General features: G+C 38.7%; 2 protein-coding genes across 2 annotated transcripts; one reads left to right on the top strand and one right to left on the bottom strand.

Moving 5' to 3' along the window:
• Positions 1–34,195: 34,195 nt before the first annotated feature.
• LOC139113994 (uncharacterized) lies at positions 34,196–34,864 on the top strand. Its single transcript, XM_070675467.1, has one exon. The coding sequence runs from the start codon at positions 34,196–34,198 to the stop codon at positions 34,862–34,864; it is 669 nt and encodes a 222-aa protein (XP_070531568.1).
• Positions 34,865–40,370: 5,506 nt separating this feature from the next.
• On the bottom strand, positions 40,371–108,612 carry LOC139113993 (galactosylceramide sulfotransferase-like). The gene is made up of 6 exons (XM_070675466.1): positions 108,459–108,612; positions 95,547–95,599; positions 95,089–95,186; positions 69,099–70,312; positions 41,496–41,743; positions 40,371–40,631 (listed from the first exon to the last, which is right to left on the bottom strand). Exons 1-6 carry the CDS (start codon positions 108,610–108,612, stop codon positions 40,530–40,532), a joined length of 1,869 nt encoding a protein of 622 aa, XP_070531567.1. The 3' UTR covers positions 40,371–40,529.
• Between the last annotated feature and the right edge of the window lie 35,567 nt (positions 108,613–144,179).

Raw genomic sequence — 144,179 nt, 5'->3', positions numbered from 1 at the left:
ATCTCTAGAAGTGCGAGTTTAGCAGCTTCAGATAGCTTTCAAGTTTTTGTTTTTTTGTTGTTCGTGGAGTCCAATTTGACTTTTCTTTGAATTAGTGTTGGTGCGATTGTTTGTGTTTCACGATGTTGCATAGTCACATTTTACGACTTTATTTGTTCAAATCCTGAGCTGGTTTTATTCTGTTTGGTTTTGTTGGTGTCCGAATTACTTTTAAGGCTTTTGCCTTGTACTATTTTTCGGAGTTTCATAGTTTGAGCGATGATAGGTTGTTGTTGAATTTCATGTTGTTGTCGGTTTTTCTTTTGAAATAGCTGATTTATTTCCACTGCCATTTTTTCTGTTACGTTACGGTGATTGTTTATTTAAAATTTGTATTTAATGTTGTGTTTGTTATGTGTACGATTTGTGTTATTTCTTTTAAGTGTTTGTGTGTTCTATGTCATTTTATGTTTTTTTTGGTAGTTCTCTTTTTGGAGTATTTGGTGGCCCTGGAAAGGGCCGCTTGGTATGGGTTTTTGTTAGCGCTTGGCGCGTTTGTTTTGGTGATGAGCCTAGCTTTTTTATGCTTCTTTTCGCCAATTCGATGTGCTTCGTGGGTAGGTGATTGCCGCCTTCTTGTCACTGTGTGTGCGTACATGGACAGTCTGCATAGCCCTTGAATGTGGTCTCGATTTTGATCAAACTTACAATTTAGGAGTATACTAGTATATCAAAACTGATAAATTCACAAAAAGTTTCACCCCGGTGTTCATTTTTGGCCCAGGAATTCCATCTACCCACCCTTTGCAGAGTAGTAAACTTATGGGGCAAGTAAACATGGATGCGCCGGTGCGATTCAACGATCAGCCTGTATATCGGATCGAAAGACAACAATTTTACGGCTCGGACTATGATTTTATAAGTTTAAATAAAAGTATAAGCGCGGGGTATGATATATTGACTGATTACTGTAGCTATAGATAGGCTACATTCAGGATGGGCAGCGACGGGCAGTAATTAGTAGGCAAAACAGGTGGTTTTCACCGTGGGCAGAACTCGGTGCCATGATACTGAACTTTAATAGTAAGCCTGTCATCTTGAAGGTAATACTGTAGGTGACACGAGGACTTCAAACACACGATGGTACAAAACAACATCACAAGTGAAACGTACACATAGAAATACACGCGTTCCTACGTTGTGGTGCCCACCCGGGCCACACGATTAAAATGTGACTGATACTGCTGGATAGTGTTAATTGGGTCGGTAAACAGTCAATTAATAGTTTAATTGACTACCTGGGTGATTGGCAGGTCGTGTCCAACGACGTCATATGCAAAGCAGGCCAAAAGACAAAAGCCCTAAAGATATTGACAGCTGGCAAGGGGTCACCATGAATACGTAATAAAGCTTCACTACGCAGAAATCGCGATGTCAAGCCCTTCTTAACCGGTCAAATCCTCTTGGCGTTTCCTCTCATGAAGGTACGAGCTTGCATATGTTATTTTGGGAATTAGATCCTTCACCCCTTTCTTTAAGGCCTTTGACACTTGCTGGAGTTTCGACGGCGGTTTGCACAAATTGGAGTGGTAGTGATTACATCATGTTTATAGCTCTTTCTCTAAATACCGACTCAAATTTGATTATTCATGGTCCATATGTTGATATACCAGAGCGGTTTCCATTAGCTTGATATTGTAGCAAAGGTCATTATATAAGTCAATTAATAATGTATGGACACGATGTCGCTATGCATTTTTACACTACTGGAAGATCAACATCTGTACCATGTCTCAGCAAATTTGAGTCAGTATTTCTTGACATTTTATCGGAATTATGAAAAATTCATTAAATAAACAAATTAGCAATTAAATGACATGATTCTTCCCAAATTTCTTTGGACACTATTACAGCTCTGGTATATCAACATATGGACAATGAATAATCAAATTTGAGTCGGTATTTCTTGGCATGGCACGCTAGTTAGAAAAAAAATCATCAAATATGCAAACAAGCTTTTGATAGACATGATCCTTCTAAATGACTTTGTACAAAGATACAGCTCAAGTATATAAACATCTGCAAGAAAATTAATCAAATTTAAGTCAGTAATTATTGAAATATTACAGTATTATGATAATTCATGAAACATACAAATTAGCAATTAATTTACACAACATGGACAAATGTCTTGGTGTACTATTAGAGCTCTGTGTGACCAACAAGTGTAGAAAGTTTCATTCAATTTGGTGCTGTCTCTTGAGAAACAGGGCTTTTTTTTAAATCACTAATTATGCAGATCAGCGCTAATTCTAAGTGCCATACCTAAAACAACAGACGTGCATATGAATGCTATATTGTCTTATCCTTGTACAAAGTTTGAAAGGAATGGGATCAGGCATATCTGAGTGGACGGATCCGGACAGGCTGACGAATGGACGGACGGACAGACGTACGGAGCCAAAACCATTAGTCCCCAAGACTTCGTCCTTGAGACTTAACAAGCATTGGAATTTCCAGTTGCACGTAAACATACTCAGCAGTCATGCTACTGAGTGTCAATATCTTCAATAGTTTTCATGAAATAGGACCAAAACTTACCCCATATCCCAAATTCGTAAACTGCAAAGTTTTAGAACAGATGTAGTTTGCAAAGCAAACTAAGGGTGATGAGTTTTTTGCTATTCCATTACAACTTAAGATGATAATGCACTTTATGATATGCTAAAAATAAGAGTGATCTGGGTTACGGATAAAATAAAGGTTGGCTGATAAATTTCATGGAAACCTGTTTAATAAAATTTCACGGGTTTCAGCAACATATCCTGCTATCCTTCAAACCATGATGCTAATAGCTATTAAATCCCAATAATTATCCTGTTAATGGTATCTTTCATAGTTGGAAATGTCTCTGTAACAAACAAAATAGGTTCCATACAAAGTTTGTGTTTTTCATAGAATTTATCGAAATTAAATGCTAGTTTTGACAGTAATTTACGACATAAAACTTTGGGCTACTTGGTAAGGTTTGGTCCTATTTCATGAAAACTATAGAAGATAGTGTATATTACAATAAGTCATTTTAAAGCCAAATAAATTGTATTTCCAATGGCAGTCCATATACCTAGGCTAAAGTAAAAAGTAAGCTCAGCAGATGACTTACAAGACGACACATTTAACAAACACATATGCAAGTCGGTAATACTCTGACTTCACGGTACCCTTCAAAACATGCAAGTAACAGTTATTCAATCCCAATATTTTGTCTGTTAAAAGTCTAACTCATATTTTTGACATGTCCCTGTACCAAATAAAATATAATTTTATACAAAGCATTGCCTTTTGTAAAGTGTCTAGGAAAATAATTGGTAGAATTTGAGATTAGTTTTGACTGTAACTTGCGACATAAAACTTTGGGGTATAAGGTAAGTTTTGGTCTCATGTCTTGAAAAACCATAGATGATATTGCATATTGCGATATATCATTTTAAAGAAACGTAAATTAACTTTCTAATGATACCGCATATGCCTCGTCATATTCAAAATAAGCTCAGTAGAAGACTTACAAGAAGACAGGTTTAACAAAAACGAAAGTGATCCAGTAATGCTGTGATTTTGCGGGACCCTTCAAAATATTACTGTTATAGCTACAGGATCCCAATATATTTTCTGTCAAAAGTTTATTTCAGGTTTCTAACATGTACTTGTAGCAAATAACATAAAGTTAATACACAGCATTGCCCTTTGTATTATGTCTAGGTAAATAATTGGTAGAATTTAGATTAGTTTTGACAGTAATTGGCGACATAAACTTTGGGGTATGAACTATAGAAGATATTGCATATTGTTATATACCATTTTCAAGAAGAATAAATCATCTTTCTAATAATACCCCATTAGCCCGGTCATGTTAAACAGTAAGCACAGCAGATGACGTACATGAAGACAGGTTTGACAAAAATCCATATGGGTCACAAAATCGTGATTTTGCGGTACCCTTCAAAACATGACCGTAACAGCTATTGAGTCCCTATATTTTGTCTGTTGAATCCTGTTTCTTATTCTAGGGATCCAAAGGCTTCTGAAAAATACAGGTTTGTTATCCTGTGAGGTTTGGGGGGAGATTCACGTAGACGCCCCCTCTAGCCCAAGGCCTAATAGATTTTTAGTAGTGCTTGCGGTATAAGTAAGACAAGGAGGCATAAACAATTTTCCAAATATGTCTCATCAAAATTATCTTATAAAAATATTCAAAAAGTAAATTATAAAAATAGACAGTCACCAACAATCTATTTACTTTAAGGAGAAAATGTCAATATGACTATGTGTGCGCATTTTAAAGTCTTCTTTTTAAGGTTGTGCATTAATTCATTGCATAACAATAAAATGCCCAATCACGATATACCAATGCAGCAAAACTTGCAATTTTAGTAAATAGAGACAATAATGCATTGTAAATACCTAATTTTGACATTTATTTTCTTCTTCAGAACATTGAAATTAGTACATAACATCCATAAATCTGTTCGATTTGCTTCATTGGGAGGAAACAATAGTAATCGTATTTTCTTCCGGTTAAAAATACTGAATTACCAGAAAAAATCGATTTAAAGTTATCCAATTCTCTGACGTCATATTTTTTACTAAAACCTTATGCATTTTAGAAAGACCAGTATCTAAGTTTTCTAAAACTATAAGGTATATGGCATTTCAAGCCAGTTTACTTCATCAAGGAAAGAATGTTGTACCTATACCCCTAGCTTTTGCACACCCCATACAGATACACGCAATTGAAAATTGACTCCAGAGAAGTAGTGTATAGTTAAATGTCTGATGTTAACATTTTTTTTCTTGTTTAATATGTCGGAATAAATAATTTAAACACAAAAAGTTGTGAAAATTTTGCTTAATAAAAAGTAAATTACAATTGTTACATGGTATTTTGGGTAAAAAAGTTCAAAATTGCCAAAAAAATTCATTTTAAAGTCGTCCTATTCTATGTACACAAATTAATTTCGCTAAAGTTGGTGTTCCTCAGAAAGAACAGTATCAGAGCTTTCCAAAAATGTAAGGTTTGTGCTATTTCATGCTAGTTTATTCAATTTAGGGGAGGATATATTACCCCCTACCCCTACTTATTTTTCGCCATTTTTTGCGGTACATACAAATCAAAAACCAGTGCAGACAGGTAGTGCATCCCAAAATATCTTTTTTCTAGTTCAGCAGATCCAAAAGAACAAAAAATACCCATATAGTAGGTTTATGGGGGTGCAAGGTGGGCCCCTCCAGCCCACGGACTATTAGACACAGCAAAATTATACAAAGCACCTTTATACAGCCTCAGACAGTTTTTGACATCCAGCGCCTGCTTCTTAAAAATTTTGCAAAGCAAACAAATCAGCAAAAGCTCCGCTATAATAGTGCTTTTGTTTTCTAAAGCTATGGTAGAATAACAGCAAACTGTGAACTATGGTTTGATTTTGCTCACTGTTTAGTTCTCTGACGGGTCGTAAAGTTAAAGCAGTTCACAGTTTATGTTTCTTTCATGTAAAATTCAAACGAACCGAGAGTACATTTTCATGCACAAATATATCTCAACCTGTTTTTTAAATGCTATTCTTGATCATTCTGTGTAGATCTCAGATATGCTACTGGCGTATGCAATTACTAAGAGAGAGAGAGAGAGAGAGAGAGAGAGAGAGAGAGAGAGAGAGAGAGTGTGTATGCTTTAATAATGTGAGTAATTTTTATTCTCTGAATAGTCACCACTTTAGTTTTACCCTGCATCGCTGTTTTTTTTGTATAACGCAAATAATTACCATTATATTACCATGCCCTGGCCGTCACATTTTGATTGGTCGAGCTGAACCACGTGACTGACCACAAATACACAGTAATGGTTTGTTTACATGCCCGTGAATATGAATAATAAGATTAACAACTCAAAGTAGCATAACTTTTATACAGCTCAAACGTAACTCATAATCAATCACGAAATAAAATGGAGCACTTGTGGGTCAAGTTGAGATATTTTTTTTCTGAAAACATCTCCAAATTTGCCAACATTTTTACAGCGCACGTGACAGTGCGTCGCGTATTGCTCAGTTTCTGGGGCCCAGTTGTCCTTCGCTCCAGAAATTGTCGGAAATTTTGACGGTTTTCTTGGGTTCGCTGATAATATAATGTAAATAATAGACTCCGCTCTGACCATTAACGTTTATTTATGGGCGCGGGCTCGAGGAGAGCTAAATAAACGGGCTCGGCAAGCCTCACCCATTAATTTTTGACTTTCCTCTCGCCCTTGCCCACAAATATAGAAATATAACGGGCGACGCGCTGACCGTTAACGTTTATTTTTGGGCAAGGGCGAGGGGAAAGCCAAAAATTAATGGGTGAGGCTTGCCCGTTTATTTAGCTCTCCTCGAGCCCGCGCCCATAAATAAACGTTGATGGTCAGAGCGGCGTCTGTTATTTCCACTATATTATCAACGAACCGGAGAAAACCGTAAATATTTGCGAACAATTTCTGAGCGAACGACAACTTGGCCCCAGAACTGAGCAATACGCGACGCACTGTCACGCGCGCTGTAAAATATTGGCAAATCTGGAGATATTTTCAGAAAAAAGTATCAACTTAGCCCACAAATGCTCCATTTTATTTTGTGATTGATTATGATTTACGTTTGAGCTGTGAAGTTACGATATTTTGAGTTCTAAATCTAATTATTCATATTCACGGGCATGAAAACAGACCATTCTGTGTGTTTCAGGTCAGTCACGTGGTTCAGCTCGACAAATCAAAATGCGACAGGCAGGGCATTATAATATAATAAACGTTAATGGTCACCGCGTCCAGAACTAAGAGGAAACAGGTAGGAAACAGGGAGGAGTCGTAATTTCTGCGTAATTGTGATTGATACATTATGATCAAAATGCAAGGAAAATGCGTTTTCGTCGGCCATCATTTCCTGTGCCTGTCATTCAAGTACGTCAGTTCAGATATTGAAACTTTATTGAGAAGTTCCACCGCACGGTCGTCTTCATATTTTAAATAACAAAGTCATAGTCTGGTCTTTCTAGTGTAAATAGCTGGGTTTGACTGCATTTTAATAGCTCGTCCAAAGTGACGGACCGGGCATGCCAAGTACTGACTGAATTTCAGGTCTCAGGCTCTGGTAGTCCGTGTGGGCTACCATTTCATGGATTTGGGTAGCCCGAGAGAAAAGTAAGTAGTCTGTGGACGCGGGACTACCGCGGATTTTGAGCCATGAATTCCGTTTTAAACCATTCCCCGACACAATAGCGACACCATGAGCCCAACGGTGTTTTCAATCTGGTTAGAACTTAGGGACTAGTCAGTTTCTTCGGCCTGGGGGGATGATTCATGGGGGTCATCCTGTTTTTGACTTTGGTGATAGGGGGTCACCATGTTTTTGAAGTGGCCAATAGGGAGGGGTCAGTGTGTTTTTGAAATTCGACACGGCTCATACTTGCGTAAAATGCATTGTGCCAGCCACAACTTTCATCATTCAGTTGCATTTTTCGGCGCGCCCTTTGGGCGCGTTACTTTAATAATAATAAGATATATTTTTCAGTACCCCGTCCAGTGCAAAACTTCAATATATCAGACATGTTTATATATCTGAGATATCTGTATGTTCTGATGGGCTTGGCGTGCCAGCAGAGAACGCTTACCACTTCTGGACACTTAGTACCACCACTAACTATTAGCATTTCAGGATGGTAAAAACTTGGCGTTGTGTACAAAAAATGTCTCACGAACCTGCTAATGTTTCATCCAGAACGGATACGATTATTGGACAAGTTTACAAAATGACATGCTCGTCAAAGGGTCTACAGAAAGTTGATAAGAAGTCAGAAGAGCCGTTACAATAGCATTGATCGCAAGTGACGCAAATGTTCTCTCTCATTAATATGCATAAATATTTGTCTGCATTTTGCGCATGAACGACGAAAAACCTGCTAGCGTTACAATGGTTACTAAAAGTCACGCTAGTTTGTAGTATTTTATGGCTCAGACTACAAGCTTCAACACCAGCCGCGCATGCAACAACAAAATTTGTCCGAATTTTAGGCAGCGTTGTCGGAAAGTCGCACGCCTACATCTACATTTGTTAACAAACTGTTAACAAACCTGGAATCGCTATTACACTGACTGCCTGTAAAAGTGAAAGTAGAATTTCATTAAAATTTTACTGGTTTGCAAAGTAAAGGGTAGTAAAAGGCGAGACATGATTGCACATCAAATATATGATTGATGGTAAACAACGCCTTGCATAATCGAATAACAAATTTCAATAGGAATTTAGCTGTATCAAATTTTGTTAATAAGACGAATTATTTGGATATTCACCATTTGTGGACCTAAGCTTAAACTAAAATATAATACCAGATATGAACTGTAAATACTCACGTGTTTCATTATTTATTGCAGTTATGTGTAAATTTGAACCTTTGCCACATGTTTGCAACTTCATTGAAAGTATTATGATCAACATAATAAACAATATTCACCACAGATTAACTCTATAGGTCATTATGTATTCAAATATGTAATTAGCTGAAATAAAAATAATTTCTTTGACTGCTATCATTGTATCACCACTTTATATAGCAAGTGTAATTAATTGCCTTTGGTCAAGTCATTCAAACTATATATTCCAAACTTTGAAAGCTCATTAGATATGCAAACTATAAATTAGCTGATATGAAAACTTAAGTGCGAAATGACTTCCAATATTGGTATAACCTGGTATAATCATCAATGTACATAGCATGTTATGCCAACTTTTATCAAATAAATCCAAGTATATATCCCTAATTAGGAAAAATAATTAAATACACACATTAGGAATTGGCTGAAGCAAAAATGCTTAATGCTTTTCAATAATGTTAGCCTACATAATAGTATCTTTAATGTACAAAGCAAGTTTCATAAATTTTGGTTATATAAATTCAAATATATATCCTTTATTTCAAAAATGTGTTAAATATGCAAATTAGGAGCTGGATGAAGTAAAAATGCTTCATGACTTTCAATAATGTCGTATCGTAGCATCTTTAATGTACATAGCAAGTTTTGTCAACTTTTGTTAAGTCAATAGAGATAAATATCCCTGATTATGAAAGTTCAATAAATATGCAAATAAGGAATTGGCTAAAGTTTAAATGCTTAGTGACTTTCAATAATGTTCTATCATAGTATTTTTAAAGTGCATAGCCAGTTTCATCAACTTTGGTCTCGGCAAATCAGATAAATACCCGTAATTAGGAAAGTTCATAAAATATGCAAATTAGGAATTGGCTGATGTAAAAATGCTGAATTACATTTAATAATGTTCTATCATAGTATCTTCAATGCACATAGCAAGTTTCATCAATTTTGGTCATGCAACTTCAAATATATATCCTTAATTTCAAAAATTCATTAAATATGCAAATAAGGATTTGGATGAAGTAAAAATGCTTAATGACTTTCAATAAGGTTAAATCATAGTATCTTCAATATGCATACCATGTTTCGTCAATTTTGATCGAGTAAATTCAGATATATACTCCTAATTAGGAAATTTCATTAAACATGCAAATTAGGAATTATCTTTCACGTTTCCCCTTAATATCTTTCAAAGCTGATATATCTTGGTGTGATCAACATTTGTAGCGAATCTCATCAAGTTGTGTGCAGTTGTTGTCAATATATATCAGCTTTTTCTAAAATCATTAATTATGCAAATGAGCAAAAGTAAGCAAGCCACACCCACCAAAAACCAATCAGTTCTTGCCATTTGCAAACTAAATCTATGTACCAGATTTGATTCTGATCTGATGAGCCATTTTTGAGAAATTGAGTACACAGACAGACATACAGACAGACATACAGACAGACAGACAGACAGACAGACAGACACACAGACAGACAGACAGACAGAAGACATCGCTGCGACATATGCTCATGTGTGTCAACACGTGAGCAAAAAATCAATAAGGTGTTAAGATTTTTAACAGCTGGATTTCTAATTTTTTTATCACTGTTATCGTTATCCCATCCATCATTTCCTTCACCATAAATCGCAAACAATGCATCTCATTCTCTCTTTGGCTTAATGTAGAGCACTGTTTTCTTCTTTCTCTTTCTTGTTTGCATGTTCAATATGATCAATACGCACACGCATTTCTTCAAAGGTCCAGGTGAAGTTATTTAATGATTTGACCAAGTACTTTGGGTTTCTTTGAGTTTATGAGTGGTTTCTGAAGGTTCTGTTACATATTTGACACACGTTGCAATTTTGTTAAGCAGTTAGTACCGTCGTTCAATTGTTGACTGTGTTTTGTTTGTTCGTTTGAACGGTGTGCATCTGTAATCTCACTAAAACATACGAGCCTGTACAATGCCAGGAATCAACCGTTGGAATGTCTATCTTTCTGTGATGAAGGCACACTGTGCATATGTATCTAGTTAAAATGTTTCATTCTACTATACTGTTTAATAGTAGCCTTTTTATTGCCATTTGCCTTATTTGTAACAACGTGCATGCATATTTATCACCCGATATGTAAAATAAAATATCCTACATGTATCAGCATCAGGCCCAACTTTTGATAAAAAGAACGCTATATTCAATGTCTAGTCTAACTATGACGTAGACAAAATAAACCCAATCTTAAAAACAATATGCAATACAGTTACGTGCATATTAATGAGGACATACGCAAAGAATGCTCGGATTGAATTTAGAAAAGCGCTCTCTGTGTTAACAACAAGATGCAAAAATTACCTGATTTTAGACGGAACGCTAGTTTTTAGCTTGCAATTGGAGGTTGGGCAGTGTGGTTACCATTGCAACGATAATGATAGCACAATACGTGTCTTGATAAATACAATAGGTTGTTATTATGCTAAAAAATTGCCAATTTATGTCCAACATTTTTACATATCAAACAGAAAATCTACATCTGCAGGGTCTGACATCTTGTACGTGTGTGAACTGTTTTTATCAGAGGGTAAACTGGGCATAGTGGTCGGACAAACGTATGTAGCAAGTAATCCTTTACTTTTACTAATCATCAATCAATACCAAAAAAAATGTCTTGGCTCGACAACCAAGGCTGAGCCCTATATTATATTAATAAACTTAAAAAGCGTGTCTCGCATTTCTTTTATCCGTACAGGTGTTTTTGTTTGGACTTTTAAAGGAGTTAGAATAGGGATCATTCATCTGCCAGAAAAATTTTCGCGGCGATTAATAAACTATTTGGAGCCGTCTAAGACAAAAGTCGACTTTGCATGATTCACACAACAGTTTTTAATTTTGCAAATAGCAAGCGGAAACATATTTGAACAGGAGAAGGTGAAACGCGATTTTTGATAGGTTAAGAGTTCAATACCTCTTAATACCCATGCTGACCTCTTGATGTCAGAATAGGTGGGTAACATTCAAAAAAGCAAAGAAGCACTTATGCAAATTAGTTTTCCCTGTCCTTGGTATGTCGATATACTCTGTACTGTGTAACTGATTACGGTAAAATTATAAGCACGAAGGTTTTTCGTTTAGAGTAAATCTATAATAAAGCGCGTTAGTATTTGTTTTCTTTAATCATTAGAATTTAAAGTGCAAACTCGTTCTCCTCGTGGTCATAATTCACTGTATCAGGAAAGCCTTCCCAGTAACATGAGTTACGAATGGAATAGCGATCTTTTTATGAACAAGTTACGTCTTCATACAACGCATAAATTTCCAGTAAAACTACGTTTAATAGACTCTGCTACACTATTTGGATATCGCTTTCACATCGGTATTCGATGAAGTTGCTATCAAGTGTGTATATGTACTCCATTCCTTAATATGTCACACTTGACCTGAATGTGACATCGGCTAACCCGATTTGTTATAAAACGTAACACTTTATGACAATGTATAATAAAACTTAGCCCGGTTATTAAAATGGAAATCAACATGTTTAGGCACTTAACTCTGCAAAACATGAGAAAAGAGAATGTCTGCGTGGCACAGTATAAATATTCAGTACAATATATTATGTTAATGATACGGCATCGTACGAAAAAGCTGATGATTTTTTTAATTGGATAAAATTCTGTGTAGTACTAGAAAAATTGAACATGGCCTTGCTTTTTATTGTGGTTGTTGTTGCTTTTTGTTTCGTTTTTTATCATTTCATTACTTATTGTTTCTCGTCCTTCGAGAATTTAACAAATTGATTTTATGATAAACAGCGTGAATAAACGAAATGGCTGTCACTCTCGGCCCGCCGACGTTAAAAATTTGAAGGGCTTTGAGGAACACGGATACTTCGGGTTGCTAAATACGGAAAAATATGTTGAGTCTTGTGAAGTTTTCCGGTGGTTTTTCTGCCAAAGTTCTTGTATTTTTTAGACAAGCTCTAGCAAACATTCTGCAGTTCGCACGGCACGGTCTACCTCCGAACACGTAGCGAGCGCATGGCGTGACAGCAATGTCGCGCGCGCGCGACGCCTGTTGACATAGTAACTCTCTGTGTCAACAAACAAAATGGCGGACCTTCTCCGTGCCGGCCGTCGACGATCGAACGCGATCGAAATCAGGAGAGATTTAAAGCAATGGATAGTTTTTGATCGGTTACAATTGTAATAACATACTGCACCTTAAATATTTCTCCTGTCCGACAATGTTTGAATCCCGGCGTCTCTCTTCTTGGTTCATTGAGATAAGGAGGACTTGCAGCCATGTTGCGCGTGATGTTGACTTCTTCGTATAGTTTATGAATGAAGCCTTTTCACACATATATGTCGATATTTATGCGCAAGGCGTAAAAAAGTAGAGCCTCAAATTATAAAGTTTTTCGTAAGTATTAGTAAAATCATTGGCATGGGTATGTGATAAATCGATTATTACCCAATACCGCCTCTTCCTTGCCTCGTATCAGCATTTGTGTCATTTGCGTCAGACACCAGAAACTCAACTTCATCTCGTGTCTGACGCAGCACAAATGACACTCATGCTGATACGACACAGGAACAGGCGATATTTGGTAATAACTCTAATTATCACATACATAGATCCATTTATCCTTTTAGTATGACGTTACACTAAAGGTATATGACTACGATAAATCCATATTCCACATGTGGTTGATATGGGACCCGGACTACTTTTAAAACGTAAACCAAAAAATCTGCTGTTCAGAGTGTATTTTCAAAAGCCTGAAATGCAAAGGTGGGAGTTTAATGAACCATAAGGAAATATGGCGTGTTAAAATATATGTGCAAAATACAAAATACCGTCGATATATAATTTTCATGAATTTGTTTCTTCGTCGTTGATTAGCGATTGAAAAGTTTGATTCTACACCACTGACATTTGAATATGCTGTTACCGACATTTTGTGTTGCCTACCTCGTCAAAAGAGCCCCTGTCGATGTCCATCAAACAATATAAGCATAGACGATATCCCAAGACAAGAACCAATTATCCCAGCAGCAGTAAGAATGTTTTCTTAAGCAACATTGACGAGTTTCAAGTTTAACATCACGATCAATGCTGCCGCGGCAGTCAACGAGTTGATCCCCCGGGTCGAGCCGAGGAAGCTGAGAGCGTACATCATTTCTGACAGCAATGACAACACTAAGGACTTGAGACACATCAGATGAAATGCTACTCAATTTTTCAAGAGCGACGAGTTAACAAGGTTATCAGTGCAAATAAAGGTGCAAGTTATTGTTCTGTCCATGCATATTGTGCATCACGTTTCCTGTGTTGAGCCTTGTTGGTGAACTTCCGTCATCTCACGTCTGAGCTCAGAAAGACATGTTTCTTGCAGTCTTACCGATCGAGTCAGAGCCAAACACTGTTCTTCATTATATATGAACAAGCTCATTTTATTCGTAAAATATTACACATACAATTGATAATTCGTAAAACATAATAATTGGTATTTTCAAAAAATTCATACAAAATTTACAAAGCAGAATTCTTTGAATGATGTTTGAATCTTGGCAAATATAACCCCGATCTCGATAGCCGCGGCTGAGTGTAGCGACGTCCTACTTGCACGTCCAAAAATTTTATGAATCAATTTTCACTCAAATTGATGTTATAGTAAGTACCAAATAAATACCTTGCATTAAAAATCCACAGTCTTTCCTATTTCCGCTTGATTCGCTCAGAAAAAGCTCTATAGGAAACGCTATTATCTATAACAGCAGCTCGGCGTGCTTGAAGTTAACCTCGACATGAACAGCTCAGCGCAGTCAAGTCAGCTGTGACCAAGCCGCGACCGCATAACACAAGCGTATGAATTCTTGTAAAATAGTCCCTCTCGTTCTTTCCCAGTAATTATCATTCCTGAAAGGTATATTCACGGAAAACTAGGTCTCTGCATGTGATATATATATATATATATATATATATATATATATATATATATATATATATATATATATATATATATATATATATATATATATATATATATATATATATACCGTATTCTCTGTGCCCAGTTCAGAGGTTGCCATAAAGCCATTATGGTGATAACCGGGAGGGCACATTGTATACATTTTGTATATATATATATATATATATATATATATATATATATATATATATATATATATATATATATATATATATATATATATATATATATATATATTATATATTATATATATATATATAACCCCCCGATATTACTCATTTGTGTGTCTGCGTCGCGGATTCGTGTTTCTCCTAATAGCGGCCGTATCTCCCTCGCCTTCGGCTCGGAGGGATACGGCCGCTACACGTGGAATCACTCGTCCCCGACGCAACCACACTCGTTCGGAATACCGGGGGGGGGGGGATTATATATATGTGCTTCATACTCAAATCAGGTGTTGACTAAGCATATTATCGATTATTTCTGAGTTTTGAAAATACTTGGAAGTGAATTGATATAAATTAGATCAAGGGCAATAATGCAACAGATCTAAGTCAAGCTGTCATCCAAAAGTAAAGGCGTAATATTTCTTTCAAGCGAGTTTATAAGCCAGGATAGCATCTCCCTGCCGGTGTAATGAAACTTACCAATTGCTCTTCCCCAAAAAATTCAAAAATGGGGCGATATGTTTGATATTGCATGAATTTCTATCTCCAAATCTGTGCACAATATTTTAACTACATATTTATCATTCGACAGAGTATATAATAAAACCTTTACAACCCTGATACGGTTTTTACAAGCCTCGGTTGTACGGAGTACGATACACAGTTGTACGGCGTACGATAGGACTATACTGTTATTAAAGTTACATTTCAGAATTAGGTTTGTTCTCTCAGTAATGCCAAAATATGCGGCCGCCTAGGTCAAGGTGGAAGAACTTGTCCCTTGTTAAAGGTATACAGTCACCTGTAATCTAAATATGCCCATATATGGTCAAAAGGGGCGTTCCTTGTATTAAACTGCCCATTTGAGGGCGCTGTTTTTAAAAGGCGCCACCCGCTTAAAATCTGTGATTGGTTAGATTTTCTCTTTCCATGGTAACTTCGGCAAAATTGGAACAGGTGTCAGTATATCTTTAAGATACTGCTTAGAGTTTTTGTCTTACCCTAGTAAGTCGTACAATCATTATTCGAGTTGCACGAACACACCAAGCATGCAATATCCAATCGATTTATTGATAAACGCTTTCAGACGAATGCATATCGACGAGCCACGTCGTGTCAGTGACACAAAAATCCTGCAAAACATTATTATAGGATATATAAGATTGATTGAGACATTGTCATCCAATAATCTGTATTTTCATCTAATAATCCCTAAATCAAACCTCGACAAAACCAATGTGTACAAGTAAGCTCATTTTATAAACAGATTCTGAACGTCTCGTACAGACTGATGACTATGACATTCCCAGTTCATCAAATGATATATTATTCATAAATTATAGTGTTTGCTTCAGATAAAGATGCCATCATGGGATTTATTTCTAATGTTCGATAAAAAACAATAAAGCACAAAAGCGGAAAATGTCTTCGCCTGCCGCCAAACATACCAACTATACCATCACTTCCATCATCAACCGTCGTACCAGTATTTCCTCTTGGGCCTCCTTTCCAGTATGGCATAGTCAAATGATGAATGACCCTTTTGCTTTAGTTTTGATATTCACATGTGTAATATTGACAGCCATTTATTACGTGATCGGACAATCTTTGTGAAAAATGCATGTTACTGTACTGAATATATATATATATATATATATATATATATATATATATATATATATATATATATATATTACTGTGATTGGTTAGATTTTCTCTTTCCATTGTAACTTCGGCAAAATTCGCGGTCTGTTTTTACACTGACGTACTTCGTAAAGATAAAGGGACAAAGTCGGCCATTTTTCATGAATTTTGTTTGATACGAGATACTACTTATATTGTTTGACATGTTGAAAGATACTGAATTTTTGGGTGAACATGCAAATATTCGACCCCGGTTTTACACAACTTAAATGAAAGCATGGCAAAAATGAATTATGGTCATAATCATTAATTCGTTTTGCGATGGTTTCATGTATTGTGTATAAAACTGGGGTATAATATATGCATGGTCACCCATTCATTCAGTATTTTCAACATGTCAAACAATATAAGAAGTATCTGGTATCAAACAAAATTCATGAAAAATTGCCGACTTTGTCCCTCTAAGTACTCTTGTCGTTAGCAGTGCATCAGATTTTTGGACCTTCAGATCTGTCATTCGAAATTGTACTGGTTCTAGTTTTCAAAGCACGTAAGCTGAAGTTGATATTACAATCTTTCTTTCAAACAACAGTTGCGTGCGAAGACAAATTCTATTGATGAGACGGATGTACAATGCTTTACGTTATTTCGAGAATCAGACTTGAAAGGAGCTATGTGTACATGTAGCTTTGTCCATTTCGACAGAATATGGGCTGTACTTTAAAATACACTTCACATTTTAGAGTTTTTCGACGCCTTCTTCGTATGTAAGTTTTCGGCAAAACCTGAGACTGGTCGGTCTGCAGCGCATCAACATATGCTCTTTGTTTAGGATAAAGCCCGAGTACGAGGGCTCTTCTGGTATATAAGGTCCAACCCAACATGTTTAGGATATGAATTAAAACTTTCATTTGTGAAATAGCCTTCCAATGTAATGGAACATCCTATAAATGCCCTAAGCCACATTATATAAATGCCCTAGGGCACAGCAGATTTTGTGTTGCAGCTGGTTTCCGCTGTGTTACCAAATTTGAATATTAAAACGTACCAGATGTCTACAGAATATGACATGTTCACTTTTGATAGGACAGTACTTTACTACGGCGCTGTCATTCGTTTCTGGAATTTGGTGACCAAGGCTTTACGAGTAAATAAAACACCCTGAATTGAGCACTCTGATTGGTCAATCAACAGTAGATAGTTTTTAATTACAATTAGGATAGTGTATGGTTTGCTGAAGTACTAGTGCTCACAATCGTTGAATGAAACCGTCAATGACAAATCTGTAATGCATTCTGGTAGCCCATGGCAAATACATTGTGACGTAAATATTTTCAAATACAATACTGAAGTACTAAGGGTCTGGAAAATAAGTTAAATGTATAAGGCTATTAAAAGTAAAGTCTTTGGTCGCCTTCCTTGGATTTTTGAAAAATCTGCCAGCCAGCCCGAGAAAAAACAAACACAGACAAAAACAAGGGTATTAACATAAGCTCAAATTTCATTTGGTTTCCCTTGTAAAATAATATTTTTGTTTGTAAAAGTTTTAACATTGTGTTTGTTTTCTTCATCCTCTCTGAAAACCAACCAGCACGCAGACGGCAAACAAAGAATTTTATTTTAATGCGCTTAAGTGTGAGAAAACTGTACTTTAACTAAGCAGAATATTTAATTAATGCAATACAAAGGCGCTAGTAAAGTACGTTGTTTTGAAGTATGGTTACCAATTAGCAATATCGTTGACCCAAAGACAATTTCGAGATGTGGAAACTTAATGCTCATAGACTTTGATCCTGCATGCTCAATGGCCGACAACAACGATTTTAATAATCCGCGTGTCTTGCCTGAAGTCATGCCGTGTCTCTGTTTTCACACTGGTATTTCAAATTTGACACCCTGAAACGGAAGTATCATGCACGTGATAGAAGGCATCGGCGAGCGACATATCATCATAATCATTGATATGACCGTTCTATTCTTCTAGAGAAGAAAGTTTAGTACTGTGCTAATTAAGTTAAACAAACAAAGCACTACTACTTAATTCTAACATAAGTAAACACTTTTATTTTAATCATCGGAATTCAAGAATGTTTTGAATGGTCTACAAAATGGATGAGCACTTTAGGGTTTCGAAAGTTTTGATGGCATGATAACGTGAGAGAATCTAGGATTGAACACACAATTGAATATTATGACAGAACCCCATGACCTGCATCATTCATCTAGAGAATCGACGATTAGTCGTGTGTGCTACTTGTCTGTCAAAGCTACAGCTCGACCCTGTGGAGTTATATAACATTGACATCACTGTAATGAGGCATCGAATCACCTTTCACTTTTCTTTCGTCAACGCCGCTACAATATTTGATTGGCTAAAATATTGTTTACTTGTTTATCAAGGAGACGTCAGAGAAACGTCGGAGAAAACTCAAACTCTGCTTGCGATCGCTGATGTATACGTAGCAACATGCCATATATGGTCAAACGAAGAGAACTTTTAAAATGGAAAACTTTTAATTTTTATCACATTTTGAGCTTGAAATTCTTCTAAATGATCGATACAAACAACAGTTCAAAGATTTTTACGGGAATTTTGAAGAGTAAGATATGGCAAACGTAACTGGTCGAACGATCAAATTTCAGTGTTCACAGCGGCACACAAGCGCTCACTGTTTTAATAAATAGCGTGTAGGACACATAGCACAGAGTAAACCAAAGGGTCCTCAGGCTCCGATGATGATGATTAAACATTTAAAAATGAAGAAAAATAAAAATGTATTTGGACTCAGTAAAGTTGTTGTTGTTGTTATTGTTGTTGTTGTTGTTGTAGTTGATAGTATTTGCAGAAAAGGACAAATTATGCGCTGCAAAATTCAATACAGCCTCACTGTACACTAGGAGGTAAGCTACCTCCATGCTATTACCTCCATGCTATACACATGCGCTGCAAAATTCAATACAGCGATGATGATGATGATGATGATGATGATGATGATGATCATGCTGATGATGAAATGATGATGATGATGATGATGATGATGATGATGATGATGATGATGATGATTGGTCTTTGGCCAGAGGTCCATATATCTTTCTTTCATGACTTTGACTTTTGTGTACCGTCTATTTACTGTCTGTTCTGTGCTGTTTTGTGTCTATGTTTACAACTATTGTCTTACAAATTATGACCTAGTGTTATTGGATTATGGATTGGTATGATTGCGATGATTAAATATTTAAAAATGGAGAAAAATAAAAACATATTGGACTCTGTAAATTTGTTGTTGTTGTTGTTGTTTTTATTGTTGTTGTTGTTGTTGATAGTATTTGCAGAAAAGAACAAAGTATGCGCTGCGAAATTCAATATAGCCTAACTATGCTATGCGCTGCAAAATTCAATACAGCCTAACTATACATGTGCGTTGCAGCCTAACTATACATGTGCGTTGCAAATTCAATACAGCCTAACATTACCCAAGGGATGTCATTTCATTGTCACACACTTTTTTCAATCGCCAAAAGTGCACCTAATAAGCATCGAAATTCTACGTAGGGTCAAAGCACATTAGTCCTTCTCAATCATACTCAGACATTTTTACCTCTTACCGATGAAAAGTCGAGAAATCAGCAGGTTTTTCAGCGCATCTTGTCGTCTCTGACATTCCACATTTAAAATATCCCGCGTTAGATTAAGTCACGTGGGCGCATTTCAAATCGAACCAATAGCAGAGCCCGGACTGAACGAATGGCCCAGCGTGAAAACCCGCAAGTAACGTAAGTTTCTCACGTCTTTGGAAAGAACTGTCTGCGTGCGTCTGCATACGAAATTCTGGTAGCTTTATCGATTCCAGTTCACACATAGTGAGAGAAAGGTATATTGTCAATGGGAGAATGATGTCAAATAAGTGATCTCCCAAATTGTTATTGAAAGAGTCATTATAGGGGACAGTTATGCACAATATAGGAGTTGAATAAGTATAAATCAAGACAACTTAAATCAATGTGGCTGCTTGGATCATCAAAACATTGTTTATTATATCTGAAATTTGCGCCTGAAGGGCGCGCCGAAAATGGAAATGGCAGAAAATGAAAGTGCCAGGAGGTATTTTTACATTTTTCAGTATTCGATATTCTTCAATACGTGCTTATGCAATTTCAGCTTTGATGCATGAAAAAAGGTGACCCTCCCCATAGGCTTGCACAAAATTTTATGACCCTTCAAAAATGCTTGTGCGAAAAATGGCGACCCACCCCCGAAAAACTCCGGCCCACCCCCCCTGTAATTTATGTCCAGTCCCTTATTGTCTTAAAACATTGGTTTACTAGTATGTGCCCGAGAGCAGGTGACAATTTGCCCGACGCCAGGAGGGCAAATTGTCTCCTGCTGCGAGGGCACATAAATCCATGTATTCAGGCAATAATATTTTAATTAAAAGCCTCTTCACAGTTAACGCTATATGACATTTAGTAACATGCAGGGCATTTTCAAACAATTTTACCATTAACGACCTGCATCAAACAGATTTCAACTAAAGTCAAAATAGCAGTGCCGCATAAATATTTTACATGTATAGGATAATGCACTCGTGTCGTGCAATCGTTCAGATATTGAACGGCACGAGGGCCGTCCGTAGGCCCGAGTGCCGTTCAATATCTGAACGATTGCACGACACGAGTGTATTATCCGGTTTACAACACGTCAACAACACCTGGTGCAAATATTAACCAATCGGGAACTACGTAGCGCTTGTGAGTAAACTAATTAATGACCTTAACATGCACACATGTATTCGGCTATTTTTATTGGTTGAGAGTTGTCACTCGTAGCCATGAAGAGACACCTTGGAGATTTCTATACGCCACGTCATTCACTTCACGGCCTTCGAGGTTTCAACATCATGTCAGATAGCGACGACGTCGAGTTATTTATAACGCAAAACTCATTCAAAATAGAACCTGACAAGCGGGAAGATGCAAGCGAGGATGACTGGCTTTTCCAGGACTTCGATGAACTTCTTGACGGGAAGAGCTTGCAAGAGTCTGCATTGGCAGAAACTGCAATTCCACCAGGTTTGCCAAAGTCCGCCCCGCTCGCTCATACCGAGCCGACACTGTCTAATGTACCCAATAGTGTTTCTGATACCTCTCGTTTAAATATAAAAAGTGATGCTGAAATACAAGCAATGGCACTCGAAAGAATTCCAAAAAATACCCTGTATAAAAACAAATGGGCTGTGAATACCTTTCGATTTTGGCAAAGTGAAAGAAATAAGCTGGCACAGAACCAGTCTTTAAATATAAGTGTAATCCAACCACAGTTAGAAGAAATGACCAAAGATGAGCTAAATTACGCGTTGTCGCGTTTTGTTTGTGAAATGAGAAAGAAGGATGGGAGTGATTATCCTGGCCAAACAATTTATGAATTAATAATGAGTCTGCAAAATCACTTATCTGTTGAAGGTAAATCCTACCGCTTTTTATATGATTCGGCCTTTAAACAGCTCCGGCATTGTTTAGACTCTGTTATGAAAACTAGAAGTAGCATGGGCATTGGTATACAAAAACGTCAAGCCGAAACCTTGACACTGGCTGACGAGGAAAATCTCTGGAGCAGAAGTTGATCGGGGACAGTACACCCCAAACTTTATTTGATGCCCAAGTAGTCTTGTTTGGCATACATTTTGCCTTGCGAGGGGGGCAAGAACACAGAAATTACGTCCCGGGCAAATAGTAAAAAAGTTTTGCAAATCTGTCGGAAAAAATTATCTTGAGTACACAGAGAAGTGTCGAAAACAAACAGTGGCGGCTTGGCATGTAGGAAAGTGCAGCGAAAGATTACCACGGCATTTGAAAATACCGACAACAAAGAAAGATGCTTCGTCCGTTTATACGATTTGTACAACAAACTTTGGTAAGTTCTTGTCCAATGTCATTTATATTCTCAAGTTCCTTAATCAAAAAAGTTAAAATGTAAGAAATTGGCGATTTGTTATCAAACATCGTCGGATTTTCTTGAAATTTGGTAAACATAATGAATATGTCAATACAAAAAAATCAGCTATTTTTTTCACATGACAAAACCGGCATTTTCCCGCCAAATGACATTTGAACATGAAATAAATATTCCAAACTCAAGCCATAATTTTGTCTTCATTTTTTGTGATTATTTATAATGTACGGTTTTGGCGGGAAAATGGAAGTTGTAGATCACGTGACAATGCTATTTTCACATGTACCATAAAAGATCATCATTATGAACCAAGATGTACACGGTGGCGAAATTTCAAGCCATTTTACACATAACTCATTGAAATTACTACAGTTATTGTGTTAATTCATTTTTATATCGAACAGATCTGGACCAGTGTATTAACTTTAACATGCGCAACTATTGCTGTTTTCGCCATGTAGTAAATAACTGTTTTGTGTAGTCCTCCAGATCGTCCACAAGACGTATACTACTTGCAGCCAGCCAGGAAGATACAGACAAATTGTTGGTATTCCACTACACCAATTGGAAAAAATACACTTGCAAAAACAGTGGGGAGATTGTGCGAGAACGCTGGGATATCAGGTTTTTACAGCAACCACAGTTTGAGGGCAGCTGCCGCCACACGTCTTTACAGCGATGGAATAGACGAGCAGCTTATTGCTGAAAAAACTGGTCACCGGAGCGCTGCCATCAGGTCCTATAAGGTAAGCTGGTAGCTAGACAAAATTGAATACGAAATGTCAAACCAACATGGAGTCGATAAGCCCGTAAGGCTGATACTGCGCAAGAACCAGTAACATACGACTGCAAAATTAGAGTACAAGACAACCTATAACTACTACTAATTCAAATTGTATGCCAAACTATTATAATTTAAAGTATTCAGTATCACTCAATAGAATCGAAAGGCCTAAGTACTGTAATATTAGTATATTCCATTAAATGTCTATATTCTTTATACCATTACAGCGTACCAGCATTGAGCAGCAGTTTGAAGTTAGCAAGGTGCTTCAAGGAACTCGAAAATACCGAAGACCTGTGACTTCAAACACAACAAGCAAACTATGAAGAATGAAGCGGTTGAAAGCGAGAGTGGAGAAAATGAAACCATCGACACGAAACACGAAAGTCTACAAAATTACGTACACGTGGAAGCTGTTATCCCAGAAAATGGAAGCTTTTCTTTCAAAATGACTAAAAAATGATCGTGTTTAACGAATAAATTACATATAATAAAGTCGCATGTCATGCATCTGTTACAAAATATTTGTTTACGCGTGCTTTTTAGTGTTTACTCTGGTGCAGGGCAATATCTAGATAATGCCCCCGTCAGGAGTATTATCTAGATATTGCCCTCCCGGGGATAAAATTTGCATAAAATGGATGCTATATTACACAGAATGCCCCTCTTGAACAAAGACAGTTGACGTGTGTAGTGTTGTAACTAAGCCATTTCTTGCGATTCCTGGGATCGCCTTTGTTCTGGTCTGTAAGAGGATTATGGAGGTGTGATAGCCTTTTGTTTTCCATTGAAATTATAATCTTGTTGGTAAATTTTCTAATGAGACAATCTGGCGCCAACGAATGCCTTTAAGCGTCTACTTGACGTCGAAAAAGATGAAGGGCTTCACTGGACGGGTACCTATGGAAGCCGGTCAGTGCATCGTTCCCCGGTCCGGTTACTCCCCGAATGTTCCTATACAAATCAATGCACTGATTTTAACTCACATCGAAGCATGTAATAAGACATTAAAGCTAGTATAATAATTATCCAAGGGAGAATATTACCGGGCCCTGAAAATGTATTCCTTACAATATTGAGTTCAACCGTTTTGAATCACTACATGTAAGGAAATTGAAGGGCAGAAAACGAGTGCCTTCTGGTTCGGTTAGACACTATACTACGTTAAGTAACTATATATCTTTTCAATTTATGTTGTGAACATGTACTATCGTACAAATACATGTTCATTGGGTACAGATGTGCATGATAAGTGGAGAGCTAAGACACATCATGGACGTTTTACGTCAATGGACACTCCTACTTCACTCATAATATTGTGTATATCGAATTATGGTTGCGAAATTAAAAAAAAATTGCGATTTTTTTACACCCATTTTGCTGTTGGGGTAAGCGATCCAGCAAATTTTGTTTGGGTTAAAATCCACGACTTTGCGTTCATCACTCTTTGTAACAATTTCAGGAATGGAAAACAAGTACCCAAGAATTTGACGTAAATCGCAGCCTTGAACCAAGTCTACTCTTAATACAACTTTCTAACAACAGTGGCTGACGCAAGAACAGTTTTTGTTTATACCTCTGAGAGGGTCTGCATGTAACTCACGATTGCTGTTCATGACGTGTAGCTATTCGCAACTTATGACAATGGGGCAATAAATAAGAGTCATGCATGAAGTGCAATTGCAATTCATGTCATTCATTTATTTCCTTCATGACAAGCTTTATTCAAGTTGAAATATGAAAATATTGTTGCAAAATTATAATAATTAAAGGGGGTGCGTATACCAGTGTGGAGGGACTCCACATGGGAAACCCTCGACCCGTCTAGTTGGGTTTGATCATAGCAGGTGTAGAGTAACAATTAGAGAAGCGACGAAATGTTTCTCACTATACATCCAGTCATTCTTTAAAATATTTCTTTTTAACATTTTTACAGACTGCTTTAATCAAGTTGTTACCCCCAGTGTGGTTTCACATTCTGTAAAATTATGACACTTTATTGCACTGCATTAGGGTGTATAATTTTATTGTGCCATCAAAGCATTTTACACAAGTGCATGAAGATGCATATAGTCACCATTGCTGACTTCCTGTATGTACACCTTTATTGACTGAAAAAAGGTGTGTACATGAGCTGATGAACTTAATGCAAACTTATGCAGTACAGTTGCATAGATTTCAACCTGTGCGCTTTACAAAGGGGTGTTTCAACGGCGGATAATCAAAGAGGCATACATAAGAGAGGCATAAGTTTCCATACGAAACCAACTCTAAGTATAATTGAATTTCTTTCCAGAGTAATACTCAACACACCTGATACATTGCTTTTGCATAAGTGTTAATTTTGCTTCACTACACTTTTCGCTCTCATTTGCATAAAACGTATCACCTTGTATCTTGCATTTGCAGTTGAAGCGATTATTCTTCGGTGGGGCAACATTTGCTGGCCGTAAAATTCATTACCCGCTGTGTTTGTTTAGATCTCATCTTGCCGCTTCAGAAAGGAAAACAGAGTTTGGCTTAGGAAGTTCCCTTGGTATATCGGTAAATGGCTTGCTAAATTGGTAGGTAATTATCAACTTGCCCAACCGAAGAATAATGGCTTCAACTGTAGATGGTATGATGATATTATAATTTCGATATAGCAATTTCTTTTATCCAACATTATTACTATACAGCCATATATAGAGGCGAAGACTTCATTCATGTCCCAACTATACCCTCCGAATGTTATTTAAATTTGGTGGCGAAAATACTGAGAACTTTGTTATTAATGAACCTTTGCATACCATGAAGCATTTCACACTGTAAAAAATCTTTTAAGCACCTAGGTATAGTATACAGTTCGAAATAAAAAGTAGGAAATCTGAGTTGTGCACCAGTACCACACTCAAACTCTCTGGATGATGGATATCACTATGGCATAATTAAAAGTACAGACAAACACTAAGAATCGAAGCTTTTAAGTACTTTTCGATTGCCTTATTCAACGAGATATGAACTGAAAATACTCACGTGATTCTCTATATATTTCAGTTGTCTGTAAATTGAAACCTTTCCAGGTTGCAGCTTCATTGAAATTGATACGATCAACAACATAAACAATATTTACAACAGATAGTCCCAGAGGTAATTCAGTATACAACTATATAATTAGCTGAAATAAAAAATACAAAATGATTTTTACGTCTACCATTGTGTCACCACTTTATATAGCAAGTGTAATTGCTTTTGCTCTAGTCCTTCAAGCTTTATGTACCAAATTGTGAAAGCTCATTTGATAAGTAAATTATAATTTAGCTGACACGAAAATACAAAACATAATTCACCAATACAATATAACTGTCTCGTCAATATATTTTCAGTTTTATCTCCCTAATTTGAAAAGTCAGCTCAATATGCCAATTAGTAACTAACTAATGTAAAAAGTGCTGAGCGACTTTACATTATATCATAGAATCTAAAATTAACATAACATGTTTTCTCAACTTTGATCAAAATTATGAAAGTTCATTAAGTACGCAACCGAGTCATAAGTTAATCTAAAAATGCTAATGCATTATGCATTATGAATGTTATATCATAATATCTCCAATGTACATCGCAAGTTAAGTCACTTTTAATTACGTCAATCCTGATATATATTTCTAATAAGAGAAGCCCAGTAAAGAAACAAATAAGTAATGGATGAAATAAGTAATTAGCTGAAGTAAAAATGCTAAATGACTTTTAAAACTGTTACATAAGAGTTTCGTCAATTTACGTAGAAAGTGTGATCAAATGTGGTTGAGTCAATTCAGATAAATATCCCTGATTAGGATAGTTCATTGAATAGTATCTTAAACTTTGGTCAACACAATTCAGATATATCCTTTGTAAGAAAAGTCGGTAAAATGTACAAATTAGTTATTAGCTTGAGTAAAATTGTTAAATAGCTTTAAATAATATTAAATCGTAGTATCTCCGATGTACATGGCAACTTTCGTCAACTTTTATGAAGTCACTCTATATATACATCCCTTATTAGTAAAGTTCGTTAAACATTTAAATTAATATTTGGCTTAAGTAAGAATACTTAATGACTTTTAAAACTTAATACCAAAGTATCTTCTATGAAAAATAGCAAATTTCGTCAAATTTGACTTAGTCAAGTCTGATATATCCCAAGTTAGAAAATTCATTTTATATGCAAATAAGCCACTAACTCAATGTCATCTACTATTATCTTTCACCGCTGATATATCCGAGTATGATCACAGGGCGTGGCAGGAATTATTAGTGTAGAAGTTATTATGATCAATAAATGTCTTGTATTAAACTATTTTTCATTATACAAGCCTTATCTGTGTCTAGTGTGTGCCTATTACTTTACGCTAGCTATGTCTGTATAGTATTTCAAAGAAAAAAGTCTATAACTGTTAATTGCCCTCCCTAATCCCCTTCATTAATTTGTTTTGCCGATCACTGACGCGGGGTTTATCGCTCTGACCAAATACCTCGTTAGCAGCTCATAAGGGAGCGTTCAGTTTTTACGGCCTGGGGGGGGGGGGCCGGCAAAATCTTGTCGCCGGTGTTCAAAAAAATATAGACCCCCCTGCATTTTTTGTGTAAAAAAAGATGACCCCCCTTTGTCAGACGAAAAAAAATTGATGACCCCCCCCCCTGAAAAATAACCAAAACCCATATGTCAAATTTACCCGCATGGTTTGGATTTGAACTCCGGTACGCGGCGCACTTTATTCGATGCCAGTGCACAAACTTCTCAGCCACATCCATTGAACGTCTGTTAATTAGGACGACTGTAAGGCAATTTTTAACTTCATTTCCATAGACAACTCATGTCCATGGACATTGTATAAAGTAAACTTTATTGGAGTGGTTCGCCAAAGGCAGCCCTCCGGTTAAGAGGGTCATGGGCCATTACGTAAAGTCAACTTTAATCTAGTGGGCCACCAAAGGTGGCACGCCGGTAAAGAGGGTCGATCATGGCTATTGCATAAAGTAGACTTTACTTGACAGGGCCGCTGAAGGCGCGCGGCCATTACCATTATTCAGTGCGTGATCCCAGGGGTCCCTCAAAAATGTTTCTTATACAAGCCGCGGCTTCAATTGGGAATTTTACGGTAAGATTGCCGTGGGGTATTACATAAAGTCAATTTATTGTAGTGGGCCGCCGCAGGCGGCCCGCCGGTAAAGAGGGTCAATCATGGCCATTGCATGAAGTAAACCTAATTGAAGTGGGCCGCCAAAGGCGTCTGCCCGTTAAGAGGGTCATGGGTAATACATAATGTATATTTATTGTAGTGGGCCGCCGAAGGCGGCCCGCCGGTAAAGAGGGTCGATCATGGCCATGGCATAAAGTGAACTTTATTGTTGGTATTATGTTTTTGAAAATGTGGTGACCCCCCCTTTCCTACCAGTGAAAAAGCGATGACCCCCCCCTTGCGGATTCCAAAATTATGATGACCCCCCCTGGATTTTGCCGGCCCCCCCCCCGGCTGTAAAAACTGAACGGTACCTAAGGTAGTAGACAGAAAGGGCTGAAACTCTCAGGTTCTTAAGCAAGCAAGAACACTGACTAGTTATTTTCAGGATTCCAATGGTCGAAGACGGAGTACAACGATCGAGTGGTTCTACCAGTCGATGGCATGAGGATGGGAGTAACGCCGGAAGACGGAAGTTGCGACCTTTGACACTATGCTGGCTCATATCTTGTTTACGGGAGCGAGCAAATGGGCAAGTTGTAAACAAAATTTGCATACTTCCACAAAAGCTTCGCTGAGTGTCAAAGTCGCTTGATATACTATCAGTTACTCGAATTTAGTCTCCCCACTATGTTTACGTGCATTAAAATACTCCGGCATCAAAGTTGGGATGTTAAGTTCGTTCAAATTTCCCAGGCTTCATTTGGTAGACACAACTAAAACACTAATAAGTGTAACCATAGACAATTTTTAATTTTTTATTTTATTTTCTTATTGTATATATATACTGTATACAGGTACTATACGTACCTACCTAATATGAATGAGTAACCTGTTAGCGAGAGTGGGTACAGCGCCACCAGTGTCAGACTTTCACTGCTGAGAATCTCGCGATATCTGACGAGATTCATAAAGAGTTTGACTTGCAGACAACTGCACATTTTCTGTGTCTGCCTCATTGATATTTCTTTTCAAGCTTTTGACAGCAGTGAACGTTGTGGTCGAGTAAACTGTAGATGTATACTCTCCTTTATTTTAACAGGTATGTTTGGTATAATATTTCAGTGATTTTGCCGAGTTTTGCTCAGTTGAAAGTTTGGATGAGATCGCCGCCCATGAGGAGACGCGCCATGTGTTTCATGAGCTATTTTTAGCGACTGTGCAAGTGAACTTCTGATGTGTCGATCGATGCGTCTAAAAGACTTATATATAGTTCTCAGTCATTGAAACGGGACAAGTGGCTCCGGCGATAGATGTAAACAAATCGTCTCCAGTGTTGTTAAAGTATCATAGCTCATTTCTGCTCGTTATTGAGAAAAGGCCTTGTAGTTTAGTGTAGTAGTGAACGTCGATTCTGATCAGCTGTTCAGTTTTTCATGCATGTGTTGAAACAGTACGCCAAAGTTTTCATGGCATTGCCTTGTTGTAAGAGATCGTTGATTTTCGAGATTCATTAAAGAGTTTGACTTGCAGACAACTGCACATTTTCTGTGTCTGCCTCATTGATATTTCTCTTCAAGCTTTTGACAGCAGTGAACGTTGTGGTCGAGTAAACTGTAGATGTATACTCTCCTTTATTTTAACAGGGTTTCCCCTTACACTGGCTACATAATTTGGCGCCCAACGTGGGGCCCCGTTGCAAAAGTGTTGCAGTACACAAGCATATGGTGCCCTATGAAGTTTATGTCGCAGTGTTTGACAGGTGATGTATCGAGCATTATCTCCATGGTAACTCCAGTCAACTATTAAAGTGAACCACAAGTTATACGCCGCTGAAGAGAAATAAAGAGGTTTGAACTGAACTGTTGCTGTGCTAGTTGAAAGTACAAGAGAAACTCTGTAAACTATATATTTTGTTTTCTTCTACGATAAATACCTGCTCAATATCTGATTGACATACTTGTGTTTTACAAGCAATGATGGATACCCCTCCACACACCTGTACACCCAGCGAATTTAGAGCCCTGTTGGACCATACGGTTTATATTAAGGGCATTGCAGGGAGTGCTACATGTGAGGAGTTGAGTGAATTCCTGTCATCTGTCGGTACAGTCAGCCATATTGTCTGGCCGGTCGACCCAGAGTCAGTTAGTCGTAGTGACCATGCTTTCTGCCAGTTTGCTGACAAGGCCACAGCTCAAGAAGCAATTGTGAAACTTAATGGCCGACTGTTCCTGGGTAGCAAGTTGACAATTAGTAGGGTGCCTGTCAGTTTGTACGATAGACTCCGATATGAGGCCACACCATCAGCATCTAACACCATACCCAAGACAATGAGCAGCAATATGACATCCAGACCAGTTGTCACGCCAACCAGGTATACACCCTGTCAAAAGTTACAGTACGAGAGTGAAGTAACCAATGCCGGTGAAGTCGACCAGGCTGAATTAAACCGCATGATCGAAGTTCTGCGTAAAGCTGGACATGAAGTAACCCCTGTCAGTCGCCAACCTGGTATGGGAGTCAAACCAAAGTACGGTAGCCCAGCGGTGTCATGTCCAGTTACAACTGACAAGTCTACGGTCATGCTACCAGCTGCATTGTTTCAACCGCCAAGAATTTCAACTTTTTCTGGTGACCCAAAGAATAAAGGTGACTCAGACTTTGAGTCATGGAAATACGAAATTGAGTGTTTGCAGAGAGATGGAACACATAGCAGGGAGACGCTGGCCACAGCAGTTAGGAAGTCACTGCGCGGAGATGCAGGTAGAGTTGTGATGCACATGGGTTTAGATGTTACCATTGAGGCCATCCTGGAAAAGTTGAGTGGCATATATGGTGTGGTTGAAACTGGTGCTACTCTACTACAGCAATTTTATAACAGCAAACAGGAAGAGAAGGAGACAGTGGCTGGATATGGATGTCGCCTTGAGTTGGCAATTAACAAGGCCAAAGAGAGAGGTGGTATAACAGCAGTAGTGGTGGATGAAGCTCTCAGAACTGTATTTTGGAAGGGTTTGCGTGATGAACGAGTGAAAAATATTGCCAGACATCGCTATGATAAGGCAACATCGTTTGATGAGTTGCTCCGCATCGCCCGCCTAGCAGAACAAGAAGTGAAGGAAACATTTGCGTATGCTAACCTGCACGTGCTGGTATCTCCAATCAGACAATTGTCCCTGAAAAGGCAAATGCTGTGAAGGAGGACTCAGTAGTAAAGGAAATTCAGCAACACATGCAGTCTTTGGCAGCCAGACTTGACAGGATGGAGGGTAATGGTACGAGTTCAGACGCTAACCCTCAAGACATGCCCTCACAGCAGGGTCGTGGTAGAGGTAGGCAAAGAGAAAGAAATCTGCCTGAACAAAATGCTGGCACAAGAAGGAGAGGTAGAAGTCCAGAAGGTACTGGCCGCATCCAGGGACCTGTAATTTGTTACAGATGTGGTCAGGAGGGACACATAGCCAGAGGTTGCCGAAATCCCAAGATGGTGGACAACGCCCCTTCTGTTCCTGAGCAATCTGGTCAGTTAAACCCCAGCTGCCTCCACCGGCGGGCGGGTGGTAGGGAGAACCAATGAGTAAGCCCAAGCAAATGTCATCGTTCACCGTCAATCAGTACTCAACCGCATTGTGGGTGATCCTAATGAAGAAAATGCATTCATTAATGGGGTGTGCTGCCGCAGTTTAATTGACACTGGTTCTCAGGTAACGGCGGTCGGTGAATCATTCTACAAGAACAATTGGTTGTCATGTGAGATACATCCCATTGAAGAGCTGTTAATCATAACTGGAGCACAAGGTCAGGTGGTGGAATTCCTAGGGATACATAGAGGCTGAGATTCCTTTCCAAGAGATGTCTTTGGTACTGATGAACTTCAGTGTGTGACTGATGAGACTTACAGTGTGCTGGTGCTGGTTGTATTGGATACAGCTTACAACCAAGAAGTACCATTGTGTGTTGGCACCAACCTCATTAACTTGTACAGGAAGAGTTCCAGGTTGTGTAAACAAAAGGCTTCATCTGTCCAAAGTTTGAGGATATCAGCTGCTGTCCAGGATGCTTACAATCACTTGATGCCAGGGACAATTTCTGTGGTGAAGATGGTAATCTTGGTGTGGTGAGAGCCCAGCTGTGGCGCCCAGTTAGAGTTGAACCTAACAGCGTTATCAACATTATGGGTAAAACTAAATCGGGCCCTCAGGGAGACGAATACATTGTTACTGTCGAACCCAGAGGGACGAGACAGTTTCCAGGTGGTCTTGTTGTCAACCCATCAGCCCTAACTATGAAGTGTACCGGAAGAAATGTAGGGTACCTGTGCAATTGCAGAACTTTTCTAACAAGACAGTAACTGTGAGGCCAGGGGATGTGATTGGTGAAGTTCATGCTGTTACGTGGGCCGGATCACCTTCACAATACCAGCTTGGGATTCAACAACAGATGATGGCCGCCAAACAGGATAGTAATTCTAGTGATCACCTGAGTGCTAAGGTATCACGGACAGCAATATAGACTTATACCACTTGAGTGCTACTCAATATCAGCTGGCCCAAGAGCTACTAGCGAGGAAGTCTGATGTATTCTCAAAACATGACAATGATCTTGGTTATTGTACAGCTGTACAACATGAGATACCCCTCAGTGATACCAACCCTATTCGTGAAAGGCATCACCGCATACCCCCTGCCATGTATGATGAAGTGAGGTCCCTCCTCCAGGGTATGTTGGCAAGTGGGGCCATACGTGAGTCAAGTAGTCCATGGGCAGCCCCCATTGTGCTTGTCAAGAAAAAAGATGGGTCAATTCGCCTATGTGTTGATTACAGAAGGTTGAACGCCAAGACCGTCAAAGACTCCTATGCCATGCCAAGAATAGAGGAGAGTATGGATGCCTTGAAAGGAGCCAAGTGGTTTTCAACAATTGATTTGAAGAGCGGCTATTGGCAGATTGGAATGGCGGACAAAGATAGACCAAAGACGGCCTTTACCACACCCTTTGGATTCTACGAGTGCAACCGTATGCCATTCGGGTTGACCAATGCTCCAAGCACGTTTCAGAGGCTCATGGAAAAGTGTATGGGGGAGACTATAATCTAAAGATATGCCTTGTGTATCTGGACGATATAATCATATTCTCATCCACTTTTGAAGAACACCTTCAGCGGCTTGAGGCAGTCTTTGATCGTCTCCAAGAGTATGGGCTGAAGGTGAAGGCATCAAAATGCCAACTTTTCAAGAGTCAAGTCAAGTACCTTGGGCACGTGGTTTCAGGAGATGGCGTAGAGACTGATCCGGACAAGGTTGAAGCCCTGAAAACATGGCCTGTTCCGAGGAGTGTCCACGAGGTCAAGTCTTTCTTAGGTTTTGCCGGTTACTATCGTAGGTTCGTCCCTTGTTTTTCAAAGATAGTGAAGCCATTGAATGATTTGACAGCTGGACTCCCAAGCAAGCGCAAGGACCGAAGAAGAACCAACACCCATCACTGCCTGAGTTTGTGTGGACAGACAAATGCCAGACTGCTTTCAATGACATCATTCACAGGTTATCAAACCCACCTGTACTTGCTTATGCTGACTATGGCATCCCATTTGAACTCCACACAGATGCGAGCCTTAATGGTCTAGGTGCTGCTCTATATCAAGAACAAGATGGCAGGAAGAGAGGTTGTGCATATGCGAGTAGGGGTTTGTCTCCGAGTGAAAGAAACTACCCAGCTCATAAGCTTGAGTTTCTAGCCTTAAAGTGGGCAGTAACTGACAAGTTCCACGATTACCTGTATGGAACTCATTCAAGGTAGTTACTGACAACAACTCTTTAACCTATGTAACAACCAGTGCAAAGTTAGATGCCACTGGTCATCGATGGCTTGCCGCACTTTCAACGTATAACTTCAGTCTTGCTTACCGACCAGGAACGAGAAATGCTGATGCTGATGGCCTATCTTGCCGGCCTCACACTCCTAACCAAGAGACCGACTCTGACTCACTGCAGGATACCCTCAGTCGCTATGAGACAGGAGGGAGTGAAGTGCCATGTGAATCGGTAGAGGCTGTGTGTCAGTCTTATATGACTGCAAGGATCCCTTGGTAGAGATGGTTGGTTGTTCAAATACAGCAGTACCAGAGACCATGGATTGTCCCCCAACACTGCCAGGGAGTGAATCTTTACCCACACTGACTAGGGATGAGTGGGTGGCTGCACAGCAAAGGGACCCCGCCATTCAACGCATCGTCATCCTCAAGGAGAGTGGAAAACTTCCAACCAGAACAAAAAGGAAGACTGAGAGTTCAGAGGTTCAGCGGTATCTCAATGAATGGCAGAGACTCAGTTTCAAGAGCGGTGTTTTGTACAGGAGTCGTATTACAGGTGATGGCAACAAGGTGCATCAACTAGTACTCCCTAGACAGTACAGAGCCATGGTCCTCAGAGGTCTGCATGATGATGTTGGACATCTTGGTAAGGACAGAACACTAGACTTGGTGAGATCTCGCTTCTTCTGGCCTTACATGGCACGTGACGTTGAGACTAAGATCAAGTCATGTGAGAGATGTGTGAGAAGGAGGATGCCCCAAGGTGCAAGATCAGTTGCTCCATTGGTGAACATACAGACCAGTCAGCCAATGGAATTAGTATGCATGGACTATCTGACCCTAGAAGAATCCAAGGGAGGTATATCTAACATTTCTGGTGATCACCGATCACTTCACACGCTATGCAGTCGCAATCCCAACCCAGAACCAGACCGCACAGACTACAGCTAGGCATCTCTTCAACAGCTTCATGGTACATTATGGGTTTCCAGCCCGGTTACATTCAGACCAGGGAAGAAACTTTGAGTCTGAGGTCATTCGATAACTTTGCCAAATAACAGGAGTCCAGAAGTCAAGAACGACCCCATACCACCCTATGGGCAATGGACAGACAGAGCATTTTACCGTACATTGCTTGACATGCTTGGCACCTTGGAGGAGCACCAGAAGAAGGACTGGAAATCATATGTCGGCCCACTTGTGCATGCATACAACTGTACTACCAACAATTCCACTGGTTATGCCCCCTACTATCTCATGTTCGGACGCCATCCCTGATTACCTATCGATGTGTACCTTGGATTGGAACCTGAGGGCGATTTGCAAAATACATATGGTGAATATGCTCAGGACCTCAGAGACCAACTGGATTGTGCATATACGATTGCATCAAAGGCAGCTGCTAAGAAGTCCTCATACAACAAGAAGAGGTATGACTGTAGGGCAAGGGGAGCTGTGTTGGAGCATGGTGACCGGGTTTTGGTGAAGAATGTTAGCATACGAGGAAAACACAAGATTGCTGACCGATGGGAAAGAGATGTTTATGTAGTGGTTTGCAAGACCAATCCCGACCTCCCTGTGTATACAGTCCGGCCGGAGTCTTGGGTTGGAAGAGAGAACTCTCCATCGCAACCTACTGTTGCCATGCTTCTCATTGCCCTGCCCATCTGAGAATCAAAGAGCAAAACCCAAGGAGACTGTTGATTATACGAGATCAACAAGCAAGGCAGAAGAATCACAGGATCATTGTACAGTTTCGTCAGACTCGGATGGTGACCAGGACGTTCATTTCGTCCCAGTCTATCATGCACCACAGGAGAGGGTACTCGAACCTGAAGAGGCATCAGACCCAGATACTGTGCCCCAAGAGGAGAAACCGGCCATGGTTGGGAAAAAGCCCACATCAGTGGTTAGTGGTGTCAGTCCACCAGGGACGACTACTTCAGATACACTTCCGATTGAGAATTCCTCACTACCAGGAGTACAATGTGTTGTTGAGAACGAAGTGAGCGGAAGTTTGGAGCCATCAAATGACCCGAGTCTACAGGAGGATGCTGAGCCACACAAGGAGTTTGAAATTCAGGAGGAAGTACACTTCGAACCCATGCAAGAAGTAGGAAGGGGAACCCTTAAGGAGACCAAAACGGACAATACGGCCATCAGATCGCCTGAATCTTACTCAGGTCTGCAGTAAGCCAGAATGGATGGTCAAAGCAGATTACCTCACATCTGTGAAGTTTAATGCCCAAGGTGACTCTGCAGAACGTCTTTGTGCCGCGTTGATTGACATTGTATCAAACAGTTAATTCCTGACTGAATTTTCTTGTGAATATTGGGGCGATATTCCAGAAAGCAGGGGAGTGTGTAACCATAGACAATTTTTATTTTTTATTTTCTTTTCTTATTGTATATATACTGTATACAGGTACTATACGTACCTACCTAATACGAATGAGTAACCTGTTAGCGAGAGTGGGTACAGCGCCACCAGTGTCAGACTTTCACTGCTGAGAATCTCGCGATATCTGGCGAGATTCATTAAAAAGTTTGACTTGCAGACAGCTGCACATTTTCTGTGTCTGCCTCATTGATAATTCTTTCAAGCTTTTGACAGCAGTGAACGTTGTGGTCGAGTAAACTGTAGATGTATACTCTCCTTTATTTTAACAGGTATGTTTGGTATAATATTTCAGTGATTTTGCCGAGTTTTGCTCAGTTGAAAGTTTGGATGAGATCGCCGCCCATGAGGAGACGCGCCATGTGTTTCATGAGCTATTTTTAGCGACTGTGCAAGTGAACTTCTGATGTGTCGATCGATGCGTCTTAAAGACTTATATATAGTTCTCAGTCATTGAAACGGGACAAGATAGATGTAAACAAATCGTCTCCAGTGTTGTTAAAGTATCATAGCTCATTTCTGCTCGTTATTGAGAAAAGGCCTTGTAGTTTAGTGTAGTAGTGAACGTCGATTCTGATCAGCTGTTCAGTTTTTCGTGCATGTGTTGAAACAGTACGCCAAAGTTTTCATGGCATTGCCTTGTTGTAAGAGATCGTTGATTTTCGAGATTCATTAAAGAGTTTGACTTGCAGACAACTGCACATTTTCTGTGTCTGCCTCATTGATATATTTCTTCAAGCTTTTGACAGCAGTGAACGTTGTGGTCGAGTAAACTGTAGATGTATACTCTCCTTTATTTTATAGGGTTTCCCCTTACACTGGCTACATAAGCAACAAACACTAAAATTACCGTATGTAGTAATTTCAGTGTTTGTCCCGATTATGCAAAGTCGGGTTGATAAAATCATGGTTAAATCTAGTGAACATTTCTAAAAAAAACATGAATGTTTCTTGGATCGAAATGAACTCGTCTGTCTGTTTACGATTTGACGAAAGACAGCGTAGTGGACGACCAGTTCCACTGCCAATGGCTTAAGAGTGATGCCTACTCGTGTCTGATCAGCAAAACAGAAAGGATCGCGTTGAATTTTCTAGCTCAAGATGGCCACAAGTAAATTGCTTTGTATAGATTTATTGAGAAGAAAAACCAACGGGTGTGAGAATGAACACGAATAGAAAACCAATACTGTCACTAGGAAAACTCCCATGTCAATGAAAGCAACTCGGATCTACAAGTTACGCATTTAATGCCTTCTTTTCGTTGTCGATGTTATGAAACACAAAACTTTTTCTTTTGACTCTTCGCAAGTCCCCCACCTTATTTCTAAATTGTCAACTGTCTGATGTGACCCAAGTAAAATTATTGTAGCTGGAGATATGTATTGGTGAAAATACATTGATTTGTTTGAGATTTTGCTGTGACATCATCGTGAAATAAATGATCGGCAGCGTTCTTTGTGGCGATGGAATAACCACAATTTCGTGGTTAGTTGCCACATTCAAAAACTTTCCTATTTTAAAGTATGTCCGACAGTTGCACGTGATACACCACGAGAGAGAGAGAGAGAGAGAGAGAGAGAGAGAGAGAGAGAGAGAGAGAGAGAGAGAGAGAGAGATTGTATCCAAGAAGCTGACTATGCTTGTTTTTGTAGTTACTCTCTAGGTTCGTTTATTTTTTTGCCTGTCGGTTTTTGCTTTTTTGCAATTTCGCTGGTTTAATTGCTTATGTTACAGATTCATTGACATTATTGGATCTTTGTGTTGTTCATTATGTTCCCTCCTTTGGATAAATGTAACTGAGGTACGTTTCGAATCAAGTATTAAGCAAAGATATGTTTAATTTATATAAGTGATGAACCTTGGAAAAAAACGAGAATATTTTGATCCATTTTGACTTTCCCCGTTGATCCGGCTCAAAAGTCAAGTAGTAAACCCAGCGATGACTCGTCGTGGAATGATGGATGTTGACGTTTACTTGAGGAAATGTTCTTGAAATGTTACGAAATTCTATCGGGAAATTAGTAGTTACTGAATGCTATATTTTTACGACCATGGTGTTTTGTACAAAGGCAAAGTGAGGTATTACAAAACAGAACATAGCAGCCTTAATTTCGTTTTAATTCAATTACATTTTCGTTACCGTTTGCGCGACATCTCCGTCACAAGATAGTTCGTCATTGGTCTGTACGTGGTCTGTACACGGTCCTGCCCGCGAGACCGTGGTCTGTGTACACGGAGGTAGAAAGAAAGAGGGACCTCCATGATCTGTACAATGACCGACGTAGAGAAAGGAGGTATAGCTACACTTGCCTCAGTCTGACGCGTCTGTGGCATTTAGATATCAAAACAGAGTGGTAAAAATACAGGAATTAACTTCGGCAGACTGTCGCGTTAGTTGTGAGGTTGTCGCAAGATAGGAGAAACACGTACATGTCGCGTAGATCGTGGAGTGGACTTTGGAAAGACATGCCACAGCGTATGGCTAAACGACCCAGGGCCAGTCTAGTCTTGGAGGTAACATAGCTACCTGTACGCTTCATAATCAGTTGATTTTCTCTCACAATGATAAGGAAAGTAATTCATTTGGCCTCACATCAGGGGACAAAATATTTCTTCCTGACTCAAATATGTTCGTATCCATTACTTTACACGAAAATTCAAAGCGGACACCGTCGCTGCTGAACTACTTAGAAGATTACGTAATGGTTTTGCGCATACATGTATACCTAATAGTATACGTTGTTTATGCCTGTTTATCTATGCATACATGCATAAATTAAGTGTCTAGGTACTTTACTCCCATCCTCTTGCCATGGACCCTGAGAGTTTCAGCCCTTTCCGTCTACTACCTTATGAGCTGCTAATGAGGTATTTGGTCAGGGCGATAAACCCCCGCGTCAGTGATCGGTAGAACAAATTAATGAAGGGGATTAGGGAGGGCAATTAACAGACATAGACTGTTTTCTTTTGAAATACTATCCACAGATAGCTAGCGTAAAGTGATAGGCACACACTAGACACAGGTAAGGCTTGTATAATGAAAAATAGTTTAATACAAGACATTTATTGATCATATTCATAACTTCTACACTAATAATTCCTGCTACGCCCTGTGGTATGATCAACATTTGTAGAAATTCTCATCACATTGTACGCATCGATTGTAAATGTACATCCTTTTTTTTCTAAATCATTAGTAATGCAAATAAGCTTAAAATATGTTAGCCACGCCAACCAAACTCTTATATGTTCTTGCAATTTGCAAACCAAAGCTGTGTTCCACACTTGATTTTGATCCGATATGATTTTCTTGAGATAGACAGGCACACACACATCGCTGCGACATTAGCTCACGTTTATTTATTTATTTATTTATTTATTTATTTATTTATTTATTTATTAGGAGCCCAAGCCTTGCAGCTTGGGCCCCTGTTGTTTTTACTGGAATTCAATATTCTTCTTCCTCATCATCTTCTCCTTCGTTTTCTTCTTCTTCCATAACTTTTTTTATCACTCTTCATCTCAGAAACAACGGAACGTAAACTTCTGAAACTTTCAGGACTAATAGGTAGATTTGAGTAATCGTGGATATCATCCTTAAACGTTTGGTTGGTCATGCGACCGAGCGGCCATATTGAATTTTACAAAAATCCAAATTTAATCTCTAAAATTCTTCTTCTCTAGAACAGTACAGATTCAACTGAAATTTTATTCATATCATCCTTACTCTTAGCACTTCCAAATTTGCGAAAGGCATACGGATCAGTCCAGTGCTTTGGCTGCTATATTGGATTTTGCAAAAAATAATGATTACAAGCGAAACCTACAATAACAATGCAACGATGTTTAAAAATCCTCTTTAGAAGAACAAGAAGACCATTTAAAGCTCAAGTTTTGTGCACAGTATCATCAATTCAAGTACCTGAAACCATGGCAAAAGCTTGGTCCCCACCAGCGCTGCTTGCAGCTGTAATTAATTAATTAATTAATTAATTAATTAATTAATTAATTAATTCATTCATTCATTCATTCATTCATTAATTCATTAATTAATTCATTCATTCATTCATTCATTCATTCGTTCATTGTTGGGATGACAGGGATTTTTCATCGTATCTAATTTTCAATTAAATTTTTAATTTGCAATATTCCTTTCTAGGTTGTTTGAGATGTACCACGTAGTATGTTGAAAGGTCACATTTCCACAGCTATCGTTTTCTAGTGACCAGTAAAATTTGAAGCATCGTCACATTTGCTCTTGATGAGGACTACTTTATCGATTGAAAACTTTTCAGTTGAAAATTTCCCTTCGGCTGTGATCTGTATACAAATAAAGAAAACCGGGGGGCATTAGTCAACTTAGGGCATTGGTAGCTAAACCATTTTATTTCAGAAACTACCATAGCTCTAATAGCTCTAATAATTCCTTTTACTTTAAGGTAAAACGAAGATTATGTATACTTTTCACAATATAGACTATAAAACTTTGGACCCATTTGCTTTTTTTGAAACACTTGCGAAAATTAAGTCACCATTAACCAACTCATTGGAATTCTCCGATATTTTGTATGGGAACATTGGGGGAATTCCCTCTAAAAATCGTAAGGAATTTTTATTTGGATAGCAGAGCAAAATGAATTGTGTCGTCAGTACCAAATTTGCTTCTCAAGCTGAAGGAGGCTCACATAATAAATCATACATATGATACATGTGGTGATTAAGAATCCAAAGTTTATAGTAATTAAGACACACAATAAATGTTCTATGACTGAGACTGGTAACTGAATAACTTCAACACTTCAACAATTGGCAAACAGCCGTAAAAGAGGTTTGTTTTACTTACGTTACATACTCTCGCTTTTCGGTAATGATTAAAGAGAGTAGTATTCCCCTAGGACTGGCAATTTTTTATCTCAATGAAGATCATAAAAATGCTCATCAGTTGCAAATGAAGATGTGAAGAAGATAGTACCTTGCAATTAGCTCTCTTCGTCGATATATGTTCTACAATAATAAATCATTGTAGGTCGGGGTCCGATTTTGTATTATGTACACGAGAGTCAAATTGTCGACCAAGTGGTGAATACGACGCAAACCATCAATTTAACTGATATTCTGAATAGGTTTTAATTAACATACGTCACAATAGATTCAAAAAATTAGGCGTTAAACTATTTAACTTACCTGTAAATCCTCCACACTTTCGATTTGTTGGAAGGCTACGTAGGAATTATTCTCGGATTTCTGTACTTTGAAATCACAGCCGAGCATCTTATTGCTGGCTGATATGTATAGATCAAGGGCTCGGCTGTCACTCTTTGACATCAAGTTACGGTAGTGGATTTTCAAACAATACGTCTCAGCCATCTTAGTTGATGAAGTGTTTGACTTATTTTCGACTTGAAGCATATCACGTATCGTGACGTTGGAAGCTTTATAGATAAACATGAAAAATAAACATCAAATTCTCTCTCATTTTTAACCTCTTTATAAGTTTACTCTGTACACTAGGGTTATGTCAAAACTGGACCTTGTGACTTTGAGAAATTAGTAAATATTTTTGTAAGGCAACAATGTGTTTCTTCTGACATTGTTAAAGATAACAAGGTTGATAAAGTGAAAAATACTGCTTTTTTTCTCGCCTCAACTTCCAGAAGACGACACAATCCATATTAACACTTTCCTTTGAAAAAGTTTAAACGAGATAGATTGCGTCTATGGTGCATAATTCGCCAATATCAGGTAGTGGCCATATTGCATTCAAAACGAGGGTCCTTCACGCATAAGTAAGAAACAAACAAACAAAAGAGCATTCAAAATTATGGCGGCACGGGGAAGCTGGACTTGCTGCTAGTTTCGACTTCCAGAATTGTCGTATGGTGACGTCGAAACATTTGCAAAATGTGAGGCAAGAACACCGAGACGGACACTCCGAAGGGTTAATAAATTCTTTTTGGAAGAATATATCCACAAATACGAAGTTAAGCACGCAACGTCAGCATCCACGTTAAAATCGCAATCAAGTTACATTCTTGTGACGAAGAGTACAAATCACTAGTATAGTTTGGGATTTCTGACGGAGGTCCACGTAGGAGACAGTCAGATGTGTCTTCTGTTGTTTGTTTACATCTCTGAAGGCTCATGTGAGAACAAGTATCAGAGACGGTCGTTAGAATTACCTACAATCTTCTAAAACTTTTTCATGCGATGGCGTGTATTTTTAGACTAGCTAAAGGTATGACCCCTTTTAGGACTCAAAATGTGTACACAGTGTTTCTACTTTGCAGTGACCGTTTTACGTAAACATGTTATAGGCAAAACATAAGATTTGGCGGTTTTGAAATTTGTACCAAATCTATCTCTGTGACTGTTTTGGTATATTATTCCAAACTTTCCGTGTCTCAGGTCGGAACATAATTTCAATCTGTGTGGCCAATTCTATTCCCTATGCTGAAACTCACGGTGACAAGCAACTTCAAATTAAAGAAACAAGAGTAAAAATATTTTAATTGTACCCTTTTTGCATCGGTATTAATTGTTTCATAAATTGTAATTTTTTTTATATTTATGACTTTTCTTTCAAGTATTTGATAGTGGTGAAAGATTCGTGCCAAATGTTACGGGTAATTGAAGAAAAATGAGAGTCGACAATCGTTTCGGTATGTAGATATAAATTACTAGTTAAATAATAGAAAAAATAGATTAATTATCCTTTATCAATTATGTATACACTTTTAAAATAGTATAAACCAATGAAATTATCCTGAAATTATACAAAATTAATTGATTATAAGTTGAAAATTCTGCTTTGATTAAAATGTGCAGCTTCAACTTTCAGATTATGTTCTTTTAAGTTACTATTCATGATCACTCAATTTATTGAGATACACTGAATTGTCAACATCTGGCCATAACAATAAAATATGTGAATTATCAGTGACCCAACCTACTCTCTTTAAACCCCACGGGCCTTAAATCACGCAATATTAGAAGGAAAGATTTTTTGCTAACCTGCACGAGGTCCTGAAGTCATGGTAACAAGTTCATTTTTTGTTTGCCTCAGAGTATACTATGGTGATTTTTTGTGTGTAAAAGGACCTGCCTTTAAAAAGAAGAGGAGGCCAAAATTGTCCTCATGTGAGATTATAATATGCCATGACTTTCATTTATCTTCTTATATTTGCCCTTATGCTTATTTAATAAGAAATTTCTTTATTCCAACAGTCTCATTCTGTGCCACACAAAACTCTCAAGTAGTCAACTCCTGAATGAAATGTTATAACATTTTCTAAACAGCTCGATGCCAGTATTTTTCAATGCATAACACATATTTACTAGTTCAGTAAAGTTTTGTGAGTTGGTTGTTGGCAAAATGGGCTACTAGTATCTCAGGACGTCTTTAATTATATTCGTTTAAACTGACAGCAAATTGAGTGATCATATAATAAAAGTACTGGTACAAATGAAGTTTAGTAAGCCTACCGATAGTAGCTGTGATACTCGTGAAACAATCAATCTTCAAACAACGCGTTTCTATCGGGCTTCAAATGACATGCCCGCTGTTTATAATGATTCAGTTTTATGATAGGGTTTGTGAACCATGTAACAGTTATGCAATACGAGGGACCGTTTCAATATCCGAGCACGCATTACATAAACTAAATTATATTATACCAGCTTGAGCGTCCAAATCCAGCACTTTGATTGGTCCAGATGTGAGAAGACCTATTTTATTCGTGATGTACAATAGCCTTCTAACATTAGTTCTCTTTTGATTGGGAGGGCAACAATTAATGTCAATTATTAGCAGAGGGTACTCAAGATGTATTAATTCATATCGTCATTGCAATATTTCGATCCATCGCCAACTGATTCTAAACAGTATGCATTTTCAATTCACCCGTTTTCCTTGTTTCATATGTCATTGATGTTCTCGAAATACCAGTAAATCAACCACATTAACATTTCTCCTCCGATATGACTATTTAAGGTCACAATTTTCTTGATGGTTTAACAGTGACATTAGTCGATATTCAAAGTTTTGTCTGTGTCTTTGTTATAAGGGCAGTGATGATCCTTAGAATCGTGAGCTTCAGGTGCCTGTAAGCTGTAAGCATTATTAATGTTATGCAATCGGTTTGCACAGGACTTCTTTCCACATTGTACAAGATATCATCACCGGACCAAACTTTTTCAAATTTACCCACCGAAAAGCATTTGTGTGCCACAATCACATCAAAATATTACAATTAGAAGGTTGAATCTTGGAACATGAAGTGCAAAATAAAACCACCAATTTGAATGGCTTCATGTTTCTTTGTGGATTTTGAGCAATTGTCGTTGTCTTTACGTCGTGGTCGAACCACGTAGTGACATCAGGAATTACTGGTTTCTGCTTTATCCCCCTACTTACCTGTCACTGTTACCTTTGGGTATCTCATTTGCTGCCTTCCAGAACGAGGCAAAAGTTTAAATACACGTGATCTTATCCCAGGCAAAAACAGTCTATTCAAACAGTTCTCATTTGCCTCGGTATGTGTAAACACACCGTTTTTCAGCTTTCCAGTATATGATATTTTGATGTCGTGTGTTTGCTCTACCGTTCCTTCCTTGGAGCGTGAGTTACGGTATCATCTATTATTTCCTGTTTATTAGTTCTTTTTTAGCAGTCAGTTTGGTTTGACGGTAGTCTTCAGGCTGTTTGAAGTACTGATTAGAGTTTATGAAGCACGTGTGTGTTGTCATTGTTTGCTTTGCACGTTTTGAATGTGGTGATGTGTTTGGTCAGTCTGCAGCTGTGTGCGAGCCAGTTTCTCGTGCATTGTAGTTTATGGTATTTATCGCGCTGGTTTTTCTGTACTGTAGGTTTACCGGTTCTGCTTGTATCATGGACCTATGTGATGTTCCTTTGAGTGACGGTTCTAAGGTTTGTGCTGCGCTTAGATGTGGGAAGATTATTCCTGCTGATGACAGCCATGACAAGTGTCTTGCATGTCGTAAGTCTTCAAAGGCTAATCCTTGTGATATTTTGCAAGGATTGGTCGGATGAACTATGGCTCATTTCTATTAATCCTGAGTTGCTGCAAGGTAAGCAAACTTCAAAAGGTAAGTCTCAGAAGGACAAGTCCAGGAAGTCGGCTAGTAGTACAGCTGTTAGTTTGCCCTCTGACGAGTCGTATGTTTCCAAGGAACAGATTAAGGGTATTCTGGACACTAGATTTGAGCAATTTGCGGAAACTCTTTGTAGGCCGCTTTTCGTGCTCAATCTCAGAGTTTTGCTGTAACAGAGGGCAATCATGTGGAGCCCCAACACCAAAAGCACAGTCTGAGCAGGGATTTACATGTAAACCCTACAGAGGTGATAAGTAATCAGGAGACAGCGGCTGTGTTGGGAGTTGTTCTAAAGCCGTCTTACAAGTATAAAGATCATGATTCTGTTTCTTTGTTTGCTCCGAGTAATCTTGATGACAGCGCAGATGGAGACAGTCATTCTATGTCTAGGTCACAGGATTATGTGCGAAGTGACACTGCTCATTCTGATACTCATTCAGAAATTTCTACTACTGATGCTGACATGTCAGAAGCTTTGTCTGGGAAATAGCATGACATTTTTACCATTGTTGGCAACGTGCTTGGGTGTACAAAAGATGATTTGCCCATTGAAGGACTGATTGAACAAAGATGGCCAGCTATTGAGAAGAGTTTGCCCAGAGTGTTCAAGAACACATTCTAGAGGCAAGAATTGGAGGTTCCTTGAAAAATACTTTGAGGAGTTTGCCAGAGTCCCTAGTGTAGAAAGTTTTGTCCACACTAAATTGGCAGCTGATAAGAAACATTTTTCAGCTAAGGATTTAAGAAGTTTTAGCTATAAGACTGATCTAGGAGATTTTATGGTAGATAAAACTCTTATAGTTTTACTGAGATGCATTTCACATTCCATGTTGGCAAACACTTTTGTACATACGGCAGTTTCGCCAGGTTCTAATATTCCTGATGACCAACTGTCTGAGGGTTTGGAATTTTTGCAGTTTTCTCTACCTTCTTCGGCTGATCAGCTTTTGCGTGCTTTTTCAGTTTCTGCAAGAAGAATATTATTCCTTGACCAGATGAATTTTCCTACATGATCAACTCCAAATCGTTTGAATGAGCTTCCTGTTCGTGGTAATAAACTTTCCCATGGAGAAGTCTCAGATATTTTTTCACCAGGAAGCTGAAGCAGGTACAGATGTCAAGGAACACGAACGGTCCCCCTTTCTGGACCACGCCAGGGACTTAAACGACCTGCTTCATTTTAGTCCAAGTCACAGCCTTCCACTAAACTTAACTGACTTTCTGTAAAGAGTTGTTTCTCTGCTACAGCTGGTAATTATTTTAAGGATAAAGGGATAAGAAGAGCTTTAGACCGCCAGTGCAGCCCTTTCCGGATAAGCCTGGAGACTGTTATTTCAAACAACGATGGTTTGACAAGGGCTCAGTGTGTAAATCTAGCACGATTAAATATTCAAATTCCTTTTCAAGAGGTGCAAGTAGGGGAAGATTATTTCTTTTCAGTCAGCACTGGGCAAAGACAACGACCCGTTGGTTTTTGAATTTCTTCAAGTTCCCCAACTTACAAGCCAGGTTATAAATTTTCCTCTTCCAACGGATTTAGGAAAGAGTAATGCAATCCTTTAGGAAATAGAATCATTGATCTCAAAAAGGGCTATAAAGCATGTCAGGGACAGATCAAAAGGTTTTTACAGCTAAATGTTTCTACTTCCAAAGAGATCAGGGGGTTGGAGACCAATTTTAAACCTCTGCCCATTAAACCTTTTTCTCAAAAAGTAACAAGATGGAAACTCAGATCCGTCAAAAAGGGATTATGCAGTTTTAATCGATTTAACAGAAGCTTATCAACATATCATTATTCACCCAGACTGCAGACATTTTCTCAGGTTTGCAGCACAGGGCAGGGTGTTTCAGTTTCTGACACTGCCTTTCTGTCTGTTGTCAGCATCCTGTGTGTTTACCAAGATCAAAGCAGTTTTGGGTGCCTTTCTTCCAGAGCAACAGATTTATGTCCACATGTATCTAGACGGTTGGCTAGCCAAGCAGAGACAGATCAGGTATTTGCAGCGGGATACAGCACGTATTTTCAGGACAGCTGTCAGTCTAGGCTGGCTACCAAAGAAAAGAAATCAGAACTTTGCCCTAGTCAGAGCATTCATTATATAGGGGCGAAAATAGGTTTGGAGGAAGGGATTGTTATTCCAATTCCAGAGCATTTTTAAGCTATACCGGTATGCGAAATGGTAAGTCACCTCTTGGTGGCTGTTTTCAGACATCTTGGTATTTTCTTCGCCTCCTAGGTCTTATGGCATATTGCGTTCAGCTCATACCTTTGGCAAGGTTGAACATGAGGCCAATTCAAAGTTTACTTCTGTCTCAATGGAGACCACATCAGAATCCTCTCAGTCCTCCTATAAGGGTAAACACCCTGATAACACAGCATCTTCATTGGTAGACCAACAGAGTCAATTTTTTTCAAGGGAGTTTCACTGTCCTTGGAGCCCTCAGAGGTTACAATGACCATGGATGCTTCAACACAAGGTTGGGGAGGTCATATGGGAGAATTGACCATTTCAGGAGTCTGGTCAGAGACAAGAGCCAAAAAAAAACTTACTCAAGCTTCAGGCAGTATCGGAAAGTTTAAAGGCCTTCGTCCCTCATATCTTAGGGAGGTTGGGTCTTGTAAGGTTATACAATTCAACTGTTGTATCATATTTGAACAGGCAAGGGGGAACACGGTCCCCATGTCTCTGTATCCTCATTTGGCATCTAATGAATTGGTGCATTATCAGAATTATCAGGATCAGGACAGCTCACACCAGGCAGGTGCAATCTGATAGCAGATGCTCCGTCCAGACGACGACCTATCCCAACATATCGTTCAGCGTTGAGTTCTTTCCTTACGAGTTATGGTGAACATAGTGTAGGTCAGCATCCTCGTTTTGATAGTCTGATTAAAGGTTTTTTGTTAAGCATCCTCCTCAGAGGAGACTTTTGCCTTCTTGGAGTCTTCCATTAGTGTTAGATTCATTAAAACCAGCTCCTTACAAGCCAATAAGTGAATCTGGTTTGAAGTATTTACAAACTATATTATATATTCCAGTGGTATTTTTCTGTGTTTGATGTCATCGTATTTGAGTGTTTTTCACGGAGCCGTACAACTTTGAGCCAAAGGCAGAACGTTGTGCGGCTCCACAAAAAACACTCATATATGATGACGTCAAACAGAGAAAAATACCATGGGATTATATATTTATCATATGAACAGTCTTCTTATTTTATCTTTTGACGTATATGGATCAAAATTATTGTAAAAAATTGCATTAATTTTATCGCGATTTGCGTTTCACTTACACGGAATACATTCATTCAATGAGTAAAGCGGCTCGTCACCCAGGAGATACTTTCATTCATAAATCCCATTAAGCTTGAATTTTGATACATCGAACGGTATCTCCACCAACCAGACGTATGGATTCTGTCACGTGAACATGTCAATCATTGTCTTGTGCTGTTCCGATGCCAAGGCAACACAGCCATCGGTGGACATAGCTTTTACCGTGCTGGTGATGGATAGTCATAGTATTCAGAGTTATTTAGAATATTTACAAATACATTTATGAAGTAAATGCAACGACACGATCAAAACAGTAATTCTCATTCTCAGAGATGCGGTGGCTTTTGAAAATATCACACAGGTTTACGACCTTGGCGAGCGCAAAACATTTTGTGTGATGACACATATAGTGTACCTAATTGCATGTTTGTGGCCACAACGTTGCCGTCACTGGTCTCCGCTAATGTCAACTTGTCAATCCCGATCTAGGTCGTCAATGTTTTCATCTTATGGACTTTAATGGTTGCAGTGACACATATCTCGCACGTGGATACATCCTAATTTTATTACTTGACGGAAACTCTGTTTTGAGTGTTGCCTGTGTCCAATTCAAGTTTCGAAATATATTGGATTCAAAAGTGTTACTCTCCGGTGTTTGGGCTACAGCTCAACAGCTTATGTCTTCGCTACAGCCTTACGCCTTGCTGAAAGTTTGATTCCAAGCGATATTTTACGGAATATTAATGTGATGAAGGAAATTTATCGTTCTTTGTCAAATGACTTTATGCTTCTGCCTCCTATATCGCTTTCCCAAAGATTATACGGTACTCATTTATTCAGTTAAACTTACGTTTAAGTATAGGTTTCGGCTTTATGGCAAACTGGGATCACCAGGTACGATGTCCACATTGAGCATTATAACTCGACTGGAGCTGCGATGTTATTGAGCCATTTAACGATTGACTGTATCCCCATTCTATTCTTGGGAAAAAGCTATCATTCTAGTGAATCAATATTTTGTTGGACAAATATACCTTCCATGTTTCTATTTCAGGATTTATGGGGTCACCTTTTTGTAAAAATATCATGATAGCTAGCATGGCATCGATCACGACAAGTCAGTCTGTTTTGCGATGTGCATGTACGAATTGTACCATCCTTGCAGAAAAAAGTTCCGGCTGATGATGTAGAATAGGGGTAGTTCGGATTTCTTATCTGTCCAGTTCTACGTCACACAGGTGGCGATTTGGGCCAGTTCATGTGATAAAACTATGAAGACTGTTTTCTCACAGCTGTGGCATCTGGGGGTGACGTAGTGAGATTCATGCTTTGTCTATCAACAGTGCTTATCTCAGATGGGAGCCTACAAGTGTTAGGTTGTTGCCTTGGGCAGGTTTTCTGTCCAAGAATGAAACTGTATTTCGTGTTGGTACAGATATATTCATTCCGAATCTTGAAAATATTTCAAATGATCCACAGGATAAACTTCTTTGTCCATGTAGGGATCTTCGTTTCTACATTAAGATGACTGCGCAACTTCGTGGTAATACAGAACAGTTGTTCATTAAGGTGTCCCCAGGTCAACATGGGCCAGAACACTATTTCTAGATGGTTAAAGGCGGAGCCTCCCTTTAAAAGGACGCCAAGCTATGGCGGCGTTCATTGTGTAAGTGGACACCAAACAGGCAACACACGGGCACACGCTCCAGAAAATGCCACTTTTTAGTTGTCCCCGGCCGCAAAAACATAGACAGACTGCCAAGCGGTCAGTGCAAAGTTGCTGCCGATCGAACTCTGTGGTTATATTCAAAGTCTAACGCGACTGGAAGACATTTTTTTAGGAAATTCAAGTGTTTGTGGTGGGGAATCAATGACCGTTGGCGATTTGAACCAACCGTCAATCAAAAGCTTGCATAAACTCTGTTTGCAGGATTAGCAAAATGTGACAAAAGGTTGAGATCAGTTTGTGTAATTAATGTTATAGAAATCAAACATCGTACTGGCCAGGTGTTTGACTGGGAGGAGAACTCCACTAATGCGAGAACCTGGGATTGAAAAGTGCGGCTTTAAGGGATACAATCCAACTTGCCTATGATTCTTCCGATGGCCATTGTAGACTGGTGCATTCCATCAGAGCGCAAGATACGCGAGCTATGGCTGCCTCGTGGGCTTTGTTTAAATGTGTGTCAGTTGATGACATTTGTAAAGCTGGTTTTTGGGCTTCTCCAATTACCTTTATTAATTTTACCTCAAGGATGTGCCTATAGAAGCTAGTTTTGCTTTAGGTTCTTTGAGGTGTGGCTCTACCTAGGTTGGGATAATTTGTTTGACATACCCTCCTCCATTTAAGCTTTAGATTCTTGTAAACCCAAAGGTAACAGTGACAGATAGGTAGGAGAATGAAGCAGAATGAAAGATTCCCCCAGGAAACATCTTTCTGCGAGAACTCCTACTTTCCTGTCACTCTCCCTTCCTCCTCTTCACTGTTTTGATAGTCTATTATGGAGGTTGAGAACTGTTTGAATATGGATTCTCATGGCAGTTCCCACCTGGGATGAGATCACGTGTATTTAAATTTTTGCCTTATTCTGGAAGGCAGCAAGAAAGATAGATTCTCACAGAAAGATGTTGTTAAGGGGGGGAGCTTTGATACTACAAGGTTCCAGAAAGTGCATAGGACACTCTTTTAAAAAACTATAATTTTTACTATAACCCAAACGGGATTTGAACCCCCACACACTCACAGCAACATCGCCTAGCTGCTAGGCCTCACACTAAACCAGTCGGCTACCGTTTCCAACCCAAAAGAGTTGGTCACAGCAACCGACTTAGATGTTACAGTCCTGTGCGCGACCGAGAACACAGTGTGCATGGAGCAGACGACACACAGACACAATACAAACACACATACAGTAATCGGAAAAGCACAAAACTTTTCACTGAGCTTCTTAACACTTTCACTGCGTAATTAATTTTTATACGTGCATTCCTGTGCATAGTTTTCTATGGAAATACGGCCTTATAAATATTAATTTACATGCATAAGCTGTATCTTTGTAATTATAAGAGTATTCGGGACAATTTTTTCAGTGAGTATTGCAATATGACAGAGCATCATAAAAATGAACAAAAGGTCATGTGACACATCCAGAAGGTCACGTGATCACGGCGGCCATATTGGATTTTACACAAAAAATTCAAAAATGTTGCCTTTTTTTGTTATTTCAATATATAAATGTATATTTTTCAGTGCAACACTTTAAAAATTACTACTTACATTTTATTAACTCACATTCAGTCTGGGGAACACATACTCAAAAGATTTCCCACATAAGTGAGGTTCATATGCATATTTATTACAAGTTCATCTTCGAACAACAGGTATCATCTGACATTCAAAAGAGAGCTATATTATATATAAGCTTATATACTGGTAGATAGTCGATGTGTAATTGTCATTGATGTATTGATATCATACAACATCCACAGAATACACCATCAACGTTTGTGACGTCGTTCACAGACCTTTTGTCGCACTTTGCATGCTCAGCTGCCCTACCTTCCTGTCTTGCTTGCAATGTCTGTCTTAGCTCAACTGGTTTGGGAACATATTCAAGTTCGGTATTGTAATTTGAAATTTGACTTCGCTATCTCCGTCGAGTTCAGTTTCATGATCACTGACAATTCCACTATCACTGTCTAGAAAAACATGGTAAAGGGCTTAGTCGGTGTTAAACTGTGCCAGCGTCGCCATTTTTAAATATCTCCTGACAGAAAAACAACAACTGATCACACGATCCTTACAAATTACGGCGGAGGAATGAGCGGGAATGGCGGCATTTGTTTACAAATTAGGCGCGCATGCTCATTTAGGTTTGACCTCTACCTCGTACGCTTAGCTAGGCTTGAGGAAATAGTCAACAAACATGATGTAGATCAGACAAAGCCAACGTATATCGAACGCATATAAACGCGTACGTTCTTGGCGCGTTTACGCGCCTCCCGCAGTCTGGCCGTTGGCGCAGAATGCGCCCTCCCGCGGTGAAAGTGTTAAGAGGCAGCGAACACTACAGAATGAAGCTAACACAAATGAAAGACATTAGGCAACCAATCACAATGCCATAAGGTGATCACTGTGTTACTATGTTCTATAAGCTGTCTTCTCCATATTCAAATGGTACCTTCCTTTTTGTTTTGCGCATGCTCAATAAAGTTTACTTGTTCTGGTGTTGGCGGCCATATTAACTGTGATACAGTGTTGCACTGAGTTTTTCATGAATTATATCTCGATAATCACATTGACGATCTTTAACAAATGGTAGCAGAGTAATATTTATAAAAACCCTCCAGTGCTAGTACCGACAACAGTGTATAAAACTTGGAAGAACGAAGTCCAAATATGGCAATTCATGATAGACATCGGCAAGGAGAAACAAGCTTTGGCAGCTACTTTGACACTGGCGGAGACAATGAAACAAAAAAGGAGATGTAAAACAATTAACTAAACTACAACTCACTCAAAATAATAAAATAATCACCAATTCAATGTGTAAAATCAAGTCTGGAGTATTTGACATTTCTACTGTGCTTTACTATGGGGAGGGCCTTGAAAGGCGCCCTGTAGTGGCAGCAACAGGAAAGGTTTTGAATTTTTGTTGTGTTTATTTACTTCACGTAGAATTCAGGGCCATAACTGCTGTGGTTGATAAATGTTAAGCGTGCTTCAAAAATGAAAAAACAACCACTTAAACCAGTCGTCGGTTTCCCTCTTGCAAGAGATTTTAATGAGACTGTAGCCTTTGACCTCTATGAATTGGGAACAACCTGTGGTATCTCTACATCATTGATGTCTTCAGTAGATTTAGCGCAGGTGCAATCATCAGAAGTAAAGGTTCATCTATTTTTGTACAGAAGTTCACTCACGACTAGATTAGTATTCATGGAGCACCAAAGAGGTAATATTGCGGATATGGTCGTGAATTTAACAACAAGAAAGTTCGTGATATGTGTGAAAACTTTAACATTGAGTTCAAGACCACGGCAGCTTTCAGTCCTTGGAGCAATGGCTTAGAGAGACACAACCGGACACTGACCCACATACTAAGTAAAGTGAAGGAAGATACAGTATTCGATTGGGATACCACCTTGAGCCGGGCGTTAGTTGCCAAAACAGCCTATGTAGTATTCATGGGTACCGTTCCTACCAGCTGGTTTTGGAAGAAATCCCAATTTACCTTCTTTGCTTGTTGATTAGCCTTCTGCATTCGAGGGAACAATAACAAGTGAAAGTGTTGCTAAAAACATAGAATACCTATATGCAACAAGACAAGCATATACCCAGGCAGAATGTTCAGAAGAAATAAGAAGAGCTTTGCGAAAACAGATACGACCTACCACAGAATTGTGCAAAACAGATGACAAGGTGTAGTATAAACGACCAAGAGTTACAGAATTGAAAGTACCTGTAAAAGTTATAGGCCAATATGGTTCTGTTATATTTGTGAGGCACTCGGGTATAGTAGTTCGTGTACATAGTGCAGATTGAAAAGGGCAATCAATGAGACTATTCCAGGTACTCATCAGTCTGATACAACTGAGGATACATTTAAAATGACAGACATTTCGTCCTTGACTTCCAATGATGATATGAATCAGAATACAACCACATACGATGATTGTGATACTGAAGAAATAGACGGACAGTACAATGATCTGACTGAAAAGAAATCTGCCAGTCAAAACATGAATGACTCGTATATGAAGCTTAAACCTGGTGACAATGCAGCCTAAAAACATCAACAAACTGGCAAACAGCTGTCTGCTAAGGTACTGAGTCATGCATGTAAAGCCAGTGGTAAATTAAGAAATTGGTATTATTTGGAATATACAGAGCCTAGTCAATTACAAGGTATTCAGCAGTCTGTGGACTTGAGCAGGGTTGCAGATTTAAATGTTGAGGCTGTTGATCAAGCTGGAAATACCGTGGACTCTGACAATATCAAGAAGCTTCATAATTGGACACTAAATATAGTATATGAAGAGATACCTGATGTAGGACAGAAATGCATAACCACCAGATGGGTATGTACACTAAAAACGAAAGATGGAGAACTGAATGCTAGAGCCAGATTAGTAGATCGTGGATTCGAAGAAATAGGTAATGAACAAATACCTAAAGATTCTACGAGTGGAAAAGCTATTCCATGGATATCAAGACTGCCTTTCTTCAGGACCAGAAGATTGAGCGGGAAACACATATCCGTCCATCCTAGGAGGCTAACTGTCTAGGCAAGGTTTGGCGTCTGCAGAAATGTGTCTATGGCTTAGGAGACGCATCTTTGCCCTGGTAGAACAAGGTGAAGGCTGTTATGCTTGAACTGGGTGCGAATATTTCGAAAGTTGATCCTGCAGTGTTCTTTTGGAAGGACAAATAAGGAAATCTGATGAGCATATTGGCTTGTCATGTGGATGACTTCATTGGGAGTGGAACCCCAGAATTTGAAACAACAGTAATTGATCCTGTGAGGTAAAGAGAAGTCAGTTGTGCATCCAGTATATTGGGATTGGTCTTGTGAGTGTTGGAGAAGACATATACCTCCATCAAAATGAGTAAGTGAAGAATCTTATTACAATTCCTATCGAAAAAATAAGAAGTAAGCAGAAGAATTCTCCTCTGACTGAAAATGAGAGAGATTTGCTACGCTCTAAGGTTTGACAGATTTTATGGATAGCCCACCAGAAAAGACCTGACATTTTGTCCGATGTTTGCAGTTTCTCAGTAAAAAACATCAAATACGGAACAGGTGGTGACATTTTTTATGCAAACAAAGTCATCAGAAAAGCCAAGTCTGATTCTTTACCTCTGAAATTTCAGTATTTGGGGAAAGAACCATCACTTGTTGTATTCAGTGATGCATCATGAGGCAACCTGCCATGTGGAGGAAGCCAAAGCGAATACCTTGTTCTACTTGTTGGAGAACAGGAAAATGTTGTCCATTTTGTTGGAACACAAGGAAGATAAGGCGTGTAGTCCGAAGCACATTAGCGGGAGAAACACTGGCGATGGCTGATGCAGTACATGCTGGAATGTTTATCTCAACACCGTATGCTGAGCTTACCACTGGGAAAGCTGTTACTAGTATTTTGCTTTGTATAATCACTGATTGTAAGTCGCTGTATGAGGCTGTGAAGTCAACCAAGCCAAGTTAGTCAGTGAAAAATGCCTACAAATTGAAATCATTGGCATAAAGGAACTTCTCCAAAATGGGCAGATAAAAGTTCGTTGGCCTGAAAATGGAAAACAACTAGCAGCCTGTTTGACCAAGAAATGGGCTTCTTCTCTATTTTTGATGGACACACTAGAAGAGAGAATCTTAGATTTGTGAATGACATGTAGACATCGTCAAACAAGAGACATCTACGTTATATATGTGTTCGTGTTGACTTTATTTGTTTGAAATTGAACACTTGAACATTGAACATTCAAAAAAAACCCCCAAAAACAGAAAAGTTTGTTGAGTTCCAACAAATCCTGTTTGTTGCTATGTTCTATAACCTGTCTTCCCCATATTCAAATGGTACCTTCCTTTTTGGTATTGCACATGCTCAATCAAGTTTACTTGTTCTGGTGTTGGCGGCCATATACGGTGTAGGACTGAGTTTTTCATGAGATATATCTCGATAATCACATTGGTGACCTTTAACACAATGTATGTTAACGAGACCTAAGAGGATGGGTCCAGCCAATCAGTTGGCTGTAAGCGGACCTTATAGGACCGCAAAGACCGATGACTGCGGCCGGTGCATATGAAACAGGATGATTAAAAATCTTCTCAGACGCACATAACCCAACCGCTTCTATGCGATAACCACACCACAGACTGATTAGCCCAGAGTACAATGTATTACTCATATGCAGGTATAGTTTCTTTGTAAGCTCTTTGACATGCACTATTTCTTTGATACATTCTCTTGAACATATCACGTCGGATTGATGCAATAAGTAGTTTGAAGGGCTAAACATCTTTTCTATATGTAATTAGAATGTCGCACCAGAAGGTGCAAAGACTGATTTTCTGATTATCGGCATATGGGACTTCGGTCGTCTTGTATCGGGTTTTCTGGCCAGCCAACCTAACAGGGAGGAAGAAAAATGACGCAATATTCATGTGTTAGGGCTTATATTCATGAAAAGAATTAAAATTCCATTTTGTTTAGATGGAAAACAATAGTATTGTTGGAATATCAATTTATCTTATGATACTAAATACCATGTCTGAAATGCAAGGACAGACTTTCGGAGATAAATGTTGCTTCTTCAGACATTGGTAGAGGTTAGGTCAATCTCGCTTTGGCACACTGATTTCCTGGGTATTGGAGACTTCCTTTGTCGAATATTTTCCTCTATGGAAAGACTGAGGGTACAGCATTTTTCTTGATAATCTTAATCTTTGTAATTGACTTCACATAGCCATCTCCTTTAAAGCCAATCTGATTAAAATCAGATGTAGAGTACGGCAACCTCTTTACTTACACGTTATTCTCTTGCTGTCGCCTCTGAGGCGACAGCAAGAGAATACCGCGTAAGTAAAGAGGTCGCTGTACTTTACATCTGATTTTAATCTGATTGCTTTAAAGTGTGCCTTGCACACTTAAGTTGAAGTGGTGATCTGTAAATATACAACAATGAATCTCAAAACTGATTGACACAATCAATTGGCCCGTACACGTTTATTTTGTTGACACCTTGCCCCTCCCCTGGATTTGATTACTTCCATGTACTGCTATGAGGCTCTATTTTATTCTTTATTATTAGCAGTGGTGACATTACTATGATCTTGTTAAAATTTGTCAACGTATGCGGTAGATTTTGCAGTGATGTAGAGAATAAGATAAATCTCGTGACTTCATGTACAATAAAATTTGGACCATCGTCATGTCTTATCTTGATACCGGCCACTCCGCCCGCAGTCGCGAGTCTAGTGGAAAACTATGGAACAAAAGCTTCTTGTACTTCCTGTCATTTTGGCATAGCGGAACACAGCAGTGATGTGCAGCCGTTTTTATCGAAATTTGGGGGTTCAAATATTTGGCGCAAATAATTGCGGTACGTTAAATTTTGAATCAATGAAGACTTGAGCTCTGCGTAGAGAAAATGTAACAACTTACCTTCAGTGCTAACTTCGACCATTCATTGTGCGCCGATTTTGAACACAATGTATCCAATTCGTAGTATTCAGAACAGCGGTTATTTTGAAACACCGCGACATACGCCAATAACAATAATAAACTAATAAGCATAAGTGTAGTCAGCGGCTACGGTCAAAGTTCACGTTTGAGGGATGAAACAGGTGTCTGTTCTTGCGAGGAACGCATACTGGTATTTCTTAAACATGCAGTGGCCGCGGAGTCTTCAAGTACAGGGAGAAAGCATGCTCTTTTGTTTCTTACTTAAGCATCAAGGACCTCGACGTTTAAAATCCAATATGACTGCTACTCGATAACTGCGAATCAGGGCCAAAATCAGCACCTCACATTAGCAGTGAAAGGCATTTGGTCCGTGGCTAATGACGGCCAAGTAAAATCTAGTATTTTCTGAAATCAAAGAATTCAGTTTTAGGCCTAATTTCAATTTTCGGGGTTAGTTTTAATTCAGATTTTGCATGTTTTTGTACTCGACGTTCAGAATTCGACGCGATTTTCGAATTAAATTTTATCGTTATGATCTCGAATTTCAAATTAGGATTTTTAAATTCAGAAATCAAAATCGGAAAAACAGAAACGAACAACATTAAATTGTACACGGGTGCTAGGGAGTCTCACAAGACATTGTCACATCTTTTTGGATATCAAGAGTGTAGCGACGATCAGAGATTAGAGAAAAGCTATCCTTATTAATAGGCTTTTAGTAATCGGCGCAAACGGGCGCAATAATTTTGCAGGGTGCCACGTAACAGCACCAAAAGGAGTTGAGACTATGAATGATTGGGTTGGCAGCTTGGCCGCTCATGGCGTATTTTTCATTTTACTGAGCACAGAATAACAACCGAATTACTTGTCAACTTGACAGCAAAAAGTGTGATGTAGGCTTAAATAAGTTCAAATTATGAATAGAAATGAAGTTTATAAAATCGAATTTTGGACGATCGGTCCTTGATGGTCTCGGATTTTGAAGTGAACCATTCCTGGTCTGCCCTGCGTCCGACAAGTGACCTCGGAGATTGAACCTGCAACTTTCAGTGACCTTTCAAGAGTATACCCTTTACAAACTTTAAACTATATCTTTATCATTAAACATTATACCACATAACGGGAATGAAATATTGGACATGATGTCTGTGGTTAAATTTCAAACTTAAAACTTTATGCGCATAGAAAGAACGGTAAATGTTGCACTTGGTTGCAAAAACATCTTTGCGACAAACTGATGGTTGGCCTAAATCAGAGTGAGTGATATTGAGGAAAGGGTGTCGATCATCGTCTTCATTACCAGAAAGACGTGTTAACATAGCATGTTAATAGACAAGTTGGCTACAGATAGGGACATGTAGATACGCTATCCAATCATACGATCTCTAAGTTGGAAGCTATTCACACTCAAAGTCAAAGTCGAGAAGACATAGTAAAATATTATTGGCTGATAGTTTTAGTTTTTCGCGCCACGATGCGATTCAGCAGTGTCATTTTGAAGTTGATGTGCATGTCCCACTGCGGTACACGTAGAATGTTTCCAGCGGGATCGCTATCGATCCCGTTGACGCAATGTTGCATATTGCGCCGATAACTAATTGCCCGATTAATATCTTATACTAGGCATATCTGTTGTGTTTTAATGGCGATAATCTTCATAATATCTGCACTAGACGATATTTGTGATCAGCTGTGCAAGTTTTAATCTTTAGACCCCACACATGCTGAGTGGGCAACTCCAAAAGTTATTGACAAAGAAATTTGAAGATAGCACATTGCTGATTTGTTATGTAGTGTACTTGGCATAAGAAGGTCACAAGGGCAAGAGAAGTTGTCTTAAAATAGGGCGTGAAGGGACCGGTCAGGAAACCTGTCGCCATGACAACTCAGCAGACAGACCCTGCAACATTTGTAATGTTTTTCTTTAATCTTCGCTACACTGTTGACCCCAAAATGTGGCATTTTATCAAGAGACTCTCTAGCATCCAAAAAAAAGTTGCAATCGTTCGTTTCTGTTTTCTCGATTTTGATTTTTGAATTTTCAATCACGACCTTTGAAATTCGAGACCGATAATGCAGAACGAAATTTGAAAATCGTACTAAATCCTTAATAATGAGTGCAAAAATGCAATACGAAAACCAACTCGAAAAATTAAAACGTCAAAAACCGATTTCGGCGATTTCAAAAAATATTATGACTTTACTTGACCGCCATTAGCCATGGAACGCATTCGTTTTGAGCTGTGCCCAATGCAACTCTCGTGAAATGCGTCTGCCTAGAGCCAAACTCAATGCAACTATCGTTAAATGCATTAGTTTTCAGGTCAGTGGCTAATGACGGCCAAATGAAATTCTAATATTTCATGAAATCGGCGAATTCGATTTTAGGCCTAATTTCAATTTCTGGGGTTCGTCTTCATTCAGATATTGCGTTTTTGTGCTTGTTGTTAAGAATTTAGAACGATTTTCATTTTTGGTTCTGCAGTATCGGTCTTGAATTACAAACTTCGTTTTTGAAAATTCAGTTACCAAAATCGAGAAAACAGAAACGAACAATCGTAACTTTCTTTTGGATGCTAGGGAGTCTCTCGATAATATTTCATATTTTGGGTATCAACAGTGTAACGAAGATTAAAGCAAAATGTTACAAATGTTACATGGTCTGTTCCGATGCCAAAGAAAATCTGCCATGGGCTGGCGAGGGGGCTTCTGTGCGCTAGTGCCTGGCAGCCATATTACCATAACCAGAGTTATTTAGAAAATTTTCAAAGATATTTATGAAGGGAAGGCAACAAAAGGATCGAAACGGTAATTCTTATTCTAGGAGGTGTCATGGCTCTCAAAATATCACGAACTTATGATCTTCACGAGCCCGAAAAATTCAGTGCGATGGTACCCACGGTCGGCTGGCGCAATGTGGTGTATGTAATCTTGAGTATGTTGAGTGTAATCTGCTACGCGTACGGTGGTGTTTGTAGTGATTGGAAGGCACAGCGATGCCAGTGGCAGAAATGGGGAAAGTGAGAATCGTACCCGCAAAGCAAAATAGACAAATAGTAAGAACTTACTTATATGTACTTTTGACCGTGGACATCAACACCTGAAGAGTAAGCGTTAAATTTAATGCGCATGCGCCTAATTGTTGCCGATTATTCTCCTTTACCACCACTGGCGGCGCTGTCCATTCCAATCGCTACAGGCACCACCCCGCTGTGACACTGAGGATTTACACCACATTGCGCCAGCCGACCGTGATAGTACCCACTATTTACTGTGACCCAAATCTACACGGCCACAACGGACCGTCACCACCGGTGTCAACTTAACTTGTCAATCCCGATCCTTGTCGTCAATCTTTATGTCTTACGAACTTGATGTTTGCAGTGACACATAAGCTTATCTCGCCGTAGATACCCCCCCCCCAAAAAAAAAATTGATCAGTTGACGGAAACACTGTTCTGTTATCCAAGTCAACTTTCGATAATACATCCATGGCTCTGCACGGTGTGCACTGAAGAGTTCAGGCTACAGCTATAACTAACAGCTGATGTCCCGGCTACAGTGCTACGCTGCAGGTTCGATTCCAATCGAGAATTTACGGAATTTTTATGTGATGAAGGAAAATAATCGCAATCATACCAATCCATAATCCAATAACACTTAGTCAAAATTTGTAAGACAATAGTTGTAAACATAGACAGAAAACAGCACAGAACTGACAGTAAATAGATGGTACACAAACAAAGTCAAATTCATGAAAGAAAGATATATGGACCTCTGGCCAAAAGACCAAGAAGTGATGTCAGGTGTTTCGAAAATAGTAAGCGCATCCTGCCCACATGTGGCACCCGCCATATATCAATCTGTAAGTCAGATAGGTAGTGGTCACTAACTAAGGCCCCATGTCACCGATGCCATCAGTGATCATTTGTCGAAGAGAGATATTGTATTTATTCACCAGCTTGCGATACCTGCCAAAAAAGCGTTTGAATGTAGAGACAAGTCTTGCTCTGGTGTAACCTTGATTTAACAGTTTGTAAGAGAGATGGCCATGTCTCTCTACAAAATCACCATATGAACTGCATGCTCTTGCATATCGAATAAGCTGGGAAATGTGTACCCCATAAGCAGGTGAGAGTGGAATATTACTGATGAGTAGGTGTGGAAAATTGATTATACTAAAGTTGAAATAATCTCTCTCGTCATATAGCCTAGTAGAAAGGTGACCATTAGAGTCAAATTCAAGTAAAATGTCCAGATATGAAGCAGAAGAGGGCCGTTTCTGTACTTTCTTTAATCTCCAATTCTGGAGGATAAATCATAGCGAGATATTGACTGAATTCAGAGTTATTCAATGAAATAACATCGTCTATGTATCTAAATGTAAAGTAAGGGAGCACAGTTAGTGCCAATGGGAATTCCTATACACTGTTGGTAAATGTGTCCTCCAAATTCAACAAATATGTTGTCAATGAGGAAATCAAGCATACTGATAATGTCTTTCTCTGTATAAAACACTTTAGCGTTAGTAATATTTTTAACAAAATATGTAGAATTATACCCTAATACCACATATTTGTAACGGCGTGAACCGTTTTTGTAGAAAAATTTATTGTTGATCGTCAAATGATTTGATGTTTTTTGCCTTCTATGTCGCTTTCCGAAGATCATTCGGTACTTATGCTGAGGTGTAGCTTTCGGGTTTATCACCACGCTAGGTTCAACGTGCCATGGTGACGTTGAGCCTTCGCCGACCCGGATCACTAGCCGCGACGGTACTTCCATTCTATTCTTTAGAATAGCTACAAAAGCTATAGCGACTCGAAATTTCGTTGGACATGCCTTCCATGTTACCATGTCTAAAGTTATCGCATTACCTCTTCGTAAAAATGTCATTTAATCAAGACGTCGATCGCGACAGATCATTTTGTGCACGAAAGCGTCACAGCTAAGAGCAGGAAGTAGAACATGGATAATTCGGATTTCTTATCCGTCCTGTTCTATGTCACACAGGTGGCGATTCGGGCCAGTTCATGTGATATTGAAGATAATTACAATTAAACACGACAGATAGGCCTAGTATAATACATTTATTAGGATCGCTTTTCTCTGATCTTCGCTACACTATTGCTATCCAACTGTGACAATCTGTCGCGAGACTCCCTAGCACCCGTGTAAAGTTTAACGTTGTTCGTTTCTGGTTTTCGATTTTGATTTCTGAATTTCAAAAAATGAATTTGAGATTCCGGATCATAACGACAAAACTAAATACGTAAATCGCGTCGAATTTTGAATGGTTGGAACAAAAACATGCAATATCTGAATTAAAACTAACCCCAAAAATTGAAATTACGCCTTAAACCGAATTCGTTGATTTCAGGAAATATTAGAATTTTACTTGGCCGCCAATAGCCACGAATCCTTTTAGTCGCGCTCATTACAACTCTCGTGAAATGTATTCGCTTTGAGGTGCGACCCATTTTAGTCTGACTGCCTCGATTCGCTGTGAAGCTCGACCCATTTGAACTACGCTGTTTTCGTGTTGCTTGAAACTCATTTTTCAGTTAAACGCGTTTTAGTTGGTCAAACCATTTTTGAATTGGGTCCACTGCATGTTGCAGTCGATTTAAATGAAGGCATTTTTGAGTTGAGATAAACCGCAAAAGCACCATACTCTCGCATCTTATTGCTATGGAGCCATCTCCATGATTTTGAAAATTATTTTTCAGTGCATGAAGTATCGTTCAGATTGGAAACATTCTATGCGCGAATGAACTCCACGTCCGTTGCACAGAACAGGATTATAGAAAAACGCGATAACAAGGACTTCCTTTGAATTCTAAAGGCCAAGTTAAACGAGGCAACTCCTTGAACAACGCGACGAGCAACGCGGTAGGCAACACAGTCAGACAACGCGACAGGAACATTTCAACTCGTTTGCAATTTGCCGCTCTTGCAAAAGATTATGTGGCTCATGCTTGGAGAGCGGACCGTATTATGTGGCGACCCATTATCAAAACGTTCTCTAGGCCGTGGCAAATCGCATTATTACTCGACCAAAAAAAAATCAATATTTCAACGGTCGAATTGAAAGAAACTCCTACTCAGTTCTTTTACAGATCGAATTAATAAAGGGCGATTTCTACAATTCTTAGAGATTTGACTATTATAATTTACAGAATAAGAGACTCTTATACAGATCGAATTAATAAAGGACAATTTAAAGATTCTAAGAGATATGTCTATGATAATTTTCAGAAATTATACAGACATGTTTGTCATGTCGAAATGGCTTCACTGGCATGCTCCGTTGGTAACACATAGAGCCGGGACAGAACACGGGCTGGGATGGTGTGATTCAAATTTAAAGATAAAATAATTACGGCAGTGAAACAGCAAGAGCTTAAACCAAAATATGAAATTTCAAAAATTTTACAGCGACACTGAAAAAAGGGTTAACTTGTGACACGGAGTGGAGTGATGCAACCATGCAGTGGTCATGATGTGGATAGAGGTCACACCTGTGAAAATTTAGCTATCATGGTGTCATTTTTTGGCATTTTGTAAAGAATTTGAGACGTTTACAAACCATAAATATGGAATTACAATTTTAATTTCTTTTGCAACACAGAACAAAGTATGGATATTTTGTGACAGATAGTGGTGCAATGCGACAGTGCAGTGTTCAGGGTATCAATTAATGTCCGTTCTCGCGTATGCATATCAGTCAGTAATGAACAAAAACACGACATGATAATGTGCAGAGAGTGATGTATTTTTAAGTGGATACAAAAGAACTTCGACATTTTGAGGTTTACCAAAAATTGTAATGAACACGTAACTCAAAGTGACTAACATGTGAATGATGGCATATTTTATTTAGGGGAGGTTTGGAAATACACTCCAAATAATATTTGAAATTATAAAAAATATAAATTATTCAAATGTAAATTATCCGCTCATGGTAAAGTTTAACGTACACAAAATATTGTCGTAAAATAGATTTTATTCAAGCAAGCATTGCTACCGTCCTGACTTCCCTGTCTTGAAATAGGAAAAAACCTTGTCTTTTATCTCTCCTCGTGCTGAGAATGGCCTGGTGTAGCCGAGGGCATAACAAGACTTGATTTATTCGTCGTTTCGCAAAACATACCGATCGATCGACAAAGACAGGGAAAGAGTTGGTAAATAAGGGACGAAAGAAGTTCGATTAATTGACAAACAGCATCAGAAAGATAGTATACTTTATTCAAATTGTCTTCGGTATAAAAGGAGGAAAATACTTATATAAGATGACGTTGCAAGGCTCAAGCATATTTATCTGGCGGTAAGTTTTATTTTACACTATGTCTTTGATTTGATACCTGATCGTTGCCTTGAAATATCAATCCACGTATGAGTACAACAGAGAATTTTGATCGCTCATTTGCAGAAATCCTCATTTAGCAGTTGATTTAATATTCAAGAGGTGATTCACTGATTTACCGAAGGAATAGAATTCACAGAGGTGTCAATTTTGTTTAGGATTCATTTAATAAATACATTGATTCATTTGTCATCAGTATTGCAGGAAGGGATTTTAGCCCAAGGGACACTGTGTTCAACTACCGTTTATTTTTGGGGACATATTGCACATTTTAGGGACAACATGTATCAGTTGTCAATCAGGTTTTTATTACTTTATTATAAATGAGCTCCACAAAACAAAATTAAAGCTACTGGGAACGCATCGCTACGCTTTAATTCCAGGCAATTGTAAAAGTATACCGGTATCTACCTCCAATCAGAGCTCAGTCCAACTACCACCAAGAATGACGTATCAAATCAAATCAACCGATGACGTATTAAATCAACTTATTATGTATCAAATCAACCAATAACCTAGCCAAGTCAAAGGGTAAAGATTCTAATCAATTGACGATGCATCAAGTCAACAAAAAATTATCAATCGACCGATAGTGTATTAATAAATAGAAACTAACTGAATATAAATGAGTGTTGTATCTTTCGGGTTTTTTTCAAAATCTATCAGTCACACCTTCAGAGTTACATATACTTTGAGTATACATTTTTCGTGGTATTTTATACTCAGACATCAATTTGGGACATGCGAACTAATTTATACGTATTCCTACAGGATGAATTAAAGATACAACACACATGTGAGTGTCTTTATCGACACACTTTCTAAGTTTGGAGGACTTTGTAAAAAGTTTTCAACATGACCGATTATAAAATTTCGTTACTTACAACGTAAGTATATCAAAATTAGAATAAGTCTTTACAATATAACTCTCATTCTGGGACTGAATTACAGGCAAATCTAGACTCATTGCTCAATTAAATTCCTTATAATCAAAATTCATTAATGTTGCAAGTTACTCCTGTAAGCAAACCAAGTTAACAGAATTTGTAGACAATCAACATATTGCTTTTTCTTTCCTTTTCATCCTTTCTGTCGTGATTCACGTCAAGCCACATCTTATTTGAAGTAGAATTACGAAGGCATCGCAAAATTATTGAGTAGTCGTACATAGTACAGTGCTGATAGAGAAAAAAAAAACTTTTAGGCTCAGAGAAATAAAAAAAGTTTGTTTCTCATCCTCGTGAGCGTCAAATGAGACCTACCGCGTCAAGCTTTTTTCTGCTCATGAGATAATAAAAAGAAAAACAATAACAAAAACAAAAATACGCGACGATAGTGCAAAACACAGGGCTGTATAAAACATCAATCTTTTGACGAGGTCCCTAGGTTAATAATTAACTCTTTTCTGACTGAATTGAATAATTATGAGCCTCGTCTAAGACACACAACAAAATTACTGTTTCAGCCTCAGCTAAATGGTCAATGAATTAGTCAAAGGTCACCTCAAATTCCACCAGAGAGCACCATTTCAACTCCGAAATTTCGTTTTCGCCTTGCGAGAGGGGGGAGACAACAAAATTAAGTTATACAGGCAAGTCATTGGAATACTCCATCAGCAAGGTGCTAGCGGCCGACGCCACATTTCTTTTTGATGCCATCGTTGGAGATAACTTAAGATGACCTTCATACTAATCAAACCAATCACGCTGCTCGTAACAAAGGCAACACCATAGGGGTGCGTCCATCAGCCAATCAAACTATTTAACAAGTGAAAGATCGGGCTCAAAAAGCTACAAATGGGTATTAAAAACCTGTTTTATGTTTGTGAAGTCCCAAGTGGGGAAAGAGATCGCGAAACTGCTAAGCGTACGTGTACCGTCTACAACTTGCGATCCCGAAATTAATAGGTCTATAAAAATAACCTTACTACGTTAAAAGTAGCCAGGAAAAAATGCAAACAGGCGAGTTATTTACCTGGAACCCGGCTCCTAAGGACAGCCTTGTAGTTACTGTCTCTTTGAATTTTACCCAACGAGAACTAAACTGTATTGCACCTATATCAAGACTAAAAACAACTTCTCAAACCTATTCCAGTAGTTTAACAACATTTAGATCAACTTAGTCGTTCGTACTACCATAGAAACAGTCGAAACACGATTGATTTGTTTCAGAAATTTGTATTAATTTAAGCTAAACGGAAAAATTAAATAGAAGGAAAAAATTGATAACAAATCGATCTATAGATCTATCTATCTGTATATCTATTGACCAATTTATCGAATCGATCGATCGATCTATCGATTAATTGATCTATCTTTCCATCGAATTGATAGATTCTTCGTTCTATCGATCGACCTGCTCATCAATTTATTTGTCGATAGATTGAGTGATCGATCGCCCGACCATCTATCAAACATTGATAGATAGATCGATCTATCGATTGAGTGATCGATTTATCTATCAATACATTGATCGACCCATCTATCTATCTACCTATCTATCTATCTAATGTATCTATCATCTATCTATCTATATATCTATCTAATATATATCTGTCTATAAATCGATTGATCTATCGCTCCCCATGAATCGCTTAATCAGACATTATCACTTAATCGATACGTTATTGGTTGTTTTGATGCGGTATCTTCTGACTTTTCTACGTTATCAGTTGATTTAATCCGTTATTGGTTCATTGATACATTATCGGTAAATTTGTTGATACGTTATCGGTTAGGAAAAATTACTACGTTATCGGTTCGAAAAATTTACTACGTTATCGGTTCGTTACTACGTTATCGGTTAATTTTTACTACGTTATCGGGTTTGATACGTTATCGGTTAGTTACTACATTATCGGTTGTAACACGCGGCAGGCAATCGAGTTGTCAAACGCGTTGTTAGTAGCGTTCCTAAGCGAGTTGCCTCGTAAAGTCGTGTAACTCGGCCCTAAAATGAGAATTAAACATTGCACTTCTGGGTCATTTTTTCAGGTTCCCCAGCTCAATGACAGAAAACATCCAAATACATAATGACATTACGTGAGATCAGTATGACGCATTGTGACGTCTCGTGTCGTCTGCACAGGTGTTAAACTCTTTAATGAAGGGTTGGTTTACTGTGAATCATATTCCGACACAGTCAATTTGAAGTAAAATCAGAGTCAAATAAAATAAGATAAAATCCAATGCACACAAGGTTAAGCAAATGCAGTTGACTCCAATTCACTTGTGGTTTGTCTCAACTCAAAGGGCCTTCATTTCGAATGCAGCATGCAGTTGACCCAATTCAACACCGCGACTGTGTCCCGACTCAAACGCGTCAAACTCAAAAAGTAGTTTCAAGCAAGACGAAAGCAGTGGAGTTCAAATGAGTCAAGCTTCAAAGCGAATACAGGCAGTCTGATTAAAATGAGTTGCGGTCAAAGTAAATGCATTTCACGAGAGTTGCATTGATTGAGCGCCGCTCAAAGGGAATGCATTTCACGAGAGTTGCATTGAGTGCGGCTAAATCCAAAAGCAATGCGTGAGAGTTGCATTGAGCATGGCTCAAAGCGAATGACTTTCACTCCGATTGTGAGGTGCCAGTGTTAGCCCTATGCGCCACATTGCGTCACCAAAACACCTGTCAATTTTCTGGTTTCAGAGAGACTCGTTAGAGCTTGAAAATAATTAAGAATGGTTTTGTCATTAACAAATAAAATATTAAAATGTCCCATTATGAAGGCAAAAATTACGAGTTAAAAACTTACTCAGAACTCCATTGCAAGAGTTATAATTAGTTTGCTACTTAACGACCGGCTTCGAATTCTTCGTTAAGAAGTTTGATAAATGTCGTTCATTCCTACCTGCCAAATTCATCGAAAATGCATCTGTTCCATGGTTTCTCCAAGATATTCCAAGTCCATTCTTCATCGTAAACCAGGCTCCCAACTTTTTGCAAAATGTGCGTGAATCAGTTACATTGGATCCGAACGTTTTCAACAAGTCAATTGCATCGCGCGAAAGGTTTCCAAAACTTTCACATTCTTCTGACACGGTTTCCTTAACCAGGCGAAATTCCTTGAGATCCTTGTCGAATTCAGGTCCATATTGCGCAATTTTACGCCATAGGGTTTTGTTGAACATGTCGTATATTTTGACATCGATGGAGTTCCATTTGTATATCTTCTGTTGCACATCATTGCTCAGAGGAACACGTTTTGACCGAACTCTTCGGGCAATATACAATATATCCTCCATTTTCCAACACATTATCCGCTTGAGTAAGATGAGCGAATGGTCGTAATATTCCGTAACAAGAATCAAGTCAAGTTCTTCACTCAGTCTTTTGAAGTATTTCTCCACAATATCTGGATTTTCGTGGTCCTTATGATCTAAGCCAAGATGCCATGCTTGGCTATTCCTTGATATAGCCCAATTTCTACCTTTTGTCCTGCTCCGTATCAATTCCCGGTAGTATTCTGGCTTCCGTAAGAATTCACTCAGTTTTCCGCCCTTAATTTTCCGCGATGGATTCTTTATGTACTTGCCCAAATTGAAGAAACCGAAAACAGATTCAAAATTTGCAGACGGTTCGCGAACGATGGTAACTAATATTGTATCTGGTGACTTTAATCTGCACTGTATTCTCGCCTCGCTGTCAGCAGCTATATTCAATGTGGCGCCCTCTCGTGACATGTGAATACGATTCTGTCTTTTTATCCCAAGTACAGGTAGTGTTGAGTTATGATGGTTTTCTCCGTTCACGTGATAAAGTTGCATAGTCCCTCTGTAACCTTTGCCCTCGTGATGTATCACTTTTGTTTGTAATGGATATGCATTGGTCTTTGCGAATCGACTGATCAGGGTAACCAGAGTTGTGCTCCCTGTTTTACGATTGAATACATATGCAATATTGTTCACTTTGCTGCAGCTCTCGGCATACTCAGACAAATTTGTCATTGATTCTGCCTCATAAACACCTACTGGAACTTTGAAATTGTTCTTGGAGGCATAATTCCAAATGAAAGAAGAATTCCTTGTGTTCGCTATCTTTGACTGGAAACTCCGAAAAGCATGGCTGTTGGTACAAGAATATTTCTAAGAATAAATCTATGAACATGCTATCAACCCATGCTTTGGTTAATCTGACAGAATACAGGAAATATGCTGATGTGTAAATATTCGATGGAGGCTATTAAGGAATTTATTTTCATTGGTAGTTTACTAGAAGACAGTGACAGGAAAGAATGATTTACTTAAATCAGAGGTAAAAATAAAGCAAAACAACAAGGAAACTTTACTCCATATTTTACATGATTGTCAACAAATGCAATTATTTTGGGAATCATTTTTATGTTATGGAGACAAAAATTAAAATTGAGAAAAAGACCAAAAATATGGCAGCTCATATCCAAAACTTTCTGTTATTGTGAATTTCCTACTTCTTATTGGCAAAAGGTACATTTATATCTGTCCATTTGTTACCACGCTAATCTAATCAAATACATTGATATCAATAATCGAGAGTACATAAATACATGGGTTTACCTATTTTTGTATTGGAAAAAAGCTATTCATACTTTCCTCATAGACTCCCATGTAAAGTGGATGAATATTTTCAGTGAAATTCCATAATTAGATTTCTTGTACACATAATATGCACCTTTAACCATCATATTCTAATCAAGTACAATTATGTTAATTATTGAACGTCTGTATATGCACAAGTATACCAAGTTTTTCATTGAAAAAAAAATATTCACGATTTTATCATTGACTCCCATGTATAGTGGGTGAACATTTTTGGTGAAATTCTAAGGTCATACTTTTTGTCCACATGCCAGTTGTAACAACCCTTTTTCATTTAAGTACATTTATGTAAATTATCAAATATCTATAAATGCATAGATATAGTTTTGCATTGAAAAAGTATTACATAGATTTCCCATACTTGTATGAGAAAATATATGTATACCATGTACAGTGAATCAACATTATCAACAGCCGATTTTTCATTAAATCCGATTATCACAATTTTGTACACACACGCTTGCGCAAAAATATTGCGATCCACCAATAACTTCTGTCAAAACCCCTTTTAGGGGTAATTTCAAAATTATAGCAAGTCAGAAGGGGAAATCTGAGCATTAACACTTTTCAAGTTTGTAAGAATTAGAATAAGAATTAGAATAACTTATTGTCCAAAAAATGGAAAATCGTCTTTCTATCACTCGCAGAAAAATACATACAATAAAATGAAATACATAAAGTTCAATGGCACACAAAGACTCACAATTACAAAGACACTGCTGATCAACAGCACATGAAAGTGATTGCAATAGAAAAGTGGTTAAAACAACAAATTGAGTTCAAGTCATTCTGTGTTGTTTAAAATAAATATTGCTGACGGTATGAAAGAATGTTTGTAAAAATTTCTCCTAGCTCTAGGCACTCGATATCTGCGCCCAGATGGAAGCTTCTGAAACAATCTATAAACAAACGACCTAGCGGCCGATATAGCTCCGCTGTGTTTATGTAGAGAATAACTATTTTTGACACATGTTAATAAAGAAGTTGGAAATCTTTGATAGCTCAATGCAGTGGCCAGAAAAAAGTGGCTAAAATAGCTGCAAAAATATACAATCGAAGATTTCATCATACTTTGAATATATCACATCGGATCATCCCTACCAACATGTCAACCAAAGCTATCTGATGAGTAGTTTTTTGGAGAATAAAATTTTCTGACCAAAAGTGGCAACAATTGCCCCAAAAATAAAATTTGCAGATTTCATCATAATTTCAAAAGATCAAATTAAGTTCATCTATAGAAACCTGTATACCAAGTTTCAAAGCTGTTAGACCAGTACTTTTTGAGAAACACATTTTTTAACCAAAAATGGAAAAAATTGACCCAAAAATTCAAAATTGCAGATTTCATCATAATTTCAATAAATATTTAGTTCATCTATAGAAACCTATATACTGAATTTCAAAGCTTTCAGATGAGTAGTTTTGGAAATACACATTTTTTGACCAAAAATGGCAAAAATTGCCCCCAAAATACAAAATTACAGATTTCATCAAAAATTCAATATACATTACTTAGTTTATCTATAGAAACCTGTATACCAAATTTCAAAAATATCAGACCAGTACTTTTAGAGAAAAACATTTTTTGACCAAAAATGGCAAAAATTGCCTTAAAAATGCAAATTTGCATATTTCTGCACAATTTGAACAAATCTGAAATAGATCATCCCTAGGGACATATGTACCAAATATCAAATACGGCTAGTTTTCAATCGGATTCGAACCCACAACATACGGCATCAGTCGCCTAGCTGAGAGGCTTGACTGACTGGTAGTTTTTAAGAAGAAGATTTTTAAAGATTTCTGTACAAAAAATGACAAAAATTGCCTTAAAAATACAAATATGCAAATTTCACCACGATTTGAACAAATCTGACTAAAGTCAACCTCAGTAAACTGCATATCAAATTTCAAAGCAATCGGACAAGCGGTTTCAGAGAAGATTTTTTTACCAAAAACACCAAAAAATGCCCCAAAAATACAAATATGCAATTTTCACCACAATTTGAACAAACCTAAGTGAGGTCACCCCAAGTAAGCTGCATATAAAATTTCAAAGCAATTGGACTTGCGGTTTCAGAGAAGAAGGCAATTGTTGACTGACGACGACGGACGACGACGGATGACGGACGACGACGGAAAATCAACCCATCTGACAGCGGAGCTAAACAGTGGATATGTGCTATCATTAAGAATTGAAAGTGTTTTTCTGTTCATAGAATTATGATATAAAACTGATAAGGGAATTTGCTGTGTTCCTATAACTTTGCTTGCCATATTGATTACACTACTAAGTTTGAGCTTATTTCTTATGGTGAGATTCCCGTACCACGTTACGATGTTAAAGCTCATCACACTTTCTATGAGACTGCTAAAAACTCGTTCAAGTATACATTGACTGACATAGAAGCTTTTCTGCTTCCTTAGCAGAAATAATATTTGCTGTGATTTTTGTAAATAATATCTGTGTTTTACTGGAAACAGACTTTGTTGTCAATGCCGGTGCCAAGATATTTAATCAAACTCACAATCTCAACTTCCTCATCATCAATTACAATTACTTTAGGTGTTTGTCTTTCTCGCCTATTATCACATACCAATTCTTTTGTTTTTCCAACATTGAGTTTGAGAAAGCTTTGTTTGAACCAGGCATTGAGTCGATCACTCTGAACAAAATATTGAGACAGGGTGATCTCGTCCTTTAAGCAACCAACAAGAGCCATGTCATCTGCATATTTTATCAAAGTTAAGATCGAATTGTTGCATGTCGTTTCATTGGTGTAGATGGAAAATAAAACTGGCGATAGAACGCAACCCTGGGGTACACCTGTATTTAAAACAATATCTTTTGATAGAACGCCCTCTACACTGACACGCTGTGGTCGGTCACGTAAAAACTGATTCACCCATAATATTATGACTGGTATTCACATTTAGGCCTAAAAGCCGCTGTAGCGACATGTGTGGTTGAATAGTATTGAATGCTGATGAAAAATCCATGAAAAGAACTCGTACATATGAACCGGCGTTATCTAGATGGCTTGTTATCAAATTAAAAAGAGTCAAAGTTGCATCCTCGACACCCCTGCCTGCCCTGTAAGCAAACTGAAGTGGATCTAAGTGGTTGGTTAACGATGCAATTATTTGGTCGCAAACAAGTCGTTCTAAACATTTTGCTATAATCGATGTCAGGGCAACGGGGCGAAAATCATTCAGTGATTTAGCCCCTGTCTTTTCGGGGACAGGGATAATGGTAGAGGTTTTCCATAACCGAGGTACATGGTTTAAATTGAATAAAGTATTGAAGAGCAGGGTAAATATAGGACAGTTGTACATGAGACAGTATAGCACACTTGGGTAAGTTAGGGGTCTTTTTTCGGGGAAAGATATAGAACACTTGGGTAAGTTAGGGGTCTTTTTTGACAGATATAGACCACTGTCATGGCCGACTTGTACAAACGTACGTCTCCTCGGTGATGGAAAGACCCCTTAGCCTAGTGAAAGTAGATATAGACCACTTTGAAAAGATATAGACCACTTTGGAAAGATATAGACCACTCTTTTGCCTGGGCTTATAGATCACTTTTAAAAAGATATAGAACACTTTTAAAAAGATATAGATCACTTTTTGCCTGGGCTTAAATATCACTTTTAAAAAGATATAGATCACTTTTGAAAAAAGATATAGATCACTGTCATGGCGGCGGGTAGAAACGAACGTCTCCTGGGCCTGGGTGATGAAAAGACCCCCTAACCTAGTGAAAATAGATGGGCTCGATCACTCTGTGCACGGGCCCGGCCTGAATACGAGTGTTTTGTTTTGTTTTGTTTTGTTTTTCGCAGAGCGGCACAACTTCGAGTCGAACAAGAAATGTAGGAATGTGGCACATGGGTTATTTGCTTCAGAAGTTGAAAAAATTGAAAAAAGCAGCGCACTACCTGCTCCAGATTTGATGAAGATACATCCTATGGCTGCTTTTGGAGCTTATTCACAGCAGGGTAGTGATGTACACCGCACGTACGGCAGTCACATCGGATACGAGCGAGTCTTCCCGACTTTGCTGCAAATAACAGGGAACAATTGACATTCTTTGCAGTCAGAATGGACGATAAGATGTCAAGGGATAATGTGGTAAGTTCATTTGCTATATATTTAATTATTTTTCATTTTCTTCGAGCTAATACATGTATTTTTGTTCTATGTTGAAATGCAGTACATCGACCCAACCTGGCTTCGTCGATCAAACAAGCGGGGAGCGGGCGCCGGGGCATGTACATTCATGATTTCAACAGTTGTATTGATATATTATCATTCTATAACATTCGATAAAGGAGTAGGTAGTATGAGAAATGTGAAATTTTGCCTTTAAAATGTAAACTAAAGGAGCGATGCCGTACTGTACAGCACCGTCCAGTATACGCGGCGCTAGCGCAGGCCACTGGAGGCATACAGTGCATGTTGTCCGTGAACACGTTACACTTAGAGACGCGACGAATACGAGTTGAAGGAAGAGGTTGAAAACAGTGTTTAATTTTATAATTTTTCAAGTTCATTGGATCAAATCTATCAATTTTTAAAGAGAACTGACATATCCATTACGGTAGTCGATAGAATAACATCGTTTTGCAAGCGCTAGGAGTAACGCGAGTGATACTGTCCGTGTGTACTTGACCCGCGAGATAATAATACTGTTTGCGTTCGATCGTCCAGTACTCGCGTAAATCATGGAGTGAAAAATGTGATGATTTCATAAGTACGGTACTAATTTTTATCCACTCTTTGCCTTCTCAAAAGAATAGCAGTGAATCCCTTTCATCGGCGATGATTTAGAGTGAAAACTGTTGTAAGAAAGAGTGTTTTAACCGTCGATTTTCATGGAAAGGAATGGTGGAATTTGTCGATCTGCAGTGCATGCAATGCAGTCGACCACCGCGCAAACAAAAAGTAACGCGCCGAACAAAAGGTAACCTGTCAATCATCCAGGGGGCCCCGTGAAATTGTTACAATGTTTCAGTTGTTCCATTGGAAATACGGATAGTTTTCAATCGGATTCGAACCCACAACATACGGCATCAGTCAATCACCCCAGCTGACATCGCGATCGTTCTGCAATGGGACTTATGCCGAGTTTGTTTACAACTAACTAGAAGGCCTCCGTCGGGCTATCTTTCCACTTCTGCAATTCTGTGTCCATAGAAATTGTATAACCATTTCAGTCGGATTGAAAGTTAGAAGTCACTCACAATCTGCAGTATCTGTTCTACCAATGAAAAAGTGATAGTTTGTATTCAACACCACACGTACACCGTCTTGGTTACACGTACACCACGGTCCCTCTAGAGGGACCGATCGTGTGGTTACTTGTCCATCAATGCCTCTTAACTACCCTTAGGCTTATAAAACTGCATTTACTATAATGACAGGAAAACAAAATTAATGAAATATCACAGAAGCAGCACTGGTGACGCTTAAAATGTTTATTTCGGTGGTTAAACTGTTGGTGTATAACCACTCCCGTGATGTGATTCTACAGGTCATGCCATGTACTACATAACACGCTGCGCCGATGGGGCTACGCTACGGGTCCGGAGCTAATCGATGTGCAGGCTAGGTCGAAGTCAATGTTCTGTTTTCTATACCTTTGATGGTGCATATATGAGAAAGTCTGACCTATTTTGAAAATTGGGTCCTGTATCGATTCGTGATGTTAAGTTATCGCGGCGATGTTGAAACTTTACAACAATTTCTTTTGATAAACATGCGGCACGGCACCGCGCGCAGCGAACCTGTATGATCTTAGGCTAAAAGAAAGTGGGGGGAACCGCTTAAAAGAAGTAAAAGAAAAAAACAAATCAGATCTTACTGTTGAGTAGAGGACACGTCCAGCAATTTTCTAAACTGCTTTAAGAAAGAAAATGGAAGCTGTGCATGGGCTAGAACTGGAAGCACATACTTTGTAAACAGACGCAACGGGTCACATACACGCCACTAGGTCAATGTCTAGCAAGGGAGAGAGACTTTGTAACAAATTTTTGATCGACAGTCACTCAGTGTGCATGATCGGAAACTTTCTATGCACAAAGTCCGCGTTGTATGCTGTATCTGAGTCTATTGTTTATTATGGCGGTCGGCCGGGGCAATCGAAATCGGCCGCTGTTTTGATGTCATTTCAAACGTCTCCTATCTGATCTACCGTCTGGTTATAAATGTTCACAAACTTCGTTTGGTTCTTAAAATTGAATATGTTTTATCCTGATAAAGTGGTAAACTGTACATATATTGAATCATAGTTCTGCTTTCAAATGATCTTCAAATAATATTCCATGCTCTTTTCCTACTCTGTGACAGAAACATTGTTTCTCAGTGACAATTAATTACTGTATCTTTCAGGTATTTAACCTAAATTTCCATCGAGAATACTTCGATGACTGCGTTGGAACATACAAATATTACTATGGATCCACATTGCTTTCCTGATGTATCATATTTTAATTGTGAAGCAAGGAAATGTTGTGTCACAGTCACTGATTGTATCTTCTCACGAACAAACGGTTATTCTCCAAAGCTTTGAAAATGTCCTTCAAATATGTCCAAATATGAGTCAAGTATTTTTGCAGAAATGATAGTCCATGACGAAAAACTTTGATATTGAATGTTTCACAGATACAGTATTCTGGAAGGAGGACAGGTCGTGGTGGGGTGGAGTAGATGGTCACCTGCACGTTCCTTGAGACACGATTATTTCACTGGCATCAACCTAGGGATGAGTTTCTAGTGATGAAAGTCTCACGTGTACAACCTAGTCATCCACTTTATTTCTTGGCGATCAGCAGATTAGAATCAACAGCCACCTGAAAAGAAGATAAATTATCAGAAGAGTGTAATGAAATTCATGGAGAGTTAAACAGCTGAATGTATGGGCAAATAAATCTCAATCTGCACCAGATTATGTGATTAACCCCCATGGTTCTGTATAAGTATAGTGGAGAAGGTAATAGATAAAAAATTAAAAAACAACATAATACAGTGAGGTGATTTTCTCTTTACAAATCCATCGACATTATAAATAAAAATATGGCACTGCATAACAAAAATTATTTCAAATTTAGTAAAGGTGACTATAACACTTAAAGCAAGCAAACAATACTGAATACAAATAATAGCACAATATAAATGTAAAGTATTGTATATATAATGTTGTTGTGTGTGTGTGTTTTATATAAATTTGCTTGCAATTTACATCAGTGGGTGTGATTTGTTTGAAACTCTTGTTCATTGACGGGAAAAAAATATTGTGAAACAATCAACTCTTAGATTTTTTTTTTGGTTTGATTAGTCACTTTATTTTAACTTTCACAGTTATCATCATTTTCATAGGTTTATTTTTTTTTACCTTAGGAACGCAGGTTTGAAACACTGAGAATTTAAAAGAAGTATAAACAAGGTGATATAGTAGTAATTGCTTTTTAACTATGCAAGCTCTCATTCAAAACACGGCATAATTTCCTTTGTGTACTGAAACTTTCAGTGTCACCTTACATTTGGTGCTAAAGTCAATGAACTTTGAACTCAACGCAGAACAAAAGTAAAAACTGGGCAACTAGGCGTTTGCTTATTGCTTACTACTTTGCGTGAAAAAATCACGTTTGACATTGTAACTTGTTAAAGAAATTGTGATTGTACAGTTTACCACTTTATCAGGATAACATATTCAATTTTAAGAAACAAACGAAGTTTGTGAACATTTATAACCGGACGGTAGATCAGATAGGAGACGTTTGAAATGACATCAAAACAGCGCCCGATGTCGATTGCCCCGGCCGACCGCCATAATAAACAATAGACTCAGATACAGCATACAACGCGGACTTTGTGCATAGAAAGTTTCCGATCATGCACACTGAGTGACTGTCGATCAAAAATTTGTTACAAAGTCTCTCTCCCTTGCTAGACATTGACCTAGTCGCGTGTATGTGACCCGTTGCGTCTGTTTACAAAGTATGTGCTTCCAGTTCTAGCCCATGCACAGCTTCCAGTTTCTTTCTTAAAGAGGAAAGTCCCCTACAAAAGGGGATTATGGTAAGACTATGCAGATGTGAAAAAGCCACGCTACGGGTAAGACGCACTCGATTTGCTCCGAGATTTCCAGAAATTCGACGGGTGAACGGCGTTAATCTCCGTCCAATCTCATACATGACACCTGTGAATGTATAGCGACTGCCTTTATGTCGAAAAAACGTTGAAGAACACTGTTATTTAATACAGAGAACGCATATTTTCACAAAGTGTGGGTCCAGAATGTCCATTTGACCTCTGTTCTAAATGTTAATGTATGCTGCCAATCATGATTACTCAAATTCAAATTGCGGCCTGGGCGATCTTGATCCCTGCCGAGCACAACAAACAAAGCGTACTGACTTATCACTAAAATCACCGTTATGTACCTAAACACACGCATACACAACCACATACAACGTAAACGATACGACACATGTAATGAACACGCAAGAAACGGCATTTTCTTTTTAGAGTAATTGGTGGTCTTGAAAAAAAAACGTTTTGTATGTGTTCCTGTAAAAAGTTATGAACATTGAAAGTCTTCACACGTCGTTTTGAAGGCAATCACAATTTCATTTTTTCCTTCAGGCATCGAAACTGAATCTTTTGACTCACATTTTGAGGAAGTACCTTTAGCATTGTGACAAGTTTGGTCATGTTTATATCAGTTGATTCAATTCAGTTGAGCTGAGTGGAATTGGAATTTCAGTGTCGATTACATCGTTGCCACTATTGCGTTGTAGATCGATCATCCATGATCATCCATACTCGAGTACTCATCGACGACGACCACGGCCCTGCAGTCCTGGGGGACTCATCAGCGTCATTTACTTTCTTTACCAATGTATTTCAAATATTTGGCTGACCATTGTCACAGATTACTAGTAGTTTCCTTTTGTTGAAGATTCTGGCTTACATATCGGAACAGCAAGCAGCGTATGTATAGTATTCAAAGAGGCAGGCTCATCTATGGAACTACGGCAACTTTTCCACAACGTCTCAGTCACATGTCATTTGCATATTACGAACGGTCGTCGATGTTTTCCGAGGTTACCTATCCGAGGTAACCGGATATGCAATCTGCGCTCACTATACTTCGGGTCATGCATACCAAACTCTAAACTGGGGGTCGTAACGTTTTAAATCAGTTTTACTCAAATTTCTTCACACCTTTCCTCTGATTTGTTCGAAATGCCAAAATTACACGGAAATAAGCTTACGAATGGGTGAAGATTTGTTTTTCAAATTCACAAGTTTTTTTTCCCGTTGCAAGCTGCGTGTAACCCGGCCGTGCGAAGTACCAGTGACCGGCTATTATCTACATCACTGCCAACCAAAAAGCCATAAAGCTACAAACAGTAGAAGGTTCTAACTTACGGTTGCTTACGATCACAATCTACTACCGTCCTTAGAGACTATCATCTATTTGCTAGACTTTCCCCTTATTTTTTATATGTCTAGTTTGCGCGCTTGTACCGAGCACAAGATGTTCAGGGCTAGATTTAAACTCAATACAGTGCCCGAGGAAATTCTCTCCTGAACTAAGTCAAGACCTTCGTTTTCTATCTTCCTTCCGAAGCTCGTAATACTATGTCCATTTCAACTACTGGCTTCAATCACAGCGCCTTCAAATTCAAATCACCCGCTGCTGTTGTGAGAAAGTATCCGTTCCGTGTTGATGAAAGCCGGGGTTGAAACCAGGGGGTTGAAAACCGGGTCCCGTTTGAAATCGCAACGGAATATGCACACATCTACATAGACGCAAAAAGGTTAGCAGAAATTCAGAGATGTATTGAAAGCCATACATCGTTGCTGTTTATTGAGCAAATTGTATGATGGAAATTCGTCTCCGAACTCGGCGATACATGAGCGGCCATTCTGTTTCATAACTTCCTATACATGTATTTCTATTGCATACCACAGCGGTCATCGCATCGCTGTCTATCGAACCGCAAAACGACTGTGATTTGAATTCAGTAAATTTTGATTGGATTCGAACTCACAACGTACGGCATACAGTCACCTTAGTAGCGAAGAAATCACAGTCAAGGAAGGTCTGTCGACCAGACCACAGCCCCTCGACCAGTACTCCACCCTAGTTATAATGTAGTCTCGAATTGTGTGAACCCTACACACTTCCGTAATATTCAGGCAGAGGTGATAATCGGTAGTTCCTGGTGTAAAAGATAGTTTATGTTTCTCTGATAAGCCAACGACTAAGCAAGTGTTTAACCATCCCGCCCAGTGTTTGCCAACAACCGACGTCACTACGACGTTGCCTATTGTGCGCCACGGCGCTGGACTTTCCTCTTTAAAGCAGTTTAGAAAATTGCTGGACGTGTCCTCTACTCAACAGTAAGATCTGATTTGTTTTTTTCTTTTACTTGTTTTAAGCGGTTCCCCCCTCTTTCTTTTAGCCCAAGATCATACAGGTTCGCTGCGCGCGGTGCCGTGCCGCATGTTTATCAAAAGAAATTGTTGTAAAGTTTCAACATCGCCGCGATAACTTAACATCACGAATCGATACAGGACCCAATTTTCAAAATAGGTCAGACTTTCTCATATATGCACCATCAAAGGTATAGAAAACAGAACATTGACTTCGACCTAGCCTGCACATCGATTAGCTCCGGACCCGTAGCGTAGCCCCATCGGCGCAGCGTGTTATGTAGTACATGGCATGACCTGTAGAATCACATGTTCAACAACAGAGTTATCGAAGATACTGACTTCTGTTCTTTGTACTGTTAAACGGGGACTTCAATCATACTGTGATGTTGTCTTTTCTCGGAGTGGTATAAATCAAATGTGGATATTAAAAAATTCGAAGGAACTCTTGGAAAATTTGAAATCAAGATCTGTTTCAAAAATAACATCTATTAAAACTTTCGATTTTCCACATTGTATACCACAATACAACATGATAAATTGAAAGAACGCTTGAAAAACATCATCAACCAAGCATTTTTCTACAAAAAAGGTTCACGCCGTTACAAATATGTGGTATTAGGGTATAATTCTACATATTTTCGTTAAAAATACAACTAACGCTAAAGTGTTTTATACCGAGAAAGACATTATCAGTATGCTCGATTTCCTCATTGACAACATATTTGTTGAATTTGGAGGACACATTTTCCAACAGTGTATAGGAATTCCCATGGGCACTAACTGCGCTCCCTTACTTGCCGACTTATTTCTGTTCTCATACGAGGCAGAATTTATCCAGAACCTTATCAAGCAGAAAAAGGTCTCTGTAGCTCGTACTTTCAACCTAACATTTAGATACATAGACGATGTTATTTCATTGAATAACTCTGAATTCAGTAAATATCTCGCTATGATTTATCCTCCAGAATTGGAGATTAAAGAAACTACAGAAACGGCCTCTTCTGCTTCATATCTGGACATTTTACTTGAATTTGACTCCAATGGTCACCTTTCTACTAGGCTATATGACAAGAGAGATGATTTCAACTTTAGTATAATTAATTTTCCACACCTCATCAGTAATATTCCACTCTCACCTGCTTATGGGGTATACATTTCCCAGCTTATACGATAAGCAAGAGCATGCAGTTCATATGGTGATTTTGTAGAGAGACATGGCCATCTCTCTTTCAAACTGTTAAATCAAGGTTACACCAGAGCCAGACTTGTCTCTACATTCAAACGCTTTTTTGGCAGGTATCGCAAGCTGGTAGATAAATACAATATCTCTCTTCGACAAATGATCACTTATGGCATCGGTGACATTGGGCCTTAGTTAGTGACCACTACCTATCTGACTTACAGATTGATATATGGCGGGTGCCACATGTGGGGCAGGATGCGCTTACTATTTTCGAAACACCTGACATCACTTCTTGGTCTTTTGGCCAGAGGTCCATATATCTTTCTTTCATGAATTTGACTTTGTTTGTACTGTCTATTTACTGTCTGTTCTGTGCTGTTTTGTGTCTATGTTTACAACTATTGTCTTACAAATTTTGACCTAGTGTTATTGGATTATGGATTGGTATGATTGCGATTATATCACAGGAGTGGTTATACACCAACAGTTTAACCACCGAAATAAACATGTTAAGCGTCACCAGTGCTGCTTCTGTGATATTTCATTAATTTTGTTTTCCTGTCGTTATCGTAAATGCAGTTTTATAAGCCTAAGGGTAGTTAAGGTGAAGTACTACGAATTACGTCAAAATTAAGTTGTGGTGTCATTTTCTTGAAACTTTGCACAAATATTCTTGGAAGTTGTGCAAGTGCAAAAATAAAATAAAAAATGGGGGTCACCACGCTCGTTTCCATGGAAACGGACGTTAAAATGGCGTCGTTAGAAATAAATAAAAATGATATAATTCACTTAAACTAAAGAAAGCATTATAAAAAGCTTAGCAAATGAGTCAATTTTAATAAATACCAAGACTTAAGATCCATATCTATCGAATGTATAGTTTTCATGATGTTTGTAAAGAAATTTTAACATAAGTATCGATTACAAAATGACGATATCGAAATTTTATCACTACATAATTTTCGAACTTTCTTCCTGTCGCTTTGAATGGTGTCATTTTGACCAAACTTGGCGAATAAAATCCTGACATAATACCATTTAGTTTACACTTTAATAAAAGGGTGTCACTACGCTACTTTTACAATATCTCCAGGTGAATGGGTAATATGCGCCATGTAAATGGGAGAGAAATGTTAATTTTTCGCTCACATTGAATAAAAACCAGCTTCCTAGGGGTCAAAATATGAAAAGGTTATAGGTCACATGTATTTCTAAGAGACTGGGTCAAAAAATTAGGTAAAAGCGCAATTTAAACAATGACAGGTGATGTTAAATACATGCGCTACAAAGTAACCCATTTGCGTCAGGCTGGAGTTAAATCTGCGCAGAAACGTTCTAAAGCGTGTGCGCGTCCGAATTTGTCGCCCTTTACCTTAAAGCGCAGTGGTCGTCGCGCTGCGCATCCTCCTGAGGGGGTCCCCCTCTGTTGTAAACAAATCCAAGAACGCCGCACATGTTACGGGTTGATTGTAATGTTTGCGATATTGCCGCTTGTAAAAATGGCGGCTGATCTGTCACAAGCATACCAACTAACCAAATGTAACACGCAATAAAAGGTCAATTAATCTAAGTTAAATATCTGCTGAATATTGAACAATAATTGCACGCTGGATTGAGATCACATTTGCTCATGATTTTCTTGAATCAGTTGAAAGGGGCTCGGCTACTGTTATCGCTCGAGCCATAGAGATAGACGTACGCATGTACGCCAACAGATTATCAACGACCGGGCTCTAGTATTCGACATCGCTAGCAAGGACGAGAGCTTTCATTTCAAGAGGCCCGACAGGAGTACAAAGACAACAACCCAAACTACAGAAATCTACAGCTCGCAGAGCAATGCCCGCTGCAGCAAGAAGCATCTCTGCATCTGTTCCGTTCCGTGCTCTGTATGAACGTCCGTGTCAAACCGGGTATATGGCGCGCTACACTCTGCTGTGGAGAATCCAACTCAACTACAAAGTTTACCCCGTTTGGGGGTGCAAACGAGAATTCCGAGTACAGGTATCAAGTCAAGCGAAGGACCTTTCATAGGTCTTCTTGTTATGCGGGGGTTATCTCACTTGAAAGAGGATTCAGATCTACCCGGTAATCAGGAGGTACAACAACGAAGTTTGCCCAGCACCGGTAGGCCTACACCAGCTAGCGGTTGGATCACTGCCATGACCGTGGCACAGGACCGGGGCACAGGATCTCTCGATACGTCTATGCACGGTGTATAGCCGTGCAATTTTCCTGCCAAATGCCGCGAAATTTGTCTATTGTTTCCTGTCATTTTACTATTTCTTACCACGTAATACTAGGAGAAGTAGACATGGTGATCAACAGTTGGTTGTGGGCCAAGTCGTCGCGGGCCGGTACGTGTGGGACCGGATTTTCTCTATCCGTGTACGTCAACGATGTGACCGTCTCCCAACAACATCTCCCGTGTCCTGCTCTGGCTTGCCGATCATGGTCTTGAGTGAAATTTTTGTGTTAGGCATTGTTCTTGTTGCTGGTCTACATATATAGGCAATGTTGATCATTGTAGTTATGCATTTTCACTGTACTGTACATAGCATTGTGTACAACCAGCGTGATCGCGCGCGATCAAACCTTTTTGTTCACTGTCTGAGTGCAGTAAACATAATGTGCTGAGTGTAGTGTCCCAATGTTCGTAGCTCTACACGAGTTTATAGATAGAAATACACCACTGAAGTTCGTTTCCGATCTTAATATTTTACTATTGCATGATGTTGAGTCTTACAAAGGCCTTAACAAAGTGGGGGACTGCTCCCATCTCACTCCTATTGAAGTTGAGAAGACGTATTATGTTTACAAAAATTTATGTTTATCAACAAAAAAATCACGCACGCGCAGCGCGACGACCACTGCGCTTTAAGAGGCATTGCTGGACAAGTAACCACACGATCGGTTCCTCTAGAGGGACCGTGGTCTACGCGTAACCAAGACGGTGTACGTGTGGTGTTGAATACAAACTATCACTTTTTCATTGGTAGAACAGATACTGCAGATTGAGAGTGACTTCAAACTTTCAATCCGACTGAAATGGTTATACAATTTCTATGGACACAGAATTGCAGAAGAGGAAAGATAGCCCGACGGAGGCCTTCTAGTTAGTTGTAAACAAACTCGGCATAAATCCCATTGCAGAACGATCGCGATGTCAGCTGGGGTGATTTCGAATGGAACAACTGAAACATTGTAACAATTTCACGGGGCCCCCTGGATGATTGACAGGTTATTTTTTGTTCGGCGCGTTACTTTTTGTTTTGCGCGGTGGTCGACTGCATTGCATGCACTGCAGATCGACAAATTCCACCATTTCCTTTCCATGAAATCGGCGGTTAAAACACTCTTTCTTACAACAGTTTTCACTCTAAATCATATATCAATACAACTGTTGAAATCATGAATGTACATGCCCCGGCGCCCGCTCCCCGCTTGTTTGATCGACGAAGCCAGGTTGGGTCGATGTACTGCATATCAACATAAAACAAAAAATACATGTATTAGCTCGAAGAAAATGAAAAATAATTAAATATATAGCAAATGAACTTACCACATTATCTCTTGACATCTTATCTTCCATTCTGACTGCAAAGAATGTCAATTGTTCCCTGTTATTTGCAGCAAAGTCGGGAAGACTCGCTCGTATCCGATGTGACTGCCGTACGTGCGGTGTACATCACTACCCTGCTGTGAATAAGCTCCAAAAGCAGCCATAGGATGTATCTTCATCAAATCTGGAGCAGGTAGTGCGCTGCTTTTTTCAATTTTTTCAACTTCTGAAGCAAATAACCCATGTGCCACATTCCTACATTTCTTGTTCGACTCGAAGTTGTGCCGCTCTGCGAAAAACAAAACAAAACAAAACAAAACACTCGTATTCAGGCCGGGCCCGTGCACAGAGTGATCGAGCCCATCTATTTTCACTAGGTTAGGGGGTCTTTTCATCACCCAGGAGACGTTCGTTTCTACCCGCCGCCATGACAGTGATCTATATCTTTTTTCAAAAGTGATCTATATCTTTTTAAAAGTGATATTTAAGCCCAGGCAAAAAGTGATCTATATCTTTTTAAAAGTGTTCTATATCTTTTTAAAAGTGATCTATAAGCCCAGGCAAAAGAGTGGTCTATATCTTTCCAAAGTGGTCTATATCTTTTCAAAGTGGTCTATATCTACTTTCACTAGGCTAAGGGGTCTTTCCATCACCAAGGAGACGTACGTTTGTACAAGTCGGCCATGACAGTGGTCTATATCTGTCAAAAAAGACCCCTAACTTACCCAAGTGTTCTATATCTTTCCCCCCCAAAAAAGACCCCCTAACTTACCCAAGTGTGCTATACTGTCTCACGTACTACTTAGGACTAAGCTGTTCGACACACAGTTTCAACACCCTCCCCTAAACCATCTGGTCACGAGGCTTTATGGAAATTCAATCTTCGGAAACATGATACATACGGTTCATCAACTTCAAAACATGATTGAGTGAGAGTGTTACAGATCTGATCGCACTCTCTTGTGAAGATATGTCGATCAAATCGTGCATAAAACTGACTGGATCTACGGACACGCGCTGTTGTTTCTGTTTTCTCCCCATCATATTTTTCAAGCCTAAGGAAGGTCATTTGAAAAAATCGAAGCTTATTTTGGGGATTCTATCGCTCCATACCCCGAGGTGTTTGTGTGTGCAGCTGTAGTCAAGCAATGTGGAGGGGGGGGGGATGACATTTTTGTCATCTTGAAAGGGGGGGGTCATCAATTTTTTGGTACAATGGGTAGGGGGGGGTTCACTTATTTTGACTGATGCGCAGGAAAAATTTGCCGGCCCACCCGGCCATAATAACTGAACGCTCCCTCATAGTTGATCATTCTCGCGCAAACCGGAGTTAGATGTGTCGCACAATCCCATCGTCTTTATGGCTGCTTTGATCGTTTATCAGGCTTTGAAAGATTTGAACAAATGGAACTTGATTTTGCTGTAAATGATTTTGGAACACCATGCCTCGGAACCTGGCCACAGAACGTGCGGCATGTCGATGGCAATCAGCATAAACATCACTACATCCTAAGTTTCTGGTGTTTTTTCAAATTTGTACCCTACATTTTTAGATAGAATTCCAGATGTGTTTTGACTTTATTCGGTGGCAAGCTTGAATATGATATTATATGTATGCTTCGTTTTTATGACAAGATACATGAATGATACGGCACGTATCTACTCCTGCCGAGTGAAGAACAATGCATACCACCGCTCTGAGGCACTGATTTGTATAAAATGCTGGGTAGTTCCACCTCCTTTGTAAATATTCTTCATCAGTTTGCCCAATTTATTGACGCCTATGGGATCACTGTCTAAAAAGACCGGATCATCAAGAAGGATTAATGTTAAATTGATTTTAGACTTACAAATAATAGTTACTGCTAAGACTAAAACTTAAATTAATTTTAGACGTACAAAATAATAGTTACAGCTAATCTGAAACTTCAAAGTACTCTTTGGAAGGTGCCACCTGACATTGGTCGCTGTTTGCGATATACAATTGAGCTCTAGCTGTTTCCCGAAATCAAACTTTGATTGAGTTGTTAATTAAACATGTCTTTAATGAAACTATAGATTGTTTTGCACTGCTCTTTCCAACTTTGATTGCAGAGAAAAGCTTGATCTGTTCCTCAAATACACTAGAGTTTTGACAAGATAACAACTTTACAAATCAGGCTTACGGATTCGGCCGCGTGAACTTGTCAATCATTATTGTCTCGAGCTGTCCCGACGCCAAAGGAAGTCAGCCATCGGCTTGCAGGGTAGCTCACGGCGCTAGCGCCTGACAGGTATAGTACTATAACCAGAGTTATTTAGAATATTTTCAAATATACTTATGAAAAGAAGGCATTAACAAACTCGTAAAAAAGATTGAAACAGAGGTTTAACGGCGGTAAAAATATCACAAGCTTACAATCTTGGAGAGCCCGAAAAGTTTCGTTCGATGGCACCCACTAATGACCCGGACTACCTGGCCACAACGCTGCCGTCACCGGTCTCTGCCGGAGTCAACTCGTCAATCCCGATTCTAGCCTGTAGATACCAAGTAGAACAAAGTTTTCTCACTTGACGGAAACTCTGTTCTGTTCTCCGAGTCGACTTTCGATCTCACATCAACAGGGCTGCACTGCAGAGCTCAGGCAAGTGTCTTAGCTACAGCCAAACAGTGCAGGTTCGATTAAGATCGAGAATTTACAGAATATTAAATGTGATGAAGGAAATTTACCGTTGTTTGTCGAATGACTTGATGTTTTGTGCCTTCTATGTCGCTTTCTCGAATATCATACGATACTTATTTATTCAGATGAACTTCGGTTGAGGTGTATAGTTTCCGGGTTTATCGCCAGGTACGACGGGAGCCACGACGTTACTAAGCTGTTAAATCGATCGACAGCACCCTAATTCGATATTAGGGAATAGCTAACAGCGACTCGAAATTTCCTTTGACATGCCTTCCATGTTTCCATCCATGTCTAAATTTATCTCATCGCCTTTCGAAATTGTCATGAGAGCACGGCATCGGTCGCGATAGATCGGTCTGTGCTCGCCAGCGTGAACAAAAAAAATCACGATAAAAAATCCGGTAGCTCTAAGTCACGCTAGTGGCGATCCGGGTCGCTCCTGAATTGTGATAATCCTCTGGAACAGGATGGAACACTAGTATCCAGATGAATGAGAATGGCGCCGGAAGCAAGCATGAGGAGATTGAGCTCGGACAACGCCAAGGCGTTCCTGCATAAACGACACTCAGACCACAGTGGAGGAAAAAAATCCGTTTGATGACATGGAGCAGATATATATATAATATATATATATATATATATATATATATATATATATATATATATATATATATATATATATTGTGGTGTGTGTGTGGTGTGTGTGTGTGTGTGTGTGTGTGTGTGTGTGTGTACCCTGGTAGTCCATTTGGGCAACCATTATCTGAAGTTGGTAGTCCAGTGGCATTGTCTGGTAGCCAATGCATATTCGGCTATTTTTCTAGATTCTGCCCATGAAGTGAATTTTGTAGTCATATGATTTGGATATTACACAACTTAATACCCAAGGAAACTGGTATGATGGACGTTTGTGATACTCAAAAGTTTGGTGACCTATTGACAACCGTTTTACTCTCACAGTTATGTGCAAAGTTTGATATTCGTCATGACATCGACACGACCTTCTCAGCACTCACTGAGCCATACTGTACCAGGGCTAAAATAGACCATGGGCCTCCTGAAGGGAGGAGGCATATATTCCGTGTAATTGTGATTGACACATTATGATCAAAATGCAACGAAAATGCGTTTTCATTACCGATCATTTCCTGTGCCTGTCATTCAAGTATGTCAGTTCAGATATTGAAACTTTGTTGCGAAGTTCCACCGCACGACCGTGATCTTAGTTTGCACACAGAGTAATATCAGACAGAGTGGCAACAGCTATTGTTTAAGGCGTGAAGCGGTTACGTAAGCAATCCATGTTTGCCTCGCCTCACGAAGCTCTTGGCTCTCTTTTCCGAAGAGTGCCGACCATGCACCCTTCGGTAATTTTCGGATTTTCACCAATTGTTCAGCGAAAGTATGTTCGACAAAGCTTGTGTGTTGTTGTCGTGTGGTGCTGATCGGAATTGATGTGCTGGCGAAAACGGAAGTGTTTTGAGCTTCAGGAAAGTGAGTTTTACCGTTTTAAAAATTCCTCTCATATTTTTATGAATATATAATGAGTGTGTTTGAACCAAATTTGAAAGTCTTTTATCGATACTGTCTGGTTTTACTCAATGGTTTACGGTCAGTCATACCGTCTTTTACACGTGCGCCAAGAAAGGACATGTTTTTGAAACTGCTGGCGTGTTATGTTTTGATTGACGTGAGGCAGTGTTTCTGGCCTGAGAGCTCACAAAGTAACTATGGTTGCTACGCGACTGGCAGTACGATACCATCTCGTCGTATGTTTCGCATAATCTCGTGTAATTATCAACCACAAACCAAGCCTCCAAAAAGTTTAACACCTTTTAAGCTCATTTTAATATGAAAAGCCAATAGTCTACAGAGACGACCATGGAACAAAAGGCATGCAAGTGTTGCCACTCTGTCTATGATATTACTCTGTGGTTTGCATAACAAAGTCATAGTCTGGTCTTTCTGTGTCCAACTGGGTTTGAATGCATTTTAATAGCTCGTCCAAAGTGACGGACCAGGCATGGCATGCCAAGTACTGACTGAATTTCATATATATATATGTATATATATATATATATATATATATATATATATATATATATATATATATATATATATATATATTGTTGTGTGTGTTGTGTATATATATATATATATAATATATATATATATATATATATATATATATATATATATATATATATTACTTAATTTATTTATTTATTTATTTATAATCCCATGAAATTTTTCTTTGTTTGACGTTATCGTAAATTCGTGTTTTTCGCGGAGCCGCACAAATTCGAGTCAAAATTTGTCACAACAGTCTCCGAACTCTACCGTAGATGAAATGCGACAAATTTATTTCGTAGTATAGCAGAGATATTCCATCGAGTGAGTTATTTGTGGCCGGATTACTTTCTTTCTTGTTTGCGCTTAGCAAGCTGTGAACGGTCGGTTACTCCTGGTGATATGCAGATTACTTTCATTCATAAATGTGAGTTGGGTGTGAAGGCTACCAATCAGGGAGCCGTTGTAAGTCACATGAGCTGAAATTTTGATACAAAGGAAACGTCTGTCAATCATCTTACTCCTTGGGTTGGCCTGTCGATTTCCAAATTTAAAGAGCTCATCGCTCCGACCGGCTCTGTTTGTTACTGGCCTGTACGATGATCGCGCGAATATTTTATTTATTCGGCGCCTTTGTTGTTTGATCATTTTAAAGGTAGGCTAATTTAGATAATTGAACATGACAAAGTAACGGTAGTTCTCTTTTTGGAAAATGTGGTGGCCCTGAAAAGGGCCGTTTACGGTTTGGGTTAGATGGCCGGCTGCCGTCCTCACTGCTGTCATATATCACTGCAACACGACGACGTTTGCGTTGCGGAGACTGAGGTGATGTTGCTCCTCACTACAATGTTTAACGTGCAATTATTATAAGTTGCAGTACCAAATATCCCACAGACTGCCGCTGTTGGCGCAGGATGTTGAAACGCGGTCGCGGAGGAGACGGCGTTGCTGCTGACGTTCGATGTTAACGTTGCCCCAGAAATAGCTCTGCGTGGCAAGGTTGTGTGTTACCGGCGTTATGCGGCCTCCCACTACACACCGTCATGCAGAGCTACCCTGAAATAACCGGTCGCGGTTCTGCGTTGTTTGCATCTTCCGATCTGTCATTTGATGTTCTTTCTGACGAAATGCAGGTTGGTTTTAAACGTGAATATCGTGACAGAATCTCCTACATCCGCTGCTGATCGTCTAGCAAATTCACCTCTAATGGTTCACGCTTTAGATGTTTTGGTGACCGGAGAGCTCTGCATATGTTTTGTTGGGGGAACTCCGCTGTCATGCAGACGACTGTGATGGTTTTTGTCTCACGCTGTGGTTGTTTTTTTACCCTAAATACCGGCTTTCTTACAGATCGTACTTGAGATGGTATCTCACTTGTTCACTCCCATCGGTTGACATTTGAACCAAATAGATGTTTCTGGTTTATAATTTATCGCCAGATAAGGCCCCGGGGCGCGTCGTTCGCTTGATGACATGGCGGTCGACGGAGCGCAAACTGTTTATACGCGTACACGGGACAGCGAGAGGGGTCGTCAGGAATAGCGAAAGTCTTCGGTGGATAGGCCCTAGGTTGTTCGTTCATTTTCCCGGAAGATCTGGTCTTATTTTCCCTCTTGTTGAATTCTAAGAATTCGGTATTGACTCCCCACAGCATCTGCCTTCTCTCTTGACAGCCTCTGAACCCGAAGTGTTTTTGGTTATTTAGCCAAACGAGAAACAGTAGCGCTTCGGTGTTGTGTGTGCCGATCACACCTTTTTCAAAAAGGAGCTTGTCCTCACCGCGTTCGGTTAATTATTCGGCTGCGTTTGCTTTGTTGCCTTTGCCCTGTGTCTTCAATTTGGTACGTTTTGCTCTTTAAAGTTGCCTGCGAATTGCTAAATTCTTTATCGCGGCTGATCGAAAAGTTGTAACCATTCTCACCCAGGAAGCGATCTACCCCACCCTGGTAGGTCGTAAGCGAATATGGCTCTTACTCAGAACCGTCTTTTTGACGGACACCGGCGTAAAAGCTCCCGAGATACAGTCAAGGACATCTGGTGGAATTTCTAATATCGGTCGTGTTTCTGAAGGTCACAGAGTACGCATCCACTTTTTCAACTGGTTTACGACGCAATTTGTGGACTGCATGTCATTCGTATTTTTTCTTCCTCTGTTCAGCGATCAGCTCTTGCTTGTCGGTCTCCGAGAATTCAACGTAGCGCGATCGCGATGGCTGAACATTGGAGGAAACGGGCCGCGCATTTTCCTCCATACCAAAAAAGTCATAGTCCGTGGGCTAGAGGGGGTCTACGTTTCTCCCCCCCCCCATAGGATAACAAACCTGTATTTTCAGAAGCCTTGGGATCCCTAGAATACGAAATGGAATTTTAACAGAAAAAATATAGGGATGCAATAGCTGTTATGGTCATGTTTTGAAGGGTACCGCAAAATCACCATGTTCCAACCCAAATGCATTTTCGTCAAATCTATCTTCTTGTAAGTCATGTGCTGAGCTTATTTTTTAACATAACCTCATTCGTTTGATATCATTAGAAAGGAAATTTATTCTTGTTCAAGATGACATATTGTACTATGCAATATCTTCTACAGTTTTTGTGAAATATGACCAAAACTTACCCCATACCCCAAAATTTAACATTGCAAATTACAGTAAATCTCAAATTCTACCAATTTTTTAGCTTGGCATAATAAAAAATGCATTGCTTTGAATGAAATCTGTTTTATTTGATACAGGGACATGTCAGAAGTGTGATATAATCTTTTAATAGAAAAAATATTGGGACTCTAGAGCATATTTTGAAGGGTACCGCAAAATCACAGTGTTGGAGATTTGCATGCATTTTTGTTATATCTGTCATCTTATAAGTCATCTGCTGAGTATATATTGGTCCCCTCCAAAAATGATCCAAATGGCTACTAATGGCTACTACTGTTAAAAGTTAATTTAATACTTGTGACATACTTTTGTAACAAATAAATCAGATTCCATACAAAAATTGCTTTTTGTATTACCTGTAGCAAAAAAAATAGTAGAATTTAAGATGAGCCGTAATTTGCGATTTGAACTTTTGGGGTGTGGGGTAAAGTTTAACAACATTTTAGAACAACTATGAAGGACATTGATATTGCAATATGTAATCTTAAAGAAGAATAAGCTGGGTACTATTAGGTGAATACCCCGCAAGCTCAGCTGTAGCCAGGCCGCGGTGAGACGAACGTAACACTAAGCAGATAAAAAAGTTCCGGTTGATGACATACAACGTGGGTAATTCGGATTTTCTATCTGTCCTGTAGTACGTCACACAGGTGGCAATTCTTGCCAGTTCATGTTATATATATATATATATATATATATATATATATATATATATATATATATATATATATATATATATGTATATATATATGTATAAATATAATATATATATATATATATATATATATCATTTAAAAACTATCTACCGTTGATTGACCAATCAGAGTGCTCAATTCAGGGTGTTTTATTTACTCGTAAAGCCTTGGTCACCAAATTCCAGAAACGAATGACAGCTCCGTAGTAAAGTATTGTCCAAACAAAAGTAAACATGTCATATTCTGTAGACATCTTGTACGTTTTTTCCCTAATATTCAAATTTGGTAACACAGCGGAAACCAGCTGCAACACAAAATCTGCGGTGGTACAAACATAAACTAATGTGCCCTAGGGCATTTAGAGGATGTTCCATTACATTGGAAGGCTATTTCACAAATAAAAGTCTTAATTCACATCCTAAACATATTACATTGACAATATATATATATATATATATATATATATATATATATATATATATATATATATATATATATATATATATATATATATATATATATTATCCCATCAGAGTTTTGACGCTATAGTGAGGGCTGCAGAATCCAAGGCGAATTCTGTGAGGCCTACTTGCACTGTCTCGCCATTGCGTTCTTTCATAAAATGTAATCATAATGATGGATTTGCCGATTATGAATTTACTTTCCTTTATGCCCTTCATAACAATTAGGATTGCAATCACATATTTAAATACTATCATCTATGATTTGTGTAGTTACACTATGGTGGATTAGAAGCTTGAGTCTTCCAAAGTACGACATTATTCCGCACATCATTAAAAAATTGATATAAACTAAAATACGCGTCATGCCATATTCATCTCGGAAACTGATGCATAACAAACTGCTAAACTTCTCACATGCTGCCGCAACAAAGAGAATTAGGGGCACCAATTATAGAGCAAATCGTTGGCCCTCACCCTGATTTGTAGGACTTTAAATGCATCCTCATTTACTTACCTATAAGTGTTCATTAAGAAAGTACTTGATTGCTCTTGGTAGAAGACAATGGTTGTTGTAGCAACGACACAGATGATAAACATCACAAGGAAAGTTGTCTGCAAATGGAAATTATTAAAATGAATAAAATGTTACTTTTTGGTAAATTTAGCATTAAAAGTATTTCCCATAATTGTGACACGAGGAATCCAATAATAACACTTTGTCGATTAGCCAAAATTATTAAACCGATTTTGCATTAATTGTTGTCCTTTTTCTTCTTCATTTATGTACTCTTATCTGTTCATCTAGTTCACTTATCCAAAATATTCACTTTTGAAAGCCTATATAAAGCGAGCTGTAGTTGTTCTTCTTTTGTTATATGTTGCTGTGTTCAACGCTTTCTGTAGTTTGCTAGACCAACAGACGGTTATAATCTTCGCCCAACCTGTAGAACCTTTTCTGTATGCGCGGTATACTGCAAGGCCTCCATTGGTGACCCTAGAAACCTCTCTTGTTCTGTCCTTTATGGCTGTAGACACATCAACCGAGAGTGTATCACTGACATAACTATACGTCCTTGCAGAATTGGGAATGCACTAGTGCAAATACCCCTTGCTGCTTCACAAAAGTGGTTGACATAACAACGTTCAAATAAACAAGTCCAACACAGGAGAAATTAAGCACATAACCTTGAGGCTTAAACAGGTTGAGAAGGAAAAGACACAACAACACAAAAATAATTTAAGTTTAAATTAAAAATTGCCGAAAATTGACATCAGAGATGGAAATTGTTTCCTGTCTTATTCGGCCATTTATAAGCCCTTAAGATTTGATAACTGTTGCCACTTATAATACCAGTGATATTTAGTCAGGTTCCCTGTCAACAGTCCACATCATTTCAAAAATTGGCGACGCTATACAATAATATGTTTTTCCTATCATTAGCCAATCAGCGACCAGCGCCATCAGTAAAAAATGACACCACAGAGAGTCTATTTCCTGGCAACCTCCATATGTGTCCATGATTACGTACGCCATAGTGTGTATAACTCTATCTTGCTAAGAACTCCTCCACTGCACCATTTACATCCTTTTGCGTGTATCATCGTAGAGCTGTGTCAAAAAATATTGTCAGTTGTGAAAGAGGGTTTTGCCAAAACACTTGGCGTCGCACACTTCATGGGAATACGGATGTCGTTTGTGAAATATAAATAATTCATCGCGCCGTATTCTGTCATAATCTTGAACAGTTGTCTGGCCGCTCTGTCAACACGCATTTTTAAAGCGCGTACCAATTTTAGTCTTGCAAAGACAACTAAACCCCAAAAATTGCGGTGATCCACGAATTCTGGCCTGAAGTTCTGCGAAATATAAATCGTGTATCCAAACAGGTCGTTCAGAAAACCCCATTTGAATCGGAGATGGAAGCAATAAAAAATTCTACCGTTTTCTGTTATCATCTCAAACAGTTGTGTGGCCACTTTGTCAACACTCATGGTGCCAATTGTTAACTACCATTTGCAACACTTGAGAAGGTGTGTTTTGTATATATACAATCATAATTTCTGACCACATCAAGTAGACTTAACCAGCAGTAAAATGGCCACGGGTGTATCATAGATAGATATTCAGAAATAACATCAGTAATATTTTGGAATTTCTTTAGACTGTGCGGTTTTCCATTGTTTTGACTGATCATCGGCCTTTGAAGTTTTGCCGCTAAAAATATCTTACTCAGTTGTTTACTTTGGCTCCACTGTATGATATTATTAAGGATATAGTTAGTATCGTTATCCGTTTTGAATCCCATTAAGTAACAATCAGCCACCGTACACTGAATTACTCAGACCCAGACAAGCTTTATGGCAACATGCCCCCTACATGCCCGAAGTGACTGGAATCTGAAACAATATCGCTGACAAGTTAACAAAGTCGCTCGCTAATTACCAAGTAAAATCACCGTATGACAGGCAATACAGCTGGTTAATTTGCTAATTAGGTATCCCATTTCCAGTCGCCACCGCTACAATATTTGATTATCGTAATATACCGTAATTTAAAAATCCCCAATGCAAAAGTATAACAATAGCTACAATTTTCCTGATCATGCAACCTTAAAGGTATGGAAATCGATCCCAGGGCCTAGGAGTGGCACATGTAAAACAGTGTGTATCTTTGCGTCAGAGGCGGAATAAATCTATTTATCCAGGAAATCTTAATCCCGACTGCTATGTTTGTACGCACATAGAGCCAGTCGACGTTAGGGACACAAAAAAAACAACAACACGAGGAACAAACAGGCAGTGGTTTTGAACAAAATCAATGTACCCGGTACTTCTTCGATGTCTGTAACTCAGTACATGAAAATATTCGTAGCTTGACGCACTTTGAACATAGCTCGTAACAAGGGACAGTGGAAAGCCCACAGAACTACGTGTACAACTATAACAGCCACTCATGTAGTTGGCGCTCAGTGAAGATTTTCCGATCAACAACTTTGACGGATGATGGACTGACCTTTTCTACCGCAATTATTATCTCCCTCGATTCAGCACAAAATTTTCGTATGGACTGTTGATTCGGTGTTTACAGTTGTTACGTGGTGGTAAATCCTAGTCGTATTTACGACTGCTGCGTAATCAGTCACTGAATAAATTTTGCACGCATTTACGAGCACTGATCACTGGATATTACTACCATTTTTAATCGAAAACCGTCCGTATACGCGTATGACGGTTGTGACAAAAACAACACAAAGAATCTGGCGTACATTGTTACTGCATTACTTTGACCAAAAAATCACCCAAATGCCGAACGGTGATCATACAGAACTCTGCTGCAGGTTTCTGGACTAAACGACCCCAAACCGACCGGGTCCCAGTCAACTGTGCCGGGCTCGACGTCTACTCTATCAGCGTCAACTCAAATTTTCACTCCAGAAAACTTTACCCCACAAACTGGGAATATACTAAATTTACCTTGAAAAAATTTCAAACTGTGTATCGTATTGAAAAAATCTTACCGGGGCCACGGAGCAAATTAAAAAACCAACAAACCCACACAGAAACAGTGGAATGATCATTAGTGCAAGTTCGCTGTATTATATGTCAGGCTGAAAAAATCCAGCTTTGAAATTTCTGGACGGTACAAACGGCGGGGCAGAATTAGACAAGATTACGACCAATGTGTTACCGCCGATGGTACATAACGTACTGTTGATAGCAGGTAGTTCGGTGTCCAGTGAGAACACGATTCCGAATATATCACGGCTGTTGATTTGAGCTGCCTCCGATCGAAAATTTTCAACACAAAGACATGATATCAATAATTTTGCGAGATTATAAGTACCCGCTGTCTTCTCGCCAAATAGCTGCGATCAAGATCATTATGATAGAAGCAATTGACCGCCGAACACCTGCTTGCTGTTCTTATACACAACGTGTAAAAACTTATTATTCCTGCTGAGAAATACGACAGCAAATATTGCAATGTGAATTTCTTACTATCTTCCTCGCAATGGTTTTGCATCTGTGTTTATTTTATCACGGTCACTGGACCATTTCTGACGATTTTTACTAACAAAGAATCAGTTCACACTCATCGTGGGAACACATTGCAAAGACGTTCACAAAATTTTCATCACATTCATCCCATTACCGTAATCCCCGTTTCAAAGACGTAGGAAATGTATAATGATTTGTTATCTTGAAAAATCCCGAACTGAAGCCTCTAAATACAAAATGATTTTTCTTCTGAACAACTTCCCGACAACTTTACAATCACACTCTGGTCATCACATGGCGGTTGTAACCGTACATGTGCTGCTGCCAATGGAGAATCAAAAGACTTCAAATCAACAGTCAAAACGTACGGAAAAAATATCAATATCCAAGCAATGTAAAACAGAGTAATTTTGATAAGGTCAATTTATTGTATATTATAAAAAATCTCCAGACCACTCAGAACAGCGTAAGATTATGATCTTACTCATTCTAATACTACACTCACATGGTAGGGTAAAAATATGGGAACTCAGATCGTTATATACTGTTTCCGTCAAACGAGTCCGCTTATCTAAAGACGGCAAAAATGGTAAAAAAGACGGTAAAATGACCATAATTATTATTGCTTGTCTCTGTAAATTTTGCCGACTATTCGTTAGTAGTTGTCGAATTTCTTGAGTTTGTCCGAAAACTATTTCAGTGAATGACGTAAGTTTCAAGACACCCGAGTGCGAACGCAATATCGATATCGGGATAGCAAAATCAGTCACAGACAATCGAGGAAGAACATAAGAGTCGATTTAATTCATCCTAGGTTACCATGAAAGTAAAAAAGGTAATGTTGTGCCCTGGTTGGGAAAGAAAAGTTGATTAAGTTTTCAAAAAAACGTCAGCTAATACTCGAACAATTTAGTAAAAAACTAGCACAGAAAAACGTATAGAGAAGAACGACATCACCGATCACGGCGATCTTCAGACCTTTTATCATGTTTCAGTCTGAACGGTCAACATTTGATGCTATAATCTATGTCAAGTGTCTCTTTTTGGTCAAATCCGACAGAGATGAATCAATCACGATTTAGTTTCATCGCCCCGACCCGACAGGAAATAATGAAGCTCATGGGCACCTGTATACATGTAATCGTGGCATGAACGTATCCAATGCCCGTCCACTGCATGAGCCATTGACCGTGCATCGCGAGCAAACAACGGTTTTGGACGTCACGGGAGCATTTTTTTTTCGCAGTCTGTGAGCGGTTGAGTGGTTTGGGTAGGCTGCATATATGTAGATCGGAATCGAGTTGATTTCGGCCGAAAACAGTTAGAAAGTAGTTTTTCGTGCTCCGTCCAAATTGGATCCGCATGTTGCCGGTTTTGTCCATGGCAATCAGCAGAGCTGTGGTGGGAGGCCGTATAACGCCGGGAACACACGTCATCGTACGCAGGGCTAGGCCACAACATACTTCCAAAAGCGATCTATCGTAAAATATCGTACTGCAGGTCAACATACACATCACCCATTCATAGGCCTACAGGTACACAGATCAACGAACAAAAAGGGAGAGGCAATCTGCTTGAAACCATGAAGTAGTCTGTTTGTGTCTGAATTCATTGAGGCGCGTGTTCAGTAACCGTTGGTCAAGTTTTTTCGTTCAGTAGTAAGAATCGTTTATTCATTGTTGACATCGTAATCGATCCGATGTACACAACAAATGTTTGATCGTTTGCACCTTTGCGCGTCCCCTCGTGATTGGCAGCTGTTTGAATGCTTTCATCTATTGTTTGTTGGACGCTTCGAACACAGCATCGAAGCAGTTTGGCATAAAAAATCAACTTAAAATGGAAAAAATGAGAGAATTTCGCCAACAGGGTGATGCCACAAGTATTCACAAAACGTAATATGTTGGAACAGTGCTTTAAAGTTCCATTAGCTGTATCTTCTGGCGATTTTTCCGTTAGTTTTGATTGAAATGATCACTGGCTCATGTTGAATAGCCTGTCAAATAACAGAGAATCGCATATTATTCGGAAACAGTACGTGCCCTACAACTAAATAACACGTGATTTTAAAACGAAAATTTCAATTTTTGTCCGGACAGAAATACAAACTCTGTTGACACGCGGATTGTAACGTAGGCATTCTTCTGCACCTGCTCGAGCCATTTACAGCAATTTCAAAATAAATATTCATTACTTATGCCCGGTACTTAGGTCTTAGTCCATTGTCCAAGCATTGCGTAGCCAGATGTCTGGCAATCCACGTCGCAATGTTGTTTTGATCCCGCAATAAACGTAAACTTGTACATATCGCGTGATCGCGGCGTCACCATATCTGCGTTCTCCCTAGCACGCTGAGCATGCCAGACGTCAACAAACAAGCTCGGAAGGGCAACACGTTTGAACAAAAATTAGCAGTTTTATGTGGCTATAACATCACAAATCATGTTTGTTTCTTCGTAAAACAAAATTTTGCAACAAATTTGAGCCTCCAACATGGGTTTTTCCGAGGTAAAAAATGGTCAAACGTTACAAATAATGGCCCTTTAATTTACACCATGGTTGTTGAAAGATCCAGATTTTCGGGAGCATTCGTTGACGTTGTTACCATGTGCCACTCATGTTGGATTATGAATCCCCAGGGAGATAGGGGGTATTTATAGGCTCCCCCTGCCTTTAAGCAAACAACATTACAAATATAAAATTTGATCTTGTCAGTATTTTTGCCTTTTCTTTTACATCTTGTTATCTTAAGTATTCAATAATCAGCTTATCAACAGAATCTACATATTTGTTATGTTCATTTATATTGCTGTCAGTTGCATATCATACACATTGAAATTTAATATCCAGGCAGTGTGACTAAGTATAAAACATTTCAACATGATTTTAAAAACATTAAGTACAAAATATATGATGTTGCTACAGAACACAAATTGACAAAATATCGAATTTAACATACCTACTGCTGATAATTCACATCTTTGTTGCACTCTATGAACAATGTATTCATTGTAAAATGACAAATACAGGTAGCCATATAGGAATAGACATAAACTGCACCATTCATTCAAGGAGATGCACTTTTTTATGTACCATAGTAAATATTTTTTGTGAAGCGCAATACACCTATTGTCCCTTTTGGCCATTGTATATTGATAACTGTCAAGTCTCCACGTCTTCCATGTGTTGCTCTCCCATCTGCTTGTTTGTAAAAGCATGTTACTGTCATGAGTGTTAAACGACTAAAATCTCGTTTTGAACTACATCAGCGTCAGAGCTAAGCTTATCTTTGTCACTGTCAATGCCGGTATGCAGTGACAGTGACACTGCCAGCAGGTAGTAGCAGGGCAGAAGCTTTATTATAAACTTTTAATAATTTTGACAATATTTTTGTTCAGTGTATTCAGCTTATACGACTGCGTACTTTTTCTACTTCCTACAGCATCTTGATCTGTCCAGTAAATCTACTTGCCGACACAGCCTGTGCGTGTGTGTGTACTGTGTATTTGTATCATTGACAACTTACTTTTAGTCTGGATTCTAATTTAATTATCACAAATAGAGTTTACATATACAGGCGCTTTTTGATAAACTGGATATTTTTGTGTCTCCTTACAACATTATTAATTTTTTTGAAAAAAGGGTCATGAAATGTGACAAAATGGTTCTAGATTTTGTTCAATTTTATCTAGCGCTTAGAACCATTAGATGTAATAAAAATGCTATTCAATTTTCATCAACTCACCTATCAAACTGAGGAATCTGAAAATGTAAAATCTTTTCAGGTCCCCCCTCCCTTCATTCGCAGAGCAAAAATTTCAAGTCCCAACCTCTCCTACCCGAAGAATTTTAAAATCACCCTGAATTTCTCCAGCCATCCCCTATAGTATTTGAGAATGCAACCTTATAAGTAGCATAGTGGCTTCATGCAACAGACTGTCATTAATAGTGACTTGATGTATTGCAATGCGTTCTCATTGTATGATACATGAACATAGGTGATTACCTGAGTACCAAGGCGATATCCTACCGTACCCTGTATCCCATCCTGATAGTGTGTGTGTGTGATTTGGAGCACGTGAGTACATTGCTCGGCCTGTCTGTGAGGTAGTGTGTTTATTTGGGCGCAATTGTGGTTTAATCATGGTGATTTGTAAATGACCAGACAAAAGATCGATCATCCCTTAATTTCGTATCAAATGTACCGTGATTTCAAAAGGCTGTAGTGTGCAGGTGTTTCATTGCTTTCTGCTATAGCAAGTCCGGGCCCAGTACTGGGCGACAAAGGCGTACATATCGGTTACAGTTCAGTCAAAATAGGGTTAGACACACCACAGATTTCAAATTTTTTTTTCTTCAGAATACATTTTGGAGAGGTACCCAGAACAACATATCAAAAGTTTACTCAAATCTACCTTGGGGAAATATGTCTAATTTGCATAAATCAAATATGGCTGCAAGCCGTCCTACAAAATAACACAACATGTTAAACAAGCTACTTATTTGGCATGGGGAATAATGTTTGAAATATAATGTTGTGTATAGGCACTTCGTTAATTTGCATAATTCCAATATGGCGTCTAACATTCCTTAAAAAAGTGCATTTTCGGTCATATAACCTGTATTAAACAAGCTATTTCAGAGATTTTAAAGTTAAAAGTATATTTCTCTGGCATGGATTACAATTTTGGAGGTAAAATGTTTTACACGAGCACTTTTTTAATTTGCATAAATCCAATATGGCGGCCAACATTAAAACAAAGAACAATTCCAGTCATGTGCCACGTAGTAAATAAGTTATTTCAGGGAGTTGAAAGTTTTAATATGTTTCTTGGACATGAAGAAACACTTTTAGTAATTCGTTGTTTAGAAAGGCGCTATGAAAATTTGCATAATACGTTCGCCAAATTAAAGCCCCGTTGCTTAATAGCTTTTAAAGTAAATAAGGTTCGGGTATAGATTATAGCACTAGGAACCCTAAAAACAAAACTGTTAAGTCCTTTGACTTTTATCTTTAAATTTTGCTTTTTTTTCTATGTACGATGACTATTAACGATTGTTAGCAGTCTGAATAATATATTCTCTTTCTGAATATAACATTGGAATCATCTGTATACGACATTATTTGTAAGTTGTATAGGTGTTCAACACTATACAGAATCAAAGCATGCAATCTCTCATGCCAGGAAATGCCAAGAGGATTTGACCGGTAAACCTCGCTGTTAATTTTATGCAGGAAATTACAATAACAATGCTTGGTCGAATGACGCAGTGCCTTGAGGGCGGGATCGCCAGTGGTATTATGGGGAGGAGTACCTTCCCGATGGTGATAAGTGGTGCGGATTACCGTCGCCTGGGTGACTGGCGCATACGCGTGCCAAAAGACACCTATGGTTGATTTCCTGTTTACCTGTCGGAAGGCAGAGCTGCAAATACCTGGACTGAACCATTTTTTGTGGGTGTCGGTGGTACTTTAACAATAAAAGGAAAGATGCACACATATTGAGTTTATTGTCTTGTTTATGAACGGCCAGTATTTACAACAGCATAAATTATGTGCATTTTCCTCTAGAAGAAATAAAAACATCGCGAATTTTAACCATATCCCTTAAGCTCGACGTACACTTGAGTGCCCCAAAGAACCATGAAATCGCCCGACTTTCGATTGAAGAGAGTTTTGCCAAACCGCGTATGCAGAAATTTCAAAGTGGCAGATGACTTTATTTTTAGAATCATAGACAGTATAGCGAGATGTCAAAAATGTTTTTGTGTCGAGTTTGTGTTTGATTCGTTTCGAAAATATGTTCCTACATTCTTATCCGATTGTTTGTGTTAATGAAATGTTTGTTTCGCTTTGGATATTTGTAGGGAAGTTTGGATTAGCGTGTACGGTAATGTTTTGTTCGTGTGGGGAAAGCTTATGGCGAGACGCAGCCGGGCCTATGGTGTTACAAAGTTGATAAAGTGGCCCTTTGACGCTTGCGGCGAAACCCGAGTGTGGTTTCTTATCAGTCGCAGTGTAGATTCTTTCTTTAGTTTGTGTTTGTAAAAATTATTTTAATGCATTTTAGTAGTCTTGCTCCTCGAGTAGCGAGGCAAGTATATTAATTTTTGGTCAAGTTGTGAGTCTGTTTGGTGGTTCGGTTTGTTTGTTCTATGTTTCTTTACTTCGATAAATTTTGTTTTGACTAGTGTCTTTTAGATTTTTGCGGAGGTTTGTGAATTTTTAGGCAATAAGTACCACTACGGAGTACGGATTTTATGTTTATTGGATCAAGATACTTACAAGTATCATGATTGATGTGCTTGTTCTCGCACATTTTGATTAATAGTTCGTTAACTATGTTTACTGTTTGTTCTTGCTTGTTGTGCATAATACTGAAGTAGTAAGGAAATATTGGATATTGTGTCAAAATAACAAATTTTATTCGAAAATAACTACAGGGAATTCCCCCTTACCCGTTTGCCTATTGTGCATGCGTGGAAGAGGGAATTCCCCACTGAGTCAGATGGGTAATCCCCGAAGGGGTAATCCCCCTTACGCGTTTGCGCATGCATGGAAGAGGGAATTCCCACTGAGTCATTCAGCGCTGACTCACTGGGTAATCCCCCTAACAGAACAGTATTCTATTACCGGATGGAAGGGAGATCATTTGCTAGATAGATTCTGACTGTGCTGCAGCTCTGTACCGTTCCAGTGCCCGTTCCGGAGGTGCTTCTGGATGTAAGTATATACTCCCTATCGGAACGGTTTTCTGGTTGTGTTTTTCCTACGCCTATCGGAACGAGATTTTAGTCCCTACCCTACAGTAACCGTTCTGATCTTGAACACTGTTGCGCAATACCCCTATCGGAATGTTTTCAGGCAGGGGCTTTCCAGTAGGCTTCGCGGAACGGTTGCTTAGCAGCCTGTGATGTCATGACACAGGTCTGTCATTCTACAGTTTTCGGAACGGTTTTCATGAAAATCCTATCAGAACGTTTCTACAGAATTTTTTTCTGAATGACTATCGTTAACTAAAATAATAAAGACTTCAATCTACTATTTTCAACAGAGACCTGAGCATCGCTAATTACATAAACATGTGCAAATATATTATCATCCCGGCCTTCGATTCTATTATCATCACGAGAGTCGACACTTTTCACTGAAGTATCTTTCTTCAAGATTTCAAGTTGTATTCCATCCTTTGTGTTCATTACTCTAAGGCCATTTCCATGAAACTCAATATCTTTAAAGCTACGCAGATCATAAACAGACAAAATTTATTCTTCAAATAATCGACTTCGTCTATATCAATTTCACACCAATCTTTATCTTCAGCAAAATACCGTCTTGTTTCTGTCCAAAATTGTCTTGGTATCACCTTCTGAGCATATATTTTATCTGCAATGCCCTCGATTGATACAGACACAGATTCAATGGATGGATTAAAGAAAAGTTCACTATTAAGTTCTGACTGATTCTGATTTTTAGTGAAGAGTATCGCAATACCTCTAATGCTACGTCGTGGTACATTTATATTTTCATTGATAACCGTGGTTGATTCTTTGAATGGGATTGTTCTAAAATAATGTATATGCTCGTAAAGGTAACTTTTTCCACTGTTGTAATAACCAGCAGTTGACCTCGCGAGTACGGAATCAGAAATTGTTTCGTATTCCATTTGAATGTTTTTTAATTTATAATTGGGTGTAACAACATTATTACTAACAAGTAATTGGGAGGCGGGTGCAAGCGTAATTTCCCATTCAATATGACTCCCTAACTCTTTTGGATATGCAACCCCATGGCCTGTTATGAGGGGATGATTCAGATGAATAGCATATTTTGTTTTATATGTGTCAAAAAGTAAATTATCATCCACGACGGCGTGATCTGCATTGGCCGCGCCACTTCTCAATTTTCTTAGATTTTCGTTCTGAATTCCGTACAGTGTCATGTTTGTTCTCTCCTTTTTATGTTTGAAGAGATCGCGATAACATTCAATAAGGTTATATTTATTCAAATTGAAAAGTGCCTGCCCCTGAAATGTGAGAACCATACGCTCCACCAAATTTTTTGCAACATTTTGTACTACTCGGTTATCTTCGTGACCCATTACTTCGAGATCAAAAACCAGGTCGAAAGTATCTGGAACTAGTACTACTCCGCTTTCTAACTTTGGACATCGTATGATAAGTGTCTGGCCTGGATCTGCCTCACTTGGATTATGAGCATGAGCATCATGATGAGTTCTTTCTGACTTCGTTCCCTTCGGTATTCGGTTGGTGAATTCCGGTAATAATGATCTATCGTAACCCATTTTCGTGTAATGTATATAGTAGTGAAGAAGAAAAAATTACAGTTAAAAAGAAAAAATAAATCACATCTTTACATAAATATTACCATCAGCCTGAAATATAAATCGATTACCTGTGTCACGAATAAGTCGAAGGACCCAATATTCTTGTAAATGTTGGACTTCCATTTCATCATTGTCAATCTCCTGAAAGACGTTTATGAATTCTAGTCGCTTAAAGAAGTTAGTCTTTTGACATTCCTTAATGAAAGCTAATATGTTATGATATAGATTATCATCTTTGAGTCGGACACCTGGATTTGCTCGAAGGATATGTCGATTTACTCGTCGGAGTTTGCATCATTCCAATTCGACAGAGAAACCAAACAGGTCTTTAGTTTTAGAAAGAAACTTTGCAATATTCTTTTCACCAAACATGTCGATTCCGTAAGACCATATATTAGTACATAATTTTATTTATAATGACTAATGTTAAACCTGTCAAAAATATCCATAGCTGTTCTCCAACAAATCCAACAACCGATCCTGCTGTTTTTAAAAGAAAACTGACAAGGGAGCCGATTAAACCTGGTATTGCAGCAGCACTTTTTGCGGCCAAGGTTAAATAATAACCATTCGCCAAATTGCTTTACAGTTTCTTTCGCTTTTGTATATACTTTGGGCGGACCTGAACCCCCTGTGTTTGCGCCAGTTCCTGCTGCTCCTCCTCCTCCTTTAGTCACAGCCAGGGCAATTGTTGATATTGTCATTCCAAGGGCAGTCAGTATTGCAGCGATTGTAATACCATTTCGTTTAAATAACTCTGTCAGCTTCAGCCTGAGTGACAATTCTGGATCGGAAATTACATCACGAAGAGACCTAGTCGTAGCCAGACTTTCACGTGCCCCACTGATCTTACCATGTTCGTATTCAATTCGATCAACAATTTTAGCTTCTCTTGTTATGAGTTCAGCAAGTAGTTTCTCGGCTTTTTCTTTTCCTTGGGTGCTCGTTTCAGGATCCTTTAACTGTTTTTCAACTTCTTTTTTCTCTAGCGTTATTTTCTTTTTTTCATTGTTAAGATCGTCAAGACGCATATTCGCAATCCTTAATTCATCATTAATAGCTCTATACTCAGGGTTTAGATTGTTCCATTCATCGATTTTATTTTCAAAAGCTTGTATTTTGTGTGCATTACCAGAAGCATCTTGCCGTAAGAATGTCAGTTCATCTTTGTATATACCCATGTCTTCTGGTGTCATCTTCTCAGCCGGTATTTTATCGTTTTTCACATCTTCAGAATACAATGTAGAACTCACAAATTCGGGCTCTGCGCTAGAGCGATATTCGACTCCACTCCATCTGTATACTTTATTTACGAATTCAGAACCTCCTGCCTTCTTTTTTAATGTGGATTTCTCTAAAAATCTACTTCCTTTATCTGTTGTAACTCTGATGTCTTTATAATACAGTTCACCACCAATAATCTCAGCATTTATAATCAATTCGTTTCGTGCATCCGGATTAGTAATATTATATTTGTCTAAGAGTCGTTCAGACATTAAATTTGTAATTTCTCCTCTCTGTCTAATCAACGAATCACCTGGGGGTCTATCGCTTGAGCCAGCCTGGAAAGGATCGGCTTCTGCAAGGGCATTATCGTCTATAAAGTATGTTTCAGCAGTAGCAGCATCATCATCCAAATTTGTGTCACCTAAATTCTTGAGTTCTATATTTTCTTCTCCTCCTTCTGCCATATTGTCTTTCTATATTACTACAATTATTTTTTATCATCCCTTACATATACAGTAAAAAAATGCACGTCTCAGTTGTTGAAAGCGTTGAACAATTGGCCGACTATATCGAAAGAACTAGCGCCGCATATCGACGAAGTTACAAATTAATGGGTCGAATTGATATGGCTCTTAATGTGACTAAGGGAATTCTTGTAAGCTCTGCTGTAATAGCAGCAATTCCGACAGTTCCAGTTCTTTTAGCTTTAACTCCTATACCAGGTGTTATTATTGATGTGATACAAGGAAAAACAGGAGTATCAAAAAGGCGAGAGAAATATAAACATTATTACGTTCAATATAAACAGCTGCTTACACAAATACAAGAAAAAGGCGCAACAACAGAAAACGCCTCAGACCTTATTCAGGACATATTTCATCAGGCACTAGAAATTCAAAAACAAGAAGGATTTAGTCCCCCTTTAGAGCGTTACATGCAACATTATGGATTAAATGGATATGAAAGTTAACTCCGTTAGGAACTCTGTTTCTGATACATATATCCTATCGACCTAGTCTTTTCCAGCCATCTTTTTGTGTCTAGATTATATAGCTGTATACGTTTGATATCATTGACTGCCATCATGATTTTATTACAGTCTTCACTCCTAATCTCACCGGCTTTCCGCACAAATTGTACAAAATGTGCCTGCTCAGGCTCCTCCCCAGTTTCAAACAGTTTCTTATAGTTTTCAAAGTTTATATGTTTACGAACACAGACATCTTTTATCCCTTTATTTTTTTTCGTCTCCGAAGTTGGAGTCCAAAAAGCATATACTTTTGAACGAATGCCGACAATTCAAGAATAGGTACTCCATTCAACTCATCTTTAAATTTACCGATCACCTTTTTATTAATCTTTGGAAAATCGAGGCGCTCATCCCACTAGTATCATATATAGACTCATTACCATTCTTTTCCACATCTTCTCGGACTATATCATTGAAAGTTACGTCTGGGGAAGGAAGAGGCACACTGTAAACAAAACTATCAGTATCTATGTAGGCTAATTCTATTCCTTTGAACTGCTTTCGAAAGTAATTGTAGTGCATATCATACATAAGCAGCTTAGAAAGTTCGAGTACTGCCGCGCCAATGAAAACTGGCTTTTTATATTCATATTGATCCCTTTTCAGTTCCAGTAGGACACTGTCGCAGGAATCGCCATCCTCTTCCCTAGATATATAAGTTCTATACTTCATATTTGGTATATACTTTTGGTATTTATCAGAACTGCCCAAAGCAAATTTAAAATTTCTATACTTTCGGACATCTTCTATTGTCTTGCTGAACATTGCATTATTCATAAACTTATAGAAATTCTTTTCAAAATCTGTTTTTTCCCTCTGCCCTCTTTTTAGTGTTAAAGTCAATGTAGTCGGCGAGACACGGCGCCTCTTCGAAGGCAAGCGCCCGATACACCTTTTTCAGTCGCATTCCCATTCGAAGATAGAATTCAAGCAACTTGTAGTGTAAGACGTATCTCTCTCTGTCCATAAGACTTGTAATCAGTCGACTGCCCTGCCTCGGAAATTCATAGTGATGCGGCGCTAATGGTAAATCGTCGTGTTCTTCATGTAATTCAGCCGGATATTCTAAGTCTACTTCTAGAAAACTTGGCGGAAATCTAGCGCCTGGTCCCCAATCCAAGCCTGCTCCGCCATTCTGAGCAGACCATTCTACCCACTCTTCCATCGTCATCCAATGAAGTCCACCCGTGGGCATTGGTTGACTCATTGCCCAGCCATAAAGATTATTAGCATCGAGATATTTTATTTCGGTCAACGGCTTCTCCGGATTGCCAGTGGCGGCGTAAGCTGGATGATTTGTCTGTAAATAATGAATATTACACTGACTGATACCACCTCTAATTCCCCTCTGAAATTCATCTGCTCAGCATCTTGAATAAGTTTAAATTTATTACCTGTATAAAGTAACATAGCATCCCATGTCAAGCCGGGCGCTGACATATAGTGAGCTGGGTCTAACTTATATGCTTCTAAACATGTGTCACAGAAATTTTCGAATATATTCGCAAGAAGGAGAACGTCGGTCTCACAATAGAATTCCATATAATCTTTAATCGTCTGACATCCCACTTCATCCCACACCTTCAATGCGTGTTTATAATCAGACTCTGAGATATCCTCTTCCTTTAGTTTGCTATGAAATTTTTTTCTCTCCGGGAGCTGGTCCTCTTCTAGTCTGTCAACCGAGTCTAAATATTCGTAGGGGAAGAAACCTTTCGCCCGCTGAATGTGTGGGTGCGGAAGTGGTATCATCCATCCATCCTCTGGCACAGTCTTTGCCAACTTATCTAGTGGATCTTTCATTAGTTGTAAACTATCCATAAACTTTATCGAAAAGAAACGTTTCACTGTCTTCCTCTTTCGGTCCGGCCACTCTCCGCCGACAACAATTGAAGCACTAAAGATAAATGTTTTCATAAGACCCATGATTCCATTGGCAGTTTTAGCTATTATTTTCGGCTCTTGGCCGCCGGTATCGAATTCGTGTAACTTTTTTATAATAAAACTGCTATCATACCCCTTGAAGTTGTGAAAGTAGATAGGAATGGTTCTCGACGGACGACACTCTTCACAATAAAAACTCGTTCTGATAGGATTTTCATACTTTGCAATTCGGTGTGTGGCATTCTTGTCACATGCAATGCAAGTCTGGTGCTTCGCCTCTTTCATCGGTTTTATTTTACAATAATATATTCTCGAATAATACTCAGCCATTTCCTTCATTTCCTTGAGAAATTCTGTAACACAATCTGTACCTGTGAATGTTTTTTTATCAAAAATTTTCGGCCCGCCTTCGGGGCCCGACCATCGTTCAATAATAACATACGAAAGACAAATTGGAATGTGCAGGCCGGTATCCTTCTCAATAATTGCCTCAGTATCTGCATACACGACGTAGGGGCAAGGAACCTTCTTCTTATGTCCTTCGAATTGACACACTTCCTGAGGAAAAACTGCCTTAGCCATGTCTGTTCCACAATACATCTGGTGTATTTCCAATTCTTCTTTCGCTGCAAAACCTTTCCCACAACTTATACAAATACACTTCCGTCTGTGCTCATTCTTACGATCATTACGAGAATTAAGAAGACGACTTAATGAAGTAATTGGCACGAAGTGACCGTCTCCGCCCGCGGCACTTACTATTAGTAAGATATTGGCTATTTGCGCCTTTTCGGAACATTGTTACCATGATATATGATTGGTATGTCGCACGATTCAGTATCATTTTCGTGAATCAACCATACTTGTAACTTAACTCTTGGATTTTGCCGCTCGAACTTCTCGAATATGGTCACATCTTCTATAGGTGTAGGAAATGGAATACCATCCCAACAGTAATCAGTAATAAACTTGGTGTAGGTATTCCATTTATTTCTTACCTGACCTCCCTTCTTCTTGCAAAACTCCTTGTCACCTAACTTTATACTTGCTACAACTGAGTATTGGAAGCAGCGGCCGGTGTCACTACCATCAGGGCCATAAGGAAGAATCAGATTACTGACACAATACTTATTTTTGAACAATTCAGGCAGTTGAATCGGGCTATCGCGTGTCGAAGGGATGCCCGCGCCCAGTCGAAGTTTTAACAGAATTACTCTAAAATTAAGGATCTTATCGAAAACTAGACCAGAACCTTCAACTTCAATATATTCAAGCATATTTTCGTATTGAACTATTAATTCTTGTTTCATCTTAGTCTCCCGTCCGCCGTATTTTGTGTATATATCTTTTAAGTTTTTATACAATTTACGAATTTGTGGCTTTCTTTTCTCGTCTTTGGGATCTAATAAACTGACTTCCATCATTGTTAAAACTCGATACATCTTTCCCTTCTCAGCCATACCTTCGATATCAATCTTAGCGATGTCCTTGACTCGCCCGACTTCAGGAAATCTTTTTCTAAATCTCCCTTGTCGAATGCTACACGTAAGCGGTGCTGCTTTTTATGATAATAGGTTGTAAGCTTCCGAAGAAAATCGGAATGGTCTCCTTCGGCCTTCCATTTCTTTATTAATATGTCTCTGATACCATTGAAATCTATCCTCTGTTCTCCATCAAAGGGATCTTCCATAAGGAAAATGTTTCCCGCCGAATCTGTTATCCCTGATCGATACATAGTGTATAGGTAATTCTGAGTGTCTAGCCCTCTATTTAAATCGAGGTCAAGAATATCGGCCAATTGGCTTATCTTATATTCATTCATGATTGGCTCCATCGTACTGTCCTTATATACTGTCCTAAAAATTTTTAAAAAGAAAAAATAATTATTCTATGATGGGTCATCAAAATCCACTATAATATTTTTGGCAGCATTTATTTGTTTATATATCTCGCCTAATCTTTCTAAGTCGACTAGTTCTTCCGCATCTTGAATTTCTGGTTTATTAGCCGTGGCACAAAATAACCTCTCAACAGTGAAAGAAAGGGTACGCTTATTTAAGCGCGGTTTAAATGCTAAGAATTCTATCTTACTACCTTTCCGGATATTACGAGGTACAATAGCAGGATTTTCTCTGGCTGGTAATGGGCTCACTGCTTTAAAACCGCAGTCAATTTCTTGAACCATATCAATACATGTAGCGAAATCGGCCCCTCTTTTAAACCGAAATTTAAAATACTTTATCTGTGCCCCGCTCCCTCGCTTCTGATACACTTTAGATGGATTGTAAAATCCGGTAGTATTCTTGGAGTGAGCGGCCAGGCTTGCAGCATAACTTTTAGCAGTGTTTGCATCGAAACTTTCACCTAAGGTACGGAATACTATCAGATCGGTAAACTTTTGAAGACTTTGTTGCCAACGGACACACATTTCATCACATGTAGCAGGATCTTTAGAACCATATTTAGGTCAGATGTTGAAACCACTTCTAGCTCACTGTCTACGTATATGAAAGGATCTACCAAAGATTCACCAAATATGAGTTTGCCGTCACTGATTTGAATATTGTTTTCTCCGGTTTCAAGTATTTTTATTGCATCTGAAATAGAAAGGATTGTCATTGTCTTATCGCATATATCTTTACGAAAAATAATTTTAAAAAAAATTTTTCTATGATATAGTGCACCAAAATGTCATACATATTGATAAATGGACCAACTGGAAGTGGTAAGAGTTACGATGCAGTAAATTTGGCGGCGACTCACGTACCAGAATTTGACACTACTTTTTCTAGCAACATTGCCGACTTTTATAATGGGAAAGTTTCGATTGCCGATTTTCAGAATCAGTTTATAGAACATACTCTTAGTTTACAATGTCGGGCTGGTAGAGACTCCGCTGGGAAAGCCAACTACATTATATGTGACTCTTCCATAATTCAACATCTAACTTTTTCTAGAATCCGTTCCCACGTTTCCGTGGCAGCGGAAGAAAAAAAGATTGTTTCTAGAGCATTTGACCATTTACATAGTTTCATTATCATATTCAAAGATATGCCTTTTGATTATTGCAGGCGGAATATTCTGACTCGAGCAAGACAATATGAAATAGCCGCCTTAGAAGAACTAGAAGAGATTCATGATAAGTTCAAACAGACTTTCTTAGAAATTTGTAATGACTACAGGCTTCCATGTTTGGTAATTCATCAATCTCTTACGCCTGCCCTTCTCAAGAATATACTTAATCCAACAATTGATACTGAGACAGTCGGACCAGTAGATTTTGCACAAGCTTTTGACTTTGGAATTGCATGGAGCGGCCCTTCGGCACGCGGCTCATGCGATAGCGGCGGCAGCCAGGGATTTTTAATAGACGGTTTCAGCAAGGAGGAACTTGAAAAAGCTTACTATCCACCTAACCTCCCTTACGAAAGATCAAAATTTGCCTCAAGTTTGCATTCCTTATTTGTTACAAACTTGATACAAATTCTGACATCCAAACAAGCACCAATCTTGCTTGTCAGTTATATACACTTTGATTCAAACATAGGCTAAGTTTGCAGCAAGTATGTGTGGAGAGTGTGATGAACATTGCACCAAGTTTGTACAGAGAATGTAGAGTTCATTTTGTTTTTGTTTGTATTGAGTGTGCACCAAGCTTGGAGATGTGTGGGGGGGGATCCAATATCCTGGGCATGGTATCTGTTGCCTTAGCAACAGCAGACATATACTGTTGCCCTGGTTACATTTCAGGGGATTTAAATGATTGTAATTCCTGACAGCGTCTTTTTCAAAGTAATGCTCACACAACATGTGGTACATGACATCATCCGTGCTGCTACTCCCCATTGTATTGTATACAAATGATTCTTTCTAAACTGGCTTATAAATGTACACTCTTTAGATATGTTTACCTTGTGAGCAGCAGATTCTAAAATTCACCTTAGAGTCATGTATCCAGATGTTAGGTTGAACATCTATGAAAAAGTTGAGAGGATATTACTACATCCAACACGCACTCACCCTACGACACATCCAACTATACTATTACTACACTGTAAAAAAAAAAACTTCTCACACAATAAATTTTGTTAACTAAAAAACACAATATATTACTGCAGAATAAAACAGTATCTCTACTATAATAAACATACAATCTTTGTACTTTATACATAAAATGAGCTGTAAAATATATTCTTTTTGGCATATATGTACATACACTCTAATTCAAAACATTCCCTGACAATGGAATTTAGATTGAAAAATGGTAAATTCTGTCTTTTAAAGAAGATCATACAGATCACAATTTTTTTAAATGTGTACCAAATAGAAACTGAGTGGTGAAAAAATATTAAAGTCTCATAGATAGTTAACTATGAAAAACTTATTCAAAAAATTTTGTAATTTTTGTGACATATATACTTTTGTTGACGAATAAAATTCACTTTAAACATTTCAAAATACCTTTCCGATTGAATGTACATGGAAAACATGAGAGTTTTAACTTAATGTTGTAATATTACATGTTCAAATCAAAACGCAAAATCATCGAAAAACATTGTCCAGAGCTACAAAAAAAATAAAAACTTCATAAGATGACCTTGACCTTAACAGCGATATTTGAACAGACACTTAGTGTTCAGTCCAATTCCACATCACTTGGATGATAGATTAGTTCCGCCGAGTCCAAAATATTGCTTCCACCGTAAGATACTGACAACTGTGACGAAAATAACTCTGCCATGTCCGATTTGTCCAATGCACAGCATGCAGTGGAGTTTCTATCATAAGAACCAATGCAATGATCGATAGGGACAGTCTCACTTCTTGTCGTCATGATGTTCTCAATGAACAGTGGTTGGTTTGAAATGGTCCTCTGTGGCATGGAAAGTGTCAAAGCAGCAAACTCTAGCTTGAAACTTAACTGAAATCCCGCGGAATTGTCCAAGGTCATTTGAGTGTATAACGGACATCCAAGATCCACTGAATGTGTTTAACTTACATAAACTCTCGGTGTCGAACGGAGGCAATGTGTCCTTCGTCAAACAACAATTGTACTCCCAAATCTCTTCTTTGTTCCCTTAATCGTCCGATGACAGAAATAGTCTACAATTTCTCCCCAAAACGGCAGGTAAAAACGTTGTAAATTTGACTGCTGAAGCAGTGCATGATCCATGACTTGCTATAGTGCAGTGGAATTCAAATGCTGGTGTTGGCCAAATTAGCCAGTCAAGTGTCTCTCTTCACGACATGTGATCTTGTAAGGTCGAAGTTCAAATACATAATAGGCTGTGTGACCTGTGACCTCGATGCTCTCAATATCTGAAACGTCAGTTTCTCGAGAAATGGGAGAGTATATTACTTTTTTACCAACTTTTATGCACTTGAAATCAATCATTTGAAGACATTTGGTGTCAGCTGGGATCCATGGTCTTTGGACATGTGTAATAATGCAAGTAATCATTTATAGCCGTGGCAATGACTTTTCCCTGCTCTGACTCGGCGTACTGGTATGACAGTGTGAATGTGTTTTGGCGGACACATGACAGGTACTTTCAGTGGTTACGACTAGTGAACGGAACAAAAAAGTCTTTAAATGGAATTCGAGTACCATTTTTGGATCCTTATCATTTAAAATATGTCCAGGAAATTGTTTGAAAATGGCAGCTTAGTTGACTTTTGATGTTTTTCATTCATGATGTTGCAATGGTTTGATATGGAGGTAGCTACCTCAATGGTTTTTATAAATTTGTGCATTCCACGCGTAACCTAATTCATATGTGTTTAACAACCGAGAGTATTTAAAAAATTTTTGAATAAAAAAGAATTAATTTGTCATTTTGTACAATGAACACAGGGTACGTAGTTCGATCATTGTTTCAATTCTGTGACAAAACAGTGCCACGTGGGACAGCTAAAAAAATCTGAAGTTCGTACCAAACTTGATTTGTATTTCACATATATCTACAAGCTTGGTACAAATGTCACAACTACCATGGTGAAAATCCATAGTGTGTACCAAACTAGTACAAACTTGGTGCATATTTCACATGTTCAATTAAAGTGTGTATCAAATTTGTAACATATAGTATTAATATGTAGCAAGTTTTGATCTTTCGTACGGGCAAGAACAACTAGAACAACCTCGAGTCTCACTCAAGAACATACACAAACTTCTTAATGCTTGTGAAACAGTGTGTGCTTATGATTTACAGGCACTTGATATGATGAAACCTTACGGTTCCGTAAGGGGCTTTGAAGTTACTTGTCTATGGCTCATGTCAGTTGTGTACATTATACTTCAACCAGAACTTATCGATAAAGCTGAACAAGGAGGACTGGAAAGAACGGACCATGGCAACATGAGAAGTCGCTTTGAAGATCTTGCAAACTTAATATGTTCAGGAACCGAGATACCACCTCATCCACATACAGCCGAAAAAGATGCAATAAGTGAACATTACTTACGACAGTAAATGATAAATACTTGGCCAGGTGGTTGGAAGCGGGTTGGTAAACTGACACTTTCGGCTTTCAAGAAATTAAGACTTCTTCCATGGTACTTATTGAATAACTTTCGTAATTACTTACGTTAGTACTTACGTTAGTACTTATGTTTAGTACTTACGTTAGTACTTACATTAGTACTTGACAAGTACCAGCACAGGAACTTACGAAGTTCTAATAACATTTTCCTCTGGCTCCCAACTATTGAAACTTTCCGGATAACCGCGCCATTTTATCAGATAATATTTCTTTCCTCTAATTTTTTTCATCTTCAAAATTCGTTCTACTCTGTACAGCTCGTCGGCACATTCCGAAAGGGCGCTCTGCAGTTCATCGGAATAGAAAGTGCCGAGTATTTCCTCTCCATTCAGATCTTTTATTTTGTAAACTGGCGGAGTACCCAGTCCAGCTGCGTACACCACTTTTGAAACCACGAAAATCTCCTCTGTCCAATTTGGTAAATATCCTTTCTTGAAAGTGGTCTTGTATTTTGTAATTCGGACTCGGCTTGAATTCAGGGTTAGCTCCCATGTCTGCCAACTCAGGGTAAAGTGTATAAAATGCCTGCCAATCGTTGTCCTCTGTTACATCGACGGGTTCATTTTTTTTGATACTTCCGTGTACGGTGTTATTGTAATTCTCGAGAAGTTGTGGTAGAATGGGGAGCCATTCTCGTGTCTGTTTATATGTAAAGTATTTCCACATCATCGTCTTAAGGGTCCGATTAAAACGTTCAACGACGCTAGCTTTTTTGTCACTGTAGGTGTGAAACCAGTGAATTCCCGCCTCCTCCAACCATTTCTGCATTTTTCGGTTAGTAAATTCCCGCCCCTCATCTGTCTGAAGTTTGTCGGGTTGCCTCCCGGATTTCTTAATCACGTCTTGTAGCGCCTGTAACGTGTGTTCAGCCGTTTTTGACTGTATCGGCCTGGCCCATGCATATTTGCTGAGCACATCGATTACTGTTAGCATGTATCGAATGTTACTATTCTCTTTTGCGAATGGTGAAGGAATTCCACGAGGTCTGCTTGCCATTAATTGTCTATCGATGTTACGAAAACGCGCCGGCCCCTTCAGAACGCGCCACGAGTACGAGGTACCGGTTTATGTAGATTATAAGTTAGCTGAGTTTTTAACCACTCCTGCACCTCTTTCTTAGTAACGGACAGGAGTCCGCTGGCGCGTGCTGCATCATATAATTTTTGTACACCTCCAAAACCAGTTTTCGGGTTGTAATATAATTCTCTAAGAGTACCTTCGGTGTTCCTATCGGTGAAACCTTCGGGCGAAGCCATGATTAGCTATATTATACGAAAATTTTATGTCGTACGGATGCCATAGATGAAATACTAGTTTACTGAATGGTGTATTTTTTAATTGCCTGATTAGGTCCACGGCCTCCCGTTCTGACACCTCCATTCCATATTCTTTTATAATAGTCTTGTTGTCTGTCTTGCTCGGTGTGTAAAAAAGTACTTAACATCTGTATGTTTTCCCTAAATGGTTTACTAATACTAGTATATTGCTGAGTCAGAACCCAGACAGATAATCCGTCGTGTCTTGCGCTAAAACCAAGTTTGACTAAAACGTCACTGCGCTTCTTCATATCTTTGGACGAGGCGCAGTCGTCGAGGATTATTAAAGTGTTCGTGCCGGCCCATTCGTCCCGCACGAAGGCTAGTGTATCATCCACAGCATCAAGTCCGACTGGAAACACAAACACATTATCATCGGTGAAAATGAATCTTTTGTTATACGTTTTATTATTCATGAATGTCGGACAAATGAAAACTATATATTCAAATTTCCTTAAGTACGGACCGGTGAGGAGATCCATTACATATTCAGTTTTACCTGAATTTGTCGGTCCAGTTATAATCATGTTGAATGGTACAGTTGCATACATCGGATCTATATACTGTACATAAATGTAATGAATATTGCTAAAGATAACAAACCAATTTTGCCGTATTCGTGAATAGGGTCTGCGCCGGTCACGGCTGCTGCCTTCCGTTCCCGTTCCGAAGGTGATAGGGGAATCTGACTCGTGTCATTGTGAGGTGCTCCTCCTCCAGGCTTACGCGTTAGCTCGTCCTGCCACTTCACGGGATCCTCTTCCCCTTCCATCTCATGTATAGCACTTTCTCGAACTTCCGTGTTTATATCACCATTCACCCCGAAGGTCATAGATTCTGTTGCGTATTGCAATTCATTATTATAACCTGAGATTGCCGGGCCCGAAAGAATAACCATCTTAGACGGTAAGAGAAGTAAATTGGGCGAAACTGCCATATCAAGTTTGACACCAGTATTCATTATTGTGTCTTGATATCGCCTATAACTTATTACTTTGTCGTATTACGAATTTCATCTTCGAGGAGAACGCCGAATTCTTTTCGGACTTGCTCTGCACTGCCAGTATCGCCCACAATGGTACTGCGAATATTAGCTTGTGCGCCAAGTATGCAATATACGTAGGCTTCAAGGCTTTCATTGAGGCGGGCGAGACCGGCCTTTGTTAGTCCGGAGTCTCCCTTCAGAGGAATGAAACTATTATATTGACCCTCCGTTCCATCATTTCGGAAGAAATAATAATGTGGTCGGTCTTTGTCGGGCAGTACATGTTTTTTCTTTCCAAAAATTGTATGTGTATAGAAAACGCCACTGTCGGCTGAGAGGAAAAATCATGACCATTGTATATTGCTTTTGGCTGACGAACGGGACCACGATTAGTGTAATATTCATAACCATAACCAAGACCTGAGTTTGGGCCTTTTCGATATCGAAAGTCGGACTTCGTTGGGCTTATATTTCCAAATTCTGTACATAGAAGTTCTATATATTGGACGAGATTGTATGGATTGTTGTCGGCTTTGAAGACAGAGGTATCGTCTGGAAGTGCAACGCCCATTTCATGAAGGATCCGACGTATTGTAAAGTATACATGAAAACGACAGAATGATCGTATTTGTGGTGGAAATGTCCCTCCGGAACCGAAGAGAACGGCGAATGATATACCACAACCAGTAGTGCTGCACCATACGGCGAAATTTAATTGCTGGTCCCAGTATTTCATGTGCGGGCCGCCCAGCCAGACATTACTTTCTTTCGCTGATCGATGAGTGATTACATTATCTTTAAATATATCCCGTGGATGAAAAGTAAATTTATCTGTCGGCGTTACATATATTTCTAAGTCCATGAGAATAGGTTTTACTCCCCCATTCGGTTTGGGAGGAATATCAGCATGCTGTACTGTCGGTACGCTCGTCTTATTTAATTGAAAAGCAACTGGGAATGCGTCTGTACTCATGATTTGTGTTTCTATATACAGATAGATTTTAATGGAGGAGAATTTTCCATACTTCGGAATCGTACTAACATTCCAGACCATGTTAATATTATATTTCGGATTCAGGTTTAAACGAATTTTTTATTTTTTACTAAGAATAGATAACATACTGCAAACAATGGAGAATTTAATAAAGACATCGGCAGCGGCAAATACGACAGCGCCCTATCGGAACGGTTCCGAAGTGCCAACCGCAGCGTCGGACGCTCAATCCATAATAGAGACGAAACGTGAAAAAATACTCTGTGTCATCGCAAGTGGTCAAAGTAAGTTATTTTTTGGTAAGGAGTTTACAGTTAGAGAAGTGGAAACGTGGAAAGATGAATTCATAACACGAGCCTTCAAAATGTACGAAGCGAAATACAGTTCTCTTATAAGTGATAATATCACTCAAAGTTTCATAGATCTAGGAGCCCGTGCAATAAGTCAGGTAGTTCCAATCGATGATCGAGATAACTATGCCACTGATCTTAAAAAGGATTTTATACTAAACAGTGAAATAAAACGATTATCAGGACGGATAGCCTACACGTGGGGGCCCATACTTGCTCTAGTTTCCACCGGTTTAATTACGGGTAAACATTTAGATTTTAAAAAAATCGGGCTTAATATAATACCCGAAATAAATGGATTCAACTTCGCAAGCACCGACTCAGCAAACGGCCCCGCTGACTCCGTCACCGACACCTCCGACTACCATTCGGAACCCTACCGGAATGGAGCGCAACATAGAGAAAATTACGTTACCGACGAAGCATCCAGGGAGAGTTGCTGCGGGGAGGCGATTGGCAGAGTGGAACAGGCAAAACAAACTGACGAAGAAACGAAAAGCAATGATTGATGATAGCGATGTGATAGCAGCAAACTGTATAGACCTACCGCCTACGACGAAAGAACAGTGTGATGGCTCATGCGATAGCTGGTATAATAAATGTTATCTTGTTTTAGGAATTGTGGGAGTTTCATTGACTGCATTAGGGCTACATTGGGGGCGTACTCGTCGTCACATTTGCCCCCTCCGGAAAGATCCTCCCCAGAAAGCGAAAAAAACAGAGCCAGTTGCGGCTCCCTCCAGAACGGAACCCAGCTCCTCTACATTGTATGAGATGGATTAACTCTAATTATTTTTTATTTTTCTATTTTATATACTTGTCAGCAATCATGGATACTAAAACAGTTGTAAACACAATGTACGATGGTATTGTAATCGCAGGACTTAAGATGGGATATCTAATGATCTCTAGCAAATTTCTAAAAATAGAGGTGGGCGATCCAAGTCGTCCAAATTTGACTCGCTTGGCAAAATTAGGCGGTGCGACTGCTGCCGCGGTTGCAACAAAAGATCTCCTTGAACAGAAAAATATTATTCCTGCAGAACCTTATACTTTGTAATGTATATACAACGTACAACGATGATCATTTGGATTGTAAGCAAAACAGGCGAACCGGTTACTGTTAATTTTAACCCTTGCATTGACATATCACAGTTTACTAAAATAAGACTGCTAGAGTGTGGACTATATAATTCATGGCATAACATAACGGGGGCGAATAATGTACTAAAATATCAAGAAGGAAACGACCCAAAAAATAAGACGACAAAATCAATACGTCCAGGTAACTACAATATTGATACCCTCAATAAAGCGATAGGGATGCAGTCAAAAATCAATTTCGAAAAACATCTGCCCACAAACCATGTTTATCTAACACTGGCTAGAAATGTTAAAGTCTATTTCAATGCCACAGATAGCTTCGCCAACGTCGTCGGCTTTTCAGATAAACCTGAGGACAACCCCGTGATAAAAAGTACTATGAGTCCAGGTCGAGCAGATTTCTTAACAGTTACTAAATACATGCTTCATTCAGATGTCGTTGATGTTACTGGAAATTATGTTTCATTTGGCTCTGGCGAATACATACAGGGGAAAGTATCGGACTGTTTACAAATACTTCCCGTCAAGGATACAAAAGAAATAAGTGAAAAGGTCACCTATGATTTTAAAAACGGGGGCGCAATTTCTATGCCATTGAGAAAAGGCTCAGATTACATGGCATTGAGTTCAATTCGTATTTGGATAACAGATCAGGATGGAAACATAGTTAATTTCAATAACTGGCCAACTAGCTTTTGTATTGAATTATTGTAGCTAACCCTATCAGCGTAGCGCCCTACCGGTGTAACATAAACCATCCCACGACCAATCCACCAGCAATATAAATCATTTCATATTTCTTTTGCTCAGGACTGGGCTGATAATAATCTGAGAATTGAACTGGCCTTGACGTAGAGTTGGCCACCGCTTCTGCTTCTTCCAGGATTTCTGCATCTGTATCTCTTAAATCAGCTGCAGCATGCGCGTCCTTTGCTTGATTTTCTCTTTCCCAATCAGCTTGAAGTAATCTTTTTTCTGACCAGACGGCACGGTCATGTTCAAATTTTTCTAATGCCTTATCATGTCGGACTTTCTCTGCTTGCAGAGCCTCACAATCCCGGAAAGCTTTTGTCCGATAATATTTCCTCCTGTGAATGCCGTTGCATTTAATACAGCACCGAGAACTGTCATTCCTATTGCTGAAGCCATGATTGTATATTATTACAAGGTATTATTTAATTTTTCATTGTATATAGGTTAATTATGTCTGGTCCAAGTAACTTCGGTCTAGGTGCAATTCGTGTACAAAATCTTGAGCTTGAAGATTTAAGTGATGTTAAAGTGAACAATAATACTAAGATAGCTGCTAATCATAATAAGGATTACGTCCTTCGTTACAAGGACCGCGAAAAATATTTCGTTTTAGCCTCTGCCGCGGTACAAAGTCACGAACATGCTGTAGAATTTTCCGAACTTACAGACATTGATGAAACCGTAATTGACGCCACAAAGGCTTCAAATGATCCTACTCCTTTTGCTCTGACGTGGGATGGGGATAGTCAGAAATTCATGCCTTATAATGTACCGCGTAACATCTTAGATATATTGGATAGTGAAATTGCAGGTGGAGTTGCTGAACTGCCAGGAACTCCAAATGTTATCTATTTTGATAGCAATGTTAACAGGTACAAGTTGCTAGATTTTCGTCGTTGGCTTACTCCTAAGAATCCATACATTGCACTTCTTGGTATACCGATTCACCTTAAAATTAGTCCTCTTAATACAATAATGAAGGCAGATAATACACTGCGAAGGTGGATAAATAATGGGGAGAATTATTGCTCATACAATGCTAGCGGGGTTCCAGTAAGATTATTTTGGGACACAACTTTAAAGAAACAGGGTCTGAAAAGTGTGGGGGAGGGGATAGCTGAATTAACTTTACAGACTATGAATCAACAGATGACTGATAATATGAAAATAATTGAACATGGTACAGTTCTCATTAGATGTGTAAAGTTAGCTACAGGAGATGAGTATGATGATTTGGTTGGATATTACGCTATGAAAACAGATAACAGAACAACTTGTGATATTATTATAAATATCGATAAAGACCGTAATGAAATGAGTATTGAATGTTTTGTTGGAGGGAATAGAGTAGAATCCCTCCCTGACTCTGGAACTAAATTTGTACGTAAAGATAAAAGTGTTAATACTTTGGATATCAGCGTTATTTATCTAAAACGTCTCATATTGTTTGAAGTAATGGTCTTCCGACATATTTTAAGTTCAGAAGAAATTTCTAAAATTTTATCTATCGGGTGAACAAGTTCGTACCGATAGGAACTCCGAGTTCAGAAAAACCTACCAAAACGATTCCACAGAAAATTTTCATGAAAACCGTTCCGAAAAACTGTAGAATGACAGACCTCTGTCATGACATCACAGGCTGCTAAGCAACCGTTCCGCGAAGCCTACTGGAAAGCCCCTGCCTGAAAACCCTACGGTTACGGTTTCCGATAGGGGTATTGCGCAACAGTGTTCAAGATCAGAACGGTTACTGTAGGGTAGGGACTAAAATCTCGTTCCGATAGGCGTAGGAAAAACACAACCAGAAAACCGTTCCAATAGGGAGTATATACTTACATCCGGAAGGTAAAAAAATCACCTCCGGAACAGGCACTGGAACGGTACAGAGCTGCAGCACAGTCAGAATCTATCTAGCAAATGATCTCCCTTCCATTTGGTAATAGAATACTGTTCTGTTAAGGGATTACCCAGTGAGTCAGCGCTGAATGACTCAGTGGGAATTCCCTCTTGCATACATGCGCAAACGCGTAAGGGGGATTACCCCTTCAGGGATTACCCATCTGACTCAGTGGGAATTCCCTCTTCCACGCATGCACAATAGGCAAACGCGTAAGGGGGAATTCTCTGTAGTTATTTTCGAATAAAATTTGTTATTTTGACACAATATCCAATATTTCCTTACTACTTACTGAGTGTTGCGTAATTGCCTTTCGCATTTGAGTACGTAATCGTTTGTGTTGACAATGACGAAAACCTGACCCTTGTCTAAGGTTTTTTCCGAAATTTGTCTATTGTTTGCAAGCTGGTTTATCGCGATTCTTTTGGCACGCGACATGTTTTGCTTCCTTGTTTGAAAGGATATTTCTAGAAGTGCGAGTTTATCAGCTTCAGATAGCTTTCAAGTTTTTGTTTGTTTGTTTTTGTTGTTCGGAAAGTCCAATTCGACTTTTCTTTGAATTGATGTTGTTGCGATTGTTTGTGTCTCACGATGTAGCGTAGTCACATTTTACGACTGTATTTGTTGAAATCCTGATGAGGTGGTTTTATTCTGTTTGGTTTTGTTGGTGTCCGAATGAATTTTAAGGCTTTTGCCTAGTGCTATTTTTCGGAGTTTCATAGTTTGAGCGATGATAGGTTCTTGCTGAATTTCATGTTGTTGTCGGCTTTTCTTTGGAAATAGCTGATTTATTTCCACGGCCATTTTTTCTGTTACGTTACGGTGATTGTTTATATTGTATTTAATGTTGTGTTTCAGTTGTTTATTATGTGTACGATTTTCGTTATTTCTTTTCAGTGTTTGTGTGTTCTATGTCGTTTTATGGTTTTTTTTGGTTGTTCTCTTTTTGGAGTATTTGGTGGCCCTGAAAAGGGCCGCTTGGTATGGGTTTTTGTTAGCGTTTGGCGCGTTTGTTTTGGCGATGAGCCTAGCTTTTTATGCTTCTTTTCGCCGATTCGATGTGCTTGTTGAGTAGGTGTTTGCCGCCTTCTTGTCACTGTGTGTGCGTACATTGACAGTCTGCATAGCCCTCGAATGTGGTCTCGATTTTTATCAAACTTACATTTTAGGAGTATATATCAAAACTGATAAATGATATATGTTTTCACATGGATTCACAAAAAGTTTCGCCCCGATGTTCATTTTTGGCTCAGGAATTCCATCTACCCACCCTTTGCAGAGTAGTAAGCTTATGGGGCAAGTAATGAATGCGCCGGTGCGATTCAACGATCAGCCTGTATATCGAATCGAAAGTCAACAATTTTGCGGCTCGGACTATGATTTTATAAGTTTATACACAGTCCCTCGTGGATAGAGGGACTGTGGTTTATATAAAAATATAAGGCGGCGTGAAATATTGACTGATTACTGTAGCTATACATGGGCTACATTCAGGACGGGCAGCGACGGGCAGTAATTAGTAGGCAAAACAGGTGGTTTTCACCGTCGGCAGAACTCGGTGAAATGATACTGAACATTAATAGTAAGCCTGTCACCTTGAAGGTAATGCTGTAAGTGAAACAAGGACTTCAAACGCACAATGGTACAAACAAACCTCCATGGTACAAACAACACCACAAGTGAAACGTACACATAGAAATACAAGCGTTCCTACGTTGTGCTCACCCATGCGATTAAAATATGACTGATACTGCTGGATAGTGTTAATTGGGTCGGTAAACAGTCAATTAATAGTTTAATTGACTACCTGGGTAATTGGCAGGTCGTGTCCAACGACGTCATATTCAAAGCAGCCAAAAGATAAAAGCCCCCAAAGATATTGACAGCTGGCCAGGGGTCATCATGAATACGTAATGAAGCTTCACTACGCAGAAATTGCGGTGTCAAGCCCTTCTTAACCGGTCAAATCCTCTTGGCATTTCCTCTCATGGTAGTATTTACTGTTTGAAGAAAAGACGTTACTGAATCTTTAGTTTTTAATTTAGACTGAATCTCCTCCTTATGGACGAAAACATCCGATAGTACATCTGGAAAAATGACAGTTTTATGTATTATGAGACTTAAACAAACGGTATTTATGTAATCGTGTTTGCTAATTTATTCGACATAGGGCATTCGATAGGATTGTGAGTTCTAGTGATTTCTGAGCGTATTGTCTATATTTCTATGTGATAATCATTTGTTTTGGAAATAGATTCTTTAAACTTTTATTTTAATTTCACAACTCTTTTCAGTCAGGGCTTGTTTGATTCTCTAAGTACTGATGTATGGACTTCATTGTTGTGAAAAATAGACTTTCTTCCTTGGTTTTATTTGCTACTTTCGTTCCACTTGCCTACTTGCTTTACGCACTTTCCCCAAGGATATGTTCTATTTCCCGTTTTTTGTATTGTCAGTTTTGTCGGTTTTTCACCACAGTATGCCACTTTCTGTGTAAAATCATTTTTGCATATTCTAATGTTCCCTAATGTTCCACTTTCAATAAGGCACTTCAATGTTGCCCTAGTGTGACAATGCTTTCTGTGTTTTAAATGGAATGTATCAATTGCTTTTGGTTGTTCTGGTGGCGAGAATTCTCTTTGTTGTATCGGTGACTTTTATACACCCGCGGCCACTTTAATGTTGATCAAGGCTACTTGATACAGACAGAAATTCTGCTTGTACGAGGGCAAAACTAGCTCTGGCTGAGGTTTTGTCAAAGATTGAGATACAATGTAACATCGCGATGCACTTGTCCATGTACAAGTCTTGTTTATTTCATTTTCCACAGACACACTGTCTGCATGGACATACAATTTTACTTGATGCTATAGCAGTGAGCTCATAAAAGTGTGTTGCCTCAATAAATTAATTACCGAGTAGAGGCTTTCATGAATGGAAGCTGTATCTTGTGTCTCAGTTTTTAACATGGGGTGCCAAACGTTAACGATCATTTTCAATCCTTGTCAGGGCCTGTTTTGTCATTTTACAAGCAGAATTTCTGTCTGTATCAAGTAGCCTTGATCAACACTAAAGTGGCAACGGGTGTAATAGGCAATTAGGCTTGAAGGGTTTCAACCGAAAAGATAAAGTTGATTCATTTTGTCGGAGATGTTCCATTTAAATTCATTGATATCGTGTTGCATTCCAATGATGAAATAATCCATCTCAGAATCTAAGCCAAAAGATACTTGTCACGCATGTTGCTGTATTTTTTATTATTTCTATTTCATGAAATGCAATATCGGCTATATGTCCTGTGAAACTGAAAATCCCATACAGCACCGTCCCAAAATATTCTTTGTCAGAATTCATTGTTAAATTCCAACCTACTGTTTCTCTAATTTATTTCTAGCACGGTTGGCATATATTTTGTTTTTGGTTTTCCGATCATGTAATCGTTTGGTAACGTTTCCTCATTTAATGCCCTCTTGACTGAGTCAAATGCTTCATTATTTGTTGAACTAGAATGTTCATTTACTCTTCGTTTAATGTTACCAACGTCGCACTGTTAAGAACTTTGATTTTCTCAATTTTCTTTATTAATCTGTTTATGTATGTTTGTATTTCAGTTGTTTTTCCACAATTTGTTTCGAAATCTGAAAAGTTGGATTTGAGAGCCCACTTATCGAGCCTCGTATGAACTTAGTGCCTTGTGATCTAGTAATGTGTATTTTTGGCCCAAGGTATGAAGGTGGTGTTTGTATTTACTGTTAAATAGACTAAGATATATATATGTGGTCATCGATGTGTTTTTATCATACGTTTTGTTGTTAGGTTGTGTATTTCTTCTATTGTTCAATTTTTGCCATTTGCTGTTAACTTTGTCCAGTATTGCCGCTCTTCAAGTTGTTGGTGACATTTCCATATTTTATCATCAGCATCTAGAGCTGCTATTCCCCTATATTTACCAAGCGTTTAATTGTTATCTTCTTATTTTTAAATAGAACTTTCAATGCCTTGCGTTCTGTAAGTACATGTGATATTTCTGGTTATTAAAGGGACTGTTCACAAGGGTCAGTTACTTAGTTTTCAAATAGTATTGAAATTTTGTGTTTTCAATTTCTGTAAGGTCAAGTTGGATTTCAGTAGGAATGGGAGTTTCATGATTTGTTAAAGTCTCATATTACATCAAAGTGTCATTTTTCCAGATGTACATGTTTGCATCGTGTAAAAGTTTATGTCTGCTAAGCTGATTAGGTGTTTGCATTCTTTGTATTAATTTTGGCCGCCATATTGGATTGATGCAAATTAACAAAGTGCCTGTGTAAAACATTGTACCTTCAAATTTGTCTATCAATGCCAAAGAGATATACGTTTAACTTTAAAATCTCTGAAATAGCTTGCTTAATACATAGTATATGACCGGAAATGCATTTTTTAGGAATATTAGCCGCCATATAGGAATTATGCAAATTAACGAACTGCCTATACAAAACATTATATCTCAAAAATTATTCCGCATGCCAAATAAGTAGTGTCAGACTATGAAATCACTGAAATAGCTTGTTTAACTTGTGATGTATTGCCAATTGTGTTATTTTGTCGGACAGCTGGCAGCCATATTTGATTATGCAAATTAGCCATATTTCCCCAAGGTAGATTCGAGTAAAAATTTTTTTATGTTGTTATTGGTACCTCTCCAAAATGCATTCTGAAGAAAAAAAATCTGTTGCAATCTGTGGTGGGTTTGGTGCCAAAATCTCGTAGATTGACTGGACTATTAGTGTGCCCTCTATGGTGGAACTCGCCCAAAACAGTGATGTCATGGTGATGTCGTTATGTTTGCTGAAATTATCATTGCGGTGAGCAAATAACACCTAAATAAACTAATAACTGACAATTTCTAAGAGAGTAGAGAGGCATGCCATAAATAAGTTTTAGCAGCAAGCAATAGGTGCAACCACTATATCTATTGTGTTTACAAACTGAATATCCAGCATGTTGACCGACAATAGGCAAACTAACATGAAACTGTGGTTGCTACTCGAAGCAAACTAATGAAATATATCAAGTTTCATCTCTGTGCCTTTTAGTTCCGTTCTTTTGTTGGATTTCGTTTTAATTGTTAAGTCTTGTCATACTCTAAAGACAATCTATAGTCTTTACTACTTTAAGTTGGTTTGACAGTTGTGACATGTTGAGTGCTGTAGTTTGTTTTTATTTGGAGGTGAACTCTCTTAATTAGTCATCCATGATGCAGCCATGGAAAATAGTGCTGCCTTTTGTGTTGTAACATTCAGTTTTTGGACCTGTGCTCACACGTGTAAGCTGTTAATGTCTGGTTGGTTTCTTAGTCCTATCGATCAACGAAGACTGGCCAAATAAAAGTGAAATAGATTACAATTATTGTGCATGCATGGAAATTACCAGAATTGATAACATTGTGGTTCGTGTGCCTTGCATAATTATTCCAAATTGGCATAATTAAATACTTTATAAAATAGATATAAGATATTACTAACTACCTTGAGTTTATAGAGACCTGCATCAATCGTTGCTCATTGACAAACATAATAACTGTGAAAGCCATTTCGCAAACTCAGGAAAATTAATTGCTAATTTGCATATGTTATAAACCTTTGCAATTAGAGATTAGATTAAAAACATCTTCACGGATTTGTTAATTGAATACTTGACAGTTTTACATGCTGTAGAGAGTAGAGCAAGAACACGGTTGTATAAACTGAAAAAATATTGCCAAAATTATCAACGTTAATACAGCTACTCCCTACGGGCAGTGTCACTATCAGGTACAGCCCTGCTACGGCAGTGTCACTGTCACTGCATACCTTAGCAGCGACAGAGATAGCTCTGACCCTGATATACATGGTAGTTGAAGTAAGAGTTTGGGTCAAATGACGCTCATGACCATGAAACATACTTGCACACAAGATCAGGCCAGAGAGTAACACATGAAAGACAAGGAAACTTGAAAAAATTATTGGGATTTTTTGAATTCCGGTATATGACTATAATCAAATATTAAAGAAAAAAGATGGGGTCAACATGCTTGATTTTCTAAATTTTCACATTCTTGTCATAAAATATTACAAAACTAAAACTTTAAATAGTAAAAAGAAAATGAAAAATATGTGACCAAATTTGCCACTATTACACCCAAAATTTCAGAGATTAAAAAATTTATCTGATGGAATATTTTAACCTTTCAGTATTGTAAATTTGGATTAGCATCTAATTCATATGTGTCTTGTACTTTTTGAAACAAATTTTTGGTAGGTCACTGTGCTCAGTTTTTTAAAGATACGGCAATTAGCACAATTTGTCTACTATCTCATGATCATCATTTTGTGTGCTCTTCCGCAGGAGCAATTGACCTAGCCAGAGTTTGATTAACTCAAGTTGGCTTAGACCGATAAATCCAAAAAGTTCACCAATGCGTTTAATTATGAATCAATTTAAGAACTTGCGTTAGGAATATTACTTTACAAACTGCTAATAACAGGTAGTGTTGAACACCTGCAACAGGAACGGCGCAATACGTGCTTATTTTTTCTGCGAGTACATCCTTAACAAATATGCTGGCTTATGATAATTTGGGGGGACTTGAAAAATTTTGATCATATTGATAAAACATTTTGCAAAGCCCGAAAATGAAGTTTTTCAAAGACTTGCCCCTGTTCATGGGGACATCCGGGAATCTCAGCGGGAGTCCGATGTCGTAAATCATATAGTCTGACATCAGAGAATGTTCAATCAATGAGAGCTTAGAAACTTCTGCCTGATGACCCTAATGGCTGTATGCAGCGGTCAAATGCAATACTAACCCGTTCTTTTTTAACATCAATGTTTCATAATAATAACGATTTATTATTTTTTATAACTACAATTCGCATAATCTCTCATGATCGTCATTTTGTGTGCTCTTCAGCAGGTGTCATCGACCTGGCCAGAGTTGAATTAACTCAAGTTGGCTTAGGCTGATAAATCCAACAAATCCACTGATGCGACTAAAAATTATCAATTTAAACCCCGGGTTAAAAAGGCCCGAGATCAGGATTAACTAAGTTGTTAAGAAGATTATGAGGTGTTTCTGTCTTTTGTTCTCCTTTGAAATTGCAATAGTTATATAAATACGTCGCTTGATTTTTGAATTAAGTCCGCACTGGGCTTTAAGAACTTGCCTTATAGAAATATGGCTCTATAAACTGCTAATAAGAGGAAGTGTCGAACATCAAGGAGTAGAACTGCCCAATACATGTATTTAATAACAAGTATGCGGCTCTAAGATAATTTGGGAGGGGCTTGAAAGGTTTTGATCATATAGACGGGTGGGACTTGAAAATTTTGTAGGATATGAAAGGGGGCATGTGAAAAAATACGATTTCAATCGCGATTCCTCCAGCATCCCCACCGTTAATTGTAAAGGCAGCCTATTGGTACAAATTTTATCCTATCCTTGCCTTCTGACAATAGTAACAGTAAACCCCTTTCATCCTAGATAATTGAGAATATAAATAGTGGCATGGAATTAGTGTTTGCGCTAGAAAAAAAGGGCGGCGGCATTTGTTGATCTACAAGTACAGTCGCCCGCTGCCCAAATAATCTGACATAGAATAAAAGGCTACCTGCAAGTCATACATGGAACCTGTCAAATTGTTACAATGTTTCGATTATTTCATTCGAGATTTACCTAGTTGCAATGGAATGGGGACTTACATATGGTTAGTTTGTACATGGCCCATTGTTCGCAACAAAGAGAGGCCGGTCCCGGTCATCAATCCTTCAACTTCTCTAAGTTAACTATAGCTGCAAAGCAGCAATCAACCGGGTTTCGAGACATCTTGGTCAACAGGGGCAATAGAGAAATACATATGCAAAAAGATAGGAGGCTATGGTAGTATTTGTGAAATCGTGGTCAAAAGTAGTCGAGGTGATGTGACATTTTGTTAAAAGAATTCAATATCATAGTTATCCCTTTATACCAAAAATCAGACTTCTAGCTCTATCACCTTAGCATGGAATTATATATGTGCATAATTAATGAGGTCTTGTCATGTTCCATATTGAGAATTGATTTCTATCCCAGAGTACTCCCTGTGTATCAAAATTCGGATCTCTAGCCCTATTGGTCAGCTAGAATTAGATATGCGCATAATTTATGAGGTCTGGTCACGTGACATATTGACAATTGATTTCTATCCCATAGTAGTCCCTGTGTACCAAAATTCGAATCTCTAGCCCTATTGGTTAGCCTAGAATTAGATATGCGCATAATTAATGAGGTCTGGTCACGTGACATATTTGCAATAGATTTCTATCCCATAGTAGTCCCTGTGTACCAAAATTCGGATCTCTAGCCCTGTTGGTTAGCCTAGAATTAGATATGCGCATAATTAATGAGGTCTGGTCACATGACATATTTGCAATAGATTTCTATCCCATAGTAGTCCCTGTGTACCAAAATTCGGATATCTAGCCCTATTGGTTAGCCTAGAATTAGATATGTGCATATTTAATGAGGTCTGGTCACGTGACATATTTGCAATAGATTTCTATCCCATAGTAGTCCCTGTGTACCAAAATTCGGATCTCTAGCCCTATTGGTTAGCCTAGAATTAGATATGCGCATAATTAATGAGGTCTAGTCACATGACATATTTGCAATAGATTTCTATCCCATAGTAGTCCCTGTGTACCAAAATTCGGATCTCTAGCCCTATTGGTTAGCCTAGAATTAGATATGCGCATAATTAATGAGGCCAAGGTCACGTGACCTGACCCAAAATATTTCGGTGAACATTAAGAACCACTGATGGTCTATGTCGAAAAAGAACCAGACTCCTAGGTCTATTGGCTAGCCTGTAATGGGCATTTGTAAATCTACAGGGGAGGTCAAAGGTCACTGAAAAATATGAAAAATAATACTTTAAAAATCTTCTTCTCAAAATCGGCCAGGCCTGTGACCTTGAAATTTGGCATGAAGGAGCCTAGCCCTATGGTCTACAAAAATTTAGGACAGATTTTTGATTGATTAATATTTATGCAAATGAGGTCAATTTGAAAGTTTGTTTTCAATATGGCCGCCAGGTCACGTGACCCATTTTTATGGTCATGTCATCAAAAAATTACTTGTGAGGAGTTTTACCTATGTGCCAAATTTGAAGTCTCTAGGTGCAACGGAGTTCGCGTGGCAGTTGCATTTAGAGGGTGGAAGAAGAAAAAGAATAATAAATATAGCTGCAAAGCAGCATTCACCGGGTTTGGAGACATGTCGGTCAACAGGGGCAATAGAGAAATACATATGCAAAAAGATGGGAGGCTATGGTAGTATTTGTGAAATCGAGGTCAAAAGTAGTGGAGGTGATGTGACATTTTGTTAAAAGAATTCAATATCATAGTCATCCCTTTATACCAAAAATCAGACCTCTAGCTCTATCACCTTAGCCTAGAATTAGATATGTGCATAATTAATGAGGTCTTGTCATGTGACATATTTGCAATAGATTTCTATCCCATAGTAGTCCCTGTGTACCAAAATTCGGATCTCTAGCCCTATTGGTTAGCCTAGAATTAGATATGTGCATAATTAATGAGGTCTGGTCACGTGACATATTTGCAATAGATTTCTATCCCATAGTAGTCCCTGTGTACCAAAATTCGGATCTCTAGCCCTATTGGTTAGCCTAGAATTAGATATGCGCATAATTAATGAGGTATGGTCACGTGACATATTTGCAATAGATTTCTATCCCATAGTAGTCCCTGTGTACCAAAATTCGGATCTCTAGCCCTATTGGTTAGCCTAGAATTAGATATGCGCATAATTAATGAGGTCTGGTCACGTGACATATTTGCAATAGATTTCTATCCCATAGTAGTCCCTGTGTACCAAAATTCGGATCTCTAGCCCTATTGGTTAGCCTAGAATTAGATATGTGCATAATTAATGAGGTCTGGTCACGTGACATATTTGCAATAGATTTCTATCCCATAGTAGTCCCTGTGTACCAAAATTCGGATCTCTAGCCCTATTGGTTAGCCTAGAATTAGATATGTGCATAATTAATGAGGTCTGGTCACGTGACATATTTGCAATAGATTTCTATCCCATAGTAGTCCCTGTGTACCAAAATTCGGATCTCTAGCCCTATTGGTTAGCCTGGAATTAGATATGCGCATAATTAATGAGGTCTGGTCACGTGACATATTTGCAATAGATTTCTATCCCATAGTAGTTCCTGTGTACCAAAATTCGGATCTCTAGCCCTATTGGTTAGCCTAGAATTAGATATGTGCATAATTAATGAGGTCTGGTCACGTGACATATTTGCAATAGATTTCTATCCCATAGTAGTCCCTGTGTACCAAAATTCGGATCTCTAGCCCAATTGGTTAGCCTAGAATTAGATATGCGCATAATTAATGAGGTCTGGTCACGTGATATATTTGCAATAGATTTCTATCCCATAGTAGTCCCTGTGTACCAAAATTCGGATCTCTAGCCCTATTGGTTAGCCTAGAATTAGATATGCACATAATTAATGAGGTCTGGTCACGTGACATATTTGCAATAGATTTCTATCCCATAGTAGTCCCTGTGTACCAAAATTCGGGTCTCTAGCCCTATTGGTTAGCCTAGAATTACATATGCGCATAAATAATGAGGTCAAGGTCACATGACCTGACCCAAAATATTTCGGTGAACATTAACAGCCAATGATCGTCTATGTCGAAAAAGAACCAGACTCCTAGCTCTATTGGCTAGCCTGTAATGGGCATTTGTAAATCTATAGGGGAGGTCAAAGGTCACTGAAAAATATGAAAAATAATACTTTAAAAATCTTCTTCTCAAAATCGGCCAGGCCTGTGACCTTGAAATTTGGCATGAAGGAGCCTAGCCCTATGGTCTACAAAAATTTAGGACAGAATTTTGATTGATTAATTTTTATGCAAATGAGGTCAATTTGAAAGATTGTTTTCAATATGGCCGCCAGGTCACGTGACCCATTGTTATGGTCATGTGATCAAAAAATTACTTGTGAGGAGTTTTACCTATGTGCCAAATTTGAAGTCTCTAGGTGCAATGGTGTTCGCGTGGCAGGTGCATTTAGAGGGTGGAAGAAGAAAAAGAATAATAATAATAATAAATATAGCTGCAAGCAGCAATGACCGGGTTTCGACACAAGTGGCAGCATTAGAGCAAAAAGAAATTAGATTGTGCACATAATTAATGAAGGACAGGATGCAGTGTCATAAGGTCTCCCATCATACCACATATGAAGTCTGTAGCACTTGTGGTTACCAAGTTGTGGACATATAAGTATATTTAAGGTCAAAGGTCATCGAGGTCACATGACATTGTGTCAAAAAAATTGTATTGCTAAGCAATCCCTATATACCAAAAATGAGACCTCTAGCTCTATTGGCTGGCTAAGAATTAGATATGCGCATAATTAATGAGGTACAGATTTGGTGTCATAAGGTCTCCCATCATACCAAATATGAAGGGTGTAGCACTTGGGGTTACTTAGTTATGGCCATATATGTTTATTTGAGGTCAAAGGTCATCGGGGTCTCATGACATTTTGTCAAAAAATTGTATTGCTAAGTTATCCCTATATACCAAAAATCAGACCTCTAGCTCTATTGGCTGGCTCAGAATTAGATATGCGCATAATTAATGAGGTACAGGATGTGATGTCATAAGGTCTCCCATCATACCAAATATGAAGGGTGTAGCACTTGTGGTTACTTAGTTATGGCCATATATGTATATTTGAGGTCAAAGGTCATCGTGGTCACATGACATTTTGTCAAAAAAATTGTATTGCTAAGTTATCCCTATATACCAAAAATCAGACCTCTAGGTCTATTGGCTGGCTCAGAATTAGATATGCGCATAATTAATGAGGTACAGGATGTGATGTCATAAGGTCTCCCATCATACCAAATATGAAAGGTGTAGCCGTTCTGGTTACTTAGTTATGGTCATATACGTATATTTAAGGTCAAAGGTCATCGAGGTCACATGACATTTTGTCAAAAAAATTGTATTGCTAAGTTATCCCTATATACCAAAAATCAGACCTCTAGCTCTATTACCTGGCTCAGAATTAGATATGCGCATAATAAATGAGTTGCAGGAAGATGCCAAGGTCAAAGGTCAAGTGGAATCCCCAAAATTGTGGAGTGCAATTTGGTCCCCTACTGGCCATTGTCCAATAGACGCTTGCTGTCTTGGACTTAAACATAGGCCAGAATAAGCCATTGCCATAGCTTAGCTGCATAGGTATAGGGGAGGTCAAAGTCAATGAAAAATCAGAAAAATAATACTTTAACAAGTCATCGTTGATGACACAGTCCCCGCTTGCTAATGGGTACTTTGATTACAGGTCCTGTGATAAAAATACTTTGATACAGATGGCACTCAATGGCCAAGAATGAGTTCCATGGTGATGAAAACATAAAACCAATGTAGGCCACTATCCTAAAGGTCATTAAATGAGTCAACTGGGAATTAGTTGACAGGATGTTGCAAAACATTTTTCATACTATCCTAACACTAATAGATTATCACCGGTACCATATTTCATAAAGTTTAATGCAGTATTTACAACACTATGAGATCAACATCTGTATCAAGTTTCATCAAATTTGACGTTGTATTTGTGGATATATCACTCTAATTAGGAAAGTTCATTACATATGCAATTACAAATTAATTAAAATGACACTGATAAATGTCTTTTTCACTGTCAAAGCAATGTGAGCTTAACATGTGTACAAAGTTTCATGAAATTTGATGCAGTATTTCTTGACATATCAGCCAAATTATGAAAGTTCAATAATTGACATGATACTGCTACATGACATGAAACAAATTGACGAGCATGTATGAAATATGTCAATGTCCTTGTACCAACTTTGAATGATACTGGTGGAAATATGTCTGAGTTATGGCTCAGTATATGAGAAAATCGTAACAAGATCGCCGCCACGCAGCGATATTTGATCTTACTGTTTAAAAAATCAACATGTATATGTATGACATAAGTCAATGTCCAGTTACAAACTTTGAATAAAATCAGTTGAGACTTGCCAGAGTCATGGCTCTCGACATGAAAAAAAAACATAACAAAATTGCCACCATGTGGCCATATCGGACCATATCGAGAAACAAATCAAAGTACATATTTATATTGAAGTACATATGTATACTACGGTATAAGTCAATGTCCTTGTACCAACTTTAAATAAATTTGCTTGATACATGTCTGAGTTATGGTTCAGGACATGGAAAATCGTAAAAAAATGGCCACAAGGCAGCCATATTGGATCGTATCACAAAACAAATCAATGTGCATATGTATGACATAGGTCAATGTCCTTGTACCAACTTTGAATAAATCGGTTGAGATATGCCTGAATTATGGCTCTGTACACGAAAAAATCATAACAAAATGGCTGCACAGCAGCCATATTGGATCGCATCACAAACAAATCAATGTGCACATATATGACATAGGTCAATGTCCTTGTACCAACTTTTAATAAAATCGGTTGAGATATCCTGAGTTATGGCGTTGTACATGAAAAAATTGAAACAAAATGGCCGCCTGGCAGCCATATTGGATCGTATCACAAAACAAATTGACATGCATATATATGACATAGGTCAATGTCCTTGTACCAACTTTGAATAAAATCGTTTGACATATGCCTGAGTTATGGCTCTGTACATGAAAAAATCAAAACAAAATGGCCGCCTGGCGGCCATATTGGATCGTATCACAAAAAAAATCGACATGCATATATATGACATTGGTCATTGTCCTTGTACCAACTTTGAATAAACTCGGTTGAAACATGCCTGAGTTATGGCTCTGTACATGAAAAAATCGTAATAAAATGGCCGTCTGGCGGCCATATTGGATCGTATTGCAAAATAAATCGATGTGCATCTGTAGGTCATAATGCTATGCCTTTGTGCCAAGTTTGAACAAAATTGGTTCAGCAGTGTCTGAGAAACTGTTGATGACGGACGGACGGACGGACGCACACGGACGGGACCCAATCTATAAGTCCCCGCCGGACTTCGTCCGCGGGGACAAAAAATCTTCTTCTCAAAATCGGCAAGACCTGTGACCTTGATATTTGGCATGAAGGAGCCTAAGCCTATGGTGTACAAAAATTTAGGACAGAATTTTGATTGGTTAATTTTTATGCAAATGAAGTCAATTTTAAAGTTTATTTTTAAAATGGCCGAAAGGTCACGTGACCTTTTGTTATGGTCATGTGACCAAAAAATTACTTTTGCTGACTTGTACCTGTGTACCAAATATGAAGTCTCTAGGTGCAACGGTGTTCGCATGGTAGTTGCAAAGGCTCGTCGTAAGAAGAATAATAATAATAAATATAGCTGCAAGCAGCGATGACCGGGTTTCGACACAAGTAGCAGCATTAAGAGCAAAAGAAAAATTAGATTGGGCGCATAATTTATGAAGTACAGGATGTGATGTCATAAGGTCTCCAATGATACCAAATATGAAGTGTGTAGCACTTGTGGTTACTTAGTTATGGCCATATATGTATATTTGAGGTCAAAGGTCATCGAGGTCACATGACAATTTGTCAAAAAAGTTGTATTGCTAAGTTATCCCTATATACCAAAAATCAGACCTCTAGCTCTATTGGCTGGCTCAGAATTAGATATGCGCATAATTAATTAGGTACAGGATGTGGTGTCATAAGGTCTCCCATCATACCAAATATGAAGGGTCTAGCACTTGGGGTTACTTAGTTATGCCCATATATGTATATATAAGGTCAAAGGTCATGAAGGTCACATGACATTTTGTCAAAAGAATTGTACTGATAAGTTATCCCTATATACCAAAAATCAGACATCTAGCTCTATTGGCTGGCTCAAAATTAGATATGCGCATAATTAATGAGGTACAGGATGTGATGTCATAAGGTCTCCCATCATACCAAAAATGAAGGGTGTACCACTTGTGGTTACTGAGTTATGGACATATACGTATATTCAAGGTCAAAGGTCATCGAGGTCACATGACATTTTGTCAAAAAATTGTAATGCTAAGTTATCCCTATATACCAAAAATCAGACCTCTAGCTCTATTGGTTGGCTCAGAATTAGATATGCACATAATTAATGAGGTCTGGTCATGTGACATATTTGCAATAGATTTCTATCCCATAGTAGTCCCTATGTACCAAAATTCGGATCTCTAGCCCTATTGGTTAGCCTAGAATTAGATATGCGCATAATTAATGAGGTCTGGTCACGTGACATATTTGCAATAGATTTCTATCCCATAGTAGTCCCTGTGTACCAAAATTTGGATCTCTAGCCCTATTGGTTAGCCTAGAATTAGATATGCGCATAATTAATGAGGTCTGGTCACGTACATATTTGCAATAGATTTCTATCCCATAGTAGTCCCTGTGTACCAAAATTCGGATCTCTAGCCCTATTGGTTAGCCTAGAATTAGATATGCGCATAATTAATGAGGTCAAGGTCACGTGACCTGACCCAAAATATTTCGGTGAACATTAACAGCCAATGATCGTCTATGTAAAAAAAGAACCAGACTCCTAGCTCTATTGGCTAGCCTATAATGGGCATTTGTAAATCTATAGGGAGGTCAAAGGTCACTGAAAAATATGAAAAATAATACTTAAAAATCTTCTTCTAAAAATCCGCAAACCTGTGACCTTGATATTTGGCATGAAGGGCCTAACCCTATGGTCTACAAAAATATAGGACAGAATTTTGATTGGTTAATTTTTATGCAAATGAGGTCAATTTTAAAGTTTATTTTCAAAATGGCCGAAAGGTCACGTGACCTTTTGTTATGGTCATGTGACCAAAAAATTACTTTTGCTGAGTTGTACCTGTGTACCAAATATGAAGTCTCTAGGTGCAACGGTGTTCGCGTGGTAGTTGCAAAAGAAAGGCGGAAGAAGAAGAAGAAGAAGAAGAAGAATAATAATAAAAAACAGAACGATTACAAGAGGGTTTCGCACCCATGGTGTCGAAACCCTAATAAAAAACAGAACGATTACAAGAGGGTTTCGCACCCATGGTGTCGAAACCCTAATAATAATAAAAAACAGAACGATTACAAGAGGGTTTCGCACCCATGGTGTCGAAACCCTAATAAAAACAGAACGATTACAAGAGGGTTTCGCACCCATGGTGTCGAAACCCTAATAAAGAAAAAGCCAATGAAAGCAATAGGGGAAAGCTGTAGGCATATGGGCCAGGGTACACATACACGGGGATATGCTGTTGAGATGCTGAGGTCAAAGGTAGAGCTACTAGGTCAAAGGTCATCCGTTACCCACGAAGATAGTCCGGTTCAAAAAGTAGTGCCTGTCTCTATGCTTGAATAGCAGCTGATCAGCACTCAGCTAGTGGCTTACAAAGATAGAGCATGGGTTGTAAGCTGATTTTAGAGCCAACATGAGATTCATTGCAAAATCAGATCAGTTTTTTCAGAATGTGAAGCAAGCGAGCTTTCATCTCATTGAGTTACGTACGAGGCCAGCCTATAGCTTATGAATAGGGAATATGCTCAGCCAGCATTACTGCACAGGGGCTGCTAATGCCAATGCTGGGCAAGCCAATAGAGCTAGGGGTCTGATTTTTGGTACATGGGGAGACGTGTGGAAGCCAAGATTTTGGGCAAAAAGTCATGTGACCAGGATGACCTTTGACCTCGATTTCACGAATAGGCTTGTAAATCAGTAACCACAAGTGCTACTGCCTTGATATTTGGTGGGATGGAAGACAATATGGTACCACATCATGTAGCTCATTAATTATGCGCATATCTAATTCCGGGCTAGCCCATAGAGCTAGGGATCTGATTTTTGGTACACAGGCACAAGTATAGCAGTAAAGTTTGTTGAGAAAAAGTCACGTGACCAGGATGACCTTTGACCTCAAAAACTTTGTTTGCTTCCTTATAGCAAAAATCAGACCAGTTGCAGTATCTGGTACTCCGGCATTGCATATGTGCATATTTAATAATGTGCTACATGATGCCAAGGTCAAAGGTCAAGGGGCATTCCCAAAATTTCGGTGTTCAATGTGGTCCCCAAAAGGTCATTGTTCAAGACACACTTGCCTATTGGGACCCTTAGATAGGCCAGAAAAAGCCTTTGCCCTAGCTTAGCTGCACAGGTATAGGAAGGTCAAAGGTCATAGAAAAATCAGAAAAATAATACTTTAAAAATCTTCTTCTCAAAATCGGCAGGGCCTATGACCTTGAAATTTGGCATGAAGGAGCCCAATCCTATGGTCTACAAAAATATAGGACAGAATTTTGATTGGTTGATTTTTATGCAAATGAAGTCAATTTTAAAGTTTATTTTCAAAATGGCCGAAAGGTCACGTGACCTTTTGTTATGGTCATGTGACCAAAAAATTACTTTTGCTGAGTTGTACCTGTGTACCAAATATGAAGTCTCTAGGTGCAACGGTGTTTGCGTGGTAGTTGCAGAAGTGCGACGGAAGAAGAATAATAATAATAATAATAATAATAATAATAATAATAATAAAAAACAGAACGATTACAAGAGGGTTTCGCACCCATGGTGTCGAAACCCTAATAATAATAATAAAAAACGGAACGATTACTAGAGGGTTTCGGACCCATGGTCTCGAAACCCTAATTAGATTGGCGCATAATTAATGAAGTACAGCATGCAGTGTCATTAGGTCTCCCATCATACCACATACGAAGTCTGTAGCACTTGTGGTTATCAAGTTGTGTACATAGAGGTATATTTAAGATCAAAGGTCATCGAGGTCACATGACATTTTGTCAAAAAATTTTTATTGCTAAGCTATCCCTATATACCAAAAATCAGACCTCTAGCTCTATTGGCTGGCTCAGAATTAGATATGCGCATAATTAATTAGGTACAGGATGTGGTGTCATAAGGTCTCCCATCATACCAAATATGAAGGGTCTAGCACTTGTGGTTACTTAGTTATGCCCATATATGTATATATAAGGTCAAAGGTCATGAAGGTCACATGACATTTTGTCAAAAAAATTGTACTGCTAAGTTATCCCTATATACCAAAAATCAGACCTCTAGCTCTATTGGCTGGCTCAGAATTAGATATGCGCATAATTAATGAGGTCTGGTCAGGTGACATATTTGCAATAGATTTCTATCCCATAGAAGTCCCTGTGTACCAAAATTTGGATCTCTAGCCCTATTGGTTAGCCTAGAATTAGATATGCACATAATTAATGAGGTCTGGTCACGTGACATATTTGCAATAGATTTCTATCCCATAGTAGTCCCTGTGTACCAAAATTCGGATCTCTAGCCCTATTGGTTAGCCTAGAATTAGATATGCGCATAATTAATGATGTCTGGTCACGTGACATATTTGCAATAGATTTCTATCCCATAGTAGTCCCTGTGTACCAAAATTCGGATCTCTAGCCCTATTGGTTAGCCTAGAATTAGATATGCGCATAATTAATGAGGTCCGGTCATGTGACATATTTGCAATAGATTTCTATCCCATAGTAGTCCCAGTGTACCAAAATTTGGATCTCTAGCCCTATTGGTTGGCCTAGAATTAGATATGCGCATAATTAATGAGGTCTGGTCACGTGACATATTTGCAATAGATTTCTATCCCATAGTAGTCCCTGTGTACCAAAATTCGGATCTCTAGCCCTATTGGTTAGCCTAGAATTAGATATGCGCATAATTAATAAGGTCAAGGTCACGTGACCTGACCCAAAATATTTCGGTGAACATTAACAGCCAATGATCGTCTATGTCGAAAAAGAACCAGACTCCTAGCTCTATTGGCTAGCCTATAATGGGCATTTGTAAATCTATAGGGGAGGTCAAAGGTCACTGGAAAATATGAAAAATAATACTTTAAAAATCTTCTTCTCAAAATCGGCAACACCTGTGACCTTGATATTTGGCATGAAGGAGCCTAACCCTATGGTCTACAAAAATTTAGGACAGAATTTTGATTGGTTAATTTTTATGCAAATGAAGTCAATTTTAAAGTTTATTTTCAAAATGGCCGAAAGGTCACGTGACCTTTTGTTATGGTCATGTGACTAAAAAATTACTTTTGCTGAGTTGTACCTGTGTACCA

The sequence above is a fragment of the Ptychodera flava genome, chromosome 16 (assembly GCF_041260155.1).
Source record: "Ptychodera flava strain L36383 chromosome 16, AS_Pfla_20210202, whole genome shotgun sequence".
NCBI classification, from domain to species: Eukaryota; Metazoa; Hemichordata; class Enteropneusta; family Ptychoderidae; genus Ptychodera; species Ptychodera flava.
This window is presented reverse-complemented; position numbering and strand designations above follow the sequence as displayed.

Excerpts from the sequence above, each read along its gene's own strand:
- LOC139113994 (XM_070675467.1), top strand. The coding sequence starts at position 34,196 with ATGGTTGGTTGTTCAAATACAGCAGTACCAGAGACCATGGATTGTCCC.
- LOC139113993 (XM_070675466.1), bottom strand. The coding sequence starts at position 108,612 with ATGGCAGAAGGAGGAGAAGAAAATATAGAACTCAAGAATTTAGGTGAC. Across the intron at positions 70,313-95,088 it reads TTCTTAATGAACACTTATAG|CCATGCTTTTCGGAGTTTCC; the intron begins GTAAGTAAATGA and ends TTGTACCAACAG. Across the intron at positions 41,744-69,098 it reads ATTTTCGATGAATTTGGCAG|CTTCCAACGTCACGATACGT; the intron begins GTAGGAATGAAC and ends TTATCTATAAAG.